This window comes from Peromyscus eremicus, chromosome 7 (genome assembly GCF_949786415.1).
Source record: "Peromyscus eremicus chromosome 7, PerEre_H2_v1, whole genome shotgun sequence".
In the NCBI taxonomy this organism is placed as follows: domain Eukaryota; kingdom Metazoa; phylum Chordata; class Mammalia; order Rodentia; family Cricetidae; genus Peromyscus; species Peromyscus eremicus.
In genome coordinates, this window is record NC_081422.1 from 107,972,740 (window position 1) to 108,092,644 (window position 119,905).

Below are 119,905 nucleotides of genomic sequence, written 5' to 3' on the forward strand. Positions count from 1 at the left end.
GGGGTGTGTGTGCAACCACATCCATGTACAGACACTCATGCTATAGCATGCATGTGGAGGTCAGAGGACAATCTTGAGTGTTGAAACAGGATCTCCTGTTCGACACTCACAGCGGACTGTGGACTAGCGTAGAAGCTTCGAGCCTTCTCCCAACTCCTCCCCTCCCCCCACAGGAACACTAGGACCACACTCTTGCACACTACTGCACCCAGCTGTTACACAGGTCCCAGAGGTTCAGACTCAAGTCTTCATGCTTGTTTGGCAAGTGCTTTTACCCACTGAGCCATTGCCATAACCACCTTTTGTGAGATGAATTACTACACGGTCTGGTTAATAAAAACCAAGAGTCAGATATTGGGGTTAAATCTGAGAGATCAGAAGAATAAGACAAGCCACCGCCAACCTTACCTCACCATCTCTTCAGTCTCCAAAGAGAGCTACTTCCTGTATACCCACACCTATATGCCTTTCTGTCCCTGCCATCTCACTTCCTCTCTCTGCCCAGCTACATCACTTCCTCTTCCTGCCCAGATATGTCACTTCCTATCTGTCTGTACAGACCTCCAGACCTTTATGGTTAACTAGTGTTGGAATTCAAGGTGTGTGCCACCACACCTGGCTCTGTTCCTAGTGTGGCTTTGAACTCACAGAGATCTGGATCTATCTCTGCCTCCCGAATGCCAGGATTAAAGGCATGTGCTACCACTGCCTGACCTCTATGTTTACTGTAGTGGCTGGCTTTTTCCTCTGATCCTCAGATAAGCTTTATTAGGGTACACAATACATTGAGGGACACAATATATCACCATATTCTTTTGTTTTGTTTTTTTAAACAAAGTCCCATGTAGCCCAAGCTAGCCTTAAGTTCATCATGTAGCCAAGGATAACTGTTTTGGTTTTGGTTTTTTCCTGTTTGTTTGTTTGTTTCCCCCAGAGACAGGGTTTCTCTGTGTAACAACTCTGGCTGTCCTGGATCTTGCTCTGTAGATCAGGCTGGCCTCGAACTCACAGAGATCCACCTGCCTCTGCCTCCCGAGTGCTGGGATTAAAGGTGGGCGCCACCACTGCCCAGCTGCCAGAGATAACCTTTTTGATCCTCCTGACCTCACTTCTTGATCACAAACATGTACCGCCATGCCATTTTTAGGCTACGCTGGGCATGGAACCCAGGGCTTCATGCATGTTGGACAGACACTACTGACAGAACTACAGCTCCAGGCCTCTTTTCCCCATTGTCCAGTGCCATTTTCTGTTTGCCGGTCTGCCCATCTCTATTTTTTGATAATTCCATTTTATTCTAAATGAAATTGCTTAGCACTGATCTGAGCCTGGGGGTCCACTTTTCCCCAACCAGCCCTGTGTCCTCTGTCAAGTGACAAGAACAGCAGACCGTTTCCTGTGATCTTTATTTCTTCCTTCTACGAAAAATCAAAGGTCATTTTCTGAGTCACAATGAGGATCTGTCTGGGCAGCCCCTTGGCTTCCCTTGTCCCTCAGACTATCTGGAAATTTGCATTGAGAATTCTATACCATCCCCACCAGACACTGTTTTGTTTTGAGACAGGGTTTCTCTGTATAGTCCTGACTGTCCTGGATCTCTCTCTATAGACCAGGCTGGCCTGGAACTCACAGAGATCCATCTGCCTCTGCCTCCCGAGTGCTGGGATTAAAGGCGTGTGCCACCACAGGCTGAGGGGCTTACCCAAGTGTGAGGAAATGTCCCACAAACTTAGGCCCTCCTGACTCCTGAAGGGGCAGAATGTCCCCAAAAGCTAAAAACCAGGTCACTGGACCAAGGATGTGGCTTGGTTGCTTTGCATGAGGCCTGGGTTCCATCCCCATAACTGAAAAAAACAGGGTATTGTCAGGCACCCATGTAATCCTAACACTCAGAAGTGGAGGCTGCAGGAGCCAAAGTTCAAGGTCATATCTACATAGCAAGTTCTAGGTCAAAATAAAATTAGGGATAACTTTGTAATGGAAAAACTCATGTTAGTCTCTCCCACCCCCCTTAATAATTGGCGTCAAGAAAGTGGCTCCCTTACATGCCGTGGTCTCCTCAAGTGTGGTCCCCACTTGGTGGGCTTTTTGGATTGCATCAATCCTGGAAGCATCTCAGCTATTGCCTGCCACAGAGCATGTTGTTCTAGTTTCATTCTGTTGTGTTAGCACCCTGGCAAATACAGCTGAAGAGAGAAAAGGTTTGTTTCAACTCACAATTCGCTTCCTTCAGGGTAGTTGAGGTGGCAGGAGCTTGAAGCTAGTCACATACCCCACCGTCAAACGCAGAGAGAGGTGGGGGCATGAGCACCTGCTCGCTTAAGCTTAGTTCAATTTTGCCACATTGTGCTGTTTGAGACCCCTGCCCAGGGAATGGTGCCACCCACCGTGGGCTGGGTCTTCCCACATCAATTAATTAGACAGTCCATCACAGACATACCCAAAGGCCACTGTAGTCAACCCCTCCTCACCAAGGCTCGCTTCTCCCAAGTGAATCTACACTGTGTCTAGTTGACAAAGTTCAACAGCACACACATGTTCGCTGGTTCTTTCCATCATGTCCTCCGCCTAAGCAGGGAAGCCTAATGGTACCCGAGATGGTTCTCCACATGGCTCTGTTCAGTTCAGCAACATGGCGCTGCTCAGCCACTGTGCTAGGAAGAGCCTGCTAAGGAAAGGAGCCTGACTATGATGAGCCATGATATGAGCCAAGGACTGGAGGTCGGGGGAATGGCAGCATCCACAGAGACCATGGAACCATGACCTGGGACCGTGGTGGACACTCAGCCTATGGAGAAGGCTCCAGGCCTGGGATTGGCCTCCAGGGCTCCAGTGTGTCCCTCTTCAGGGTTCTGGTTCCTAAAACCACTGTGCTCTTGTTCTCAAGCAACAAAGGTGACTTTCTGGCTCCAGTACAGTGACTTCCTGCTCACTGGGCATGTGTCACCATTACCTGCTGCTTTGATGGTATCTGTGGCTCTGTAGCAAGACACTGAAGGAAGCTGGAAGAGACATAAAGCAACTACTGTTCTCTTGTTGGTTTTTTTTTTTTTTTTCCCCCGAGACAGGGTTTCTCTGTGTAGCTTTCCGCCTTTTCCTGGAACTCACTTGGTAGCCCAGGCTGGCCTCAAACTCACAGAGATCCGCCTGGCTCTGCCTCCCGAGTGCTGGGATTAAAGGCGTGCGCCACCACCGCCCAGCTGTTCTCTTGTTTTTGAAACAGGGTCTTGTGCAGCCCAGGCTGGCCTCAAGTTCACTATGTAGCTGAGGATGACCTTGAACTTCTGATTCCCCCTGCCTCTACCTGAATTAAAAAGTGTGATCCACCATGCTTGGTTTTATGCAATTCTGGGAGTCAAATCCAGGGTTTGTGTGCATGCTAGGGAAACTGTCTACCAGTAGAGCTACATAGAGCAGACAAAATGGCCAGCCCAAGAGGGGCCTTTTCTCTTTTCTTTCTTTCTTTCTTTCTTTTTTTGCTTTTCTTTTTTTTTTTTTTTTTTTTTTTGAGACAAGGTCTCTCTACATAGCGTTGGCTGTCCTAGAACTCACAGAGATCTGCCTGCCTCTGCCTCTAACCCTAACCCCAGTGCTGGGATTAAAGGCCTGCATCACAGCACCCGGCAATAATGGCTATTCTGAAAAACTGTTAACAGTATTCAGTTGCAATGTTTGTATCTGTCTGTTCATTTCACTGACCGTTCAAGACTCTGACCAGAATTGAGTCCTGTTCATTTTGGGTCCGACCCCACTGGCAAAGGACAGGGCTTGGTCCAGACTAGGTTCACTTGGCCTCTATTTTACAGTGAGGATTCCTTGGGTCCCTTCAGCTTGCCTTGGCCCCTGGTGAACTCACCAGATGGGAAGCGATAAGGACAGAGACCATGAGCACAGGCTAGGAATGTGCCCCGCCAGCCGCACACTGGTGTGAGAAGCACCAAGCTAGGTTTCTTTGTTTCTTATCTGTTGGTAAAATCTTTCCGTCAGGGTTCTGACGGGCAGTGCTGTCTATCCTGTGTGCTTCCTCCTTGCTCTGAATTTTACTAAGCAAAGAGACTTTGTCTCTGGAGGCTTTGTTGTGTCTACCCTGCCCCCTTTCCTGTGGACTTTGGAACCATGAAATACCCCAAGGAGTAGCAGCCGCAGGGTACACACTTCAATTTCCAGCACTTGGGAAGTAAAGGCAGAAGGATCAGAAGTTCAGGATCATCCTTAGCTACATAGAAGTTCAAGGCCACCCTGGGCTACATCATGATATCTTGTCTCAGAAATGAATCCATAAAACAGTGTGGGGGTGGTTCACACCTGTGACCCAAGCACTGGGGAGGCTGAGGCAAGAGGGTTGTGGAGGGTTCCCAATCCCTCGTGTGACATTCAGTTCCTACATTCGCGGTACCTGGTAGAGCACATCTACCATAGCAGGTCCTCAGCCAGTGCCTCTGGCAGGGTAAGTGCCCCATGCTTGCATGCCTGCATTCACACTGCGGGCTTAGTGGTCCCGGGATGCCGCTGCTCCTTCAGGTGTGTCTGCCACCCCAGTGCCCATCCTCTCGAAAGAGCCAAGATTTCATTTAAAAGAAAAAATGTTAAGCCTTCCCAGAGAAGGCTTGCTTTCCTGCTGTTTCTTCTCACTAGACAGTCATCTGTCTGCTTCTTCCAAATAATTCAGTTCACGAAAGACAGCGCCATCCTACACACTTCTTCTACCGTGTCATGACTCAAATGGGGAGCAGCATGCCTTGAGTTCCATAACCCCTCCCCCACACTGGGCCTTCTGTAACACAGAAGCCTTGCAGCGGGAGAGGCCACCCGCTCTGCGACTGCACAAACTCAGGAGCACTGAACAGGCGGGCGATGCCAATTTTGTTCCCTTTTCCCTGTGCAGTGTGTGTTTGTGTATATGTTTGTGACAGGCTGGCCTTAAACTCACTATGTAGCCAAGGATGACCTTGAACTTCTGGTTCTGCCTCTACCTCCAAAGTCCTAGAATTGTAGGTGTGGGCTATCATGCTTCTTTTGTGTGGAGGAATCCGGGGCCTCGTGCACGTTAGGCAAGCACTCTACCAACAAGCTACATTCCCAGCCTGGCACCCCAGTCTTGAGAAGTTCTCCCACCCTCTCTATTGCTGGGCCATGCTTTTGTCTTCTTCGCCCTCTCTTACCTCCTCATTTCTAGTCGTTTTCAAACTAACCCTGTCCCGTCTGTGTTCCTGAAATGATACACGCTTGCTTTCTAGGTCCAGGCCTCAGGACGAAGCCTTGGGAGGCAGGAAGGAGGCTTCTCAGGTCCAAGTGAGAGAGAAAGGGTCAGAAGACAGCACCAGCACAGTGCCATGGCACGTGCTGCAGGCCTAGCAGTGGGGAGACAGACAGACAGACGACAGAACAGCCTGCTCAGCAAGTTCTGGCCCAGCGAGAGACCCTGTCTCAAAGAACAAGGCAGGGCCAGTGACTCAGCAAAGACACTTGCTACCAGGCCCTGACAGCCTGAGTTTGTTCTATGGGGCACATATGGTAGAAGGAGAGACTCCACTCCAGCACGTCGTCCTCTGACCTTTACATGTGTGTGCTGTGGTGCACTCGTGTGTGTGTGCGCGTGCGTGTGCGTGTGCGTGTGCGTGTGTGTGTGTGTGTGTGTGTGTGTGTGTAGCTAGTTTTCCTGCCTGACCCACAGTCAGGACAAATCTCTGTCACCCGCCAGTCCCGCAGCCACTCAGACCCAACCAAGTAAACATAGAGACTTATATTGCTTACAAACTGTATGGCCGTGGCAGGCTTCTTGCTAACTGTTCTTACAGCTTAAATTAATCCATTTCTATAAATCTATACCTTGCCACGTGGCTCATGGCTTACCAGCATCTTCACATGCTGTTTCTCATCATGGCGGCTGGCAGTGACTCCCTTTCCCTTCCTGTTTCCTTAATTCTCCTCTCTGTTAGTCCCACCTATACTTCCTGCCTGGCCACTGGCCAATCAGTGTTTTATTTATTGACCAATCAGAGCAACAGATTTGACATACAGACCATCCCACAGCATGTGTGTGTACACATAATTTATTTTAAAGATTTGAAACTTTTTATTTTCAAGTACGTGGCCGGGCGGTGGTGGCACATGTCTTTAATCCCAGCACTTGGGAGGCAGAGGCAAGCGGATCTCTGTGAGTTCGAGGCCAGCCTGGTCTACAAAGTGAGTTCCAGGAAAGGTGCAAAACTACACAGAGAAACCCTGTCTTGAAAAACCAAAATAAGTAAATAAATAAATAATAAAGTATGTGTACATACCTGTGTCTGGGTGTGAATATGTGCATGGGAGCGCAGGTACCCAAAGAGGCCAGATGAGGACGTGAGCACACATACACACACACACACACACACACACACACACACACACACACACACAGGCGTATGCCCAAAGTAGCCCTGTGGAAGGTCTATTCCACAACCCAGCAGGTGGGAACATCAACAAGTGACAAGTGTCAAGTGTCACTCTTCCAAATTGCAGTGTCTGTAGAGGACCATTAAGTCCCCGCCTTCGGAAGGACTGGAGGCACATACTAGAAACTGAGTTCAGCTTTAGACGGAAGTTTCCCACGGACACCTGCACACCTCTTCTGACACCTTGGGTGTCAGGGATCATGCTCTCATCTTCTGCTTGTTCTCGATGGGTATTTCCTTAAGTCAGCCTACCCACAGAAAGCGTTTCCCACACTGTTCTATTTACATGAATTCACATTTTAATCGCTGATCTTGTCGATTGCTGTATAGTTATGTTTCTTCCCTGGGCTGTGAGCTTTGGGTTGGATGCCTCTTTTGCATGCAAGATTTCCTAGTATTTGTCAATATCTCTTTCCTTCTCTTTCTTCTTCTCCATCACCCTGTCATCCCCTGCACAGCAGTTTCTCGGTGGCCCCTGAATTGGATGTTCTTATGGAGAATCTGCATCATTAATTTGTCTAAAGTTAGAGTCACTGTGGAAACACAACTCTGGGTATATCTGAGTGTGTTTTCAGGGAGGCTTATCTGAGGAACAAAGATCCCTGACCCTGAGTGTGGGCAGCACCATCTAATGGCTGGAGTCCCAGCATTCAGCTGTTTCCTGACTGCATGTGCACTAGGATCAGCTGCCTGGCGCGCGCTCCTGCTGTGGTGACTCCCCGCCATGGAGGACTGTACCCTCACACTGCGAGCGAATATAAACCCTTCCTTGTTTGCGTCAGTAATTTTGACTCATCAAAACGAAAAGTAACTAATACAATGTGCTACCTAGAAAACTTGAGGAGTAGGTGCACCCTCTTCAAGTGCCTAAAAAGATAGTTCCTCCGTTCCTTACACAGCTACTCCTTTCACGCCTGCCATGCCTGGCCCTGAGAGGCTGAGGCAGGAGGATTACCTCCAATTCAAGACCAGAGTAAGTGCAAGGTCAGCCTGGGCTATTGCATCAGTGAGAACATGTCTCAGAAATCAAAACCAGGGGCTGATGAGATGGCTCAGCAGGGAAAGGTGCTTGCTGCCAAGCCCGAGGACCTGAGTTCAATTCCCAGTTCTCACATGGAGAGAACCAACCCTCTTAAGTTGTCCTTTGACCTCTACACATGCTCTGTGATGCATGTGTCCCACAAAAAAATAAATAAATGTAATTTTTAATTTTTTATATTTAAAAAAATCAAGAACATTAAAAAAAAAAAACACCTGGGCAAGGTGACACATGTCTTTAATCCCAGCACTTGGGAGGCAGAGGCAGGAAGATTTCTGAGTTCAAGGTCTGCCTGCTCTACATAGCGACAGGACAGTGGAGCTACATACAGAGACACTGTCTCAAAACAAAACAAAACTGTTGGCTCACTGACTGGGAGGAGGCTCTGCTGGCGTGAACACATGAAAGGTCAGGGATCCCCTGCTGTCCAGAACCAGCTACAGAGGAGATCCTGGCTCAGTATCTTCCCCCTTCTGTGTTAACTTTTCCATCCTCCTGGGATCCCCTGAGGAGCAACCTGGAAATTCCTCAGACTGTGCAGTAGTTACTTTGCTCTTGGTGACGAAAGGCACAACTTGCAGCTGGAGATGTGGCTCGGGGGTGGCGTGCTGGTCTAGCATGCAGAAGACCTTAGGTTTGATCCCTGGAACTGCAAGGAAATTCAGCAGGGAAGAAAGCAACTAAACGTGGGAAGAATTCATCTTGGCTCAGGAATTGAACGTCTAGAGCCCATCTTGGCAGGAGAAAGGGCAGTGAGTGGTTGACTGTGGTCTCCTCACCTCTTAGTGACACAGGATGCAGAGAGAGCCAGGACTGGGTTAAAACCCCACTCCACTGATTCTCAGACAAGACCCCACCTCCTACAGACACCTTGAAGACTTAGACAGACAGAGTGGCATCTGTCCTTAATCTTAGCATTCAGAAGGCAGAGAGGCAGGTGAATCGCTAAGATTTCAAGACCTGGTCTGCCCAGAGGGCGCCAGGATAGCCAGAGGTATTTAGTGAAGCCCTATCAAAACCAAAACAAAAACATAGCTTCTCAAACAGCACCACCAGGGAACAAGTGTTCAAGTCAAGTGTCTACAGGAAGCATCTCCCATTCAGACCTAAACACTGGACTTCCTGGCTAGGGTCTGCCTCTAGAAACGCACCCTAAATCCCTCGCAGCCTGCAGCCTGGAGCCCATGCGACTTCGTAGGTTTGGCTTGGTGTTAAGTGTGAGTTTGCGTTTATTCCTTGTTGTAAAAAGCCAGCATCTCACAAACAGAGTTCTTCAGCAATGAGAAGGTCATGGACCTGCCCAAGCTTCTAACTTCAAGGTTCCTCATCTGATGTGGTCTGCTACTTTCTGCTTCAGGAAGCTCTGCTTCTCCTTTCTAGGTCTCAAAGATGCTTTTTTTTTTTTTAAATGAAATGTAAGTAATATTCACACCAAAGCATACACATTTGTTTTTGCTTTACATTTTTATTTATTAAGTGTGTGTGTGTGTGTGTGTGTGTGTGTGTGTGTGTGTGTGTGAACCCGTGTGCCATGGTGCCAAGGTGGAGGTCAGAGGACAACTCTCCTTCTATTTTGTGAGTACCAGAGCTTGAACACAAGTCATTAGGCTTGGCAGCTAGTGCCTTTACCCACTATGCCATCTCCCCAGCCCTGTTTTTTTATTTGGTTTTGTTTGTTTGTTGGGGGGGGGGAGTGATATGGGTTTTCATACAGCTGAGGCTGGCCTCAAACAAATTATATAGATGAGGATGACCTTGAACTCCTGACCTTCCTGCCTCTAGCTGCCAACTAATGGGTTTACAGGTGTATGCTGCCATCCTAACTCAAGCATGCCTATTTTGAGCATGTGATATATATAATAAGGATGCTGATGAATGTGCATACCCAGGTCTCCCACGTGCAATGAAATACAGCAAAATTCTAGTGCGCTCCGTTAGTTTTTTCTCCATGGATTATTTTTCCTGTTTTGTAATTTCATGTGGATGTATGATTATACAAAGACCTGTGCACTCCATCTGCTTCTGTGTCTTTTGAGCTACATGAAGGTGCAGCTCAGGATGGAGGGTTTGTCTATAAACATGAGGTCCTTACTTCAAAAAATAAAATAACTTTGGGCCTTATTAGTCAGGTATGGTGGATGGCACCTCTAATCTCGGCATGTGGGAGGCTGAGGTAACAGGGTCTTGAGTTCAAGGCTAACCTTATCCATTAGTGAGATGCTGTCTCAAAAAATAAGACGGGAATTTATGGCTTTTAAATGTATTCTTCTTGATGTTATTTTACAGTTTCCCAGAGGCGAAACTACAGACTCAACTCTCGCACATCTGTTCATATCAAAAGTCTCGATGAAGTAATTTTTTTAACCCAAACCCACCTACTGCTTCTGGAACAATTCGGTCAGTCTTTGAACCTGGTCACATAAAGTTTTATTAGAAATATACTTGGGGGATTTTGGAGATAAGTCCGTGACTCTGTGTACTTAAACCGAAACTGGCCTTACTAGAGCAGAAGCCTTAGGCAGACAGAGGGAGCTCATCCACGGGGTAAGAAATAACCAGCAACCGTTTGGTTTATACGTTTCACTACACCTGGACATGGTGGCTACTGTTGGTGGAGTTAGTTAAAGTCACGGTTATAATATTGTTTCCCTGAACCTCAATTTATTTATTTGTTTGTTTTCTGTCATCTCATGTAGCCCAGGCTGGCCTTGAACTCAATATGTAGGTGTCTATGACCTTGAACTCCTGACCATTGGGCCAGTGAGACGGCTCAGCTGGTAAAGGTGTGCCGCCAAGCTAAAGACCTGAGTTCCATCCTTGGGACATGGTAGAAACAGAGAGCAGACTCCTGCAAATTCTCCTCTGAATTCCACATGTACGCCATGCACAGACACACACACAGACACACACACACAGAGACACACACACAGACACACACACAGAGACATAGACACACACACAGACACACAAACAGAGACACAGACACATACACAGATACATACACACAGAGACACACAAAGACACAGACACACACAGAGACACAGACACACACAGAAACACAGACACACACACACAAAGACACAGACACAGACACAGACACACACACACACACAACAAATAAGTGTAACAAAAAGGTTTTGTTTTGTCGTTTTAAACTGATTCCCCTGCCTCCACCTCCCCAGTGCTGAGCCTCACGGGCATATGCTCCCATGCCCCTTTTCATGTAGAGCTGTTGCCAAACCCAAGGCTTCCCTCATGCTATCAAGCACCCTGCCAACTGAGCTACATGCCCAGGCCCCTGAACCTCAATTCTTGGAATCACAAAAGTGACCATATCTCCTTTTTGAAAGTCTGAAATGAGTTTCAACTTGTGAAAGTACTCGGTGGATTCTGGTGTTCTGAACGGGGAATTTGGGACTGTCAGAAACTTGTAAGCAGTAAACTGTTGTGGGTTGGGGACATGGCTAAGCCAGACAACCTGAGTTTGGTCCCAGGACCCACAGAGAGGGAGATGTGACTCCTACAAGTCATCCTCTGATCATCATGTACACACTGCAGCAAGCAGATGCTGCCACACCCACTAAATAATAACAAATGTCATTTTCAAAAACAAGTCAAGTGCTGTGAATACAAAAGGGAGTCGGCTCATTTTGTTGAGGGAGGCTGCCGAGGGAGCAGACCCTGTTGAGCAGTGGCAGAGTGAGTCTGATGGCAGAGGAGTGCTGTATGGAAAAAGCCCCAGGGCCTAAGCGGGTCACCTGTGACATGAGAGTGCAGAAGCCAGGACCAAGTGTGGCAGATGTTTGGGGCTGACGAAGGGTGAATGCTCCTGGTGCAAGGACTTCTGGCCTGGTGTCGTGTTAGGCCCTCACCTCCCCTGGAAACAGCCTGAGATTCTGAAAGCAGCATGCAGGGAGCCGGGTGGCAGCCTTCTTGGAAACACCTGTATGGGCATGAGCGACACCAGTTTGGGCAGAAAGAAAGGCTCACCATGATGGGGTCACCACAGCAGCCTCAGATCATCTTAGGGGAGCTCACAAGTTGCTAGGATCCTTCAGAGTTGTCCCAAAGATGGGTGGGGAGAAAATGCTTGTCTCACTAATAATGCAGTCACTGGATACAAACTGTCCCCAGGAGATGACAATTCATGAAGAATGACTGAGAGCTGTCGGCCGCCAATCTCCTAATAAGTACTAGAGTAAATGCTTCTGTCCTGAGCAGGGGTGGAGGGGACAGGCAGGTGTCCCATCTTTGAGGCCACTGCAGGAGGGTAGCTTGTGGGTAACTCCACACAGCTGCCTCCTTTGTCAGTGAGGGGAGATGACAAGAGACGCCCCCCTGGGCAGAAGGATGGGAGCCATGGACCACAACTCACCCCCGCTCCACTCTTGTGTGTGCCGGGGAACGGACAGCAGACCCTTTGGCAGTCACCAAGCTTCTGTGTCACTATGCTAAAATGAGCAAAGCTTCACCAGGAAACAGGAGGCAGCCTCTGGTGAGAAATCCTACACCTTCTGTACAAGCTTGGAACATGGACGCTTGGCAGGAGTCCTCTTACTGATTTCTTTCAATCATCTAGAAATACATTTCAAGGGCAGGACAGTGGTGACACACGCCTTTAATCCCAGCACTTGGGAAACAGAGGCAGGCAGATTTCTGAGTTCGAGGCCAACCTGGTCTACAGAGAGAGTTCTAAGACAGCCAGGGCTACATAGAGAGACCCTGGCTAGAAAAACCAAAAGGAAAAAAGAAAAACCTGGACAGAGCCTACACCCTTCTGTTATAGTTCAGATTGGTGCAGGATGCATGTGCACATTTATGGGGTACAGTATGAGTATGACAATCCAATATATGACTACAGTGTGTAATGAATCATATCTGAGGATGCAAAGGCTGAGTGTTGCATATCCTTTCCTAGAGGGAGAAAGCAATATTTCACACTAGATACACACAAAGATAGGAGCCACCCCCACCTCTGTGTCCCCTCATCCGAGGTCTCCCAGAGACCCAACTGGGGTATTAGTTTTCCATTTCCCTCTCTCTCTTTCTCTCCCTCTCTCTCATGTGTGTGAGTGTGCACACACATGCGCACACTCAAATGGCACAGACAAGGTCAGAGAACAACTCTTGGGAGCCATTTCTCTCCTTCCTTCCACCATGTGGGTCCCAGGATTAAACTCAGCTCACCAGCAGAGCCACCTTGCCAGCCCCCATGTGGAGAATTTAACAGTTAGCTCACCCACTCTTCCTTTGGACTTACACCATGTGGCTAAACCTCGGGTGGGTCAGCAACTCCGACTCCCACCCACACCAGAAGATCACACACACATACATGATCAGGAATGAAGGCTTAGTGCAGCTAAATATGCAACTTTATTTTGTTTTCTATAAAGGCAATATCAAATTTTCCTCTTAAAGCCACTCTTCAGAAAATAAACTTCTAGCAACGCATTCTTTATAAAGGCAGCAAGTATTACAATGTACAGACTTAATGGAAGATTTGAACTCAGTACCTCTCCAGATTGGTTCTCACTCTGGGAGGGATTTGCTCTCACAAACTTTATTGGAGTTTTGCTTAATTCTGAGCAATCAAGGCTTCGGAGCCAGATGTGGGGCTCACACCTACAATTCCAGCACAGGCGAGGCTGAAGCAAGAGGCCCAGGGAAAGGCCAAGGCCACCCTGGCTGCACACTGAGTCCTAGGGCAGTCTGTGCTGCCAGTGAGACCGTCTCAAAAACAAAACAAGGGGCTACAGAGGTGGCTCAGTGGTTAAGAGCACTGGCTGCTCTTCCAGAGGTCCTGGGTTCAAGTCCCAGATCTACATGACAGCTCACGACCATCTGTAACTCCAGTTCTAGGGGATCCAACGCCTTCTTCTGGCCTCTGCAGGCCCACATGTGATGCCCAGATACACATGCAGGCAAACACCTATACATGGAAAGTAACTTTTAAAAATTTAAATGGCTCGAGTAAAAACAGATATAGCAAATTATCTTAATGATATAACATGATAAATTATTAAAATGTCATAAGAATAATTGTTCTAATCTTGGCTGTCCTGGAACTTGCTCTGCAGACCAGGCTGGCCTCAAACTCAGATCTGCCTGCCTGCCTCTACCTCCCAAGTGCCGGAATTAAAGACGTGCACCACCACCGCCCAGCTCATATAGCTCATGGTTTTGGGGGTTTGTTTTTGTTTTTTGAGACTGGGTTTCTCTGTATAGCCCCGGCTATCCTGGAACTAGATTCATAGACCAGGCTGGTCTCAAACTCAGAGATCCTCCTGCCTCTGCCTCCCAAGTGTTGGGATTAAAGACACTTGCCACCATGACCAGTAACAGCTCACATAAAAAAAATTTTTTTAAATGAACTTAGGGTATTCACAAGAGCCTTTCAGAGATTTGGGGTTTTGCTTGGTACTGATTTTAGTATTATCTAGGTAATCCTTGAATCTAAGATCCCTTGGTCTCAGCCCTGGAGTAGCTAGGATTACAAGGGTGTTTCACCCTTCTCTGCCCTGAATCATTTCTTCTACAATTTGAATAACCACCTGTTATAATTAAAACATATGTTAGCAAGCCAAGCTGCAAGTGGATTTCAACAGGCATGTTCTAAATGCCTGTTTCAAGTGGAGACAGGCTTGTCCAAATACCTCATCATCCACACTGTAGCCAGGCTTCAATGAACAGCTCTCTATAACAAAAGAATCAAGACCTAAGATCCTCATTTCTCTCAACATCTGGCTTCATGGAATACCACTGGAAAAACACTAGGACAAGAGCATGCCCAAGTCTTCTAGAGAGTTCCACAAAGACCAGAGACTCATTCCATGGTGAAGGAGTGATTTCCTCCACCCATCAGGGCTCTGAAACTCTCTGGAGAGTCCCTGGGGAGGCTGAGAAGAGAGGAGGTGTCTTCAGTGCAATCTAGACACCCACTGAGAGTCTGCTCATAGGCTCCCCAGGTTCCTCTCTCCTGGGAGACAGACCTGGTGTGTGAATGAACTCAGTCCAGCTAAACACATTTCAGACAGCACTTCTCTATGGAAAGAGAAAGAGCCAGCTGCAGGGTGAGAAGCCATCTTTCCATAATTTTTGTTGTTTTCACCCTTAATGAAAACAAGGTGAGCATGTGCTGGCTGTGGGGAGCTTGTTAACACCACGTTACCCTGTTCACGTGTTACAAAGCGTCACGGAGGTCATGGTCCACAGTGGATTGCGTGTAAGAGGAGCTGGGGGTGTCAGCCAAGTAGACCTGAAGGAAGTCACAGTGTACAAGAGGACCCCAGCACGTTCTGAAGAGTTTGGCGATGTACTTCCGGAATTTCTCCCCAAGAAAGAAGTAAATGACGGGGTTGAGGCAGCAGTGAATGAAGGCCAGGGTTTCTGTGGCCTGGATGGCATAGTCTAGGTACCTCTCCAAGGTGCAGTCCTGAAGAACTTCAAGCTCCACCAGGGTCTCCAGGAAAAGCACCACATTGTACGGAGTCCAGAAGCCAAGGAAGAGGACCACCACAGCAAAGATCATCCTAACCGCCCGGTTCTTCTTCTCATTCTTACAATGCTGCAGGGTCCTAATGATCATGGAATAACAAAACAGCATGATCCCCAGGGGGATGACCAGCCCCAGGACATTGATCTCCAGGGAACTGAGGACCTTCCATGTCGTCGAATTGACTGAGTACTTGGTTTTGCAGTATGTGTGGTTGTGCTCTGTATAGCAAGTGCTGAACAAGAGGCCTGGAAGGGAGGCGAACACAGCCACTGACCACGTGACCAAGCTGGTTATGACCCCATAGGTCAGAGTCCTCGCTTTCAAGGAAAACACTGCATGCACTATGGCCAGGTATCTATCTATGCTCATGAGCATAATGAAGAAGATGCCACTGTAAAAGCCCACCAGGTACATCCATGAAACAATCTTGCACAGACCTAGTCCAAAAACCCACTGGTTGGCGGCATAGTAGGCCCAGAATGGGAGAGAAAGTACAAAGAGCAGATCTGAAATGGCAAGGTTCAGCAGGTACACATCGGTCATGGACTTGAGCCTCTTGTATTTGAACAGCACCAGAACCACAACAGAATTTCCAAACAGACCCAACAGAAAGACCAAGGAATAAAGAGGAGGCAGGAAGAGCTGCCCAAATGCCTTGATGCCTTCCTTGGTGCAAGGCTTGGGCATGCTTTCGTAGGCATAGTAATTATTGTATGCGTTTTCATCCTGTGTGGTGTCTGCTACATCCGTGGGGTTCATCTTGTCGATTCCACAGGCTCTGGGTTCAAGCAGAAGCCAATGGAAAGAACAAATGAGATGCCTGTAAGAATGAAATAAATTGAAAGATCGCTAAATGCAAGGAATAGCTGCACATGATGCTGCCCCAAACTGTTACATACCCTGTCCAGAAGGGACGTAAGGTCAGAAAAATCATCTCAGCCTTGGGAGTCCACAGATGCATCCAAATCCCAGACTTCTCCCTCTCTGCTGGGAAGCTCATTTCTCTCACCGATAGGTGAGGATTGCATTCCTCCCTCTAGGTGGTACAGCTTAAAATGGCCTCTGTGGCCAGTGGGATGTCCCAGCAGGTAAAGGCGCTTGCCACTGAGCCTCACAACCCGAGTTTGACTCCTGAGAACCACATAGGTGAAGGAGAGACCTGACTCCCAAGAAAGCTGTCTTCTGGCACCCCCCGACACACACACACAATAAATGTAAAAGAATAAAAAAAGCTGAGCATGGTGACGCTTGCATTTAATTCCAGCACTCAGGAGGCAGAGATAGAGCTCTGTAAATTCAAGGCCAGTCTTGTCTACATCGAGAGTTCCAGGCCAACCAGGGCTCCATAGATAGACCTTGTCTCAAAAAATAAACATGAGGCTGGAGAGGTGGCTTAGTGGTTAAGAATTCTGGCTGCTCTTTCAGAGGACCCAAGTTTGATTCCCAGCTCCTACATGGTGGCTCACAACCAGGGGATCTGACGCCCTCTTCTGGCCTCTGTGGGCACCAGGCACAAATATGGTACCCAGACATAAAAGTAGGCAAAACAACCATACGCATAAAATTAAATTGAAACAAACAAACAACCCAGGGCCGATGAAATATTTCATCGGGTAGGGTACTTGTTACTATGCCTGTCAACCTGGTTCAATCCCTTGGAGCCATGGGATAGAAGGTAGGAACCAACGACCACAGTTGTCACCTGACTTCCACACTGGTAATGTAGCACACACACACACACACACACACACACACACACACACACACACGATACCATTTTTGTAAGTTAAAAAAAATAGCTAGGGATGATGCCACACACCTTTAACCCCAGCACTCGGGAGGCAGAGGCAGGCATGAGTTTAAGGTCATCCTGGTCTACAGAGCTAGTCCCAGGACAATCAGGGCTACACAGAGAAACCCTTTCAAACAAATAAATAAAGCTCTAAAATGACTAAATGAATTGGTGGCTACAGAGGATAAATTTTTTTGTTTGTTTGTTTTTTGTTTTTTGTTTTTTGTTTTTTGTTTTTCGAGACAGGGTTTCTCTGTGTAGCTTTGCGCCTCTCCTGGAACTCACTTGGTAGCCCAGGCTGGCCTCGAACTCACAGAGATCCGCCTGGCTCTGCCTCCCGAGTGCTGGGATTAAAGGTGTGCACCACCACCGCCCGGCAAAGGATAAAATATTTTTTAAAGTTATTCACACAAAATACTCACCTGAGCAAGGCGGGACTGAGTAGCTTTCTGGACCACCCCCATGCTTCCTGATCTGTGTCTCGGTGGCACCCTGGCAGTCTCTATTAAATCTTCTCGTTTTGTTCAGTAATTCACATCTACTACATGCCTGAACACTCTAGTGTTCCAACATGTATGTATGACGGGGTAAACATATGCGTACATACCTGTGAGCATGTGCTGTCATCTCTACCTGCACTTATGGGGACAGAGGTGTCTTTCTCTGTCACCTTGTGTTTTGAGACACAGTCTCATCTCTGAACCCAACTCTCCCCCTCCAGGATGTGCCCATCTCCACCCTCAAGGCTAGGGCTACAGACATGTGCCACCACACCTGGCTTTGGCTTGCCTGCTGGAGACCTGAACTCAGGTCCTTGTGCATAAGCTGCAAGGCACTTTGCCCACGGAGCCATCTCCCCAGCCCCTGCCCCGATGTTTCTCAAAAGAGATTTTGTTCATTTGTTTTTCTTGGAAAGGTGTGCTGATAACTTGGTGCACAGCAGGGTCTCCGAAGAAGTTTGTCAATGACTAACAACTATAGTGTATCATTGTCATTTTACTAGTGAGAACTAAAGGAAAAACCAAACAGAGGAGTGAAGAGAGTCTCACTTCACAGGTTAGCCCAGCACAGTGGCTCATGCCTACACGCCAGCTCTTGAGAGGCAAAGGCAGGAAGACCAGGAGTTCAGGGCCAGCCTCAGCGACACAATGAGTTTGAGGCCAGCCTACACTACATCAGACTCTCAAAAACAAATGGGCAGAACCGATGGCTCAGCAAATGTAGACATCTGCCATCAAGCCTGAGTTTAATCCCCTGGTCCCACAAGGTAAAAGAGAACAGACCTCTGAAGGTCATCCCCTGACCTCCACACAAGCACCCTGGCATGCATGTACACACATATATACATATACACACAATACATAAGGAAATGTAAAGAAATACATCTTTAAAAAAAATTAATAAATAGGCAAATAAACTGCTTACAATTCTGTAATTCCTACATATGTGGAATTCCTTGGCTTGAAAAACTTGTTAGAAGAAGCAGAAAAGTTATCAATCCTAGTGAAAGTTGACGGTTTGGGGGCAGAGCTGAGTCTGCATGGATGCCTGGCCGATGAAGCCATGAAAGCAGGGAAAAAGTGTGAACACTCCCAACAGGCCAGGGAGCACCAGCAAGATCAAGAAGCCTGAGTGTGGGGCTGGAGGAACGGCTCAGTGACTAAGATCACCAGCTGCTCTTGCAGAGGACCTGAGGTCAATTTCTAGCATCCGCACGGTGCCTCACAGTAACATCTCCTCCAATTCCAGGAGATCCAAGGCCCTCATCTGATGACCTCCACAGGCACCAGGCACACCCATCTACACATATGCAGGCAAAACACTCTTACCCATAGAACAAATCTAAAGGAAAAGACAAAAAAGCCGCTGAATGCTGGGCTGGGGCAGGTGGCCAGCTACCTGTCCGTGCTGCCTCAGGTACCTGCAACAACACAGCCACAGGTCCCACACACGCCCCGTCTCCACTTACCTGGCCCTTTTGAAAGTGTCCTGAGGACAGTCTGTGAGACAGTGCCAGGATCCCTGAAGTAGCACAGGTGCTTTGAAGGGTATGACTTCCTGTGACATACCGGCTCTTCCCTTACCCATATGAGGCTTCTTGACAAAAGGAAGAAGAAGAAAGAAAAGAAAAAAAAAGCCCTGAGTGACTCATTTCCCCAAACTCAAAGGTAGCGTGGCATGGTTTCTTCTGTGGGAAGGAAGAAAAATTAAGAGCTGGGGGCCGTGGTGCGTGCCTGTAATCCAGCTCTCTGGAGGTGGAGGCAGGAGGGTGAGGAGCCCGAGGTTATCTTTGGTTATATAGCACATTTAAGGCTAACCTGAGCTACATGTGACCATGCCTCAACAAAGAAGGAGAAGGAGGGAGGGAGGGAGAGGGGGAGGGAGGGAGGATAAAAAGAAAAATTTTCAAATTAAAGCTTTTTAAATTTGTAAAAATGTATTTGTGGTGGGTTAGGGAGGTAGAGAATTGGCATAATGTGATCATAGCCCTGGGTTCGATCCCCAGTACCACACAGAGTCAGCTCTTTAAAAAAAAATATTTAAAAAAAAACAAATTGGGGGTTGGAGATTCAGCTCAGTGGTGGAGCATTGGCCTAACAAGTGCAAGGCCTGGATTCAGTCCTCAGCTCTGGGAGGGTTGAGGGTGGACAACAAAACAAAACTTTAAGTTTTCCTCTTAGCTGATCATATCATAGAAAAGTTCTTTCTTTCTTTCTTTCTTTCTCTTTCTTTCTTTCTCTCTTTCTGGTTTTTCCAGACAGGAGTAGTCCTGGCTGTCCTAGAACTCACTCACTCTGTTAACCAGACTAGCCTTGAACTCACAGAGATCCTCCTGCCTCTGCCTCTTGAGTGCTGGGATTAAAAGCATGTATCGCCACTGCCGCCCGGCATTCCTTACATTTTTGGTAAGTGGCCTGTTGGCCAGTCCCCTTTGCAAACACGCAAGGCAGGCAGGTTGCACTTGGAAAGCAGAGACAGGTGGATCTCCCTGAATTCAACACCAGCCTCCATCTACACAGCAAGTTCCAGTGCTGTTCAAATCTTAGATGGTCTTTAATATAATAAAAACCCAGAGCCAAGTATCAGGGTGAAAGCTGAAAGAACAGAGAAGCAGAACAGCCAGCCACTGGTTCTTTTGTTGTTGTTGTTTTGTTTTGTTTTTCTAGACAGGGTTTCTCTGTGCAGCGTTGGCGCCCTTCCTGGAACTCACTCTGGCCTCAAACTCTCAGAAATCCGCCTGCCTCTGCCTCCCAAGTGCTGGGATTAAAGGCATGAGTTGCCACCACCCAGCTCAGCCACTACTTCTTACCTCCATGAAATCCTCAGCCTAAAGAGAGTGAGTTCCTGTTTCCTCATGCCTTATATAACTTTCTCTGCCCTGCCATCTTACTTCCTGGGATTAAAGGTGTGTGTGCTTCCCAAACAAAGGCGTGAGATCTCAAGTGCTGGGATTAAAGGTGTGTGCCATCACTGCCTGGCTCTGTGTCTAATCTAGTGGCTGGCTCTGTCCTCTGATCCTCAGGCAAGTTTATTAGGGTACACAATATATCACCATATTCCAGGACAGCCAGGTCTACATAGAGAGACCATGTTTCAAAAAATTATAAATAGGGCTGGAGAGATAGCTTAGAGGTTAAGAGCACCGACTACTCTTCCAGAGGTCCTGCGTTCAATTCCCAGCACCCACATGGTGGCTCACAACCATCTGTAATGAGATCTGGCACCCTCTTCTGTATATGTAATCAATAAATAAATCTTTAAAAAATTATAAATATATCTTTTTTAATGCTAGACAGGCACTCAACTGTGTGAGGCTCTCCAAATGACTTGGCTTCAGTTCCCAGATACTTTCCAGATCTGCCAAGGCCAGAGCAAGAAGAGGGAAGAGACTGGAGACAAGGGGCATCGCATGTAGAGCAGGACAAAGTTGGTCTCACAGTGTCTGTCGGACCCGGAAGGTGACTTTGTAGGCCTCTTTAATTCAATAAGGAGGCTGGCTGTCCTGGATAAGGGGGTCAAATTGTAGTGGTAACTCCAATTCCAGAGGCTCTGATGCCCCCTCCTGGCCTCTGTGAGCATGTACATGGAGGCAAAATATCCATCCATGTAAAAAACTAGAAATGGAAATGGCTGAGCCTGGCATGTCCCCCTTAGCCATTCCTGTATCCCAGCAACTGTTTCAGTGAACCGTGAGTTGGTCTTGAGATCAAGGGCAGCTTTCAGCCTTCGAGATAGCAGTTATTACCCCAGAGATCAGCAGCTGTCAGGCTGGCAAGCAACATCACAGTCCGAAGAACTAGTCAGGCTTTCCTTCAGCAGGGATTTCAAGCCAGACACCAGGGGCTGGAGAGATGGCTCCGTGACTAAGAGCACTAGCTGCTCTTCCAGAGGACCTGGGACCACTTCTCAGCCCCCAAGTGTCTGTAACTCCAGTTCTAGGGGATCTGGCACTCTTTTGATCCTGTGACCACCGTACACATACGGTACACTTACATACATGCTGGCAAAACCCTCATACATGTAAAATGAAAATAAATAAATATTTTTTTCAGGGGCAGGGGTCCTGGAGCTTGAGACAAGGTCTCACTACACAGCCTTGGCTACCCGGAAATTCACAGAGGTCTGTTTTGCCTGCAGAGGTAAACAAGTGCTGGCATTAAAGGCATATTCCACTAAACCCGACTGAAAATAAATAAATCTTTAAAAATAACAACAATAATAAACTAAAAATCAAAAATAGGATTGAGCAGGTAACTAGGATGCATTGTGTACATGTATGAAATTGCCAAAGAATAAAATTTAGTAATAAGTATAAAAATAGGATCAATTTTTCACCATGTCCAGATCATATTTGAAGAAACAGGAAGCCAGGGAGGGACGATGGTAGGTCCCGAGCCAGAGGGACACAGTTAGTCCTACAGTCGTGCTCTTGACATCTCCATAGCCTCTGTAGGCTTGATTTCTGAGAAAGGAGCAGATGGAAAGAACTGAATTCAATGGAAAGCCTGCCCAGACACGGCCACACCAGGCCGGTGTCCAACATGGAGCTGCAGCGACCCCTAGTGGACCAAGTCTGATTCCAACACCAAAGACTTGAAAACACTTCAGGCTACCATGGGAGCAGCCTATCTGAAACAGGAAGCCCACCCCCCCACGCCCCCCGGTGGAGCCCCCTGGGACTGCGGCAGAACCAACCGCAGTGGCTTAGCCCAGTGGCTAGGCAGCCAGAAACAGCCAGAAAGGCGTGTAGGGAGGACTTCCAGGTGAGGTCAGTTAGGCGCCTGCTGATGGGCAAACTGGAGTAACTTGGACTGGAGCACAGGGGCTAACCCCCGCTGTCTAATCCCTGTTCGGCGGGAATGAGGCTGCTCACAGTGGCTCCGGAGCAGGAGAACCCGCCTAAGGAAGAGATTTAAAATCTGAATTTTGCTGCTGAGGTCAAGCTGACTGGATCAAGTCAGGGACTCAAAACTGAGTCCAAATTGGACATAGTGGCACATGGCTATCATTTGACACTTGGGAAGTAGAGACAAAGGGATCAGGAGTTCAAGGTCATCCTCAGCCATATACTCCAGGCTAGTGAGGTCCGGTCTCAAGAACAAACAAAATAGCAAGCAAAAATAAACACGTTGTAAATGAAAAGCTTAGTGAGTCAAAATATATAATGAGAGGCTGGAGAGAGGCCCACATGTTCTCAACATTTATTGCCTTTAAGGACCCAGGTTCAGTTCTCAGCACTCCCACGGTGGTTGCCAACCCTCTGTAACTCTAGTTCTAGGGGATCCAATGTCCTATTTTGAGAGCACCAGCCACGCAGGTGGTACACAGACATACATGCATGAACAACACGTATCTGCATAAAATAAATCTAATTTTTTTTTTTTAAACAGATCTCACTATGTAGCTCTAGCTGTTCTGGAACTCGATATGTAGATCATGCTGGCCTCGAACTAACAGAGATCCTCCTGCCTCTGCCACCTAAGCGCTGGGATTAAAGGCAGGTGCCACCACTCCTGGTTTTAAGGGGGGGGGGGAATTAACACAATGAAAAACAGGTATCAGCTGTGGGGCTACAGTTTGGGAAATAGGTCAGCATGGGGGCGGGGCCCGATCAGTGAAACCGAGATTAGCAGCGTTGAGGGGAGAGTCAACACATTCACAAATCAAATGCTTGCGTTCGCCCTGTTGGTGGACAGATGCAACGAAGGCTGAGGACCACTGTGTCGCCTCAGCTCCGTTATAATCTTGGGCTGAAGAATGCGGAGACCGGGTGACTGATCTTTTTTGTTTGGTTGGTTTTCGTTTGTGTTTCTGAGGTCTCTCTGTGTAGCCCTGGCTGTCCTCGAACTCACTACCTCCCTCCGCCTCCCTCCGGAGGACTGGAATCGGAACCGAGGTGGCTGCTGGGAGAAGCAGTGGACGCAAGTGCTGCCGGGAAGCACAGGAAAGATGGCTTCTCCTTCCCTTTACTCCGGGCCCGCCCTCATTTCCGGCGTGCTTCCAGGGACATGCGCGTCTTTTAACCACGTGGGCTTCCAGATCCCATCACCCAGAACTCAGCACTTACCCACGCCCGGGGAAGGTGTCTGGGAGTCTCCGGGACCATGTTTAGATAGCTGGGGCCACGCCTTGGCTCTTCTGTGGCCCGGACTTACGTCGGTTGCCCTTCAGCCCAAAACTGGCTGTTACACAGAAACTACATGGCCAGCAGATGGCAGCACTGCCCACTTTACACTGACCATCATTTAGGAAGTGGGCTTCATTATTAAAGAGCCGGACATGGAGCTGGGTGTGGTGGCACGCTTTCCTTCCAGCACTCGTGAGACAGAAGCAGGCAAGTCTCTATGGACTCAAATCCAGCCGGGTCTACCTAGGAAAACCCTATCTCAAGAACACACTTTTTAAAAATAATGGGTGTGTGTCGGTGTGGTAGCGTGCGCTAGCCTTGGTACACGTGTAGAGGTCAGATCCGGAAATCAAACTTAGGTTGTCTGGCTTGGCGGCAGGCACCTTACCTACAGGGCCATCTTGCCTGCTGCCCTCTCTACTTTCCTTCACAGAAATGGTGCTGGGGCAGAGCTGAATGGCAAAGCACATGCCTAGCAGGCTCAAATCCCTGGGTTCGGTGCGCACCAGAGGACAAACAGCGGTCCGTGCTCATGAGCCCTACTCCCCTGCCTCTGTTGTCTTTATCTCCTCCACTCCATGGATTCCTGGCTTGAGCGATGACTCGGCAGTGAAGAGCACTGGCTGTTCTTCCAGAGGACCTGAGGTAGGTGGGCTCACTTCAGCTCCGGGAGGGGGTGGAGTGGGGGAGATCCGATTCCCTCTCTGGCCTCCATGGGACCCACATAAATGTGCGCGCGCGCGCGCACACACACACACACCTAAAAACTTTTTTTTTAATATGATGACTTTTTCAAAGATGATCCTGATAGGGAGGGGTAACTCTGTAACCTCAGCACTCCAGGAAGGATCTTGAGGTGAACTCTAGCCAGAGCTACACAAGGTAAAAAGACTGCCTTAGGGAAGGGAAGTGGGTAGGCCCACTGCTCGCGAGATGTCCATGACCAGCACCTTAAGCCAGACTATTGCTTTTCCTTAGCCAGGCACCTAACATTGTCACTAGGGCTATCGTCCCCCACTTTGAAATAGAAGAGCTGCTAGTGGTCACCCTTCCCCCACCCCCCAGACAGGCTTTCTCTGTGTAGCTTTGGTGCCTGTCCTGGAACTTGCTCTGTAGACCAGGCTGGCCTTGAACTCACAGAGATCCGCCTGCCTCTGCCTCCCGAGTGCTGGGATTAAAGGCGTGCGCCACCACTGCCCTGCCCCAGTGGCCATCTTTAGGGAAGGTTGCAGATTGGATTGCATGAATTCTCATCACAGCAAGCCAGGGCAGGGTTTAGTGACATGAGCAAAGTCTTGTGGTTTACTTAGAAGATAAGAAATTTAAACCCCAAATGCAGACAGGTTTAGATATAGTGGGAGGAAGGCTCTAGGACCTGAAACCTGGGTTTCTGCATCAAGCTCACAGAGTGAGTAACACATCTAGGGTGAGAAACACTCTCCCTTGATTCTGCAGAACTGGAGCAAGAAGTGAGGTACACAGCTGGGATCAGGCCTTGTCTGACCTAAGTCAAGCTACTGACCTACAAATTAGAACCAGAATCTTCTGACTGGATCTTCAGCTCCACCTGGTCCCTACCAAAGATCTGGTCTCAGGATGTCTCTCCTGGAACTCTCTCCATCTATCCACAGTCTTCCCCTCTGCCTTCCCATTCATCACACTGGGTTCCGGCATCTGACACAGACCACCCTGCTCTATAATTATTCCATACCTCGAAGCCCACAGGCTAAGCAAAGTTTCTACTCCAAATCCTTGAATTCAGAACCCTACGGGCTCCTGGCGCCAAGTGAAGAGCCTCCCCGACTCGGCCACACAATGAACTCAGTACACTCTAGAATCTTCTCTCAATGCACAACTTCAGCAAAGGGCTTTAGAATCAGTCCTAGGTTTGGATCCTCTGTGTTCTGGGCTAAGCTATGACAGTTATCCTGGAGGATTGATGTGAAGACAAAAGTAAGGGGGGAAAGTTGCATGTAAGTCTCAAAAGAGTGCTGTGTGGGGCCACCGAGATAAAAGAGCTGGCCATGTGCAAGCCAGATGATCTATCTGGGCTTGATCCTCAGAACCCATGGGGGAAAGAATACAGATTTAAGTTGTCCTCTGCCCTCCACACATGGGTACACACACACACTAAAAGCTGCACTGAAAAGATAACTATATGACTCCTTTTTTTTTTAGATTTAATTTATTATGTATACAGCATGTATGCCTGCAGGCCAGAAGAGGGCACCAGATCCTATCACAGATGGTTGTGAGCCACCATGTGGTTGCTGGGAATTGAACTCAGGACCTCTGGAAGAGCAGTCAGTGCTCTTAACCTCTGAGCCATCTCTCCAGCCCGACTCCTTTCTTGAAAGTAATGGGATAACACACCTCAAGAGGTGGTTTCTCACCAGGCAGTGGTGGCACCTGCCTTTAATTCCAGCACTCAGGAGGCTGAGGCAGGTGGATCTCTGTGAATTCAAGGCCAGTCTGGTTCACAGAGCGAGTTCCAGGACAGGCACCAAAGCTACACAGAGAAACCCCGTCGAGGCAAAAAAAAGAGGTGGTCTTCTCTTGGGCACTTCTGCTTCACCTCTAGAGCTGGAGTAACACACTATACAGCACTCGTCCAGCATGGGTGAGGCCCCGGGTTAACCTGCTACACTTAAGACTGGGCAGAAAAACCTGATTTATCCATTTGTTTTGAGTCAGGGTCTCACTGTGTAGCCCAGGCTTCCCGTCTCCCTAGTGCTGGGGCCCCCATTTCTTTTTTTTTTTTCTTCAATATGCAGAGACTTTTGTTCAGGGGTTTTTATTGTGACACCTTCATACATCTCTCGTCTTTGCAGCCCCACATCCGAGGCCTGATGGCTGTGCATCCTTACGAAGTGTTGCAGTCTCCAAATCCAAACTTTCCACCCTGCAGGAGAGTTCCTAAAGCAGGGAGGTAAACAAAATAGCTTCAGAAACGCCCCCAAAACTGACCGATTCACCAGGCCCCTCCCTGCCAGAGTAAGCAGAGCCCAGTTCAGAGAGCTGAGGGGCCAAGACAGAAAAGTCCCAGGAAACCCGTGAGAACGGAAAGCAGCAGCCTGAAGACACCGACACCAGCCAGGCCGTCTGGAAGAGAATCAACCGCGACACCTGGAAAGGACACTCTCCAACCTGCTGAGCTGCCCGTAGGCTGTGCAGGGTGCTCCGGGTTTCTCCGTCTTGTGGGCTGTCACCCACGGGACCTCGTGGGATGCAGCTGTCACAGTCATTTCTGTTCCTGTAAGGAACCCCTCACCCATATTCCTGTAAGTAATGCAATAAAACTCACTGCTTCACTAAGTTGGACTTTGGTCTGTCGTGGGTTCCCTATCTGGAAAGTTTTGTCACATAAGAGGAAGTAACCGTAACCTCAACATGCCTTGACCTGCCCTACAATTGCACAAGGAGCAAACACACTCATGTTTGGGATGACCTCATTGCCTTCTCATCTCTTTCCTGTTGGTCCTTATAGGCTGTGGGCCCAAAACTGAACCCAAATCAAAGAGGAATATCCCAGTCCAGCCCCTACAAACCCTACCCAGTTCTTACCACGCTCACTTCCACCACCTATGGGTGCAGAGCCAATGACTCTTCTATTCATCTTGCTTTATGCAGAAAGGTCTTCTAACACAAAACTACAATCTGCAGAATAACACCAGCTCATTTAGTCCTAAAGTTTAGGCCCACTCTCAGCAGGTGTTCTACGTTCTGGCCACATTAGAAAAGTGACAAATTACTGTTGCTGATTGATTGATAAATAAAACGCTGATTGGCCAGTAGCCAGGCAGGAAGGATAGGGTAGGCAGGATGAGGAGAATAATTCTGGGAGGTAGAAGGCTGAGGCAGAGACGCTGCCCAGCTGCTGCCATGACAAGCGAGATGTAAGGTACCGGTAAGCCACGAGCCACGTGGCAACTTGTAGACTAATAGATATGGGTTAATTTGAGATATAGGAACTAGATAGCAAGAAGCCTGAGCCATTATGCCAAACAGTTTAAATAATGTAAGTGTCTGTGTGTTTGTAAGTGGGCTGCGGGACTGCCGGGGCTTGGCAGGAGCTGGAGAGAAACTCTCCAGCTACAAATTACAACATCAGTTTTAGGAAAAACGCAGAATTCAGTCAAGTGGGTGACCTCCAGTCTCCAAGAACCTACACTCAAACCCAAGACTACCTGCTTTGAGAAACAATCAGGTTAAGATTTAGCTCTATTTAAATTCCAAAGGAAGTTGAGAACAGGCAGGGCTTGCTTGCCTTCAATCTTTTAAAAAAAAATTTATCTATGGGTGTTTTACCTCCACCGCGCATGTCTGTGCTTCATGATGTGCCAGGGACCCAGAGGCCAGGAAAGGGCAATGGATCCTCTGGAGCTGGAGGGGAACTCGACCTGAGTCCTCTGCAAGTACTCTAACTGCTGAGCCATCTTCCAGCCCTAACACTTGTCCTAATTTTTGGGGGTTTTCAAACCTGAGCCTCACACTACATAGCACATGCTGTCCTCAATCGCATGGTCCTCCTGGGATTATAGGCATGTGTCCACCACGTAGAACTCAAAGGTCTGCTAGAGGATGCTCCCCTGCCCCCACAAGCCACAACTGACAGGAGGGAGAGTCTTCACTTTCCTTGGGCCACAGCTCAGCTGTGGATCCTTCCCCATCATCCCAAGCTGAGGATAAAAGGCCAGTATCCACCAGGAAAAAAAAAGAAAAAAAAGCAGTGGCAGCTGGTGAGTCACACCCAGCACTCACCCCTCTGGAGAAACATCTGTTACTCTTCTCCTTTGGGAGAAGGAAGGACAGGGATATAAAGCCCGCTTGTAGTTTTAATTTAAATACGAACACACAGCCGGGGTGGGGGGTGGGGGTGGGGGTGGATGGCACATGTCATGGTGTGAATGTAGAGGTCAGAGGACAAATTGTGGGAGTTGGTCCTCTGGCTCTATCACTGAGTCCTGGGCTTGGTGACAAGCACCTTACCAGCCAAGCTATCTGTGCCTAGCCTGTTTTGTGTTCAAACAAATAAACAAACAAACCTACCAACACCCATTTTAGCATATGTGCCCACGCACAGTCCTGAGGCAGTCACACTAGGGGGTCGTGTGCGACCCCAAACACACACACACACACCTCATCCAGATGGAAAGATCACAGACACAGTTTTCACAGTAAGACCCTCTGTTTATTTGATTAAACAAAAATAAAATAAGCTGCATAGGAACAATTTTAAAGTCCAAAGAGACACCGGCTTTGTTTTAAGGCTGCAGTAGCTGATACTGCCTTTGCTACTTCTCCAGCCTCCTCTGTGGAGCACAGAGATACATTCAGAAGCCTGTTAGCTCACAGGAGGTTTGGAACGCTTCTCCACTGGCTCTTCACCTGCTCATTGCCCATCATGCCTGCGGCTGGCAATAATAACATTTAAGGTTTTAAAGGTAAAAGTCCAAAATTGGGAAAAGGGACTTGCCCCAAAAAAAAGAAAAAGAAAAAAGAAAAATGTCTTTTGCTTTGAGGTTTGGGGGAAATTTCCCTAACCACCCACTGCCTTGACGAGCTCTGAAACACTCCAGCTATTCCAGAGGTGGCAGAGGCAGCTGGAATCCCAGGAGGGTTGGCAGTGGGGGATCTGCTGCCAGGGGAGGCATGCTGGCAGTGTGTTCCTTCAATCAGCTTGTGTGACAATAACAGAGACTTAAGTCACTCTAACATTAGGCAACATGCCTCTGTGAATTCCACCCAGATCTGTATTCACTTCTTTAAAAAACAAAACAAACAAACAAACAAAATAAGAGACCCAAATGAGTTATGTAGTCTCTAGTTACTTAAAAATTAAAGTTTTCTTTTCCTTTTTTTTTTTTTTTTGGCTGACCAGGCATGAGAGCTAATGGATAGTATTAAACAAGATCCATTAAAACAATAACCAAACAACCCTCCCACCCACAACTACTTGCAACATGCTAGTTAAACATCGCTAAACCACCCACCCTCACCAGCATCAACATTAAGGGAAAAGATATTTTCCCGCCCTAAAAACAAGAAAGCCCCATACATATGAACAGTCTCCCTCTAAAGGAGCCAACTACAGACCGCTAGAAACACGAAGAACCATCGCAAAGCTGGTTACAAAGTAACCGTGGCGGTGCTGCCACGGGCGCCAACATTCAGCCAGTGTGCTCTGAGATAGCCTTAAGATACGACCTGAGCTCGTAAGTTAATACAATCATTAAAAGGAGGTCTAAGACCATGCGGATACACAAAAACATTTAGAACCATTGCTGGTTGAATGACAATGGAAAACAGCCCACCAGGCTGGATCTGTTAACCCGTAAGACCAGTTCTAAAAATAGACATTATTGAGGTATTTCTTCACGGTGACACTTATTCATAAACCCAAAACCCAGTTACTCTGGTGGCCTTCAGGATGCTCTCACCCAGGTAGACCAGAAGGTTACCGGGATGTACAGAGGTAGGTTAACAGTACAGCATTTCCTGATAATGTGCTTCTCAAATTTATCAAGTATTTAACAAACAAGGAAAAAAAGGGGGGAGGGGGCGCACAACAAACGTCAAAGTGTTGCCTTTGGTAGGAAGAACAAATCAAAACAAAGAGCAGTGTACACGGCACCAGTCACTGTAGAGGGGCTGCACCGTGGCGACAGATGTCCTGCTGGGTGCAGACAGGTGCAAATACAATCATGACGTCAGAGATTCTCAATGCCTTCCAACACCTGATGCTCCCCACCAGACCTTCAGGGCTCCCACTAAAAGGGCATGTGTTCAGACACTCCCACCAGATAAAACAGCTTTCTCTTGAAGAGAAGAGAGACCTAAAGGCCTTTTTCTAGTCAAGTTCTCCATTAGGTCAGAAGCAGTTCCTAATACTGTATGCAGAATTGGGTTTGTAGCAGGCAGGGGAAGCAAGATTGATGGAGAACTACTTGGATGAAGGACCACACCGACCGAACACCTCTTGTTCAAGGTCAAATGTTCTGTATTGGAAGTCAATCCTGGATTCCTAAACGTCATCTTCGAAGCAGCCTCCCTTGCCTGCCCATCTCCACCGGATTAATACTATCCCCTTTGAGACCCATCAGGTGCCCACATGAGGTAGATGACTTTGCCAAAAGTGAGGTAGAAAATCTAATAAAGCAACCCGTGTGGCAAGAGGTGCTGTGTCCTGTGACCCTGGTCCACACGAAGACAGAGAAAGCCCTTGAGTGTCAGGAGGTCCAACCTTACCTAATGTGCACAGGTGACAATGTCACCTTCCTTACAGCCCCAGACCGTTAGAACCTCAGCAGGAGAGAGATACAAATAATTTTGGCACCAGTGTGTGTGTGTGTGTGTGTGTGTGTGTGTGTGTGTGTGTGTGTGTGTACATATTTCTTAAACAACAGGAAAAGCCAGCCTAAGAACTTTGGCATACCTTCTACTACCTACCAGAACACAGCAACTCTGCAGTCTTCCAAACATGTAGACAACACACCAACGGTACTGTGCTGCTTCAAGCCTAAGACTCCCCAGCTCAAATAACTAAGCTTTGGCGTAACGACGGTGATTCAGTGAAGCAGACCGAGGCATCCACCTCAAAGTGCCTTCATCTTGGCAACTTCTTTGGCCCAACACGAAGTCTGGTTCTGTTTAGGGTACCCTTTTATGTTTCCCCAGATAAGTTAGACTTAAAAAGGGTATTGATTGAGGAATTTAGTGCACTTGGGGGACAGCCCAGACAAGACAACTGGGCTCCAAGCCAACTTTAGGAGTCACCTGCCAGCCACAGTAGAGCACAGGTGTGGAGGCGGACAGGGTGGCTTCAGGAACAAATTTAGAGATTAGTGATGACTTTTAGATTATACTTTTGGAATGTTAGGCAGGTGGCAACCAGGTGTTCAATACTCAAGTTTAGATACATTCACTTCTAATAGGGATCTCCTGATGCCCACACCCTCCAGCTCCCACGCCCTCCAGCTCCTGCCACCTGACCAGGGCAGATCTACATGTGTCTACATCCACTGCCTGCCTGTCTCTCACTGGTGACAAAGCTTCCTTTCACAGCACTCAGGACCTGGTCTCTTTCCTGCTGTTCCCATCCGTCACCTTGGACTGGGCAGCAGAGGTGTGCACATGAATGCACATGGCAACGTCACACTAGGGGGCACCAAACATGGCTTCTATCATGATATGGAACAGTCCACATTATCACACTTTCCAAGTGCTTAGCACTGGTCCCCCGCAGGCCAGGAGCAATCTCAGACGGCTGCAAATGGCCACTGTTTTAAAAACCAAAGTTCTCCAAGTGTGACCACATACGTTCCTCAGAAGCCAGCCATAAACCAATGCTGGACACAGAAAGGTAAAGAGCCACATACCTCTAAGGACACTTTGCTCTAAGTCTTCACTTTACTTACTCCACATCCACTTACTCTTTAAGACCTGACCATTTCAGCCACAAAGTGGAAACCTGGGCTGAGCAATCAAATCCTAAGTAAAATATCAAGTATTTTTATCTGTCGTAATTCACCAGAAAAATTTCCCACTGAATAGCCAATATTCTTGTCATAGGTAAGCTGTGAAGAGGAACAGAAAAAAAAAACAAAAACTAAAAAACAAAAATAGCTTTTCCCTGGCCACCATTACAATCAGGCTTCTGAGAATTGGAATCACTGTGAAGGATGTAAAGCCAGTTGTGTTGAGTGTTTAAGGGCAGTCTGTTGGAGGGGGGACCTGCCTCCCAGTTACTCTGTCCTATAAAAGTCAGTTTAACACTTAAGGGGCATAATAAAGGCTGAGGAATATGAACTGCAGGAGGATCCACTATTAAATTTCAAAAAAGGACCTTGTACCGAGTACGATCTCTTTCACAGTGGTCCTTCCGCCACCCCCAGGATCCTGGGAAGGAGGACTCGGCAGCTGGAAGCTACCTTGGGGTTCCTTGATTGTGTACCATTCTCCCTAACAAAGTGACTCCAGGACCTGTGTCCCCATCTGAGTCACTCAGAAGTGAACATCATAGTTCACACTGGCAAGTGAAATGTCCCAAAGCAATGTGACTGACCCCTCACAGGCTTTCCATCACCACCTTCTTCTTGGGATGACAGGGGGTAAATGGCTCCATTTAACTTTCTCTTTTAAAAGCAAATCCATTTTTGGGCAGAAACTGATCTTTTGGTCTGTTTCAGGCAGGAGCTTCCCGTCCTCAGTCAGCGATGTGAGAGCCCCTTTCAAATCCAATCTGATTTCAGTAGTGAGGAGTACGGAGGCTCGACAGGGTCCCCATCCTCAGACAGACGACAACGTCGAGACCCAATGTGTAGTTTATCAGTCCTTTAGTGGCATGGGAGCCACATACCCCCACAATCCTATTCTTTGGTACAGGTTTTAAAAAGGATATATATATTGTGTCCTGCACTTCGGGTCAGGGGGGATTTGGTCTACAAATACTTTACATTCAAAGGCCTTTGGGGGAGGGAGTGGGGTTCAGTTAACCTTGAGGTCTGACTCCACTCAGGGACAAGGATCCTGAGAAAGAGACCTGAGCCAAGGGGGTGGGGACGGGATACTCCTACTCGTCATTCAAACATACTTCTATATTCCCTGAACTTCCAAAGCAGGAAAAAAAATTGTGCTTTTTCAAATAAAAGTTTATCCCTTTGCCTACTATACACTCTTGGGACGGGATCCCACCTTCTGAACAGTCCCTGATGTGGGGTGCCTCACTTCTCCAACACCCCCCACTTCTGTGGCACCCTGGTCCACATCCAAAAAGCCCCTCTCTGAGAACAAGGTTAACTTATTTGCTTATACCTAAGTCTTTAGAAACAACAAAACACAGAAACTTAACTTGAGAACACTTTCAACTGAGAATCCTGAGCTAATCTATTTCTTAGAGAGCAAACTGGGAAGAAAAGTTTCCCTGGGACGCCGTGTGTCAAGTCCAGCTTTCCCCCCAGGCGAAGATGGCTTTGAAACACACACACACACACACACACACACACACACACACACACACACACACACACTGAAACACACACACACACACACCCTTCCTAAGCAGAAACAAAGACCAGACACCTAAAATATGAATGGTCTGCTTTTCTTGGCTAGCAAGCCACAGGCATCCTAGGGATGAAGATGTTAGACACTGAGGTAACCCAAGAACAGAGGAAAGCTCTGTTGCAGCACTTAAAAAGAAAAAGAAAAATTTTTTTCCCAAAAAGATCAAACCCAACAACCTAACCCCACACACACAGTATTCAAGAACACAAATACACTAGAATTATGAATTTTAAATCCTATCTTTCCAACATCTTATACTTTTCTTTTTTACTTAGTAGTTATTTTTGGGTTTCCTTGGCTCAATCCACAAAATGCACCCCACCATAATGCTTCCAGTGCCCTCGAGGGCCCAGGAGCGCTGGCCTGTGCATTCCATACCCTCAAGAGAAAAGGGAACGTGAGCTCCGTGGAGGGGTAAAGAGGACTGCTGGAGAAGGTATGAAAGACTTGAGGTAGATAGAAACTATCACTTCACAGGCTCAATCCCTGCAAAGAGAATTACATTCATCTGTAAAAAAAAAAAAAAAAAAAAAAAAAGCTGAGGTAGGACTTATGCAATGTTGTACTTTTGTTCTCTTTTAAAAAATAAAAAAGGGGAGAAAAAGAAAAAGAAATATCCCTGAGATGATTTCTTCTTTGAAATTCAGAAAACGAGAGACGCACACATGCACACCCTAAACACAGAAACCCAGAAGATTCTGGATGAGAATTCTGGATTAGAAGATGAGGATTCGATTGTTGCCGAAGTCCACCACGACGATCAATCCATCTGGGGTGACCGCAATACCTGAGGGGCGGTCCATCTGCCCGAAGCCGCTGCCTTGAGCACCGAACTTGCACAGAAAGCTGCCGTTGCCCTCAAACACCTGCACCCGGTGATTTCTGGAATCGGCCACAATGATTCGCCCTTCCTGGTCCACGGCTACACCCTGTGGTCGGAGAAACTGTCCATTGTTGCTGCCCTCTGAGCCCAAGAAGCGTGCTGACTGACAATCAGGGTGAATGACCAGAAGCCGGTGGTTGTTGAAATCGGTGACTACCAGGTGACCCTCGTGGTTAAAAGCCACACCCCGTGGAGAGTCAAAATGCTTCCAGAGAGACCCCTCGAAGCCATACTTATTCAGGAAGACCCCATCAGGCCCAAACAGCTGTATGCGGTGGTTCCGGGTGTCTGAAACCAGGATCTTGCCCTCAGAATTCACTGCTACATCCCAAGGGTAGTTAAACTGCCCATTCTTGGTTCCTTTCTCACCAAACTTGAGGAGGAACTGGCCCTCAAAGGTGAAGATCTGAATGCGATGATTGTCTTTGTCGGCCACTACGATCCTGCGGGAGGCATCGCAGGCCACCCCAGCTGGTCGGTCAAACTGCCCAGGCCGGGAACCTAGGGTGCCAAATTTGTGGTGGAAGGAGCCGCAGGGCTTGAACACCTGGATGCGGTTATTGCTGCGGTCGGCCACGATGATGTAGCCCTCCTTATCCACACTCACGCCCCAGGGCCTGCAGAGCTTGCCTTCACTGTCCCCTTCGCTGCCGAAGCTCAGCCCGGGGAGCCCGATGCCCACATAGCTGCGGCCCGATTTGACCACTACCTTGAAGGGGCTGTTCTCGATATGCTGGTTGCACAGGGTCACCGACACCAGGTGCTCACCCTCAAGTTGGGGCCTGTAGCTCACCACGTAAGTCCCATTCTGCTGATCACTCACTTCTGCACCAAACAGGTTGCCATCGGGGCCCAGGACCACAGCTGACATCAGGTCGCCTCCAGAGAGGCGAGGCTCGCCATCATGATCATAGCCCATCACGGTGAAGGAGGCCACTTTGCCCTGAAGGGCTCGCTTAATGCCATCTCCTGTGGCCTTCGTGAGCGGGGCAAACGCTCCGCTGCTGACAAAGCCAAAAGACTTGAGGGCCAGGTACAAGGCCTGGTCAGGGGGTGTGAACATAACTCGGTCATCCTCCTGCGGCTGCAGGAGGCTCCGGATGGCCTTGAGCTCTTGCACTTGGGCCAGCATCCGGTCTCGGGCCAGCAGGATGTCCAGGGCCCGGCCCTCTTCCAGGACCTGCTGGACGGCACTGACGGTGCTATCTAGCTTGTTGAGGTTTTGACGAAGCTTCTCCACCTGCAGGTACAGAGATTTAGCCTTCACCTGCCGTATCTTCTCCACCTGGAGACGGGAGAAGAAACAGGACAGACTTAGAACCAAGCACAGACAGAGTGTGGGCACAAAAGGCTAAAAACTACTGGAAACAGATTTTATCTGACCAACAAAACAGAACTATGTCCTCCTTTCTCTTTCCTTTTGCACGCAATTCTCAACGGTTCCTAGTTCTAAGCAAGTTGCCCCCCACCACTGGAAGTAACTCATTCCACAGGTCTGCCTGGCCACCGAGACTTTCCAGTGCTCTCCGGGCTGAGAGCTATGAAAGGCCAATGCCAACTTTTCTGAGGTCTAGATTTAAAGATAAATAAATGTTGTTTTAATGATGTGTGTCTGTGCATGTGAGTGCAGATGCCCACAGAGGCCAGAGGTGCTGCATTCCCTGGGCGTCATCGGTGGTGGTGGACTCACTCTGTAAACCAGGATGGACCTGAACTCCTAGAAATCCGACTGCTTTGTGTTCCTCCAGTGCAGGTACTGAAAGGCATGTGCTGCTATCACGCATGGCTTGACTGCTCTTAACTGTCAATCTGATAAAACTAGGATCACTTGAGAAGAGTCTCCATGGGACTGCCTAGATCACGGTAGCCTAGCTTTATGGTGAGGGATCTTTCTGAATTGGATAAAGAGAAGGAAGACCCACCCTAAAAGCTAGCTGAGCACTACCACACACATGTATCTCTCTGCTCTGGAATGTGTGTGCCATGTGACTGGACGCTTCAAGTCATACTGCTTTTACTTCCCCGCGACAACAGACTATATAACACAGAATAAACTCTTTTGTCGGGGTATTTTATTGTACCAACAGAAATGAAAATAAGAAAAAACAAGCAAATGAAAAAGATGGATGAGATGGAGGTGTTTATCAAACAGCAAGTTTATTTAGGAACAGGGATTCTGCCAGGCAGTGGTGGCACACACCTTTAATCACAGCACTCAGGAGGCAGAGCCTGTGAGTTCAAGGCCAGCCTGGTCTACAGAGCGAGATCCAGGACAGTCACCAAACTACACAGAGAAACCAACTGTGTCTTGAAAAAACAAAAACAAACAAAAAAGGAAAAGAACAGGGATTCTAGGCAAGTAGAAATTGTCTAATAGTACATAGGAGGAGATGGCATCTTCCAGTGCCTCCAAAAAAAACGAACCCCTGTAGGGCTGGGCATGGTGACACCCACCTTCAGTCCCAGCACCCGGGAGGCAGAAGAAGGTGCATCTGAGTCAACAGTGAGTTCCAGGACAATAAGGGGGCTGTAGAGAGAGCCCCAACTCAAAAGAAAAGAACTACAGAGAGCTGGTAAGGAAGGCAAACCACCAAAAACGGCCCCTAGAAAGGGGAGGCTTGCTAAAGCAGCTCTGACGTTCTGACAGAACATTTCAGGGTGTGACAGCAATGTGACAGGGGCTGGAGAGATGACTCATTGTCAGGACCACGTACTCTTGTGGTACCCCAGTTCAGTCCACATGGCATCCCTATCAAGAGGCCTCCAACTACCTGTAACACCAGCTCCAGAAGATTCCTCCTCCTTCTCCTCCTCTGGCCTCTGCGCACCTGCACACATGTGCAAAGCCACACTCAACATCCATACATAAACCCAAGGTTAAAAACAAGTAAGGGCTGGAGAGCTGGCTCAGCAGTCAGGAGTGCAACGTGGAATGCTTTGCCAAGGACCAGAGTTCGGTTCCCAGCACCCAGCTCAGGTTGCTCACCAGAAACTCCATCTCTAGGGGGATCCTGTGCCTCCACAGGCACCCACACTCACATACATACCTAACACAATTTTTAAAAAGAAAAGTCTTAAACTAATTTTAAGGATTTTTTTTTGGGGGGGGGGGACTTAAATGTAATCCCTACCATAGTAATGGGGCAAAACAAGACATCCAACAGAGGAGGTCTCTTAGAAGTCAGTTTTGCAGCCCTGTGTTCAGAACAACCAAAGAATCAGGGTTGAATACCAGCCCATAGGTAGCTATAGGTAGCCTCAGCTGACCTTTCTTCTCCAGTGGGGGACATATAATCCAACAGCTAAGGTGTTGATGAAGGTGAGCCGATGGGAATCTTCCCAGCCCACCAGTGTGCTCAAAGCTCTTCCCTGCCTTCAACAGGAAACATTCCTCCGTTCCTCCCCAAGTGGAGGCTTTCCACACGGAGCCAGACGTACAGCCACCAAAGACACCAAACATAAGGACCATTTCCTATCCGCCCCCTGTAAACAAGCAGAGTTTTGTCCGTCTCCCTCCTGTCTGCCTCCTCTCCAGGGTGAGCAACAGACAACCTGAGCCCCATCCTGCCTACCGAGCACTTCTGAAAGATCTGAAATGAGGTGAATGTTCTGCACAGGCCAGCTTGGGGGAGCTGGCTAGGGGGAGACATGCACCCCACATTACCTTCCACAACAGCTCACACTCGCGCTCCTCCAGGGCTTTCTTATGGCGGGCTGTCACAGCCTTGACCTCCGACTGGACCACCTTCGCCTTCATCTCCACCTGTTCTGCCACGGTCTGGGCCTGCTCGATGCTCAGCTGGAAAAGCAAACAGAACCTTTAGGTGCTAGAAGGGACCTCACTTCTCACCCAGGACAGAAGTGGCACCTGACAGAGCAACCAACCACTGTAGCTGGGTTTTGTGTTGAATACTGGGAATGAGCGTCGGATGTAACAGCTCTGGGCTCGCTACAGACTTCAGATCTCTTGGACTTCCTCCCTGAACCTGAAGGAAATCTTGCATGTCAGGGAGGTCCCTCCTGTGTGTGTGTGTGTGTGGGGGGGGGGGGGGGGGTGTTTAGTGGTTTCTCCACCACATTTGTATCTCCCCTAACCCAACAGGAACCAAAACAATGTGCACTCTGGGAGGATCACCTGATCTAACCTAAAAATCATAAATCACGTCCTGCAGTCAGGGGCCCTTCATCTTACATGACCAGCCCCAGTATATCAGCTGGCTAAATGGGACATATTGTTCATAAAAAATTAATCCAGGAGGCCTGGTGTGTTCGTTAATATTACATGAAGTGTCTCAAAAAAGCCGCAAGGATTGAGACACTAAGTAAGAAACTGAATCAGGGTTTTGACCTGTCAGAGGAGCCATTTTAGAGCAGATGATCAACCAGGTGGGTACAGAGAGCATTAGGTGTACAGCCAAACTGACGGGGAGGCGGAGGACGGACACCTGCTTGGGCAGAGGGGTCTCAGAATAAGAGGTGGGAGGTGCTGCAACTGGCAGGTGTTCTTCAGCACCTCAGGCCGGTGAGGTGGATTATTAAGGTAACCCAGGTTCAAATCCCAGCTCCTATTAATTCTAAGCAGCCATTTACCAAAATCCTCTCCAACCCTGGTCGATGGCTAACATGAGAGAAACCCATGACACAACATGCTGAGAACCAAGGCCCCGCCAGAGCCGAACGCCACTGTTACTCAGGGTTCAGCTCTCGGCTGATAAATGAGGTATGTAAGAAACTGCAGTGTGTGGACCACGTTCTTCGTTGTCAATGACACTCATTTACCTATTTCCTTACAGATGTGGTGTATGCACAGGCATGCACCACGGCGCCCATGTGGAGGTCTGAGGACAACCTGCCCAGGTCAGCCTCTCCCTCCACCGTGGGTCCCGGTGATGGAACTCAAGTCACTGGGCTTGGCAAAAAGCCCTTCCCCTCGACCCACCTCACCTGCCTCCAACTCACATTTCTTCTTATTTTGTGTCTACCAATTGTGGCCAGATCCCCAGAATAGAAACTACCACTAGTGACATTTTGTGCCCCCCACCCCACCCCCTCTGGGCAACAGTCACTGCAACCTAGAATTCTCATCCCCTGAAACAAAGCTCTGCATGTAGTAGGCAGCACCCTGCGACCCCCTTTCCCATGGAAACCACTCATGTGCTGTCGCTACAGATCTACCCATGATCGCTGCTTCATCTACATGGACAATATCCAGCCTGCCTTATTCTGACAAACACTCTGTCATGTATGATGACTGGGACTCCTACATGCTACCCCTGGCCTAGCTCCAGAGCGTAGCACCTAGCCCTAACCCATTTTCTGTTTAACCCACACCTTTTGTTCCTCTTGTAGCCTATGTGAATCCTGTCTCAAGAGTCTCCCAAGGATATAAAGGCCCCTACAAAACTTGGTTTAGGAAACCGGGAAAACCGTGGTATCTGATGATGAGGGATTGCACTTGGCATTGTATTTTTGGGAGCTTCTTCAGTTTGTTTTGAGCATATGGAAATCAACTGGCCACACTGTATAAATATAGAGAAAAATAAAAATGCCCTGGGTGAAGGGAAAGTGTTTCAGTCCTGAGAGACCAGATCCCCCTGCAGCCTTGAAAGGCTAGATTTAATTATGTATACAGTGTTCTGCCCGCATTTATGCGTGCAGGCCAGAAGAGGGCATCAGATCTCATTGTAGATAGTTGTGAGCCACCATGTGGTTGCTGGGAATTGAACTCAGGACCTCCAGAAGAGCGGCCAGTGCTCTTAACCTCTGAGCCATTTCTTCAGATTCATTTTTTTTGTTGTTGTTCGTTTGTTTTGTTTTGTTTTTCAAGACAGGGGCTTCTCTGTGTAGTTTTGGTGCCTGTCCTGGATCTCGCTCTGTAGCCCAGGATGGCCTTGAACTTCACAGAGATCCGCCTGGTTCTGCCTCCCAAGTGCTGGGATTACAGGCATGCGCCGCCACCACCGCCGCCACCACCACCCAGCCAGATTCATTCTTAAGGTTCCAGATTCTCCCTAGATTCATTCTTAAGGTGCCTCTGAGTCTTCTTTCCATGGGTCCGTGTGAACCCACACACTCATGCCTTGACACTTCATGACACACCTCCAACACTCACTGGCTTTTAAATGGCTGCCTGTCAGCCCCAAACTCTGTGAGGCACTACGTCACAGCTGGCTGAGAGGATTGGGTGCTTACAGAGCGTCCAGAGTGCCAAGCAGTCTCTCTTTAACTCACTCTGTCGACCAGGCTGGCCTTGAACTCAGAGATCTACCTGCCTGTGCCTCCGCAGTGCTGGGATCAAAGGTGTGCGCCACCACTGCAAGCCTTGATTTTTTTTTTTTTAAACAAAAGGTTTTATTTTTAAGATTCATTTCATGTAGGAGTGTTTTGCCTGCACGTATGTATATGAATCATGTGTGTGCCTAATGCTGGCAAGTCAGAAGAGGGCACTGGATCCCCAGACCTGGAGTTTTGGATGCCTATGAAACACCACATGGCTTCTAGGACTTGAACCCAGATCCTCTTCAAGAACAACAAGAACTCTTAACCACCAAGCCATCTCTCTAGCCATTCCATCTTTTAAAGGAATGTGTTCTTATTATTTTTAATTGTATATGTTTGTGCACATGCGTATGTACAAGTATGACTAATTGACCTCTATGGAATCTGTATTTCTAAAGAAGTTACCTTCCAAGGGGTCCCCTTTTCCAAGATGTGTGATTTGAAGCTGGGAGGCCCAAGCCATACACAGCGGTACAAACCTTCAATCCCTAAGCTAAGAAGGTGGAGGCAGAGGCAGGTGGATCTGAGTCCAAGGGCAGCCTGAGTTACATACAGATCCCCTTTTCAGATGGGTCACTAACACCCACAGAGCCAACCAGCTGATCCAGCTATCGTTTTTTTTTTTTTCCATTTCTTTTTCAGGACAGGACAGTGTCTCTGTGTCGCCCTGACTGTCCTGGAACAAGAATGAGAAGAACAAGAAGGAACAGGAGTGGGAGCAGGAGAAGAATACAAGCAAGGAAGACAACCTAGTCTCCAAATGTGCAAATGAGGGGCCAACAAGTTAGCTTGGGTGCTTGCTGTAAGCTGACAACATGCTCTTGAACCCTGGGACCCAAGTGGTGACAGAAGACTCCCATAAAGTTCTCTGACCTCTACATGAACTTCCATGTTCATGCATTCCCCGTATACAGTTATGTAATAAAATGTACCAAAACTATACAGCATTTTAAACTCCTGCCACGAGCTTACTTTACGTTAACGAGATACTATCCATATACCAATCATCATCATCTTTAAAGTGATTTTCAAACAGTAACAACTGTGTTTCGGGGTTTCGTGGCTTGACTCAAACCATGCTGATAGGGAACCTGGGAAAGGAGAGGAGGGCTTGTTTCAGCTTATGGCGTCATCCACCAGAAAATACACCACAGGCTGGGACGCAGGCCAGGCTGACGGGCATTTTCTCAGTTAAGGTTACCTCTTCTTAAATGACTAGTTTGTGTTAAATTGACATGAAGCTAGTCAACACACTACGCAAATGTCACCTTAAGGGACAAACTGACTCTCCTGCCAAGCAAGGGCCAGTGGAATGTGCGGAAGCAGTGACCACTTCTTTCATATGGGGTGGACAAGCGTGCCCTCTCTTGACGAATTGTATTCATTTGCGTGTCCTGCCAAGTCCCCGGAGACCTGTGTTTATGGATCACCGAGTTGGAGCGGAAGATCTGTATCTTTCACAGGTAGAAAGCTTTGATGGCACCCAAACAATCGAAAAACATTCAAGTCACGGTCACAGCATTCTAAGGGTGATAAAAAGGACTTTGTGGAGAGGTGTAAGGGGTCCGTCCTGAACACACTCCAGCAGGCTCGGACTGGATCTGCAGGGTGCTGGAATGTGGCCAGGAAAATAACAGGGAGACAAGGGACTCGGTGGTGGCCTTTGCAGCTAGATCTCCGCTCCAAAGCACGTGCTCTGTGGCTTTATTTTAACTGTGTCTGAGTTTGTCTGCATGTATGTCTGTGCACCATGTGTTTGCAGTGGCCGGAGGCCAGAAGAGGGCCTGGAGCTGGAGTTACAGACAATTCTGACCGGGGTAAGAGGAATCAACTGGTTTTCTGAAAAAGCAGCCCTGTTCCAACTGTTAGATGGCGACAGAGCTAACCTCACGGCAGAAAAGATGTGGGGCCATGACAGGTCAACTGTGCATACCAGCTAACTCCCGTGTGTCAGCCACTTCATGTGGGGTAGGTTGGGATCAAACCTGTTTCCAAGGTACAGCCAGGAACTAGTGACACTGGCCAAGGAGAGCGAGAACCTGGAAACAGGACACAGAACACTCTTCAAACATCTCACCACATTAAACATCAGCGAACAATCATATATGACTCCAGTTCCAGGGTTCAGGGCCACCTTCGGCTTCTATGGACACCAGACACCCACGTGATATGTTAGTTTGGCAGGCAAAACAGCCATATGCATAATGATTTTTCGAAATTTTAAACTTTAAAAGACGGCTTTAAAAAATGTTTGTTTTTTTTTTTTAAATAATTTGTTTTTATTTTATGTGCACTGGTGTTCTGCCTACTACATGCATGTTTGTGTGAAGATGTGGAATCCCCTGGGACTGGAGTTACAGTTTGTAAAGACGCCTTGTGGGTGCTGGGAATTGAACCCAGGTCTGGGGAGAGCAACCAGTGCTCTTAACTGATTGCTGAGCCATCTCTCCAGCCCAAAGACAGAAAACTATGTTCAATGGGCAAAGGTGCACGCCACCAAGCCTCACGACCTGTGCTCAATGCCTGGGACCCCACATGGTTTAAGAAGAGAACTGACCCCTACAACTTGTACGTACGTATATACGTACGTGTGTACACACACACACACACACACACACACACACACACACACACACACCCCTCATCTAACCACATGTGACTAAAATATTACACTTCCAGGAAAAGAGACCAAAAAAAAAAAAAAAGAGGCAATGAAATGCTGTAAAAGCTTTGAATGCATCAATGCACTAGTAAGCCCCCTCCAAATGGTGTGTGTGTGTGTGTGTGTGTGTGTGTGTGTGTGTGTGTGTGTTCTCTTTACAGGGACATCTAATATTTAAGGACTTATTGTGCATCTCTCAAGGCGGCCGCCAGCTCGGTGTTAACTCAGGGACTCTGCCTAGTAGTCAGTGGACAAAGATGTAATTTAATCAGATAAAAACCAGATGCTTGTGGAGAAAGGTTTAAGCACATCAACAATACCTGAAAGTGTCAGACAGGAAGGCTGGTGGGAAATGAGGTATTGGGGTACCCTCAAGCCCCTCAGAGAAAAAGGCCAACCAGGCTTCGAATGCCATGTTTTACAACAGAATGGAAACCCAGCTGTGAGTCCAGGCCCTGGCAGCAATTCAATCACAGAAACACGATCCGTGATTGTGGCAGAGACTCTAACAGTGACCAAGTGCTGATTATTACCAACAAGTGTTTGATTATTACCTCCAAGGTGGGGGTGGGGGAGGGACGTACCAGGAAGAGAACAGATCAATCTCGGTAGAGGGGATGAAATTGCTCAGGAAATCTTTTTGAACGTTCCTAACAAATGGGAGGCCCTGGTTCCTCAGCACACCTTTAATCCCAGTACTCCGAAGCAGAGGCAGGAGCACCACGAGTTTGAGGCCAGACTGGTATCTAGAAGCTTGTGTCAGCCAATCACAAGCTTTGCTTGATGAGACCCTGAATTTTAAAAGGGGGAGGAGGGTTGCTGTAAAGATGAAGATCTGCGGTGGTAAGTGGGTATCGAAGCCTCCACCCAAGCGACCAGTAGCGACCTACTAAACCCGACTACAAAACTCAGTAACACTCAAACAGCAGTGCAAACTTCTTTTGTGAGGATGAACAGAATTTTTCTGTATTTAGATTAAGACACTTAAAAAGAAGATATGAATTAATAAAGGGACCGATTCTATATACTATTTTAAGATGAATGCCTTCCCTTTCTCTCATATTAGGAACAGTAGGTTATCTCTGGGTAAATCTTTTAAAGACTTATTTATGTGTATCTGGTGTGTATGTGTGTGCTGCATGTGTATGCAGATGTCTGTGAAGGACAGTTACAAGAGCTGTCCAATGTGGGTGTTGGCATCTGAAATTCCTGATAAGCATTAGTACTCTTAACCATTGAGCTGTTTTATTTATGTGTAGCACATGCTTGTAGTGCCTACAGAGACCAGAAGATGGAGCTGGATCCCATGGAACTACGTAGGTGGTGGGAACCAAGTCCTCTGTAAGCAGCAAGAACCCTCAATCATTCAACACTTCAACATCTGGTTGGCGTCCTGTGAGTGGACTCTTCTTCACTACTGCATCAGATCCTGACCTGAAGGATACACACACATTCAGTGTGCAAATATAAATAAACGGTTCTCACTGAAAAAACAAAAGACATGGCCAGGCACCGTGGCACACATCTATACTCCTGGCCCTGAGGACGCACACAAGGAGAATGCTCCATGGCATCCTGGACTGCATACCAAGTAAGACTGTCTAAAAACAAAACAAACGAACAAAAATCTGTTGTACTATGGCTACTTTTCCCAATGCCTTCATGATGTATGCTCATGTGGCTTTAAATTACATGCACCCTGAGACAGGGACTCTGCCCTGCATCGTCATATTGTCTGCATCTCTCAGCACGAGGGGGCAAGGGTACACACCACACAGTATGACCTCTCCCTGGGCCCAATCCAATGCAGGCACCCACCTGCCACCCTGCTCCTCTACCATGCAACACTGGACACTGACCACCAACACACACTTGGCCCTGTGGTCTATGCTTGAGTTTTGTGCTTAGACAGCTGAGCAAGACACAAAATCTCCTACATCTCTCTTGTTTTCTCTTCATCTAGAGCTCAATCATCTACAGATGTGAGATTTCTCCATTATAACCACTCCCTTTAGGCCCACTCCCTTTAGGCCAACAACAAATTTTTAAAGCTTAGACTTTTTAGTCAATTGTATGTGTATGACTGTTGTCCTTATGTGTACCATGTGGGGTGTGGATACCTGTAACTGGAGTTACAGATGGTTTAACCACTGAGCATCTGCAACCTCGCCATCCAATCTTGACAACTCATTTCTCTCCCCAGAGCAGCTGAGCCCACAAAGGGCAAAGAATATACAGCATTAATTCTATCGTGTCCATTGGCCTGCCTGGGTGTTCTTGGTCTCTATGGGAAGAAAATGGAGGGCCAGATATGGTAGCATCCACCTTTAATCCTAGCACTTGGGCAGAGGCAGGAGAATCTCCTTGAGTTCAAAGCCAGCCTGGTCTAGAAATCAAGTTCCAGAATAGGTCATTCGACAGGAAGACCCTGTCTCAATTTAAAAACAAAACACCACGGGCAGAAAGGAGATATTTAAGATTGTACAAAGACCTCAGAAGGTAGGTGATCATGTGGCATGCTTAGTAGAGGAACAAGGTGGCAGGTGGGTGTCTGCATTGGGCTGGACCCAGGAAGAGGTCATACTGTGTGTCCCCCCACCCGAATGCAGCTCTTAGTCCTGGGTCAGAGAGGCAGCAGCCAGGAATACAGTATCAAGGGGATGGAGCAAAATAGTTCTTAGGGAATTCTAATTCTATTAGTACAAAAAAAGCCAATTGGCACTTTACCTGTGAAGACACAGACATGTGGCCGCTCTGTGGAGATACAATAACGTAAGGAGCACTACACACCTTTTGTTGTTTTGTGTCTTGGGATGTGGCCTCATGTAGCCAAGGCTTGCCCGGAATTCTACAGTTTTAGGTTAAGAGACACCAGACCCCGCAGCTGTACAGGCATTTTTTAAAAAAGATGGAGAGGGGGCTCATTGTGTAAGAGCACTGGCTACTCTTGCAGAGAACCCAGATGTGGTTCTCAGTGCCTGCATGGCAACTTCCAACCGTCTGTAACTCCCAGTTCCGTGGGGATCTGATGCCCCCTTCTGGCTTCCAAGGGCTCTGCACACACAGAGACAAATACACATGTATTCGTCTGGAGAGATGGCTCAGCGCGGTTAAGAGCACTGGGTGTTCTTTCAGGGATCCTGAGTTCAATTCCCAGCAACCACATGGTGGCTCATAACCATCCTTAATGAGATCTAGTGCCCTCTTCAGGCCTGCAGGCGTACATGCAGACAGGATGCTGTTTACATAATAAATAAATCTTAAAAAAAATCTTTTCAAAAACAAACTGATAAAAAAAAAAAAAAAGGACTAATCCTGGTGGCAGGACCTGTCTGTCATTCCAGAAATATATTCTGTAACCTGTATTTGAACATCAGGCTTGAGGGGAAAAAGAAAACCTAATTAATCAGAAAAGACCCCTCCAACGTCACACAAACCTGACAGCTACCGAGAAACTTATTCAGGAAGACCTGCCAACTCAGCCAGGGGTGACAGTGTACATCTGTAACCCAACACTTGAAAGAATGAGGCAAAACAAAACCCTGCCAAACAGTCAACAGAGTGCTCTCAATTCTGGAGTATACCCCCCCCACACCCACACACACAAAACGGCTTCTAAAAAAAATTTAGCCTAAATATTTCAAAAATGTAAAGAACGAGCTTCCTATACAACTTCTGCTGAAAATTTTGCAACATTTCTTGTCTTTCAAACTTACCTTGTAATCCACGGAAGACATGTCATAATTTCCTAAATGCTTGTCACATAGAATAATAGGCAGAAAGAATCAACATCAATCAACTACGCATAATACACCACTGCTTAACAATGTAGGAGAACTAAGCCAATTCTCAAAATGTCACACATGTCCCTCCCCAACCATAAAAGGAATGATGGGAATTCAAGGACAAGTGTTTAATCACAAGGGCTGGGGACAGTTCAAAACTCACGTTCAGGTCTCAGCTTTCAGTAAGTAAATCTGTGTATCCAATACTTGTGCCTAAAGAGCGTCGGGCACACAGTCTCTGCAGTCCCAATGAGAACCAATGCTTGCTAAACTCGGAAAAGCTGAAACAAATCTCTGCAAAGCTAACCCAAGCCAGGAACTCAGACCACACGTCTGCCATCTTCTGGACGCTGCTAGAAGCCCTCCAGAGACCTCAGTAGCCTGGGTGTCACACCAGCCCCTTGTGCTGTCTAGTCCGTGACCTGAGCAGTGCAATCTGCCCACGAGGAAGGCTCGAGTAGATAACTCACCTGGATGGCTTGGCGGCCTTGCTGGGCATCAGCCAGCAGCTGGATGGTGAGTGCCCGTGAGTCCTGGAGGGCGTCCTGGAGGTAGGCGAAGCTGTGGCCCCCATGACGGCCCAGCGTGCACTCTCTGCAGATGGGAACAGAGCAGGTGTCGCAGTAAAGATGCAGGACCTGGGGACCAGAAACACAGGTGTGAACAGAGGGGAGACAGTACAGCCCTAACTCTAGATCCAAACATTGTGTGCCCCCTCCCTCATCAAGGCAGACAAGACTGCCATAGGTGCAGACACTTGATGCCCATTGTCCGTTCCCAATGCCCAATGCCCCAAACCAGGGGGGACCCCACCCAGGTGCCATCAGCTGCAGTGTGATGTAGAATCACAACTGACCGCAAAGTTGGAGAAGACTGTACAGGGCAGCCCTGCTGGCATGGGGGTGGGTTCCCTGCGTCTCAAGAGAATGATCTAGAAATAGAAAGTTCTGGTCTGGGACTGGTGGTCTGACAGAACGAATGAAGTTTCTGTAGCCACTCCTGTATGTGACGGAAGGTCAAGGGCAGTACAGATCCCTCTCAGCCCTCGGCCAGGGTGATCAGCACTTGTCTGTCTCCTGGAACTCCAGCAAGCTACAGGATGAAGCTTTCGGAATTGAGGCCAAAAGCTAACAGGAAGACTGGCCTGCCTCTTGGCTTTCTTCTCTCGGCCAAATTACTCCAAGTAGTTGAACCTGGGAGGCAGGCAGCCAGTGAGGAGCTCCCCTACGAACCCGTGTGCTGGGGAAGAGAAGCACTGGACACCTCTCACCTGCCAGCAGGCAAGAGGCTCTCAGGAGAGAGGGCTCTGCACGGAAACCAGCCACTCTCCTCTCTCGGTAAATGTCTGCTGGATTGATTTCAAGAGCAGCTGGGGGAGGGGGCAGCTGACACGCGACACAAGGAATCAATGCGTAAGCTGCATTCTTTGCCACACGCAGCAACACACTTAAATCTCCACGTGAAGACAGGAGGTGGTGTGGAGTTCCAGACCACACAGCGGGGACACTCCAAGCCAAGCACCGGGCTGGCTACCCCACCCGTGACAAAACATCACATCTTGTTCGGACCCTGGAAAGGCCAGGATCTAATTTTTTTACCCAGAAGCCAGGGAAAGCTGAGAAACAGCTTTTAAGGCTAGGGAACCCCGCCCCTGGAGAAGAGGGGGGCTAGAACATAATTTAGGTGGAGGTCCCGGAGTGGAGCTGAGAAAGAGCCACAGTGAGAGGCTGCTGTCTCCTGTACCATGTGTCACCCCCACAGGGGCTTGGTAGGGTGAAATGTGCCTGCACCCGAGGATAGAAGAAAGATTTGGATATTCTTCTTAATCTCAGAGGAATGGAGAGATCTTTCGTGGAATCTGCACAAGGAAATGTGACTGTGACCGGTTTTGATCACTTTTTAACCAACCTGATAGGATAAACTAGGTGGCAATGGTCCCCCTCGTCGGCTAAATCTACAACTTCCCAGGAGAACTCTAAACGACCAACCAAAGGAAGGTGGGCTGAACAACGCAGAGCATTCCCTCACAAGTTTTGGTGTGGTGCAAAAAAAAAAAAAAAAAAAAAAAAAAAAAAAAAGCAATTCTACTGGGTTCGGCAACCCTGCTACATTCCTTCCACCTCAGCTCCCTCCTCCATCTGCCACCAGAGGGAATAAAGGGATCACTCCCCTCCTAAAGTGAGGTGTGAAAACCTCCCACCAGAGGTCCCTTTTAAATTAAAATAAATGGTCCGTCTTCCACCTTCTCCACTAAGCAACTCTGGGGCGGCTATGTGGTGGACTGACCAAAAGACCCTTGCTTTCACCAGATGTGAGTGAAAGCAAATGGCCAGTCTACAGGGCTCTGCCCGACCAGGCTCCTGAGGCTGGACCACCTGCCCAGCGGCTTCCTCTGACGTGCCCGGGCTTCCTTCTAATCTGGGAAACAAATGGGGTCTGACTAGGTCCCTCGGGAGAGAGACCCTTCCCAACCTTCAAAATCCCAGGAACCAGCCTGTCTGGGGCTGGGCAACAGGAAGCAAGGGGTTTTCAAGTCATTCTGGGCTGAGATAAGAAACTGGGCTCCCGCTGCAATTGTCCAAGTGTTAGGAAACTCCCAGGCCTTTGGGCAAGTCAACCCTACAGCAGAGCTTACAAGAGGCCAGGCACGGGAGATCCCCTGAGGCCTTACAGTAAGCCTGGAAGGACGCGAGGGAGGGAAGAGAAATCCTGGTCAGAACAGGCAGTGGTGTCAGGAGAATAGATGTGAAGAGCCCAAAGGCTTCCCTTCCAATGAGTCCAGGAGTCCCACATGAAACACGGCCCGGAATCCTGTCACAAGTGGATGGGAGCAAGTCCAAGGAAGCGGCATGCAGACAGACAAACCCGAGTGAGGAGAGGCAGCAACAGCACCCAAATGTCGGCTAAGAGAACCTACAGATCCAGAACAGCCCGGCACGCTCGGAACTAATAAAACCACAATTTTAAAGACGATGCATTGTTGTGAAACCATCAAACAAAATCAGTATTTAAGTCTTCAAGTTATGAGTTGGAGTTAAAATGTGAAAGCATTCCAGGCTTACTCACCATTTCTAAGACAGGGGAAGCCGAATTTTACAACTACAGACACACAATCAATAAGCAAGGAAGAACACCGGGAAACTCTCTCTCTGCAACAGTTGGACCATTAAAGGAGCAGACTTGGGGGTGGGTCAAAGTACCTGCTGCCCGACAAACTGAGGACCCATGCATGGTGGAGAGATCAGGCCCTACCAAGTTAATCCTGCTCTACACACAGCCTGCCTCTAAAATAAATAATGTAATTTAAAAATCTATGGGGGGATCTCCTTGGAGCCAATGTTTAAGAAAAAAAGCAAGGACTAGACTAGGCTAGGTAAAAGCCCATGGCCCCAAAAGTGGCAGCCACTACTAGGGAGCAGGAAGGGAAGGGGTGGAGTCCGCTGGTGGCAGGAATTCCAGGGCCTACGTGCCGCCTGTTTGGGGCTCCCCTGGCAGATGCATGGACACGCCCCCTCAGGCCTGGCGACAATCTGGCTGCTCTAGCTAAATGGAGCTGGCCTGACCTCTGACCCTCCAAGTGACCACCCCCTTCCCTGCCCCCAGCTTCTAGAACGTCCCACCCCTCCCAGCCTTCCTCTCCCAAAATTTCTAAAATACCAAGCAGAGACAAAGACCTAGGAATGCAGGCCCAGCAGGAAAGGAACAGGGGGATGGGGGAGGCCAAAGAAAAAATAAATAAATAACAACACAAGGTAGGGAGGCTGGCCAGGGCACGTACTGAAAGAAAACGCTCTTTTGAACAGGATACTGTGTGCGTAGCTCTTTTTTGTTTGTTTGTTTGTTTGCGGCCCTCCATCCAACACCAGCTGGGACACACACATCCGGGGACACGTTGGGAAAACCTGGGCAATGGTTCTAACCACAGTGACCCATATCAGTGAGAAAGGGGAAGGGCAGCCGCGATCACCACGTGGTTTCCAAGTGTGTCAAAATGCCTTTGCTAAAGTACAATATCAACCACTGTTTATCGTTTTATTTACTTAAAAATTAAGTACAGTATTCCTTAAAATGACCTTCTCAAAGAGAAAAGCCAGAAGCCCAATCCTTGGCCGCACATGGACAACAGGACTCACTTTCAAAATGCTCAGCCGAGCTCGGAGCCATGAAAAACATCTGAGGACCATCAAAACCACGCTTTACGGCCGGGTGGGCTGGTGAGGTAGCTCAGGGTAAAGGTGAAGGAGTTAGAGCTCAGGGACCCACCGACCCTGGCAGCTTGTCCTCTGAGGGGTGCACACACACACGACAAACACGTGTTTACAAAAAGAAGAGCTGGAGGGGAAGCCAGAACTCTCAAAGCCAAAGAGCAGGCAAGCCGGCTGGGGCGGGAGGCCTGGGGACGCGGGGGAAGCCCTGAAACCCACGAACACGTCTTTGACACAAAGAGAAGAGCAATTCACCAGCTTCTTTAAACGTAGGTCCCATGGTGGGGTGTGGTGGCACATGCTTTTAGTGCCCGCACTTGAGAGGCAGAGAATCTCACATAGCATGTTCCAAGGCAGCCAGGGCTAGAGACTCTGTCTCCAAAATAACTTAAAAAAAAAGAAAAAGTCAAAATAAGTAAATGTAGGAATTACTCAAGACCAATGGTTTGGGGTTTTTCTTATTTTTATTTTATGTGTATGGGTGTTTTGCATGCAATGCCCTCAGAGGCCAGGAGAGGGGGTCAGACTACCTGGAAGAACAGTCACGGCCCTTAAGGCTGGGCCATCCCTCCAGCCAGCCAGGTTTGTTTGTTTAGTTTACTTATTGAGACAGAATTTTCATGTAGCCCAGACAGATACCTACACCTCCCCTGTGCTGGGGTTGCCAAAGTCCTCCACTGCCCTCAACAAGCATTCTCCTGCCCCCAACTCTCCCCTGTTCAGAGCTCACTGTGCCCGTGGCTGTCCAGAGACTCAGTACCGGGCTAGTGCCACAGCTGGAAGCCAGCAGCACCGGCAGGCAGCGCAGTGAGGTTAGGCTTTCTTCTTTGTTTGTGTTTATTGAGACAGGGTTTCTCTGTGGAGCCCTGGGCTGTCCTGGAACTCACTCTGTAGACCAGGCTGGCCTTGAACCTCCCAAGAGCTGGGATTAAAGGCATAAACCACCACCGCCTGGCTAGGACCAACTTTTCACACAAACAAACAAAACGCCCCTCCAGTCTCTGCCTGATTTCTGAGGACAACTCAAAGTATCCTGCACTCTAAGTACATTAGAATGTTTCAGCATATTGCTAGGAATGGAATCCGGGGCCTTACACGCTGGGCCAGCTCCCTCCTGCTGTCTGACTCCCCACTCGGATCAGAAGTATTTAGTATGGTTTGGTGGTTGAAGCACAGTCTCAACTGTAGCCCAGGCTAGCCTGAAACCTGCATCATCATCATCATCATCATCCTATTTCTGTCTGCAAAGTGCTGGGATTTAGTGGCAAATACCAGTGCCTGGGTCTTCACTTACTAATCCTTCTAGAATGCTCTGGAACACTCCTTCATTGCTGAATAGTTGCAGAGTGTTATATGAATAAATTATAGCTAATGTAATCAGTTTATCTGGTAATAAGAATTTTCAACTGGAAGTTTTTAAAAACCACCACCAAGATGGAGAGATGGACAAGACAAGAGAGTTGGCTCAGTGGTTACGTCTCCGCACTGCTCTTCCAACAGACCCAGCAAATGTGTTTATTTCTGGGGTGGGGACAGGCTGAGACAGAGTCCCTCCTGGAATTCGTTATGTAGATTAGGCTAGCACCAAATCCAGAGGTTCTGGGACTTGCCATCAGCCCCAACCCCACCAATTTATTTACATAAATAACATTGTTGAGTGTTTTATAAATACAAATAGGGTCGTGAGGTGCCTCAGTAGATATGGGCTGCTTACCGCCCGCCATCTCTGACGTCAGTAGAAACATGATGACCCCAAGTTCCAGGCCAGCCTGGGTAAGTGAAACATCATCTCAAAAATACAAACTGTTTGAGCCTGGACACCTTTGGTCCCAGCAGCAAACTTGAGCTCACAACCGTCCCTAACACCAGCTCCAGGGGATCCAATGCCCTCTTCTGAACCTCAGCAGGCACTAGGCACGCACATGGTGTGCAGACATACATGCAAGCAAAATACCTTACTCCTACCTCTAAAAAAATAAATAAATCTAAAAAATTAATAACAAAACAAACCCCCCAAAACTCTAACTGTATACCTACACCCCAACACCACCAGGAAGGCATCCAACAACATGATAGGGTGACACTCAGAACCAGACTCCTCTGCGGCACTCTAAATAAGGAACCTGTGAAAGGGTTAGTTCTGGCGGCCCCACACCATTGACGACAATGGCTGTCACCGCTGTTTCCACAATGTCCCTCCCATTAGCTATTACTTTTGTCTTGCCCTCACTTTAAATACGATCTTAAGTTCTATCTCACCCAAGGCAGGCAAGGACCAACTCCCTGGAGACTTGGGAGGAAAATTTAGAGAGAGAGAGTCCCCAGTCAGATTTCCAGCACCCTTGGCCAGGGGGGGTCACACAAAGCCTATGACATCATTAGTGTCCCAGCTGCCGCCCGCCTGGCATGCATCTGACCTCTGGTGTTCTAATGAGCAGTTTCTGCTGCTTCTAGGCGGAAATAAGAGAGATCTGTGCAAACACAGAGACCATTCCTCATGGAAATCACAGATTTTCAAACCAGACCCACCTAAGAAGGCGGATATTTGAGTCTCCGTTCCTGCTGCCTCCAAATAGGCGAGCAGTGTGTAGTTTTAGTCAACTGAATTCTAGGCAAGTGGGAATGCTTGGGGACTTGACTTTAGAATGGGGTGGACCCAATAGGTGGCCTGGAACTCAGCCCCCTCCCCTTCCTCCTAACAGGACACTGTACACCTAAAACACTCAAGTAGCCGAGGCTCCTTCTGATGCCTACTGCCTGCCTGGTGGGTGCCGTGGAGATGGTTGGTTTTAAAATCAAGAGAACGCACACAAACTGGCCAAGATGAGGAGAAAGAAAAACTCAGATACCAACAGACTATTATCAAGAGGGCTTGGGACAAAACTTACTAAGTTACCACACAAGCACGCAAATGCAATTCGTTTTTTTTTTTTTTTTTTTTTTTTTTTGAAGAAGCCAGCCAGTATTGCTCTTGCAGAGTTCAGTTGGGAACTCAGGTCCTGTAATTCCATTTCCAACGACTCTGACTTCCCAGGACACCTGCGAGCGCACACACACACAGAGAGAGGGACCAGAGACCGGGGGGGGGGGGGGGGGGGGGGGGCCGCTAATAACACAAAGTTTTACATTTAAACCCAGGCTTCCTATTGTCAAATGTAACAGAACCATCTCTTTCCACTGAGTTCCACATCCTGGCAGCTGGGCTCTTCCTTGCTCAGCGGCCTCTGGCTGGTGTTAGTGGATCAGGATGCTGGGGTAATGAGGGTCCAACTCTGGCCTTCCCTGAGAGACCCCAGTTCCTAGTTACAGGTCACATCTACTGGCAGTGTTAGGAGCTGGCTGCCTCCAAGGAAGGTTAATATTCATCTAAATCCAGGTATTTACAGGACTATGTGTAACTTGTGAAGGGGACTGTTTCAGGAGCAGACTCCTGTAACCTCTCAGCTCTGTTAATGCCAGAACATGTCCTAGTACACAGGACTGAGACACACCCCAAACTCAAGAACAAGGACAGGAACCAAGGAGAGCATTGTGGGGACTCCCGTCTGGAACCGAAGCACTCAGAACACTAAGGCAGGAGGGTTGCTGTTGGGTTCAAGGCCAACCTCAGCTACACAAGTCAACCTCAGGCCATCCTGTCCTACAGCATGAGACACTATCACACACGAAACAGAAATACAACCGGAACCCAACCATGCTCCAGCAGCACCTCCTCATCTACCCCCAGAGAGTAACATCCACACACCCAGGGACGCGGGGTGGGGTGGGGTGGGGTGGGGGTGGGAGAGCCACTGCAATGCTGGGTCTTTGGAATTCTTGGTTCCTGGCACCACCTCATTCTACCCTGGCTGTCCTTAAACTTGTAGTGATCCTCCTGCCTCACCTCAACTTCCCAAATGCTGGGATTACTGTTTTACACCTTTATTGGCTTGTTTTCCCTTTACTGGGAAAATAAAGAATGAATGTCAAGTCTTAGATGAATACCCTTCTCAGAATGGACCACAGGTCTGTGCATATAACGCTCAGATGAAGAGCCTCCTCCAATGGCTTGGTGCTAATTAACATAACTGAGCAAGAGGCCACTTGAGGACCCCCTGCTCAGTCACACGGGTGGTGACAGAGCCTCTCTCTCCCCTCTCTACTTTCCCTGATACCATCAGATCACCTCAGAGGGGGGAGGGGGAGGGAGGGAAGGGCAGGAAGGGAGAAGAGAAAAAGAAAAATCAAGTCTTCTGGGCTGGGGTAAAAAGCTAAACCAGAGCTGGGCGGTGGTGGCACACTCAGGAAGAAGCTGGGGATTGATCTCTTGAGTTAGAAGCCAGCCTGGTCTACAGAGGAAGTTCTAAGACAGCTAGGGCTACTTACACAGAGAAATCCTGTCTTGAAAAAAAAACAAACAAAACAAAAGCTAAGCTAGAAAACTAGATGGATCAGTCCCACAATCTAAGGCTTCGGAAGGAAAAAAACTAAGCATGAAAACCTTCAGATAGGTTTCTGGGGGTTCCTGGACCCCCACATTTGGTCCTGTACTGATGAATGTTACTAGAGAAAAGGGCAAGGTAGGAGACACAAGACAGGGCTGGAGATGCAACTCAGCTGACAGCATGTGACTAGCATACAATAAGTCCTGGGTTCGATCCCCAGCACCGTAGGAAACAGAGGTGGTGTACATATCCCAGCACTTGTGAAGTGTAAGGAGGACCAAAACTTCAAGGTCATCCTCAGCTACAAAGGGAATTTAAGGCCAGCCTGGACCACACATACATGCATGCATACAAACAAACAAACAGAACTCTGAGGCTGGGAGTGTAACTCAGTTGGAAGAGAGCTTGTGTCCCACAACTTGTAAGAACTGGCAAGCCTGACTGTGTCAGACAGACCAGGAGTGGGAACCATGAACCCACCCCAAGGCCAGAGGTGCAGCTCCACTGGTACACACACAAAGCCCTGGCTAGGTTCGACTGACCCCCAGTATCACATCAACTAGACGTGGTATAGCACATGCCTGTAATCCCAACACTCAGAAAGCGAAGGCTGGAGGATCAGGTTTACAAGCAGACTCAAGGCCAGCCTGGGCTACGGGAGACTTTGTCTGGGAAAGGAGGTACCCACAAGACCTTTCGGCCACCATTCCCTGCTGAAAGAATGCTGAAAGATTCCAGGAGCTGTAACTAGAAGAGGTGTGCTGAATGACACCCTGACACTGCTGTGGCCTGACTTCCTGTGCAGGCCAGCAGCTGCCCATCTCCGAGGAACCATGCAGCGGCCGGCTATTCCTGATGGCAGATTCTAACACCTCGCGTTTCCTCGCTGTGCCGTGCTCGGTCTTGCCACATGCGTGCCCGGTCACAGTCCAGCAAACCACCAGTACAGGAGAAAACCCAGCAAGTCCTGGGCATGGGGGATCATGCCAACAGACTCCTGGAGGGAGGGGGCAGGGGGTCGGACTTTAGTTACATGTGCAAGCAGAGATGAAGGGGGCAGAGACTGTCCCAGAACATCAAAAGGCAGGATTCTGTTCTGTTGTTTTGGCCCCTGCAATCTTTGCCCTTTAAAAAGTCTAAGACCTAGGCATATCCCTGGGCTTAGCAAAAAGCAAGTTAGCGCCAGAGCTCAACAGGCCCCGCTCAGAAGGGGACCGTGAGATGCCACCCCACTGCCTTTGGGATTCTCTCCCTTACACTGTGACCACCTGCTTAAATGAGGGTCACACCCAGCAGCTGTTTACACGGATGCCTGGCTCCCATCCAAACACTTCCTCAAACTTTGTGAGGGGGTCTCTCTGGGTTGTCTGGGCTGGCCTTTAACTCAAGTAATCATCCCAGTGAGGCATCACTAGCTGGGGGACAGGTGTGTGCCACCTTGCCCCATAGTTCTTTCTTAGCAGCCTTCACTCCTGAGCATGCGTGCGTGTGTGCGTGTGTGTGTGTGTGTGTGTGTGTGTGTGTGTGTTGTTTGCACCCTAGAATTTAAACGTGTGTGTGTGTGTGTGTGTGTGTGTTGTTTGCACCCTAGAATTTAAACGTGTGTGTGTGTGTGTGTGTGTGTGTGTGTGTGTGTGTGTTGTTTGCACCCTAGAATTTAAACATGGCTGTTTTGTTCATTGTGGAACTGTAGCCCCAGAAACCATCTGGTAGTCCCACACTCAATAAATACTTGAGGAACAGAATGAAGGAAAACCATGGTTTCAGTACACAACGATTCAGTTTAGCAGAATGGACCTTACCAGAGTGAAACTGTGACAGAAAAGAGTCAATGTCCCCTTAACCTATATCAATTTTTTTTTGTTTTTGTTTTTGTCTTGTTTTTTTGTTTTTCGAGACAGGATTTCTCTGTGTATCTTTGCGCCTTTCCTGGATCTCGCGCCATAGACCAGGCTGGCCTCGAACTCACAGAGATCCACCTGGCTCTGCCTCCCGAGTGCTGGGATTAAAGGTGTGCGCCATCACCGCCCGGCTATATCAACAATTGGATGGGGAGCATCCAGAGTGATGGGGGACTCTACTATGTGACTGAAATGCACACGTGACCCCTACAAACAACGAAAGCCAAGAGAAGGACGAGGGGCGAGCCTGAAAGAAAGTGACATCACAGCTGGCCCACTAGGAAGCGTGAGTGAAGACGTAGGCTGTAGCCAGGTGGGGGTGGCGCAGGCTTTTAATCCCAGAGACAGAGAGACAGGCAGATCTCTGTGAGTTCGAGGCCAGCCCGGTTCACAGAGCAAGTTCCAGGATAGGCTCCAAAGCTACAGAGAGACCATCTCAACAAACAAACAAACAAACGTAGGCCGTGTTAGGGGACTTTAAGTTCAGTGAATGTTCAGGCTTTCTAGTTCTCTCCTCCCCTTGAATGTGGGCAGGCCTTGCCGTCTGTCTTGCCCACAGCTGTCAAGTGGTACAGTACAGGAAACTCAGCATGGGTGGGCATCTGAGGAAGCACCCAGCAGGTATGTGAGTGCCGTGCCTCACACCTTCCTGCCAGGCTGCCCATCTGTGAAATGGCTGCAGCCATGTCAGAAACAGGAGGGCAGGAGACTCTGGATGAAGTTCCTACCAAACTCTAAGAAAACCACTTATTTGTTACAGACCACACTGGGGCGGGGCCCTCCAGAGCCATCTCTGGCCAAAGTCCTTGCCTGCTACCTCAGAGGCTTGGGGGATGAGGACACTCAAGGCTTCTTCCTAGCTAGGATAATTCCACCCCCACCCCAGCCTTAGTAGGGCAGACAGCAAAAACGTCCAGAGTTCCCAATGCCTGAGTGCCAAGCACAGCTTCCCAGGTTAGTAAAATGTAGTAAACTGAGGCAGGCAAAGACCCACACCAACACTTCCTCTTCACACAGCTTAGTTAATGCGCAAAGAACTGAACCCAGGCCTGGACACACTGAGCAAGTAGTCACCACTGATTGAGCAATATCCTCCAAGGCTGTGACCTGAGAGCTGAAAGGGGGGAGGGGAGGGGCTTTGAACCCAGATATTGGTTGTGCTCACTAACACCCACAGCCTCTTCTCATTTTACAGTTTTTTTTTTTTAAAGATTTTATTGATTTATCATGTATACAGTGAGTGTTCAGCCTGCAGGCCAGAAGAGGGCACCAGATCTCACCGTAGATGGTTGTGAGCCACCATGTGGTTGCTGGGAATTGAACTCAGGACCTCTGGAAGAACAGCCAGTGTTCTTAACCTCTGAGCCATCTCTCCAGCCCTCATTTTACAGTTTTGAGGCTGAGTCTCAGTAAGTTACCCAGGCTGTTGGCCTGGACTTCCATCCTCCTGTCTAGCTATTCCTAATAGCCAGAATCACGGGCCTGGGACATTACAAGTCACCGTTTTCTCTTCTTTTTTAAGGCAGGGGGAGAACCGGAATCAGGAAGCAGAGGTGGTGGGTCTCTGTGGGTTGGGGGCCAGCCTAGTCTATATATTAACTTCAAGGACAGCCAAGCCAGGGTTACACAATATCACCTTATCTCAATCTCAGTCTCCCCAGTCTCCCGTCCCTCCCTCCCTCCCTCCCTCTCTCTCTCTCTCTCTGGGACTGGAGAGACAACTCAGTGGTTAAGAGCATTTGTTGCTCTTGCAGAGGACCTGGGTTTGGTTCTCAGCACCCATGTGACGTCTCACAATTTTTTATAACTGTAGTTCAAGAGGATCCACTGCCCTCTTCTGACCTCTAGGAGCTCCAGGTGCACATGCAGTGCCCACACATACATGCAGGCAAAAGTATGCATGAAATAAACCTGAAACAGTAACACCAGATGTTAACGTGGTTCAACACCAAGGAAAAACATCAGACTATGGGTGACCCATGTGATCCTAAGTAAAGCATGGGAAAGTCACTTCTTTTTATCAATCCCTAAGAGTTGGAACAATTCATCATACACCATGTTGGACTACCGAGTTTCTGTATTTTCCCGTAAAACACATACAGAAACTTTTAATAAGGATAGAGGCACTGTTTACCCAACCAAGTTTTATCAGAGCCAGGAGTTTACATTTAACGGCAGGCAGGTGGTCTGTACAGCTGGTGTGGCAGGGCTGAGGCCTGGCAGTGCCTTGTCCTAGTCAGTAACTACTCTGTGGGATGACTCCTTTCATTCCCATCGTTTATGGAGGAGCAGGAGGAATGGGCACACATGTCTTGGTCTGCTCAAAGACACAAGTGATTCCAGATCAGTGTGGAAACCAGTAGGCTTCCCTGCCTCAGCAAGCTGTAACATGACTCCTCTCCAGACCATCTATCCAGTTGGGCTCCTGCAGTCCACCATGGCTCTAATCAGTGACCCCTTCTTTGCTGAAGCCTGACAACCCAGTGGCTCCCCATTATGTTACAAACAGGCCTGACAGGAATGGCATATCTCCAGAGAGCTTGGTAGGGTGAGATCTCTGGCCAGATGCTGTCATGCCTTGTCCCGTTCCCAAGTCCTTTGGCTGGCTCCTCTCTTATCATGCTGCATTCTTACCTCCTCGAAATACTGCTCCCAATCTCAGATTTCTCCATAACCCCCTCAGGGGGAAAAGCCGGCAGAAATGCGGAAGCTGGAGAGACCCAACCCCCACACTCCCTCTGGCCAGAGACAAGTGTCTTTTTCAAAGAGGTGCCCAGATGCTCCAGCCCAGGCCACAACACTATTCTACCCCTAGAATCAAAAGGGGTCCCACCCCCGGGAATAAATGATCAATTTATAGTCCAGAGCAGGAGATCTTGATGCAACAACTGGGTCCAAGATGGCAGCTGGTGCCTTTGTTCCTAGCTCCTCAATGGACAAAGAGTTCCAGGCACACTCTCAGACCAGCCGGGAAGGGAACACCAAGACTGGACAGTGCCAGCAACACAGTCTCCTGTCTGCATTCACCTCCGGTCCCTATTTTCTGGCACTCTAGAACTGTCAACTGAGGGTAGTGTCTCCTCATGGGGGAGCTGTCAGCTTTCCCTGCTACCCTGAAACACCTGGACGCCATCCCCGGTGCACACTATCATTCGACACCAACCACCACCAGGTCAGCTCTATGGAGCCCACACGACCCTTTCATTAATGGTAGCTGGAAATTTAGACCAACAACGGAATGTGAATCAGAGGTTGAGAACACTCGCTGCTTGTGTAGAGGACCTGGCTGGTCCCCAGAGCTGCCCACAACCATCTCAGTCCAGTTCTAAGGGATCTGACACCCTCTTCTAGACACGCACATATTTATGCAGGAAAATACACACACTAAAAAAAAATAAATAAATAAATCTAGCTGGCTGTAGTAGCACACACATTTAATCCCAGCACTTGAAGCAGAGGCGGGCATCTCTATATGTAGGTTCCAGGCCAGTCTGGTCTACATATGTTCCAGGCTGGCCGGCCAGGACTACACAGCTTAAAAATAAAAATGCATCTTTGGGAGTGGTCTTATAGTGGGATATGAATTCAACTAACTTTCTATGTATTTCAACAAGAATCATTTCTGTAAAAACAAAAAAAAACCCATGTGTTTTGCTTCTGTGTATCCATATGTACCATGTGGGTACCTGGTGCCCAGAGGCCTCTGGAATCCAGTTGTGAGATACTGTGGGTGCTGGGAATCAAACCTGGATCTTCTGAAAGCCGAGTGCTCTTAATCACTGCACTCAGGAGGCAGAGGCAGGTGGGTCTCTGTGAGTTTGAGGCCAGCCTGGTCTACAGAGTGAGTTAGATCTAGGGCAGCCAGAGTTACAGAAAGAAACAAAAAACCAACCAAACCAAACCAAAATGAAGAGCTGCTGGGGGAGGGAGCTGCTTGGGGGGAGGGAGGCACACACAGACAGACAGACAGGCAGACAGAGACATCAATGCCGGGCCTGTGGTTTTGCTCCACTTTTGATGGTTACCATGCTTTAAGAACACTGAAGTCCCAAGATTACCAAAAGTTTACCATCTAGCTAGATGGGCCCCCACCTTTAAATGTGTGTGCACAGCACAGCCCTTCCCTTTGTGATGGAACACGCCTTTAATCCCAACACTAGAGAGGCAGAGGCAGGCAGGTCTCTGATTTCGAGGCCAACATGGTCTACATAGTGAGTTCCAAACTAGCCAGGGCCTGTCTCAAAATCAGGCCGTCAAACAAAATGTATGCACGAGTTTCTGATAATCTCAGGGCCTGACACCCCCGGAATGTGCTGCTTCCAAGCTATGCGCAAGTTTTTGAGTTTCGGGCTCCCTTGGGGGGAGGGGGGACGGACAGCAAAAGGCTAATTAGGAGTAATTTCTTGCTTACTAAGTCCTATCCAGGATCCTTTCTCAAATCTATGGTTCTCAACCTTCCTAATAACGTGACCCTTTGTTACTCCTTCATAACTGTAAAGATTGGCAATGTAAATATCTGTGTTTTTGAAGGTCTTAGAGGTGACCCCTGTGAAGGGTCACCCCCCCCAAAGGGGTTGGGACCCACAGGTTGAGAACCAGTGCTCTATAATCTTACAAACATAACCTTTCCAGTCAGGCAGCGTGTGCCCAGCAGTTAGGAGGCCAATGTAGCAGAAACAGAATTCCAGGCCAGCCTGGGCTACATAATGGAGTTTAGACTAAGTCAACGTCTTAAATGTCCTAGGTGGCCTTGTGCTTGCTTTGTTAGAGTACAGTGACAGTGGGCTTGGTGTGCTCAAGGCCCTGGGTTCAACCACACAACCCAAACAAAAAAGAACAACCCACACCCAGTTATTAGAGGGAAATTATAGCCAGGCTGATAATCTGAAACAAAAAAAAAACCTCCATAGGATCTGCTAAGAGCTTCCCCATACTCCACTCCTCTGGTTCAAGCCCTGCTTCCCCAATCCAAGATCCCTTTCTCCAACATTCTTAGTTTTGCCAGGTGTAATGGTGCACACCCTGAATCCCGGTACTTGGAAACAGAGGTAAGGATTATCTCTGAGTTCAAGGCCAGCCTGGTCTACTTCGTCTAGGACAGCCAGGGCTTAGTAGTGTCTCAAAAAATCAAAGGGGGTGAGGCTGGAGAGATGGCTCAGCGGTTAAGAGCACTGGCTGTTCTTCCAGAGGTCCTGACTTCAATTCTCAGCAACCACATGGTGGTTCACAACCATCTGTAATGAGGTCTGGCTCCTTCTTCTGACTTGAAGGGATACACGCAAGCAGAACACTGTATACATAATAAATAAATAAATTTTCTTTAAAAAAAAAAAGGGGGGGGTGATTGATGGCAGGGGATGAAAAGATAACTGGCAGCCAGGCGGTGGTGGCACCCCCCTTTAATCCCAGATCCTCCTGGCCCGGATCTCTGTGAGTTCGAGGCCAGCCTGGTCTACAGAGTGAGGTCCAAGACAGGCACCAAAACTACACAGAGAAACTCTGTCTTGAAAAATCAAAAAATAATAATAATAAATTTTTAAAAAAAGTAACTGTCATTGGCATGCTGCCTGGAACAAAGCTCCGTGAGCTTCCAGGCATCACTGTCCAAATATCAGTATGAGAAGAACTGTGTTCGGCTGTGTGAGTGCTAAAGAGTAAAGAATCAGCAAGTGTCCTTGCCTTTCTTAGGTGGGGCCTGCCCCAGCAGCACAGCATGGCCTGGTGACTCAGCCTCCCACCCTGGGTGGGTGGGCGGGCGCCAAGCATGCAAGAGCTACCAGCTGACTTCTGGAGACAAGATAAGGGCTGGCCAGCCAGACCCTGCAGAACTCCCTAGGCAGGATTCCGCTGACCCCAGAACAAGAGGGCAGGGAGGAACACGCCCCAGGCCCAGGAGCACAGCTGGAGACAAGTGTCCTGGGCTTGCATGCAGGACACCAGAGGTATGAGCCTGTCAACCAGGAATCCAAGGCCAGGAGAGGCAAGCTCTCACATTCGGCAGTGAGCAGCGCCTCAGTGCTTTCACAGAAAGTGTTGGGAGTGTTCCACTATGACTTAGAGAACAGAGATCTCTATGGAGGTGGAGAGAAGACAGGCCCAGGGCAAACCTCAGCTGTCAGGGTATCCAACTGTCCCAGGGGAAGGAAGCTGAATGCAACTGAGTACAGAGAACAGAGCTCAGAGGCAGGAGGCACACTTCGCAAATGCAGAAAAGCAGGTCACAGCTACGACCTAGGTGCTCATTCTGAAGCAGAGTGTGATGTCTCTCAAAACACCAAAACACAATTATGCTATGACCATACCTAAGAGCTTGAAAGAACTTCCACTCCTCACCAGGGCAACATCATTCACAACAAGCTCAGCCGTCAGCCTACTGTCAGTGGTTAAGTGGACAAGCACAGTATCCTGCCTTAAGACAGGGGCTGTTCTAGCCCAGGCTACCCCGACCGCCTGGCCGAGATCACCACAGGCATGGGGCACCACGCCACCATGCCCAGCTTCCAGCCTTAGTTTATCCTTGCACTTGTATGATATGTTTTGTGGTGTGTGGGTGTTTACTTGTGTGCCTGTATGCGAAGGCCAGAGCAGAGACACACCACCCTAATTTTTGAGACAGGGTCAGTTTCACACTGAACCTGTAACTCCGACTGGCTGGCCTGGCATCTGCCCATCTCTAGCTCCCCTTTAGATAAGCTGTGTGTCCAGCTTTTATGTAGGTGTTGGGGATCTGACCTTAGGCCCTCGTGAATCTGTGACAAACACCACCAACAAAGTCAGTTATTCCCTGGCACTCCTTACACCATTTGTTTGTTTGAGACAGGGTTTCTCTGCCCTGGCTGTCCTGGAACTCAGAGATCTGCCTGCCTCTGCACACCTCCCCAAGTGTTGAGATTAAAGGCATGCACCACCACTACCAAGCAAGAAATTCCATCATTTGTGACAGCCTACATGAAACTAAAGGACTTTGTGAAAGGAAGGGAAATATCTAAACCATGTACTAAAAAGCAAATACTGTATCTCACTTGCATTACGCTGCTGCAGATGTGACTCAGTAGCTGAGCATTTGCCTGGTGTGTGTAAGACCATAAGTCCACCACCCAGCACTGCAAACACCACTCAGGACACCCAAGTAGAAAGATTAAGAGTCTAGGCGGCCAAGAGCTAAAACAAGGCCCTGTCTCAAAATGCATGTGGTTTTGGTTTGTTTAAGTTTTTCGAGACAGGGTTTCTCTGTGTAGTTTTGGTGCCTGTCCTGGATCTTGCTCTGTAAGACCAGGCTGGCCTCGAACTCACAGAGATCCGTGTGGCTCTTTCGAATGCTGGGATTAAAGGCGTGCACCACCACCGCCTGGTGCATTTTTTATTCGTTTACTAATTTTTGAAATCGTTGAGAGCCAGGCAAGATGGCTCAGTGGGTAAAAGCTTCCACACAAGCCTGTGAGTCCCTGGGACCCACAGCAAAGGAGAATGACTCCTGAAAGTTGTCCTCAGAACGCTAACACTCAGTATACACACACTTATACAATAATAAGTAAGGCTCACTACACAGCATAAAATACAATTTTAAGTGGCCCAGTATTCAGGTTTCCTATTCAAGAGACATTTCCCATTCATTCATTCTGAATGAATGAGCGAGCAAGCAACTTGATGGCCAGTCTCCACCCCCATTTTACACAGCTAAGTTCTGCCCAGGGCAATGGCTTTGTGCAAGCACTCAAAAACATCCAGAAATATCCCAAGGCAATTTACACGCAGGGTTGAGTGCGTAAATGTTAGAAACCTATGATGAGATCTTAGGCAATGCCAGGCTGCACACAATGCGCAGTAGTACTTAAGAAATGCCTGCACCCCAAAGATTCGCAAATCAAGACTCCCTGCTAGCCAGGTGGTGGTGGCAGCTGTGCACGCCTTTGATAAGGGCGCTAGGGAGGCAGAAGCAGGCGGATCTCTGTTGTGTTCAGGCCAGCCTAGTCTATAGAGCAAGTTCCAGGACAGCCAAGGCTACTAAGAAAAACCAAACCTTTCAGGAAAAAAGAAAAAAAAAAAAAAAAGCAAACACAAACCTCTCCTTGAAAATGGGGGGGGGGGGGGGAAGACGCGCCACGGTACCCAGAGGGTCCTGTGGCAAATCTGTTCCCTACAAGAAGCTGCTCAGCCAGGTCAGGGACACCGAGGACATCTGAGAGTTTTAAGTGGAGCATCTGGCACCTGGAACAAATTCACAGCCATCCTCTAGCCTCAGCCAGTTCATTCTCAAAGAGGGAGCAAACAAGGAGGGGTGGGGGGACTGATTCAAGGATCACACTAACCAAGAATGAAGAAATAAGACGTGAAAACAGGGAGCAACTAAAAATACTTTTTGAAGAAAATACTCCTGAGCGGTGGTGGTGCACACCTTTGATCCCAGCACTCTGGAGGCAGAGGCAGGAGAATCTGAGTTCAAGGCCAGCCTGGCGTACAGAGCAAGTTGCAGGACAGCCAGAGCTACACAGAGAAATCCTGTCTTGAAAAGAGAATATGCCTAAACAGACACGGTGGTGTTTGCCTGGAACCCCTGTCCTTGGGAAGGAAGCCAAGGCTGGAGGAATGTTCTAGAATGAGAAGGGAAGAGACTCTTTTCTCTCAGTTTTTCTGACACCTTACTTTGCGCTGAAGCACCCTAGAGTGCTTAGCCAGGACACACCTCCTGGAGTTACTTGTGCAACATTAAATTCAGAGGGGCTTTTTCAGGAAGGGATGCCTCTGTGGCATCAGCTCTCACACTCAGCAGGGTCACAGGATGAGCACGCAGGCACATTAGCCCTGCTTCCTGGAGAAAAGTGAGCAGTCATTAAAACCCTGGCGGATGGGTTAGCTGGCAGAGAAAGAGGGACCTACTATCAGGACAGGTGGTGACTGCTTTGTGAGTCCTGGGTCTCCTCCGTGGACCAACCAATGGGCAGTGTGCAGCACAGCCACCCATTCCAACACCCCAAGGCCACTTGACAAACCTCCACGAGCCACGCAACCCCCGGCATCCTGGGGGTTAACCTCCAAAGCGCAAAACCACTCTTTTTTAATGTTTTCTCCTTCACCAACCTGCCACTCTCGGGCCAGATGTGGTGAGCTGGAAGCAGAGAGGGCTCCCGGGAGACCGAAGCCCTGCCTGTCCCCATTCACATACTCCTCCAGCAACTGTCTGACAACCCTGCTCCAACACCCTGGCGGCCCCAGGCTGGCCATGTCACGGCGTTCCCAGCTGGCCTTCCATCCACCACCCTGGCGACGCTAAAGCTCCCCTTCCACCTCCCAGTTACAGAAGACCAATGGTATTGCCATCAAAAAGCACTTAATAAGCGCCAAACCACTTGGGGTTCAGACACAGAATCGTAGGCCTGGCCCTGCCTTCAGAGGAGAGGGTCATTTATGACCATTAAGGCAGAGTGAGGCAGGCTCCCAGAGGCTCATAAAACTCCAGGGAAGGAAGTGGGGATTAACCACTTCCTCCCACCTCTCAAGAAGGGGTTTCAAGTTGTACCAAACTGCAGAACAGAAGGTTCTAGGGTGGGGGTAGGGGTAACACCATCAGAAGAGCCTACACCTGGCCAGAGCCTCTGCAGGGGGAGGAGACGGCTACCCCAGAGTCCTCGCGAGTGAGTCCAGTCTTCATGTGGCTATTTTACCAAGTCCTCTCGGCCCGCCCCTTGGCACGGGTCTGGACTCTGTCCAAGAATGGAGCAGAGCACTGGAGGATTAAGTGTTTGTTTGCCAAGGGCTGTGATGGTACAATGGCTGAATTCTTTTACATTCAGTCAGTGTTGCTGATCGAAAACAATCCTTACGCTGGGCCTGGCAATAAATAGACAAGCCTTCAAATTGCACCCTTTTTGTCTTTTGGTTCTTTAGACAGGGTCTCACTCTATAGCTCTGGCTGTCCTGAAACTCTACTGTAGACAGAACAGGCTGTCTATGAACTGGAGAGATCAGCTGCTCCTGCCTCCTGAGGGCTGAGACACCAGGGCGTCATGCGCCACCACATGCAGCTCAAACTTCAACTTCTATTTAAAACTTATTTTATCAGCTTTACTCAAGCTTAAGAAATGTAGCTGACCGACAGACGTGGTGGCACACGCCTTTAAACCCAGCACTGGGAGGCAGAGGCAGGCCGATCTGTGAGTTGGGGCCAGCCTGGTCTACAGTTCCAGGACAGTCAGTGCTGTTACACAGAGAGACCCTGTCTCAAAAAAGAAATGTAGCTTACAAAGAAAAAAGATTGTTTGTTTTTCTGAGTCGTGGTCACACTCAGGCTGGCCTTGAACTAACTTTGCCTCCCCAGTACTGGGATTCATAACCAACCAATGTCTCGAAAACCCCAAGCTGCTTGAAGCGAGCTTGACTGAACTCCCTAGAACTTCCTGGCCTCTCTCTGCCACCTCGGCAGAAGGCTTGGGTCACAAGCCCACGCCACCACATCAGGTGGAGAAAAAAGTTTACAAACACAGGCAGTCTGAGTCAAGAAGAAAAAGAGGGATTGGAAAGATGGCTCAGTAGTTAATTGTTGATTTTCCAGAGGACCTGGCTCAATCCAACTCACTCTATAACTCCAGTCCTGGAGAATCTAATGCCCTCTTCTGACCTCTGCAAGTACTGTTTCCACGTGGTACGGGGAACACAATGCAGGCCAAACACCCACACACAAAATTTAAATTTAAAAAAAGGTTAAGCTTGCTACCGGGTATGGTTTCAAATATATATAGCCGGAGCTCTGAGCAAGGCTTTGCGTTTCCTGACACACAGTCTTGCCATAATCCACAATCAGAACAAGACGGACCCTCACCCCACCCCTACACTCCCCACACTCAGCAGGGAACAAAGCCACATATGCTGAACCAGAAGAGGGCAGGTGTAGATCTGCCAGTTACCCCTTCCCACCCTGCCCTGCAGCCATTTCTCAGAGCTGGGAAGTCTTTGCTGAAGTCACACAAAGGTGATGGTTTTCATGATGGAAAGGAGGAGGTTCAGGAGTTCCAGGCCAGCTGGGATGGGCGTTGGTGGCACTCTTTTTAACTCCAGCACTCCCAAGGCAGAGAGGCAGGAGGATTTCTGAGTTAGTTCAAAGCTAGCCCAGTCTACAGATGGAGTTTCAGGACAGCCACAACTTCGTAAGAGACCCGGTCATGAACAAACAAATAAATAAAAATCACACAGACACAGACAGACAGACACACACACACACACACACACACACACACACACACACACACACGACCTGAACCCTAAAAATCCTCTTCTGGAGTTAGAATCTGTGTCCTCATGGCTCAGTTCAAGGAGACGGGAACAGTGTTGGGAGGGTCACTGTCCACATAAACCTGTGGTGTAGCAGTGGGAGCCAGAGAAAGCGGAGCACTCTTCCTTCCGACTGTCTCCTCTGAGCCACAGCCCTGGGCCAGAGCCCTGGGTTCCTCCCTTGCCCCAGGCATGCGTGGGTAGGAGGTCAGAGAGCCTCTCTGCTTCATTGTCCTCAGCAAGGATACAGATATCCTGTGGGGCTGTGGAGGAGCTCTAACAGGGAAAGCGTTCAGGATGCCCCTAAATGAAGCTGCCATACAAAACGTTAGGCGCCACCCTAAACACTGCACGTGACACACGCATACACTAAAAATGAGGACAATGTATTGTTCCACCTTTGTGATATCAGGTCCTAATCGGGAGGCTTCCTGATAAACTGTGGGGACCAGTCACACCTTAAAAGGAAAAAGCTGAGAATTAAGGCAACCCCCACCTTCAGCCTAGTAAGAGGTAGAGCCCCTCCACAGACATTCAGACATTTGTTTGTTTGTTTGTTTGTTTGTTTTCCCCCAAGGAAACCCAGGAAGTCAGGACAAAAAGGCTAACTGGCTGAGTACAATTTAGGGGTGTTTAGGAGGTCCAGACACAGCCAGGTATACCTGCACCTGAGGGGCAGGGCCAGGCTTTCTTTCATGATGCCATCATCCAAGGCAAGCAAGGCCATCTTGTCCAACACTGCAGGACAGCCATTCCAGCTTTTGGGGAACAAAGCCCCGGTGAGGAATTCCCTCAGCAGGGCACGCAGGTCAGCATAAAAGAAGACGCCACAGGGCAGGAGGTACAAAGCAGCCTGTTCTCTGGGTGCTGGAAGAGAGGCCCAAGGAAGGCCTCCAGGAGCACCTCAAAACCCAGGTCTGCAAGCAGCAAGCTGGCTGAGGTTGGGGTGAGTCCCAGGGCGTGAGAGAGCAAAGTTCAGGAAGGAGCAATGGGAGGAAAAGAGGCCCAAAGCCCTGGATTTAATCATTAACCGCTTCTCGAGGGTCTCCTTTGTGTTCCTGCTACGTGCTGGCTTTTCGGTGACTTGGGCAAACACTCACTCGCCTGCCCTTCAAAGCCTGGAAGGTGGGGTTGTTTAAACATCAGCCCTGCATCACCATCACCACAGGAGATGATTCAGAGAGATTCCATCCGAGATTCTTTGGGAGGTGAGAATGCAGGAGAAACCGCCTCTGTTCCTGACTGCTGACTCTATGGTGATGGGGAGGGGGGGGCCGCAGTTGAGGACACCTGGGCTTTGGGTGGACCGTGGAGGGTACCCCAGGCAGGCACAGTGGCTAAGTACCCAGCCCTAAAGAGGCTGAATTGGGAGGATTGCCACAAGTTCAAGAACAATCTGGGCTACAGAGCAGGTCAAGATAGCTTGTGTGAGACTCTCTCTCTCTCAAATAATTTAATTAGCTAATTAAGCAAATATTCAGTGGAACCCAACAGCTTCCTGCAGCCGGTCTAATTAACCTGACACTGGCTGAACTGAACGTCTCCTGCAGATGAGCTCTAACTGCCAAGGCGTCTCCCAGATTGCCAAAGGCCCATCTACTAAAAGGCTCCCAGGTCTTTTTTTGGGACCACCACTGGTGGCTCTTCCATTTCCTGGGTACCACGCAATCAGTTCCTAGATCTAGTCCAATCCTCATCCACCCAACTCCCTCCTGTTTTTAATATACTCAGATCCTACTGGAGTTCAGGGACTATACATATACAAAGCAGAGGAGTCCCCTGAGTCCCTGACAGGGTTGGTGAGGAAGCCTTCCTCCACAGCCAGCTTAGGCTTCTAGGGTGGGAAGAAGGGCCCTGGATCCTGCAGGAAGGAAGCAGCCTGTAAAGATCAGGGAGTCACCTGCCCCCACTGGTGCGATCAGGTCACTTCCCCTGGGACCTCATCACCAGCGGAAGGCTGTTCTGAAAGGCATTTACAATAGCTGGTCCATGGTAACACTGCCCTGAAGGGAACTAGGGAAGCAGCTCTGTTGGTAGAATGTCTGCCTAACTGGACCCCATTTCATCCTCTGCAGTTGCCTTCCGATTAAGAAGGCAAAACGCAACCTTTTCTGAAAGGAAAGGCCTTCAGGAAAGGAAGCCACCTGGATGCCTAGGCAACCAACCACTCAGACCCAACGGCCCCTGCAGAAAACAGACTGTCAATTCCAAAGGCGCCCCCTGACTCCCCTCCCCTCTGCCTGGCCACCTCTGTAACATTACACAAAAGCTGCCTTTCTGCTTCTGTAACTCGTACCCTGTGTGACGGCTTGATAACTTAAAAAAAAAAAAATCTATTTTAACAGAAGCATACAGTATTTTTACCAGTGACATACCCCAAGTGCTGCTGGGTAATTGTCTTTCCCTGTTCCGGTGATGCAAACAAGAAACAAGCCCCCAGAAGCAAAGTCTTGCTTCTTTGTGTCCCTCAAACACCAGGAAGGGGAGTCATGCAAGGCGGACACTCAGTGAAAATCGTACTGATAGGATGGACTTCACCTCCACATTTTCCAGGCAGTCCTCAAGGAATTCGCCTCCCAGCGGGTATCTGCTCAGTAAAAACAATGTGCCCTGGCCATTTGCATTGCAGCCCAGAAACAGCATGGGTTCACAATGGGGGAGGGGAGAATCTGGCCTTCCTTGGAGACTATGCGACTTTCAGGTAGGGACATCCTGCACCTATCAGAAGTGACCCAGGACAGGGCAATTTCTACTATTAAGACCCACTCACTTGAGGGCTGGAGAGATGGCTTAGCAGTTAAGAGCACTGGCTGCTCTTCCAAAGGACCTGGGTTCAATTCCCAGCACCCACATGGCAGCTCACAATTGTCTGTAACTCCAGGATCCAAACACACCAGGATTTGTAACTTCTTCACACATACATACAGAAAAAAACACCAATGCGCACACAAAAATTTTTTAACTAATTAATTTTTTAAAAATCTTTAAAAAAAGAGAGAGAGAATGGCCCACTTACTAGGATAGTGGTGGCGGTGCACACCTTTAATCCCAGCACTCGGGAAGCAGAGGCAGGGGATCTCTGAGTTAGAGACCAGCCTGGTCTCAAGCCAAGACTACAAAGAGAAACCCTGTCCAAAAAAAATATGTATACACACACACACACACACAATAACTGGGCCTGCAAGATGGCTCAACAGGTAGGAGCTTGCTGCTAAACCTGACCACCTGAGTTCAAACCTCAGGACCCACAACGGCAGAAGGAGAAAACAAGCTCCCTGACCTCCATGCACACAAAAATAAATAAATAAAATTTAATCTTTAAAAAGAGTAAGAAGTTGGCCAAAGCACATAAGCAGAAAACTCAAGGGAGGAAACCCAAGTGAGCAATAGGACATACAAAAGCTACACCCATCCGCCCTTTCTGGTAATCTCGGAAGTGTAGGGGAAAACAGGACCGGCCATTTTTCTTCCATTAGTCTGATGGAAATAGGGGCAGACAGTGGGAGGAAATGGGGCAGGGGGTGGGAGGCAGCTCCCAGGAGCAAGGCCTGGCCTATTCACATCTCAAACGTGCCTCTCTCCAGGGTCCCAGAAGTCCCAAGGGCCAGGCCGAGCGCTGCTGGAAAAGACCAAATATTCAGAGGAGGGAAGACCAGGAACCCCAAGCCTGGAGCAGCACAGAGCAGCCAGCCGGTTAGGTTAGGTTAGCACTCAATACGGTTTTGCAAATGGTTTAATGGCATCTCCATAGGCTTTGTGTGTGCACACATGGCTGCCAGGAAGAAACAAGGGATGGCGCTCTTAATTTAAAATTAATTAATTAACTTGGGGCCATCGGGATAGTTGTGCAGTTAAGAATTCTTGGGGACTCCCAGCACACACATGGTGGTTCACAACCATCCCTAACTCCAGGTCCAGGGTTTGGGTGTACATACATATATGTAGACAAAACTCTCATACATATAAAATACATCTAATTTTTTTTGCTTTAATTGAAATTTACAGATAACCTAAAGCACACATTTACATACAGTAGGTATGTCAAATCAGGACTAGAATAAACTAGATAAATGTATTTTTACAATGAACAAGGCAAGCTGGGCGGTGGTGGTGCATGTCTTTATCCCAGCACTCAGGAGACAGAGGCAGGTGGATCTCTGTGAGTTTTAGGCCAGCCTGGTCTACAGAGTTCCAGGACAGCGAAGGCTACACAAAGAAACCCAGTCTCCAAAAAACAAGTATGAAGAAGGCAGCCTCAGGAATGCCTGTTTTTCCTCCATCTACCAGACTGTGACGGTAATGGGAAGGGCAGAGACAGGTTAAAGGTCTGAGCAGACTCAGAAAAATAAAGGACATCCTAGTGAACAAGTGAACTCTATAGTCTTTAGAAGATCCTCTAGTGTGACTCTTTAAAGGAACACAACTTAAGAACAAAAATTGTCACCAGGCAGTGGTAGCACACACCTTTATTGACCCCAGCACTCAGGGAGGCAGAGGCAGAGGCAGGTGATCTCTGTGAGTTCAAAAGGCCAGGCTGGTCTACAGAGTGAGTTCCAGACAGACAGAGAAACCCTGTCTCAAAAAAAAAAAAAAAAAAAAAAAAAAAACCAAAAACTGAAATTGTCATCCTGTGCTCCTGTTCCAAGTGTCACCAAAGCAGCTCAAGTAGGGCTTTTGGTGTTGGGAATGGAACCCCATGCTTGGTGCCTTCGTGGCAGGATCCCTGCCACTTATAAGCACTCAATGTAGCATTTATTCAGTGTTCATCCATGTGCGTCCCTCTTCTGTTAACTAAGCCAACTGCCTCAGATGGAGAAGACTCTCACCCACCGACAACCGACACCTGACCTCAAAGGGCCTGGTAGAAAGACAGCCAGTTACGGGGCACAGCAAGCGGCCTGGAAACCAGTTCTCTGGGCTGAGAGCAGAGACCCCAAAGAGATGGACATCATAAATTCAGACACCGTGCTTACTTAGCTTCTCCAGTCACCCCTAGAAAACCAGCAGAAAAATGCAGCACCCACCAATTCAAGGCCAACCCGGGTGACACAGTGCGATTCTACCTGGGAGGGAGGTAATACACATCATCTCTCCTCAGAAGAAAAAAATAAATAAATTAAAACTCCCTGTACCAGGCCAGTGAGACAGAACCAAGGTTAAGAGGACCCGGGTTCAGGTTCCCAGCACCCACATAGTAGCTCACAGACATCTGCAGCTCTAGGCCCACCACCCTGGGCCCTCTTCTGACCTCTGCAGACACTGCATGAATGCAGTGCATACACACATAAATTAAAAAATAATTTTAATACTGTCAAAAACAAGAATAAGTGTACATATGTATGACATGAAGACAGAAATAAAGGACTGTAGAGGAAGTGTGAGGAAGGGAGTTAGTGTACAGGAAAGGGATAGACTCTTTTTTTTAAAGATTTATTTATTATGCATACAATGTTCTGCCTGCATGTATCCCTGCAGGTCGGAAGAGGGCACAAGATTTCATTACAGATGGTTGTGAACCACCATGTGGTATCTGGGAATTGAATTCAGGACCTCTGGAAGAACAGCCAGTGTTCTTAACCTCTGAGCCATCCCTCCAACCCAAGGGATAGACTCTTAAGTATGTTATTTGTTTGTATGAACATGCCTTCCTCATGCACTCCCAATAAATGACTGCATATCAACAAGAATACATACATTAAATAATGAATGTACAGAAACCAGGTGTAGAAACAGACTCTTGTCTGTAATCCTAGACCAGGAGGCTGAGGCAGGATAAAATTTTTCTTAAAGAATGAGGCTATCCTGGGCTATATAACATATACTGAGCCAGCCCTGGACTACAGTGAGCCCTGTCTCAGAACAAAACCCACAACAAATTAAGTATATCACCTCAATGAAAGAATGCATTATTAGGGGACTGGAGACAGTTAAGAACATGTACTACTAATGCCATGCAGCTTACAACCAGGTCTGGAGGCTCTGATGCCCTCTTCTGGCCTCCTTGAGTACCTGCACTCACATGCACATATCTCCACACACGCACACAAATTAAAAGGCTGAAGATATAAAGAACCCAAGTTTGATTCCCAGCACCTACCACGACAGCTCACAACTGTCTGCACTCGAGTCCTAGGAGGTCCAACAGCCTCTTCTGACTTCCATGGACACCAGACATGCACATGTTCCACAAATACATATAGAAGCAAAATACCCATAAACATAAAATAAAAAATAACAAGAGTGTTTTTAAATTGACTGCACTAAGCCCCTCCTCATCTCACAGGGGGTTAGTCAAATGCAATCTAAATTTCCCTCTCACAACATCCTAGAGAAGCTGAAAACACAGGTAGAGGAAAGATCCCGAGGCTGGCCAGCCCGAGGGAGACAAAGGGGAAATCTATTCTGTATTTTGGCTGGTGCAGTTTTTACCAGAGCAGGTGCTGCCAAAATGTGGAGCACCCACAAATCCAAGGCCAACCTGGATGACACAGTGAGACTTCTCTGGGAGGGAGGAAACGGGAATACCTCCAAATTCCATCTCTGGAACCAACACACTCCCCACTGTCCTCCAGAATGACAAACCTCGACATTCATGGTTCAATCAGGAAGGCTCACAGCTCAGCGGGCTAGAAGGTAGGGCCACAGGGCCTGAGAGTAGGAGTCCCTAGCAAGGCCCTGTCTGGTGGGTTGGTTCCGTATGTTGGACACAATCTAATCCCTAAGAAAATTTATGTCTCACGACACTGAGATCACAGACTTGGGCCATCACGCCAGGCTCTTGGCCCCCCAGTGACAAGCCACCATACCCAAGTAGAAATGGCCTTTTTAACTCTGCTTTCATGTTCTACCGTGCCTAACCAACAATGGTCCAGTAGCTGTGCCACTCGGCACAAACTGAGCAGCCACAGGGACCCAGCTAAGGACAGCTGGATGGAATTCACTCCTTTCCACAAGGCGCTTCCCACGGCTTGCTTTTATTCCTGACAAGCAAGCAGTCAGATGCCAACCAGGAGGGTCAGTTTTCTCTTTTTGCCGTGTGGGGTCCTGGGGTCTTCAGGTTTGGCAGCATCATCTTTACCTCTGGCCTTGTCTAAGCAAGCTCTTCCTATCATTTATCCTTGACTTGGCCTTGAATTTACAGCAATTCTCCTGCCCCTGCCTCCTGGGTGCTGGGATTACAATCATGAGCCCCCAAGCACAGCCTCAAATCTATCAAAGACTCCAGCTCCTAGCTGATAACTCAAATAGTCCACCACCCTCCAGGAAAGGGGCAGGGAACCTCATACCTTCCTGAAAGGTGGTGAAGATCTCCATTATGACACACTTCCTGGACTCCACCCACAGCAGGTTCTGAGGAAACCACTCTCTGCCAGTCAACATCGAAACCCCCTCATTCTCCAAGACTTTCATTTCAGCCCAACTCACCTGAACCTGTCAGATGCCACCAGGATCCTCAGGACTTCGGTTTCTCAGAACAGACCACATGGACAGCAGCCAGGCTGGGAAGGCTGAGACCTCCTGCCTAGCTCCCTTTCCTCTCTAGCCCACAGGCTGTGTGAAGACAGATATCCCAGACATTGTGAGGAAGACTAAGTAAGGAGCCATCCGAAGCATTTCAGGGTATCACTTTGGCCATCAACCAGAAACTTTTGCCCCAAAAGCAGGAGTCTTGCTCTGTAACCCAGGATGGCCTGGGAATTTTCAATCCTCTTGCCTCCGCTGGAATGACAGGTACAGATAACTACTGTTATAAGGGACACAAGCAGAACCTGGGAGGCGAAGATCACACCTGCAGACCTAGCACAAGAGGATAGCCTGAGCTACAGATGTCTTAACCAATGAGCGGGCTCAGTGAGGAAGCCTGGTGACCAGGCTTCATCTCTCTAGGCCAGACCCAACAGGCCAGACCCATCTAAGTCTTAGCACTCTGAAGGCAGAGGCAGGGGGATCTCCCTGAGACCAGCCTACTCTACCACATGGAATTCCAGGCCGGCTAGGGATACACAGTGAGGGACCAAGGTGAGGGCACGAACTCCACCCACAAACTTGTCCTCTGAGCTCCACATCTGCACCACACACACTGTGCACACACACACCCACACACCAATGCATTATTTATCTTTATTATATCTGCTTTTATTACCCCACACTTAGGCACACATTGGGAAAGACATTGGCCAGAAGCCTATGATGGATTCTAAATCAACATGATCTCCCTTTGGCATTGATCCTGGAGGACACAGACTGAATAAAGTGCAGGTGTAAAAATGTCCAACACACCGGAGTACTGTGCCTCAGCTGGGGGTGCAGCTCTCTGCCTGCTGGAGGCCTTGGGTTCTGTGCCCAAGGAAAAGGCGAAACAAACCAAGTTTACCCGCACAGAAAGATGCTCAGTAGCAAAATCTAGGGCAGTTTCTTTTGCGTTTGAGACACAGGTCCAGTCTAGCCCCATGTCCCTCCTGTCTCAGCCTCCAGCGTAGTGACATCGAGGGGAAGCTGGCTGGTCCATGAGCCACCCCCCCACCCCCGCCATGCGGCTGTGTCTGCTGTGAGCTGCAGGCGTGGGTGCTAGGCACTGAGCTCCAAGTCTCATGGGATGAGCCGTCTCTCTGGCCCCAGAAAATATACATTTTTTTTAAACTGCAAATGGTTATGGCTAGAAGAAAGCAGCTAGTCAAACATTCCTTAAGTAATAGGACCGAGCAAGCGACAGGTGAGATACAGAACTTTCAATACCATAGGCTCCCCACCTACTTTTGCTCCAAAATCCAAGACACACACCCTGCTCCCACAAACATCATTTCACAGAGAGACAAAGCCACGTGTTAATATTCTGATCCTGCCCCTTGGAGCAGCCTTGTGTCCTGATGTAAGTCTAAGAAAAAGCTCCACCCCTTCTCTTCTCTCCCACTCCCATGAGTGTGCACTCCTCTCTCTGTCTCTTTATCTCTCTATTATAATGAACTCCCCGTGGATGCAGCATCTGGGCTGTGTATTACTGGCCACCATGCCCACATAGACTGGGTTGCCTGTCAATGCTGCTGCATCTGCTCAGCATGCCAGCATGTTTCCCTGCACTCGGGATACCTGGAGGGGGGGTGGGGGGTGGGGGGACACGACACACGTAATAATTCATAACAAGGTCCTGTCCTCTTATTTCATTCTGTGTTTTTCTGCTCCCAACTGTTACCACTGACCAACATATGCTATCCCAAGAAACCACTTATAGAGAAATGACTTCAATCAAAACCTAACAGGTGGCCGGGCGGTGGTGGCACACGCCTTTAATCCCAGCACTTGGGAGGCAGAGCCAGGCGGATCTCTGTGAGTTCGAGGCCAGCCTGGACTACCAAGTGAGTCCCAGGAAAGGTGCAAAGCTACACAGAGAAACCCTGTCTCAAAAAACCAAAACCAAAAAAAAAACAAAAACAAAAAAACCTAACAGGAGAGCCTGGAGAGATGACTCAGCTCTTCCAGAGGACCCTGGTTCAACTTCCAGCATCCGCATGGTGGCTCACAACCACCTATAACTCTAGTCCCAGAGTATCAGACATCCTCTTCTGGCCTCCACCTGCATCAGGCAGGTGTAGTACAGACATACACGCAGGTAAAACACACATAAAATAAATCAATTTTTAAAAAAGGATTAAGAAGGGCAGAGCCTGGTGATGTACACCTTGCATCCCAGCACTCAGGAGGCAGAGGCAGGAGGATCTCTGTGAGGTCAAGGCCAGCCTGGTCTACAAATCCAGTTTCAAGCCAGCCAAAGAGCTATCTCAAAAAAGCAAATCAACAAAACACACCCACTCAGAATTAACAGACCATTCAAGACAAAACAAAACCCCCAGTCAACTTGGTAACACACAATTACAGAAAGCAGATGCCCCTGGAGACCACCTCCCTCAGAAGCACCTGGCTTGAGGAACAGGCAAGTGTTGGCTGGGGTAGAGAGCCCTATGATAATTGAACTGGGATCCCTGCTGGGAGAGGGGACCCCTCACGAGGTGAGGCTGATCTGAGTAGAATTTAAAACTGATTTGAGCAATCTACTTTAAGAACAAAAACAGAACTAGCCCACTAGGAACCTAATATAGATCTCTCAAAAAAATATTCAGAGCTGGTTTGGGTGGAAGAGGACCCCCAAGCAAGAGTTCACCTATTCCATCCCCTCTACCTTTTTTATTTTTTAAAAAAGCCAGTTGTAGGGCTGGAGAGATGGCTCAGTGGTTAAGAGCACTGACTGCTCTTCCAGAGGTCCTGAGTTCAATTCCTAGCAACCACATGGTGGCTCACAACCATCTGTAATGAGATCTGGCACCCTCTTCTGTATACATAATAAATAAATAAATCTTAAAAAAAAAAAGATGCACTTCAGCATCTTTATTAAAAAAAAAAAAGCCAGTTGTAAACAAGTTTTCCCGGTTAACCTCCAGGGAGGGAAGCTAAGTCACTTTCAGATGCAAACAACTAGCACTTTGCTCACAGCCCCCCAAATCTGCTATTCCATTTGATTTCAAACTAAATAAAGGGGTTGGGGAGTCTCTGGTAGGGAAAGTGCTTTTGGTAGTAAGTGAGGAACTGGGTTCCAAGCCCACTTCTGGCTACCCAGGTTCCCTGAGAGGCCTGGGTCTCAAAGATTCAAGTACAGGTGATTAAGGGGACACCCAAAGTGGAAGAGACACAAACACCACACGAGAAGAACTGTTGGGTTTGGTGCCGGCAGGTCTCAGCTGGAGGAAAACAAAGACCTGAAAGGTGAGGAAACCACCCCAGCTGGATGAAGGGTCTTCTGGCTGCCTCAATGGCGGCTGTCACTCTTACCGGTATCCTTTGCTGCCGTCTCCCAAAACAGAAATAAAGACAACCTTGGGGTGGGTGCCACATGCTTCTGTTACAGGTGGAGGAGGAAGAAGGATATTTTGAAACTGCAAACATGGGCCAAAACTCATCCCAATGACCTCCCTACCATTGTTTACTAAGAATGAACTCAGCTACAATAAACCTTGACCTGTGTTTGGAACGGGATGGAGAAACAGCCAGAGTAGGCAGACCTCGTGACTCTGAGTGCCAGAGGGGATTACGCTTTAGAGCAGAGCGGCAGGGTAGTCAGATAAGGGGGCCCGCCCTGCTGAGTGGTGCAGTCTCATAATCTCACTACTGGGCAGGCTGAGGCAGGACTGAGTTTTGAGCCAGCCAAGGCTACATACAGAGCAGAACCCTGGCTGGAGTCAACAAGACTAAAGAACAAAGCAGAACCTCAAGTTAAAATGATATACTTTCCACCCTGGCAAACTTCAACAACAAAACCCCACATTAGCTCCCACAAACAAGGACAGACACACAACCAAGTTGTGCTTTAAAAGATAAAGGCTATGTATGGGGCTGGAGAGATGGCTCAGAGGTTAAGAGCACTGGCTGCTCTTCCAGAAGACCCAGGTTCAATTCCCAACACCCACGTGGCAGCTCACAACTGTCTGTAACTCCAGTTCCAGAGGATCCAAAGCTTTCACACAGACATACGGTGCAGGCAAAACACCAATGCACATGAAATTTTAAAAAAAAAGAAAGAAAGAAAAGAAAAAGGCAGGTAAAAGCCAGGCTCAGCAACCAGCTCAGACGTTCAGGAGAAAGCTGCAACCATTTTAAGGGGTGGGGTTTTTGGGTTTTTTGTTTTTGTTTTTGTGGTTTTTTTTTTTTTTTTTTTTTGGTTTTTTCGAGACAGAGTTTCTCTGTGTAGCTTTGCGCCTTTCCTGGAACTCACTTGGTAGCCCAGGCTGGCCTCGAACTCACAGAGATCCGCCTGGCTCTGCCTCCCGAGTGCTGGGATTAAAGGCGTGTGCCACCACCGCCCGGCTGTTTTTGTTTTTTTAACAAAACTAGACACTGTAGCCTCCTGAGTCTGAAGGGCTGGGACTCCTTTTTTAAAAAACTAGTGTTTATATGACCAAAATAAAAGTAGGAAAAAAATTTCCTCACTCTCCAATCTCTTTCAAAGTTTCTCTATTCCAGATTCAATAAATGTTTAACTCTGAAATATGTTCTTGATAAAGGACAGTAGGTGAAACCTGTAAGTCCCTTTTCCCAAAATACCTTCACTGATATCAACATATAATCCAATTTTTATAAACTGTCACGTCCATGCAATTTCAAAAAGATTTTTCCTTCCTTGAGGTAATTTCAGAAGCATATACAGAAAGGTCCCCACACCACACAGATGCCACAGCCTCAGTTTATTCCAGCTCATAGCCTTTCATGCATGTGAGGAACCTTATCATAGCGTATGGAGTGGCCAAACACACAGTCTATGTACTTCAATAAATATTCCACAAAGTTTAGCAGTCAGCAAGTGCCTGCCATGTTTTTATTTATAGTCATTGAAATATTTGCTAAACCACAGGCAACAGCCTCTATGGAGGTATTCAAAGTTTAGTTTTGCAGCCCACAGATGAGATGCATGCACTGTGACCTGAGACCTCCAGCTCTCTCCCAATGAGATTCCAATTTAAATTAAAAGTTTTAATCTGACCTCCAGAGATGAATGGAAGAAAGAGAGAAGATTGGGTTTTGGTTTGGTTGTGACACTGTAATCCCAGCACCTTTTGGCCCGCTGAGGCAGGAGAGTCAGGATGAGTTGAGACCATAATGGTATGTGGGGCAAGATCCTGACTGACTTAAAACCAAGAAAGAGAGAGGGGGAAAGGAACCAACTACTTTGACATTGAAGTATAAATGAGAACCAAAATTATAGTTTCAAAAACCATTTTGCATGGATTTTGTAATTCACACACATAAAAAAATGCATGACTTAACACACACACACACACACACACACACACACACACACACACACAGTACCTACACACGAAAAGCAGCTTCAATCCTGAGACTGCAAAACAAACCAGCAATGCAGAGTACAGGCATGATGCTCCCTCTAAGATCAGGTACAGGAACTCATACAACCAGTTATTTTAGGCAGCAGCAAATTGCCTCGTTCGAAGTGGAAAAGCCTAAGCCAGAGGACAACTCTATACTCTGAGTTAAACCAGTTTATAATTTTGGATCTTTCCAGGACTCAGTCTCAAGCTGGATGAACTCCACGAGGACCTTCATTCACCTTCAATCCTTAATTTCAAAGTCCATTATCTGCAGAATCCCAGCCAGCCCTCCCCTATTGCCTGGAACAATATTGCCATCCCCTGGGATCACAATGGCAACATCACCTATCTGTCCCCTGAAGGTCCCCAGGAGTCCTGCCATTTTAACCAAGTTTGCCACCCAGCTCTGGGACACACACTGATTTCCTTCCCAGTATAGCTTCTCAAGAAAGGTCTCACATCCTAGACGGCCACTGGAAAGGTAGAGGGGGATGAGTTCACAAGGCACTGGCAGCTTCAAGAATGTGTGGCCATGAGGATCAGAAGCCTCTACCCCATTCCTGAGAGCGATGCCCTGCATCCCTGAGGGTACATACACAGTGCCTTCCTGGGACTAAGGGGCTCACCAGGATCAGAACTAGTCAAAAGCCCAAGCAAGTGGGTCTCCCTTGGCTGGAAAGCCCCAACGCCTTCTTAAAAATTTTCTTTTTAGTTTTTTGAGGCAGGATCTCACTTTGTAGCCCTTGCCTCATCCTGGGATTTCGGGTATAATCCACTGCTGGGATGCTTTTAGGTTTTCAAGTTCTTGTAATTTTTATTTAAACCAAAAATGTTCCAAAATCTTGCCTCAGTTTCCAAATTTGGGGTTTGGAAGATACCTAAGTAAGGCCATCTTCCCAAAAGAAGCTGAGTCCTCCCCCCCAAAGTCGGGTGGTGAGCAAGGCATTCCAGCCACTTCACCATCGGTCCCCAGAAGACACCCCAAATTATTTCTCCCCGTTGACACAGAATTAACTTGACACAGTTGTAGATTTTAAAAACAGGGTGGGCACAATGGCATTCAAGCACTGAGGTGTTTGTTCTGTGTGCCAAAGTCAAGACAAGGGTCCATCTATCATCCCCCCAAAAGTGAGGACAGCAGCACATCAATCATCCACCCCACCCCCAAAAGGAGCCGAGCCCTCTCCCAGCCAGAGGCAATGACTTTTTAAAGGAACATCTTCCTGAGACCCTTAGAGATCATTTCCATCAGGAGGGAAAAGTAAGACTTGTTGCTCTTCCCATTCAAAGCACTGGTCTGTCACAGTCCGTAAGAGGGAATAAAGGTCTAACAAGCTTCTTGCTTTAACGAAAAACTGAGAAATGTTGCTGAAGACTGAGCAAACTCGATCCCTTCAACAGCCCCACATCTAACCGCTTCCTGACCACACATGTGGAAAGAGACTTACTTTTAAAGGAACCCAGGGTAGGAAAAAGCCTCACTCTGCTAATTCACACTCTCTCCCACGGTTCAAATGGTTTGATAATTTACAGGGAATAAACCAGACACAACAAAGAAATAATGAAATCATGTCATCTGCAGGGAAATGGATGGAAATAAGGACCGTCCCCCATATTAGGAAAAAGCCCGACTTTTCCTAAATGTGGCCTGTGAGGGAATAACAACAGGCTTCAACAATAGGGACAGAGCAGGGCGGTGGTGGTGGTGGTGGTGGTGGTGGTGGTGGTGGCGGTGGTGAAGGCCTTTAATCCCAGCACTCGGGAGGCAGAGGCAGGCAGATCATCTCTGTGAGTTCGAGGCCAGCCTGGTCTACAGAGAGAGTTCCAGGACAGCCCAGGCTGTTACACAGAGAAATTCTGTCTTATAAAAATAAAAGATGGGGACAGAGAAGACCAGAAAGGAAAAACACAAACCTAGGTATTTATTACGACCCCAAAGCAGAAGAAAACTAAGCAAGAGAGATGGTGATTAAGGAGGTAGGAAGGAAAACACATATGAAGACCCCATCAAGAAACTATTTGTCAGTTTACTCAAAAATGTGGCTCCCCCATCAGTAATCTCAGCATTTGGGAAGTCGAGGCTGGGTCAGAGACAACTTTAGTTTACACAGTTCCCGGCCAGCCTAGCCTCACAAATCACCAAACACCAGCACCAAACACCTACAACCTTAGCCCAAATGGAGCGTCTTTGACTAAAGATTTGTGGTTTTTGTTTTGTTTTGTTTTGTTTAAAAAAAAAAAAAAGATTTCCACTCTTTCCCTCCATGGCGGGAAACAAACCCAGATTTGGGGCTCTCTTTCCTGCCTCCTCCTCGCATTTGATCCCAATCTGCAAGTGAATTGGCCCCATCTTCCAGTTGAGGGTTTTTCTAAAAGTAATGAAAGAACATACTGCAAATATCAAACCAACGGGAACCAACGCAGGGCTGAAAGCCGAAGTGAACCACAGACTTGACTTCAGAAGAACCTTTTAAAAGGGTAACTAGACAACTTAAGGCCAGGAGGTAGCTCCGCCCTCCTCCCCAAATAACACGTTAAAAAGTGGACCCCGAGGCCGCGGTGCCCGCAATCCCACTCTGAATCACGCGGGATTGCGAAGGCCCCGTTTGTCCCATGCTCCCCTCCCAGCGACAGGATGCTACTGCGATCGCACATGGGTCTCTTATTTACGGGTGGACCTGGACGAGGTTACCCAAACCATCAAGGGTGGTCCGCCAAGCTCTGCTCTCAGCTTCCCGTGGATGGAATCAGTGGTGGTGGTCAAGAGCCCAAAGGGACGATCAGGGCCGAGGGCAGCAGGCCCCTCAGATTCTGCAAGCCCCCAGGTTAGAGCTGCGGGTGGCTGCGCAAGGGGAGAGCCTGTGGATGGGCAGGGTGGCGACCGAGTCCCCGCGGAACGGGAGATGAGGCCAGCTTGGGAACAGCGCCCCAGAGCCAACTGCGGTGGTCCCAATCTGGCTTCTCTCTCTCTCAGGGGCCCCCACGAGGCCACATGGTCACTGCACGTGGGTACTCTCCAACCACAACATGCTTTACACACCGTATATAAGACAGTAGAAGCAAGTACAGCGGCTCAATACTGGGGTTCCTTGGTTCTTAGAAAACTATAGCCGGGGGCCCCTTACCAACAACCAGACAGACAGACAACCTGGTGAATGCCAACTTGTGCAAACGACAACAAGATCCAAGTCCTCCGGCCCAGCACACACGTGGGGAGCAGCTCGGCACCTCAACCATCCCTTCCCCACCCCGGACAACCGGACAACCGCACGTTGGGCGGCCTCTGGCTGGCCCACACAAAAGGAGTCCACGACTCCACAAATACACACTTCTCTCTTCCAAACTCGTGCCCAACTGGACACACCGACTGCACATTTTATCACACAGAAGAAACAGTAGGCATTTTAAGTTGGATGGCGAGATCGCTTACTAGATAAGAAACTCTTGCCTCAAAACCTCAAAGACCCGACTTCAATCCCTGGGTCCCACAAGATAAGGGGGAAGAGCAGCGATTCCTGAAATTTGTCCTCCGACCTCCACACACGAATGCAAATAAATGTGAAAATTAAATAAGAAAAACAATGAAATCCAGGGGCAGGGAGTCTATTTCATGGGTAGACATAACTACCAAAAGGCCCTGGGTTCAATCCTCACCACTAAAAACGAACACAAAAAAATGAAACAGAAAAGGGAGGGAATCTGATGTTTTGGGACTCTTCGGTCATGCCCGGAGAAGGAAGATGTCGCCAGGTCGCGGTTCTCTGAGCAACTCAGGGAGGCGATGATACAAGTCTGCAAAAGGGCCCCCTCCCCTCGTCCGCGTCCCACGCGCTCTCACCTCTTCGTCGTGGTGCTGGCAGAAGCCGAGACGATCTGGGTACATCGAAAGGATGGAGAAGGGCGCGCCGGCGAAGGGCGGCCCGAGCCCCAGCTGCTGCGCCGCGGAGGCGGCCGCCGGCCCGGGAGGGCCGCGCTCGATGTAATGGTCCTTAGTGAGGCGCACGCGCTGGTGCGCGCGGACACAGTTGTCGCACAGGTGTTCCTGGCAGTCGAGGCAGCGCGACGAGGCGGCATTGCCCTCGTCGCACGAGCTGCAGCCGTGCTGTCGGCGCAGCAGGAGCGCCGCGGGAGAGGCGGCCGGGCCGGGCGGCGGCTGCGGCGCCGGAGCGGCGGCGCGCTGGGGCGGGTGGTGCGCATGGTGCCGGTGGTTGCTGTGGCCGCCCGCGCCCCCGGGGCCGCCGCCCGCGCGCCCGTTCTTGGGCGGCGGCTCGTCGGCGGTCGCCACCACGGCGTCCAGCAGGTTGCTGAGCAGGAAAGCGGACGACGGCAGCGCGTCCATGCCCGCCGCTTCGGCCAGGACCACTTTCTGGTCGCACACGGGACAGCGCAGCTTCAGCGCCTCGGTGGGGCCGGCGCCACCCGGAGCGGGCAGCCGGTGCGCCTCGAGGCACGGCCGGCAGAAAGCGTGCAGGCAGGGCAGGACGTGCAGACGCCGCGCCGCCGCCCCGGGGCCGCCGCCGCCCGCGGACGACGTGGACGTCTGCGAGGACGACGACGAGGCGGACGAGCTGGAGGAGAGCGGCGCGGGCGAGCCGCACATCTCCTTACACAGCAGGCAGATCTGGAAGTCGGTCTCGGGGAACGAAGCCATTTGAAGGCGGGCCGGAGGGAAGAGAGCGTGCGGCGAGGAGGAGGAGGAGGAGGAGGGCGCGCGGCTCACTCAGCAGAGCGCATCGAGGACGCGGTGGAGGCGACCCCCGGGCCACCTCGGCACGGAGGGCATGCACCGCCACTCCGCAGCAAGCGAGCGCCCGCCCAAGTCCCAAAGTCCGCCGTGGAATCCAGTCCCCGAGGCGCAAAAAGAATTTGGTCCGGACGAGTCTTGCGTGTGTTGCTTGCTTTTTTTTTTTTTTTTTTCTTTGCCTCGGGCTAAACGGATTGAGTCTCCTGGAGGGAGGGGAGAACGCCCCGAAGTGGCAGCAGCAGCAGCAGCAGCCCGAGTCCGCGCGCGCGACGCCGGCCGCCCCGCCGCATGACGCGGCGGCAGGAGCTCCTGCGTGGCGGCCGAGACGCAGCCTCCCCCGCGGCGCGGTCGGCTCGAGCGCGCAGCTGCACCTCGTGCGGGGGCCTCCGGCCCGCGGAAGCACGCGTGCCAAGTACGCACGCGCGCTCCACGCACTCCGCGCCTCTGCGCAGCCCGGCCGGGCCGCGGTCTCCGTGCGCTCACACGCACGCGCGCCCCACGCGGCCCGGCGCCCGCGTGTTCCCGGCCCTCCTCGCTCTTTCTAGCGCGCGCTCCGACCCTTCTCCGGCCTCAGGCGCTCCGCGGCGCGGGGCCGCAGGTCCCCGCGGGCCGCCCTGAATTATTCATCGGCGGGAAGATATTGGATGTACCCGCCGCCCGCTCCGCGCGGGGCCGTCGTGCAATGCTATCCGCGTTCCGCGCGCGCCGCGCGCCCCTCCTCCTCACGGCCGTCCTCTCCGAAACCTGGGCAGCGAAGGGGGATCACATTTCCTTTGTCATCGGGCCATTTCACCCTCGCTCGGGTCCCCCCTGCAATCCCGGAGCCTCGGGGACGGAGCCTCCCTCCCGGGCGTGCTGGAATCAGAGGAGCCGGCGAGGGACCCGCACGGCCACTTCAGGAGCCGCGTGGCCAACGCTGCCCGCGGCTCCCGCCTGCGTCATCCTCCTGCAAACGAGTCGCCGAGCGGGGACGCGGGTGGCCCCGGCTACGCTGCGCCTACCGGGCTCTAGCTCTCCCGGTGCCCTGGTCTCCTGGGTTGCTTTGGGTTTTATTTTTGCACAACTCCCCTGAATGGGGGGCAGCGTGCGCGCGCGTGTCCCCTCTTTCTCTGCCTTGCCGCCTCTCGGAACGCCGGTTATTGGGACTGATCGGAATTCGGAATCCTTTTAATCTCCAAAGGAGCAAACTCACTTCCGCCCGAGTGCTGGGAGGGGTGGGGGAGGGGAGGCCGGGGAGGGGGTTCCAGGCAAACAGGAAACATTAGCCCTCTTGGCCCGGCCCGCTTTTGTGTGCGCCTCCCCTCCTCCCACCACCCTCCTCCCCCGCTCCGGCCGCGGGGGAGACGATCGCCCCCAGGCCTCAGTGTGACGACCTTTGGAACCTCCCGGGCGAGGAGCGCAGAGCGACTCTTCCGTTTATTTAAAAAAAAAAAAAAAGAAAGAAAGAAAAAAGACTTCATTCGGAATCCCTGCCTCTTGGAGGCTGATGGCCACTGCCCGGGAGAGTTAGGGTTCCCCTCCCTCCACAATTCCCCCCACTTTTCTCTTCCCTTTCCCTTTGCATTTCTCTAGGACTCGGCAAAGCTGAGACTGACCTCGAAGCATCGCACAGTTGGGCAGTTGGATGTGTGGAAATAAACGAATCTGAATTCTAATCGTCTGAGGGGCCGGTTACTCTGTTTTAATGGGAGCCCAGGCATCTGTTAAGAGGAGGTGACCTACTGACGGCCCCTAGGCCATCTGGGTGGTGCCCCAGGCTCTTCTAGGAGAGGAACTCTAAGACTCTCTGAAGAATGACTTGGAAAGGCTGCTCTCAAACTTTTAAAAAATGTCATTTAAGATGGGTGTGGTGGTTACCCATTATAATTCAGCAGGAGCTGAGGCAGGAGATTGATCTGAGCCTGAACTACGCTGTGAGACCTTAGGTCAGATTAACGCCTGAAAAAATACATAAATAAATGCCATCTAAGATGTGTATGAAATTTCACTGTATAGATTATACCCCAGTGGAAAAAAAGAAGATGGACACAGGAGCCTCAGAAGTTCAAGACCTGGGCCACGTGAGACCACTCAAGAAAGAGATGATATCTGGAGAGATGGTTCTGTAGTCTTTCAAGAGGACAGGAGTTCAATTCCCAAAACCAGCGTTGGGTAGTTGAGAACTGTCTGTAACTCCAGCTGTATAGATACAAATAATTTAAAAAAATAATAAATTTAAGCCGGGTGGTGGTGGCACACGCCTTTAATCCCAGCACTCGGGAGGCAGAGGCAGGCGGATCTCTGTGAGTTCAAGGCCAGCCTGGGCTACAGAGTGAGTTCCAGGAAAGGCGCAAAGCTACACAGAGAAACACTCTCTCGAAAAACCAAAAATAATAATAATAATAATAAATTTAAAGAGAGACTAGAAGATAATTTAGCCTCCAATATAAATAACCATGCCTGGATCATGATAAGGGTGGGATGCAATTCTAGATACTGCCTCTCCAGCTATTCATGGAAAAAACAGGGAGATCATTCTGGAACCATGAATCAATTCTACTGGATAGACTGCTGGAAGAGCCCTAAGTGCTCCAATGCTCCTGAGGTGAGAGCTTCCCAGGCCCACCAGTGTCTGAAGCACCATAGGAAGACAGAAACAATCCTCCTCACCACTGAAAGAACAGCGAAGATCTGTGACCATCTACTTCTGAAATGCGGAAGTGAGAAAACTATGGGTCGTCTAAAACTGAGCAGAGCTTCACCAAACAGAGGACATCTTATGTCTGTTTATAATAAAATTGTCGAGGGCACCTCAAAAAAACATTCTTTTAAATGGCCATCTGTGCACAGAAAATGGCTCTGCTGGGGACAGGCAGTTGCTACTAAACCTGAAAAACTGAGTTCCATCCCTGGGACCCACATGGTCCCAGGAGAGAAGCAAATCTCACAAGTTGTCCTCTGTGGTGGCAAGAATATGCCACATGCATGCAAATAAATGTAAAATGTAATTCAGATTTATTTAAAGATTTCTTGCCACACGTGTGTACAGGTGTCCACGGAAACAAGAAGGAGCCATCGGATACCTTGAAATTGTAGTTACAGGCGTTTTGTAGTGGGCGCTAGGGACTGAACCCCAGTCCTCTGATAGAGCAGTAAACACTCCTAACTGGTGGACCTTCTCTGCAGCCCCTGAATACTGTTTTAATAAAAACTAAGGGCAGAAGCTGGACAGGGTGTCACAGCAAGTGTAATCTCACCACTGAGAGGTTAAGTCAGGAGTATTGCTGTGAGTGTACGTAGCCTTGGCTACATACTGAGGTCCTGTTTTCAAAAGCAAAGCAATAAAATTAGGGGCTAAAGCTTGGTGTGGTGTCACAGCCTAAATGCCAGCATTTGCAAGGCTGAGGTAGCAAAATTGAAAGGCTTAGACCACCCTGGGCTGCATAGTGGTACCCTGTTTCCAGAACATAAAATAAGCCAGGCATGACCCTACATCCCTTTAATCCAAGCACTTGGGAGTCAGAGGCAAGTGTCTTTGAGGGCAGCCTGGTCTAAAAACTGACCTCTTTCTCAAGAAAAAGTAATAAAAAACTATAAAAATCAGGGTTGGGTCGGGCGGTGGTGGCACATGCCTTTAATCCTAGCACTCAGGAGACAGAGCCAGGCAGATCTCTCTGAGTTCGAGGCCAGCCTGATCTACAGAGTGAGTTCCAGGACAAGCTCCAAAGCTAGAGAAACTCTGTCTCAAAAAAAAAAAAAAAAAATCAGGGTTGGAGGTATAACTCAGTGGTAAAGTGTGTGTGTGTATGTGTGTGTGTTACTGAAAGGAACTTCTTGTGGCATCTCTTCATTTTTATTCATACTAACCTCAACAATCCTATGTCAGCCCCAAGTGTAGAAGACATCAGTCACCATGCCTGGCTAGTATTGCTTGGGGACAATCCAGGGCTCTCCTATTGTAATGTTAAGAGACAGGGGCTGGAGAGGTGAACTAGCAATTAAAAGCAGTCTGTACTTCCAGAGTACAAAGGGCTGGACCTGGGCTCAGTTCCCAGCACCCATATAGCTACTTACAACCCTCTTTAACTCCAGTTCCAGGAGATTCCACTCCCTGTCCTGGCACTAGGTACACACATGGTGAACATACACGCACACAGACACACATGCAGACAACACACTCATAAACATTAATAAATCCTGAAGAAAATGTTTTTAGCCAGGTACAGTATCACATACTTTTAATCCTAGCACTCAGAAGGTAGAGGCAGGTGGATCACTGTGAGTTCAAGGCCAGCTTGATCTATATATCGAATTCCAAACTAGTCAGGGCTGCATAGTGAGTCCCTGTCTCCAATAATAATGAGGAGGAGGAGGAGGAGGAGGAGGAGGAGGAGGATGTGCAGAAAGTATTGCAGAATCCATACACATCTGTGTGTTTTCACCATACAGACCTGTCTGTAAAGGTATTTTATGTACATTTCAATTTGGTTTCATTTCCTTTCTTTGATTGACTTTAGTTTTGTTGTAGTTTCTTGAGATTTTCTTATTTGTTTTAAAAAATAATTTTTTGTTTTTGTTTTTGTTTGTTTGTTTGTTTGAGACAGGGTTTCTCTGTGTAGTTTTGGTGCCTATCCTGGATCTCACTCTGTAAACCAGGCTGGCCTCAAACTCACAGAGATCCCCCCAGCTCTGCCTCCCCAGTGCTGGGATTAAAGACGTATACCACCACTGCCTAACTTAAAAAAGAAATTTTTTTTGAGACAGGGTCTCACTGTGGTCATGGCTGTCCTGGAACTCTCCATGTAGACCAGGTTGGCCTTGAACTCACAGAGATGCACTTGTTTCTGCCTCCTGAGTGCGGGGATTAAAGGTGTGCGCCACAATACCTGGCAGATTTATTTGTTTTTATTTTATGCATATGAGTGTTGTGCATGCTGATGGGTACTACACGTAAGCAGTGCCCTTGGTGGCTGGAAGAGGGCCTCCATCCAGTCTCCTAGAACTGGGAATACAGACAGTTATGAGCCACCGTGTGGATGCTGGGAAATGAACCCTGGTTTTCTTCAAAAGCTGCAAATGTTTGTAACTGCTGAGCCATCTCTCTAGCTCCTGGTTGTTGTTGTTGTTGGGATGGAGACCCTCATGTAGCCTTTCTGGTGTCAAACTTGCTATGACCTTGAGGATAACCCTTGAATTTGTCTCTCCCTTCCAAATGATTGGCATTATGAGCATGTACCACCAGACTAGATTTAGCTTTATTGGGTGCTGAGAATCGAAGCTAGATGCCCTGCATTGAAAGCCAGCAATCCAGCGGCTGAGCTATGTCCTAGGCTTCTGGTTTGGTTACTTAAAAACAAGCAAACACAGTTGGGCTGAGCAGTGGTAGCATGCAATTTTAGTCCCAGCACTCGGGAGGCAGAGACAGAAAGATCTCTGTGAGTTCAAGGCCAGCCTGGTTTACAGAGTGAGTTCCGGGGTTGGGGATTTAGCTCAGTGGTAGAGCGCTTGCCTAGCAAGCGCAAGGCCCTGGGTTCGGTCCTCAGCTCTGGAAAAAAACAAAAAAACAAAAAACAAAAACCAGAGTGAGTTCCAAAACAGCCAGAGCTGTGTAGAGAGACCCTGTTTGAAAAGCAAAGAAACAAACTGGAGCTGAATGGATTAAGAGCACTGGCTGCCTATGGGGTGGGAGAGGTGGCATAGAGGTTAAGCATTGGCTGTTCTTCCAGAGGTCTTGAGTTCAATTCCCAGCAACCACATGGTGGCTCACAACAACCATCGATAATTGGATCTGATGCCCTCTTCTGATGTACAGGCATATATGCAAGCAGAACACTGTATATATAATAAATAAATAAATCTTTAAAAAAAAAAAGAGCTCTTCCAGAGGACCCAGGTTTGGTACCCAGCACCCACATGGGGGCTTACAAACATCCATAACTCCAGTTCCACTTACATACATGTAGGCAAAATGCATATACATATAAAATAAACTATATCTTTAAAAAAAAAATAGCTGGGCGATAGTGAAGCCCAGCACTCAGGAGGCAGAGGCAGGTGGATCTCTGAGTTCTAGGCCAGCCTGGGCTACACAGAGAAACGCTGTCTCGAAAAACCAAAATAAATAAATATGAAACAAATAGGCAAAACAGATTGGGGGAGAGGACAGACTGGGGAGCTGCCAGATAAAGGGAGTAGGAGAAAGAGAAGGAAGGAAATTGGAAGGAAGATGGCTCCAGAGGCTTTGGCTCCACCCACCGCCACCACCACCAAAAATACAACAGAGAAAAGACAGAGTGGTGGGTGGGAAAAACCGGCAGTCCCTGAGGAGCAGGGCCCAGCCCGGGGACTTGAGAAGTGACACTTGACTGCAGAAGGTAGATCTGTTTCCTGAGCACAACTGCTCAGAACAACCAGAGAGAACGGAGGAAGAAGGGAAGGAGGAAACCGGGAAGGGAGGAAGGCTGTGAGACTGTAATCTTGACACTAGCAAGAGCAAGGCCAGCCTGAGCTACATGAGACCCCCTCTCAGAAACAAAGGTGACGTAGAACTCTGGTTTGGGATTCCGTTTCTCCACTCAGTGACTTTGGGGGAGATTATTTAATCTCAATTAAATCTCAATCAGAAAATCCCAATTTTCTGTCCACATAACAGGAATGATAGAAATAGCCAATCAGAATTAAGTGAGCTTCTAAATGTGCAATGCTTTACATAGTACCAAGCACGCATATATTAGCTCAGAAAATAGACGTTTTGTAAGTCTGTTGTATGTGTATGGGTGTTCTGCCTATGTGTATGTCTATGGACCATGCATGTGCCGTGTCTATGCAGGGCGGACGACCGCATGGGACCCTCTTCAACTATAGTTACAGATGGTTGTGAGCCTCTGTGTGAGTGCTAGGAGCTGAACTCAAGAGCAAGCAGCCAGTGCTCTTAACTGTTGAGCCATCTCTTCATCCCTCAGTAAACAGACTTTTTTTGTTTGTTTATTTTCGAGACAGGGTTTCTCTGTGTAGCTTTGCGCCTTTCTTGGAACTCACTCTGTAGCCTAGGTTGGCCTCGAACTCACAGAGATCCCCCTGCCTCTGCCTCCCAAGTGCTGAGATTAAAGGCAGGTACCACCACCACCTGGCTAGTAAACAGACTTTTTAAAAGAATCATTGGAGTCACCCAGCTAGATGGCTCAGCTTGCCTTGAGGTTTGACAACCTGAGTTTGAACCCCAGGACTCATACCGAAGGATAGAACCAATGTGAGTTGTGCTATGACCTCCCTGTACATGCCATGGCACACATTTGCACACACCCCACCACATAAAGACTATTTAGCCGGGCGGTGGTGGCGCACGCCTTTAATCCCAGCACTCGGGAGGCAGAGCCAGGCGGATCTCTGTGAGTTCGAGGCCAGCCTGGGCTACCAAGTGAGTTCCAGGAGAGAGGCGCAAAGCTACACAGAGAAACCCTGTCTCGAAAAACCAAAAAAAAAAAAAAAAAAAAAAAAAAGACTATTGAAAAACAATCCTGAATGCTATCTAAAGGGACAATGGAAAAGCTGTGTGCTTTTTCCCAGTTTCTGACTAACATTGTCCTTCAGTCTTGCCCCTGATGCCTCCACTCAGGGATCCCCCTTAAGTAGATAATGGACCCCAAGCTGCTTGGCCTGACAGTTCCTATCCAGCCCTCTCCCTCTAGTCTGTCTCCAGTCTGGTCCCCTAAGCCCTTCCCCTGGAATGCTACTGTTACTACTTTGAAAGAAGAGGTGAAACATGTCTTTCCCTGCCTGACCCTGCAGATAAGCCTTGGTCTCGGGGCCACAGCCACCGTGGAAGAAACACTGACTTACCTGTCAGAAGAGCCTCAGAGATCTCTAGAACACAGAGAAGTCCACTGGAGTCTAGTCCTAGCTGTCCAGACAGGTATATGAGGGAAGCCGTCTTTGAGCCTCTGCGAGCTGAATGTCGCCCTGTAGAGTCAGTCTGAATTCTTTTATTTTTTTATTTTTATTTTTTATTTTTTTTTGTTTTTCGAGACAGGGTTTCTCTGTGTAGCTTTGTGCCTTTCCTGGAACTCACTCTGTAGCCCAGGCTGGCCTCGAACTCACGGAGATCTGCCTGGCTCTGCCTCCCGAGTGCTGGGATTAAAGGTGTGTGCCACCACCGCCCGGCTCAGTCTGAATTCTGAATCCACAAAATTGTGAACTATAATAAAATGATGAAGGGCCAGCTAGATGGCTCAGTGGGTAAAGAGTCTTGTAACCAAACCTGACACCCTGAGTTTGAGACCCACATGGCAGAAGGAAAGAATTGATGCTCGTAAATTGTCATCTGACCTCCACAAACACATGGTGGCATACATGTACGCATTCATTTAGACACAAAAATAAATAATTTAAGAACTTCATTAGCACGCCTGATGCCCATGACCAGAAGATGGCATGATATAACCTGGAGCTGGAGTTAGACAGTTCTGAACTACCAAGTGGGTGCTGGGAATTGAAATTGGGTCCTCTGCTGCCTCTCCAGCCCTAAATTTATTACGTTTTTATTTATTTATTTTGAATCTATGTGTATGTGCATATGTACATACGTACATATAAGAGCACAGAGGACAGTCGTGAGAGATCCTGGGGATGGAATGGAGATCATTGTTTTAAATAATTTATTTAAATAATAAATAATTTAAATAATTTATTAAATAAATAATTTATTTAAATAATTATTAAATAATATTATTAAATTATTAAATAATTATTGGATTGGCATGAAGATATCAGATCCCAGGGACCTAGAGTTACAGACAGCTTGGAGTTGCCATGTGGGTGCTGGGAATTGAACCCAGATCTTCTGAAAGAGCAGCCAGTGCTCTTAACCCCTGAGTCACCTCTCCAGCACCTGGAATGGAGATCTTTAGGCTCAGCAGCAAAGCCTCTTTATACACTGAGCCATCTTGCCAGCCCTTTTTGTTTGTTTATGGAGACAGGATCTCACTCGATAGTCCTGGCTGACCTGGAACTTGCTATCCAGACCAGGCTGGCTTGGAACTTGCAGCAATCCCCCTGGCTGTACTCCTCCAGAGCAAGGATTACCAGTGTGGACCACCACCACACCCAGTGTAACCACTGCTTTTTGCTACTGAATTTTAAAGTCACTTGCTCTGTAAAAAATGATCTTTGGAACAAGGATTCCCTCCCTGGAGGCATAAACCTTTGCTTGCTCTTCCTTGCATTGGCCAAAGTTCCCTAACCCTAGGCTATCCCCAGCCCCTGACCTTGACACTCTGATAATTACTGTGAAGTTAATTTATGTTGTGATAAATTTCTGTTTGGCAAGTTTTTTGTTGTTATTATTGTTGTTTAGGATTTTGTTTGTTTGTTATGTTTGGAGACAGTGTCTCTAAGACTGTGTAGCTGAGGATGACTTTGAACTTCTGATCTTCCTGCCTCAGTCTCCAAATGTTGCTCCACTCTTGCCCAGTTTATGCGGTCCTCAGGGTTTCTTGCATGCTAGGCAAACACTTTACTGCCAGGTGGTGGTGGCCCATGCCTTTAATCCCAGCACTCAGGAGGCAGAGGCAGGTGGATCTCTGTGAGTTCGAGGCCAGCCTGGTCTAAAGAGCCAGTTCCAGAGCAGCCATGGCTCCACAGAGAAACCTTGTCTGGAAAAAACAAACAAACAAACAAACAACAACAACCCACTTTACTACTGAGCTACATAACCAGACCCAATATTTTTTCTTTCTTTTTCTTGTTTTTGTTTTTGAGACAGGATTTCTCAGTGTAGCCCTGACTATCCTGGAACTTGCTCTGTAGACCAGGCTGGCACCAAACTAAAATATCTGCCTGCCTCTGCTTCCCAAGTAGTATTAAAGGTGCATGCCACCACTGACCAGCCCAATTTTCTTTTCTTTTCTTTCTTTCTTTCTTTTTTTTTTTAAGACAAGGTTGCACTGTGACAAGGTCTCACTGTGTATATACCCCTGTCTGTCCTGGATCTCACTCTGTAGACCAAGCTAGCCTCGAACTCACAGAAATCTACCTGTCTCTGCCTCCCGAGTGCTGGGATTAAAGGCGTGCACCACCGCCGCCAGGCTACATTTTTGTTGTTGTTGTTGTTGTTGTTTTGATTTTTCCAAGACAGGGTTTCTCTGTATAGTTTTGGTGCCTGTCCTGGACTGGAGCTCACTCTGTAGCCCAGGCTGGCCTCGAACTCACAGAGATCCACCTGGCTCTGCCTCCCGAGTGCTGGGACTAAAGGCGTATGCCATCACCGCCCAGCCAATTTTTTAAAATTATTTATTTATTTATTTATTTATTTATTTATTTATTTATTTATTAGTACACATGTGCACAGTGTTCTGCCTGCATGCCAGAAGAGGGCACCATATCTCATTATAGATGGTTGTGAGCCACCATGTGGTTGCTGGGAATTGAACTCAGGAAGAACAGCCTGTGCTCTTAAACTCTGAGCCATCTCTCCAGCCCCCAATTTTTTATTTTTATTTTTATTTTTTTAAAGAACAGATCATTATGTTACCTGTATAGCTCAGACTGACCTCAAAGTTTGATTCTCCTGTCTCAGCCTCTTGAATAGGTAGAATTACAGATGCATGCCAACACATGTCTTTCAGATTTCACAGTTGAGACCATTCACCATCTTTCTGTGCTTGGCTTCCCTCACTTAGCCCTGTGTCTTCCAGGCTTTTCCATATTATCACAGATAGCAGATTTCCTTTCCTCCTGAAAACAAATAAGGCCTGGAAAGATGACTTAGATGACTTAGTGGTTAAGAGGAGAACACACACACACACACACACACACACACACACACACACACACACACTGGGCAGTGGTGGCACATGCCTTTAGTCCTAGCACTTGGAAGGCAGAGGCAGGCCTTGTCTATAGAGCAAGTTCCAGGACAGCCAGGGCTACACAGAGAAACCTTGTCTCAAAAAACCAAAAAGTGAACTGCCTAGAACTCCAGCTCTGGGAGATCTGGCATTTGAGAGCATTGTTCCTGTGTGCATAAATCCACACACAGATACACATAATTAAAAGTAAGATTAATGTCAAAGACTAAATAGTATTCCATCACATGGGCCTGTCTTTTTCTTTCTCTTCTCCTCTTTCCCCTCCCATCTACCCATCATCATTCATCCTTTCTCTTGTCCTCTCTTATTTCTGATACAGGGTGTTACTGTGTAATTCCCCAATATTCTCAGATTCCTGACCCTCCTACTTCAGCCTCCCAAGTGGTGGAATGAGCTGTGTGTACCACTGTGCCTACCTGCTCTCTAATTTCCTTTATCCGTGTACACGTCAAAGGATACTTAAGCTGAGTTCACATCTTGGCTATTATGAGCACTAGAACATAAAAATCTCTTCGACAGGGCCTGGAGAGATGGATCCCAGGTTAAGAGCATGGGCTGTCTCTTCCAGCAGACCTGGGTTTCATTCCCAACACCCATATAGTGGCTCACAACCATATGTAACTCCAGTTCTGGAGGATCATCTGTCACTGTCTTCTGACCTCTTAGGGTGCCAGGCACACACGTGGTGCACATGCATACATGCAGGTGAAATAATGCACACACATAAGATAACAATAATAAATATTTTCAAGAAATCTCTCCCACATGCTGAGTGCAGCTCCTCTGGGTACTCGGTAGGACTGCTGCTTCTGGGTACATGCCTGGCAGTAAGGTTGTTGTCTCTGTCAGGTTCTGCTTTGGCCCTTTCTAGAAATCGCCAACAGGCCGGGCAGTGGTGGAGCAAGCCTTTAATCCCAGCACTCGGGAGGCAGAGCCAGGTGTGGATCTCTGTGAGTTTGAGGCCAGCCTGGGTTACCAAGTGAGTTCCAGGAAAAGGCGCAAAGCTACACAGAGAAACCCTGTCTCGAAAAACCAAAAAAAAAAAAAAAAAAAAAAAAAAAAAAAAAAAAAAGAAAAGAAAAGAAATCGCCAACAGTTTGCCTCAGCGGCTGTACAAGGTACATTCCCTCTAACATTTCTTCGTCCCCATCCAGGGGGACCCTGACCCTGGGGCTGCAGCCCGCAGGCAGGTGAGAATGAGCACCTTGCGCAACCACGCCTGGGCAGACTCTGCGGCTCCAGGTGTTTGTCTGCACAAGTCTGGCCTCTGCTGCGCTTGGGACTGTCCTTGTCTGCAGTTTCCCCAGCCCAGCGCCTGTCCCCCCTTAGATCTCAGCTTAGACTCTCTGGCCACTGAGGCTGGGGCTAGTGGCCACCTGGGATCACAGCACTCACAAGATAGAAGAAAGAATTGCTGCAAAGGGGTAGCCTGGTCTACAGAGTACAGATTGGCCAAGGCTATATAGTGAGTCACTGTCTTAAGCCTAATGGCCTGAGCTTGATCCAGGGCACTATGGGGCAGGAGAACCTCTTCCTGCCAGCTGCTCTCCGACCTCCACAGGCACACCATAATACAGTGTGTGCACATGATACAGGTAAACACACTCACTCACACTAAATAGACAAGTGTAAAAAGAATTTTAAGGGCTGGTGAGGTGGCTCAGTAGTTAACAGAGCTGGCTGCTCTCCCATGCTCTCCCAGAAGACCTGGCTTCAATTCCCAGCACCCACATGGCAGCTCACAACTGTCTGTAACTCTAGTTCCAGGGACCTGGCACTTTCATACAGACATATGTGCAAGCAAAACACCAATGCACATAAAATAAAAATTAAAAAAAAAAACCCAACAGACTAATAAATAAAAAAATTTAAAAGAGAAAGAATTTCCCACTCCCTTAATTCCAGCACTCACAGGAGGCAGAAGCAGGTGGATCTTTGTGCATTCAAGGCCAGCCTGGGAACTTGCCTTAAAAGAAAGTGTTTGTCATCAGAGAAATGCAAATCAAAACGACTCTGAGATACCACCTTACACCTGTCAGAATGGCCCTGATCAAAACCACTAATGACAGTCTATGTTGGAGAGGATGCGGAGCAAAGGGAACACTCCTCCACTGTTGGTGGGAGTGCAAACTTGTACAACCACTGTGGAAATCAGTATGGCGGTTTCTCAGAAAATTGGGAATCGATCTACCTCAAGACCCAGCCATACCGCTCTTGGGCATATACCCAAGGAATGCTCAATCATACCACAAAGAAACATGCTCAACTATGTTCATAGCAGCACTATTTGTAATAGCCAGAACCTGGAAACAACCTAGATGCCCTTCAACTGAAGAATGGATTAAGAAAATGTGGTACATCTACACAATGGAGTACTACTCAGCAGAGAAAAACAATGACAGTATGAAATTTGCAGGCAAATGGATGGAACTAGAAAAAATCATCCTGAGTGAGGTAACCCAAACCCAAAAGGACAAACATGGTATGTACTCATTCATAAGTGGATACTAGATATAAAGCAAAGAACAATCACATTGCAACCACAGAACCAGGGAGGCTACATAGCAGGGGGGACCCTAGGATGACTGTGGCTTATAATAAGTTTTGGTTTTACTCAGTTACTGGGCAACCCTCAATGAAACATTTCAAAATTAGGATGAGAATTTATACTGTATCAAACTGATAATAGAAAAATAAATTTTAAAAAATGAAAAAAAAAAAAAAAAAGAAAGAAATTGTTTGGCTGGGCGGTGGTGGCGCACGCCTTTAATTCCAGCATTCGGGGAGGCAGAGGCAGATGCGTCTCTGTGAGTTCAAGGCCAGCCTGGGAACTTGCCTTAAAAGTAATTGCTTGTTTTGTTTTGTTTTATGAGACAGCTCTGGCTGCCCTGGAACTCACTATGTAAATCAAGCTGGTCTCAAATTTATAGAGATCCTTCTACCTCTGCCTTTAGAGTGCTGGGATTAAAGGGCACTACTAAACCCAGCAACCTTAAGATTAATAGAGCTAAATAAATAGGGGCTGGAGAGGAGGCTCAGAAGTTAAGAGCACCTGCTGCTCCTCCAAGAGACTGTGGGCTTGATTCCCAGCACTATGGCTTACAACTGTCTATAATTCCACATTCAGAGGGTCCAATGTCTTCTTCCGGCCTCTGAAGGCATCAGGCATGTACATGCCCCCCCCCATGTACATGCATTCAAAACACTGATAACTCATACACATAAAAAAATTATAAATTAAAAATAAATAAACTTTATTAGTTCAAAAATTTTAAATTGCCTAGCGGGCAGTGGTGGTGCACACCTTTTAATCCCAGCACTAGGGGAGGCAAAAGCAGGTGGAAATTATATGAGTTCTAGGTCAGCCTAGTTTACAGAGTGAGCCAACCAGGGCTACACAGTGAGACCCTGTCTCAAAATAAATAAATTAAATAAATGAATATAATAAAAGGAAAGTTGGGCACAGAAGTGTGTGTGTGTCTTTAATCCTAGAGCTGAGGAGGCAGAGATAAGGATTCCCTGGGCTTGTTGGTCAGCATGTCCAGCCAGATTGGCGAGTTTCAGGTTAGTGAGAAACCTAGTCTCAAAACTAAGGTGTGTGGGCAATCCAGTTCCAGGGGTTCTGACGCCCTCTTCTGGCTTCCACAGGCACTGCGTGCATGTGGTGCACGTACATATAAGCAGGCAAAACCACACACATAAAGTAAGTAAACCTAAAAGACAAAATTGAGGGACTGGAGAGATGGCTCAGCAGTTAAGAGCATTGGCTGCTCTTCCAGAGGTCCTGAGTTCAATTCCCAGCAACCACATGTGGCTCACAACCATCTATGAAGGGATCTGATGCCCTCTTCTGTCATGTAGGCATACATGCAAATATACAAAATACATAAATCTTAAAAAAAAGCTGGACGGTGGTGCTGCACACCTTTAATCCCAGCACTCAGCACTGGGGAGGCAGAGGCTGGAGGATTTCTTTGACTTCAAGGCCAGCCTGGTCAACAGAGCAAGTTCCAGGACAGCCAGGGCTGTTATAAAGAGAAACCCTGTCCAAAACAAACCAAACCAAACCAAACACAACACAAAAAAACAAAACAAAAAACCAAATTGAACAAATAAAGGAAGTAAGGTTTGAGCTCAGTGAGGAGGAGGAGCGTGTGCACCTAACACACGTGGTGTTCCGTTTGAGCCAGCACTGCCCAAATAACCATAGTCATAATAATACCAAACAAATACACATACAAACTCACAGTGAAAAAAGAAGGCTCGACAGTGGAGCACCTACTTAGCATGCTTGGGTCTAGCTTCCATCCCCTCCTGTATGCCTGAAATCCCAGCGCTTGGGAGGCTGGAGGACCATTAGTTCCCGGCTGTGTTGGGTTACACAGAAAGACCCTTTCTACCCTCCCACCCCGACCCCAGCCACAAGACCTGTAATAATGCTTCTACTCGCTCACCGGCACCCCGTCCACCCAGCCCCTGACAATTAGAAATCAGGCCTGTGCTTCTGCGAGTACCCTCTCACCTCGACCTCTCTGTGTGTTCCCTGAGACCGTCCACATTATCTTATACAACCAAGTGCCGTTATCAAAACCAGGAAATCCCATGTTGATACAGGTCTGCTATCTAATCCACAGACTGTTCACATTTCATCAGTTGTCCCAACGATGTCCTTTCTGCGTTTGTTTTTCCTTTCTGGGATCCCAAGTGCAGAGTCTCAGGGCTCCGTGGATCCACGACAGCCCCCAAGGCTCCCTTGGTGTGTCAGGACCCTGCCGGGTGTCCAGGCGGGTTGCTTTGTCACAGCCCACACTGTGTTTGAAAATTCTCCCTCTAGGAGTCCACATCTCACCTCTCCCAGCAGGTCTGTGCCTCCAGACCCAGGGCACGGACTCTTTGCAGGGACTTGTAAAACCTTAAATAAACTACGCAGCGAACTAATTTCACTTTGACCACTATCTTGTTAAAATTCCTGAAAAAAGTGAACTCATTGGGCCCGAAGTACCTTAACAAAAGCCAGGCTGTGTCCACCCATCTCTGTCAGCCCCTCATAGCCTTTTATGTGCTGTTTAATGATTTTTTACAAATACTTTCTCTTGCCCTTAAAGTCCGATTAATTGAATTTTAATTCAGTGGGCTTGCTCTCTCTAGCAGCCCTGGTCTAGCAGGTGGACCCTCACTGGTAGACCTAATTAGGGTTCTTGTTCAAGCAGAGTGGGATTGTGAGACGTACATTACTTAGTGCCCCCATTTGGATCACAGTGAGAAGAGTCCTTTTTTCTTTTCTGCCTAAGGAAGAAACCTATGTGTTAGCAGCCAGGCTGGATCTAGTCACACTGACTCGGTGGACCCCTGACGACTTCTCCAGGGCCCCTGTCATATCCTTTGTTCTGTTTTCTTTCTGCTTTATAAAAAATTGTCTTTTTAAATTTGTATACCATCGTGTATATTGCCTGTAGATCTATGCACATGTGAGTGCAGATGCCCAAGGTCCAGAAGAGGGTATGGGGTCCCTCTGGAGCAAGAGTTACAGGAGTTTGGGAGCTGATTGATGTAGGTGCTGGGAACCAAAGTCGGGTCATCTGGAAAAGGAGTAATTACCCTTCACCACTGAGTCATCGCTCCACTCCGGGCCTGCCAGCTTTATACTTCACTTGGGATGGGGATCAGCGGATCAAAGCACTTTGCCAGTAAGACTGATGACCTGTGTTCCATACCCAAGACCCACGAGGTGGGAGAAAACCCATTCCTGATGCTTGTCTTCTGACATCCACCCACCCCAGGGCAAACATACATGCCCTCACAGGTGCCATCCTTGTCTCTCTCCATTGTGCTCACACAAACAAATGCAATTCTTATTATTTTGTTTTGTTTTTGAGACAGGGTTTCTCTGTGTAGCTTTGGAGCCTGTCCTGGAACTCACTCTGTAGACCAGGCTGGCCTTGAACTCATAGAGCCACACTATGATGATAATGGACTGAACCTCCGAACTGTATGTGAGCCACCCCAATTAAATGTTTTCCTTTATAAGAGTTGCCATGTAGCTGGGTGGTAGTGGCACACGCCTTTGATCCCAGCACTCGGTTAGGCAGAGGCAGACGGATCTCTGTGAGTTCGAGGCCATCCTGGTCTACACAGCTAGTTCCAGGACAGGATCCAAAGCTACACAGAGAACAAAACAAAACAAACAAAAAACGAGTTTCGGTGGTCATGGTGTCTCTTCCCAGCAATAAAACCCTATTTTTTTTTTTTTCTTTTTCCTTTTGTCAATTTACCCCGCCTTCCTGGTGAGGGGCTTTAGAACTAGAATTTGAATCCAACAGGTAAATTCTGCTGATTCTGTCTGTGACACCAGCACTTGGGAGGCTGAGACAGGCTCTCTTAACTGCAGAGCCATCTCTCCAGCCCATTTTTATCCTTTATTTAAATAAACTCTGGGAGCCGGGCGGTGGTGGCGCACGCCTTTAATCCCAGCACTCGGGAGGCAGAGGCAGGTGGATCTCTGTGAGTCTGAGGCCAGCCTGGTCTACAAAGTGAGGATGGTCTACAGTCAGGATGAGGTAGAGAGACCCTATTTCAAAAACAAAAACCACACCAAACCAAACAAACACAATGACAAAACTCAGCCAGGCATGTTGGCACATACCTTTAATCCCAGCACTCAGGAGGTAGAGGCAGGCAGATCTCTGAGAGTTCGAGGCCAGCCCAGTCTACAGGGATAGTTCTAGGACAGCCAAGGCTACAAAAACAGAATGGCAAGACTCTGAGGAAACATGCCTTTCCATCTGGCTGCTATCTACGGTGACAGTCCTCTTTCTTTCTTTCTTTCTTTCTTTCTTTTTTTTTTTTTTTTTTCTCTCGAGACAGGGTTTCCCTGTGTAGCTCTGGCTGTCCTGGAACTCACTCTATAGACCAAGCTGTCCTTGAACTCAAGGAGATACACCTACCTCTGCCTCTTGAGTGCTAGGATCAAAGGTGCTCGCCACCAGCACCCAAATGGCAGATCCTAACAGTCCCCAGTTCCAGGGGATCCAACATTCTCTTCTGACCTCCATGGCTCCGGCACACAAGAGCATGGACACACATGCAGGTAAAACACTTAAAGTTTTTTAGTGAAATTTTTAATATTCTTAAGTTAATCTTTGAGACTTTCATGAGTGTATACCAAGTATTTCAATTGTGTTCACCTCTAGTCCACCCCCAACTCATCCTGGATCCCTCCTCCACACACTGCCTTATCGCCCACTGAGTTCACTTAGTACGGCACATATGTGCTCAGGTCTGGGACCATCCACTGGAGTGTGGGCAGCCTACCAGGGACCACATACCTACAGAAAACTGACAGTTTTTGTTTACTTTCTTTTAGATTCATTTCATATGGGTGTGAGCATTTTGCCTGCATGTATGTCTGTGCACCACAGAACGGCAAGTGTAACAAGTGTAATTGGAGTTACAGATGGTTGAGCCATCAAGTGGCTGCTGGGAGCTGAACTCAGGTCTTTGGCAAGAGCAGCAAGTGCTCTTAACTGCTGAGCCATCTCTCTGATACATACATACATACATACACACACACACACACACACACACACACACACACACACACAGAGTCTATGCAGCTTGGGCTAGCCTTGAACTCACAGAGGGGACAGGCATTCTTGTTCCGTCTGCCTCAGCATCCTCTGTCTCTAACTGCCCCCTGAAAAGACTGTGAAGACTACTACCAAGCACTACAGAGGGAACCCAGGGCCACTGGACTGCACCCCAAACCTCATTCAGCTCCTCCTCTTCGTTCTAAGCATGGCCTGGAACTCTTTGGGACTTAGCCCATGGCTGGAGCTCCCCTTCAATTCTGTTCTAGAACTGAGAACTATGTTTTGCCAAGAGCAGGTTCCTAGATGGTCAGTAAAAGGCCCAGTGACAAAAATGAATGAATGAATGAATGAATGAATAAAATAGAAGCTGAGCAGTGGTAGAGTTAACCTTTAATCCCAGCACACAGAAGTAGAGGCAGGTGGATCTCTATAAGTTCAAGGCCAGCCTGGTCTACAGAGCGAGTACCAGGACAGCCAGAGCTACACAGAGAAACCTTGTCTTGGAAAAAAACAAAACCAAAAAAAAAAAAAAAAAGGACTGATTGACTTTCCATTATTTTTTTCAATTTGTTATTATAAAATATTATTTCAATGTATTATTTTTTACGCTATGGCAACTGGAGAAGTATGTTATATATTATTATTATTAATTATTTTTAATTTAGATAAGGTAACACTGGCTGGCCAGGACTTAAAAAGACCTGCCTGCCTCAGCCTCCTGAGTGCCGGGATTAAAGGCATCACCCTTTCCAGTCTTGTTTGATTTTTATTTTATTTTGTACTTTGTGTGAGGTGTTTGCTTGCACGGATGTCTGTGCACCACTTGCAGTGCCTAGGGAGACCAGAAGAGGGCATCAAATTCCCTGGAACTGGAATTACAGACCGCTGCGCTCATGTGATCACGTGGGAGACTTGAATCCCGGTCCTCTAGAAGAGCTGCCAAAGTTTCTTAACCGCTGAGTCATCCTTCCACGGATGGTGATGAGCCACCACGTGGGTGCTGGGAATTGAACTCAGGACCTCTGGAAGAGCAGCCAGTGCTCTTAACCTCTGAGCCATCTCTCCAGCCCCCTTTGTTTGATTTTTTTTTTTTTTTTTGAGACAAGTTCTTACTCCATAGTTCAGGCTTACCTGGAACTCCTTATGTAGCCAAGCTTAAACTCAGAGCAGTCCTCTTGCTTCAGTCTAGTGACTACAAGCATTATAGGCGTGTGTAACAATGCTCAACTGAAGTACTTAACGGTATGTATCAGCTGGGCAGTGGTGGCACACGCCTTTAATCCCAGCCAGGCGGATCTCTGTGAGTTCGAGGCCAGCTTGGTCTACAGAGCGAGATCCAGGACAGGCTCCAAAACTACACAGAGAAACCCTGTCTCGAGAAAAAAAAAAAAAAAAAAGGTATCCAATTAATAGATGCTTGCCTGGACCAGCGACGGCATAAAGATATGAAATATTGTTCTTGACAATACCTTGAGTACTTAGGGCAGCAGTTTCTCTTAACCATGCCTCAAAAACTCAGGCAGAAAAGCCTCAGAAGAGTACAGAGCAAAGATAAGTGAAGGAACCGAAGCAAATAAAATACATTAAGTAATGTGTTACGGCAAAAATTAAAAACAAACAAACAATGGAAAAACCAAAAGACAGTGGTCGGAACATTTACTCAGCTAAAATCATTAGCCACTTAAGTGATGGGAGTAAAAGAAAGCTATATAAAACGAATTCATTGAATAATTAGTTGCATAAGCAAAACAAAATAAATAGAGAAAATGAATAAAATGAAAATAAACGAATAAAGCAAGCTCAGCTAACAGTGAAGAAAACTGGGTACATTTTTTGGTGGGCTGGGTGGTGTAACGGGCGGGTCTGCGCCGCGCTGCCGCTAGCTGGCGCTCGGCGTCCCGGAGTCCACGTGGGTCCCCGTGGGTCCCCAACTGCGTCCCGAGCTTCTGCCTCTCCGTTCCTTCCCGAGGGGTCCGGCAGGCAGCCGGCACGGCTTGGCACTGTATCCCGGTGCCGGGTGTCCCCGCTGGGAACGCTTTGGAAGTCGTGGGAAGCGTCACATCGTGGGCAGGATACGCTGGTCACAAGGACACAGATGCGCAGCTGGAGCACAGATGTTCCGATGACTTGGACTTCACGGTGGGACAATGCACAATAAAGTTGTTTCTCATACATTAAAGGGTCAACATTTCAGTGTGGCATGAGAACTCCCCACCTGCCGGCTGCCTGTGTTAGCTTCCTGAGGCTTCAGCGGAGACGGGGACCATGGAAGACGTTGGCCGGCCATTGCCGGAGTCCCAGAAGTCCCCATCGGTGCTGCACTGGGGGCGGGGGTGGGGGTGGGGACAGGCGCTGCTCACATGCTAATGTGGCGGTGACAATTGCGCTGGGCGCCTCTGCGCCTGGGGAGGCCGAGGCAGGAACAAAGCATTAGCGTTTTCTCCATGTGAAAGGGCCGCATTCCTAGGCGGGGAGCGCGGCCCTCCCCATTCACACCGGGGACCACACAGAGCGCCTCTCGCGCCAAATGCTGGAAGGTTCGTTTCAGCTTTTCTTTTGACCCGGGCGATGCATACGAAATGTAGATATTTCCCTAAACGCAGGCTTTGACATTTAATGCGTTCCTAAGTAGTCTGAAATGTGGACAGGATTAGGAGGAGGCTGGGGGCCCACCGGGACACTCTGGCAAATCCCCCTAAATCCTCCAAGACAATTGTGTGTCACCACACGGATTCGCTTTGCCCCAAATGAGGGGGCTAATGAACTTCACTGCCTCCTCCCGTGGCAGCCCACTCGCACCCGGCCCGAGCCTCTGTGCCCCTCCGGCTTTGTGTCAGAGCGTGTTTACTTTAGGCTGGGCCAGCTGCCTCCCAGGATCCAGCCTCACCAATAACTAACGCACCTATCCTGGGCCATTGTCCTGAGGGTCATGGATACTGAGGCCCCTTGAACCTTGGGGCTCCTACAGGCCACCCCCTCTCAGGCTCCTTGTTAACACTGCCAGGCACAGAAAGAAAAATACCATGTTATTTTATTTTACACGTCTGAGTGTTTTGCCTGTATATGTCATGTGCTCACGGAGGCCAGAAGAGGGCGTTGGATCCGTGGAAGGAGCTACAGGTGGTATTGAGCCACCATGTGGGTTCTGGGAATCGAACCTGGGTACTCTGCATGAACAAAGGCTCTAAGCCACTGAGCCATCCTTCCAGCTACCCGCCTCCCCCCGCCCCCATGTTTTCCTTCCTTTTTTTTTTTTGTCTTTGAGGCAGGGTCTCATTATGAATCCCTGGCTGGCCTGGAACTTGCTATGTAGAACAGGCTGGCTTCAGTCTAACAGATTTCAATCTCAGATTTCAAGGCTTGTGCACCACATGGAGCAAACTTTTCTTAATAGATAAATGAAAATTACTCCAGCAAGGTAGCGTACACAAAATCCCAGAATTTGGGAGTCAGAGGCAGGTAAATCTGTGAGTTTGAGGCTAGTCTAGTGTACATGGTGAGTTCCAGGACAGCAGGAATACAGAGAGACCCTGTTTCAAAAACAAACACCAACACTCAAAAAACAAAAACTCACTTGGTAGTCCAGGCTGGCCTCGAACTCACAGAGATCCGCCTGGCTCTGCCTCCCGAGTGCTGGGATTAAAGGCGTGCGCCACCACCGCCTAGCGGAACAACAAAGCAAAATTTACTTGGGGAGGTGAGAAGTCTGGGGTTTGATTCCAAATACTATGAAAGCAAAACTGTAGGTTTGTGGAGTCCCAATAGCTTGGCAGAAAACCCTTACAGAATGAAAACCGGTGAACAGGGAAAAATTTATTCTAAACTGCCAAGACTGTCTCCAGTAAGGAGTAGCAACAGGGAAAAGATTTCCAGGGTTAAATGGGAATGGGAGCAAAGGGGTTGTGAGTTGGGATAGGGGGTTTGTAGGCAGGGATTGAGGGAGCCTAGAGGCTAGCATTGACCTTGACAAATTAATAGGCACCAGTCATATGGTAATAGAAGGGTCACATGTTCCTCTTGCCAGAGATAAGGAGAATGACTCCCTTTTTAGCAAGCAGGAACTTTCTTCAGGGCCCCAAGGGAATGAGGGCTTTTGTCTAAATGCCCAACCTTGGGAAAAGGACTTTCTTAGGGGATCAGACACTTACCAGACCTGGATACTCTCAGGGAGCACCCAGAAAGAAAGAGGCTTTGGAGACTAAGGATGCTGAGAGGGAAGCAGCACTCTCTACAGAAACTGTCAGGTTCAGTTCTAGGCAGCTGAGTGGCCCAAGGCGTCACTCTCAAAGGTGGGAACTGGGAACTCATTCTGGGGAGAGGACACTGAATCCGGAAGAAGTAAATGCAGTGGAGGAAGAGAAGTGGGAGGATTGAACTGGACTTGGTCAAGAGGTGGAGACCAGAGGATCAAAAGTTCAAGGCCAGGGGACATAACTCAGTGGTACTGTCTGACTGGAAGATGCAGGGTGCTAGGTTCAATCTTCACTGCTGCGGGGGTTTGAAAAAGAATGGCCCCACAGGCTCATCTATTTGAATGCTTGGTAATTGGGAGTGGTACTTACTACTTAGACGGATTAGGAGATGTGACCTTGTTGGAGGAAGAGTGCCACTGGGGGTAGGCTTTTGAGTTTCCAAGGGTCCAGGCCAGGTCCAATGTCCCTCTCTGCATACGGATCAGGACATAGCTCTCAGTCACTTCTCCAGCACCACTCCTTCCTGTCCTCCTGCCTGTCACCATGCTCCCTGCCATAAAGATAACGGATTAAATCTCTGAAACGAAGCCAGCCCCAACTAAATACTTCCCTTTATAAGAGTTTCTGTGATCATGGTGTCTCTTCACAGCCATAGAACAGTGACTAAGACAGCCATCACAACATAACTAAGTAAATAAAGCTTGTTGCTGCTCTTCCAGATAAGCAGAGTTAGCTCAGAACTGCCTGTAACTCTAGCTCCAAGGGGTTTAATGTTGTCTTCTGGCCTCCTTGGCCACCTGTATGCACATGGCTGTTTTTAAAAAATGATAAGCGGTACTGTTCATGAGGCACGGGCCACGACAAAACCCAGTATCAGAGCTTTATTGGGGGGGTGGGAGGTGGGACACAAAGGAACCAGGCCTGGGGAAGAAGGAAGTGCAGAGAGTACAGAGAGAAGGAGATAGAGATAGTGGGGGAGGAGAGAACAGAGAGAGGAAGAGGAGTCTGTGTCCGGCTTTTTAAGGATTCCCATGCACATGCGCAGGTAGGCTTACAGAGGAAATGAAATGAAAGCTCCTACCTTAGCTGGAAAATCTTTTCCCATTAAGTAACCCTGAAAGTATAGTTAAGTCTGGTGAGGTGGGTAAGGCTGTCCCCCTACCCCAACAACAGGGAAATGAGGAGAGGTGGGACCCTAAAACTCCCTCAGAACTGATTAAACGGCTTGGTGTCCAACAGGAAGGAAATGGATTGCCCCCATGCTGCATCCTGGGTTCCCTGTGAGCCCATGACCAAGCCTAGGAGGTCTGTTGGAGGTCTTAGTTTGATGTCCCCATGTCACTGGGTGCCCAAGGGTAGTCAGCTGACCAGTTATCTCTCTAGATGGCACTTTGAACAAGGCTCAATTGATAGCCCGGCAGGGCATGCACTAGGCCGTGTAGCCTTCTAAACAGGGACCTGGAAGTCCTTAGGCAGCCACTCAGATGGCGTCTGCCAGCATTTGGCAATTCTGTTCACGGGCTTTCTCATCTCTCCATGGTACATGTTAAATGCCATAGCTAAAACTTCTGCCTGTGGGGTCAGGAGCCTTGCTCTCCAGATGCTTAAGTTTTAGCCCTAATGTCAGGGAGCTCTTCCAGGATAACTGTCATAGCTTAGCCCAGAACACAGAGGATCCAAGCCTAGGACTGATTCTAAAGCCCTTTGCTGAGGTTGTGGGCCGGAGAAGAGTCTGGATTGAGAAAGAACATTCAGGAGGATGGTGGTTGCATTTGCCTTTTATCCCAGCACTCATGAGGCAGTAGCAGGTAGATCTCTGAGAGTTCAAGGCCAGCCTGGACTACAGAATGAGTCTGAGGCCAGCCTGATCTACAATTTAATAAGACCCTGTCTCAAACAAACAAACATTGCTATTGTAGAGGACCTGGGTTCAGTTCCTAGCACTTCCATGGTTGCTCACAACCACCTGTAACTCCAGTTAAACAAGCTCTAGCAAACACTTATACAATACAAGGACAACTAGAGTTCTCCATTCTCAGTTCACAATCTTCTATAACTGGAGTACCTGGAGCTCCAGAGGACTTTTTTTTTTTTTTTTTTGAGACAGGGTTTCTCTGGTGTTTTGGTGCCTGTCTTGGATCTCGCTTTGTAGACCAGGCTGGTCTCGAACTCACAGAGATCTGCCTGGCTCTGCCTCCCAAGTGCTGGGATTAAAGGTGTGCGCCACCACCGCCCATCTCCAGAGGCCCTCTTTTGGCCTCTATAGAGACCTCTCTCTCTCTCTCTCTCTCTTTCTCTCTCTCTCTCTCTCTCTGGCCTCTATAGAGACCTCTCTCTCTCTCTCTCTCTCTCTCTCTCTCTCTCTCTCTCTCTCTCTCTCTCTCTCTCTCTCTTACACACACACACACACACACACACACACACACACACACACACACACAAAGCCAAATCTCACTCCACAACCCCTAAAGCAGTCTAGTTCTGCTGTGTGCTCCACCTGAACTGTTTGGTGCCTGAAGACCTGCTCAGAGAAAGCTGCAGACACCCCATGTTTGCCCCTAGCCTCTGTAAGATGACACTGAGACACATCTGACCCTGGCAGCACCAATCTACTTCAGAGAAACTGATGTGCATTGAAGAAACTCCATATGGAATTTGTTTTCTTTATGGAAAAATCTAGCCATGTGGTCAAAGAAACTGCCCTTGCCTCAGTTGCTGACAGTATACCATACAACTGGACCAGCAGGACTCAAAAGACAGTGACTGACAAACTCTGTCAAGGCAAGGCTGAACTGCTGTGGACAATTGATTGAGAAGTAAAGTGCTGATTGGTCAGTAGCCAGGCAGGAAGTATAGGCAGGACATGGAGAGAGGAGAATTCTGGGAAGTGGAAGGCTGAGGCAGAAGGAGACAGATGCTGTCAGCCACCACCATGAGAAACATGATGTAAGATACTGGTAAGCCTCGAGCCACATGGCAAGGTATAGATTTATAGAAATGGGTTAATTTAAGATCTAAGAACTAGATAACAAGAAGCCTGCCATGGCCATACAGTTTATAAGTAATGTAAGTCTCTGTGTGTTTGATTGGGTTCCAGCAGCTGAGGGACTGGCGGGTGAGAGAGATTTGTCCTGACCGTGGGCCAGGCAGGACCAGGAAAACTTCAGCTATACTGAACAGTCCTTCAAAACTCCCTGCTTCTCAGAAAAGTCTGTCGATATTCTAGTCCTTTGGCCAAAGTCAGATGTCCCAACATTACAGAAGAACCTAGGGTGACTGTCTAGGCAGCCAGATGTCCCTGTCATTCAGTAACATTTTACCCTTCTGGGGTCTTTAATGACGTTGAAGACTAGATAGTCATAGTTAAAGTTTTCCTTAGTTATAATAAAAGGTAAATTAGGTGTAAAACTGTAACATAAATTTCAAAAGGATCTTTTAATAACCTGGTACCAGATATTGGGGTAAATGCTAAAAGATCAGAGAGACAAAGGAACAAGCCACTACCATGTCCCATCTCACCAATTCCACAAACCTTCTGACTGAAATCCTCTGAGTCCTCACCTGAAAGGCTCTGGCTGGAAAAGCCTCTATCTGAAAGGGACACTTCTGCTGAAAAGCCTTTAGTTCCTGTCTCCTCACGCCTTATATACTTTTCTCTGCCCAGCCATCACTTCCTGGGATTAAAGAAATGTGTGCTTCCCAGTATTGGGATTAAAGGTGTGTGCCACCACTGCCTGGCTCTGTTTCTCTCCTAGACTGAGTCAATCTCATGTAGTCCAGGCTGGCTTTGAACTCAGAGATCCAGATGGATTTCTGCTTCCTGAGTGCTAGGATTAAAGGTGTGTGCCCCACTGCCTTGTTCTCTGTGTTTGTCCTGTCCTCTGATCTTCAGGCAAATTTTATTAAGGCACACAATATATTATCACATTTTTCCTTTTTTGTCTAAAATAGTAAAAGGTTATAACTAATATAAAAAACTATATACTATAAGTATATATAATATATACAGTCAATAATTACATTAACAATGTCCAGTCCATTTACATTTGACAGATTCAGAAAAAATACTCCATTATTTATCCTATTTTGGTGAGTCCAAAGTGTTGTACCTAATTCACTTTCTATTCTAACTTGTATTACCAACCAAATACTATCTTCTGATGTCTTTCAGACTTATACACTTTACACCTCTTTAGTGAGTTTCTTTTCTGAATTTGTTAACAAGGAAAACTATATCTATAATTATTTAGTCTTCAACTCCCTCAGAGACCTGAGAAGGAAATAATATTATCTAAGTAATCAGGAAGTGCAAACAAGCAACTTCTAAAAAATGTAAGAAATGACAGAAACAGCTGGCTGCCTGGACCCCAGGTTCCTCTGCAATGCTGGGGCATCCATCTTCAGCCTACAGGCCTAGCATATCTGACAGACTCATCAGTGAAGCAGGATTTTCTAAAGGGCCTTCCTACTTTGTGTTGTCAAGAATCGGCAGTCCTTTCTTTTGTGTCCTGCCTGCCCATTTGGACAGCATACTGTCAGCAGTTGAAGCAAGGGTCTTTTCTTTCACAGTGGCTGACTTTTAGCACAAAGAAAGTAAACTCCATATGGAGATTCTTCTATGCCTATCATCTTCTCTAAAGTAGATTGGTGATGCCAGGACCAGATATGTCTTATAGTCATAAAAAAAACATAATCTATGTTATTAAAACATCTTAAATGCCATATTTTGTAGATCTCTTAAGTTTTGAAGACAACCTGTCTATCTAAAATATATGTTTGATCTTGAAAACATACCTAACCTGACAAGTTCCATTATAATAGGTGACTATCAACTAAACTGCATTTCTTTTTTATCCTAAAATAGTTGGTAATAACTTTGAAGGAGTAGAAAATTGCATTACATTGTTAAATGAGTTGTATAGGTACAATATCTTAAACAAGATTAGAAATGTATGTACAGTATGTTCTAACAGAAATAACCTCAAATTTGTATCAATATACAAAATTTGTACACAATATACAAAAATCCAATCCAATGTAAAATATTTAAAAGTAGTAGTTGCTTTTAAAAATTAGATTCAATAATCTACCTTTTTATCTTATCCTAACCATATTCTCCCCTTTTTCCTTTCAGAGTAGATTCAATAATCTATGCTTTTATCCTATTATTTCTATATCTCTTTTTTTCTCAGAGTAGATTCAATAATCTACCCTTGGGGGCTGGAGAGATGGCTCAGAGGTTAAGAGTACTGGCTGCTCTTCCAGAGGTCCTGAGTTCAATTCCCAGCAACCACATGGTGGCTCACAACCACCTGTAATGAGATCTGGTGCCCTCTTCTGGCCTGCAGTCATACATGCTGTATACATAATAAATAAATCTTTAAAAAAAAATCTACCCTTTTTTCCTAGCATTTTTCTTTTTCTTTTCTTTTTTTTTTTTTTTTGTTTTTTGAGACAGGGTTTCTCTGTGTAGCTCTGCGCCTTTCCTGGATCTTGCTCTGTAGCCCAGGCTGGCCTCAAACTCACAAAGATCTGCCTGCCTCTGACTCCCAAGTGCTGGGATTAAAGGTGTGTGCCACCACCACCCGGCTTGTCCTAGCATTTCTATATATTTCTATATCATATCCCCCCTTATTTTAGAAAGAGATTGACTATGATCAATAACAATTTTTAACCAACCCCTAAACAAATCAGACATCCATAATCCATTTTTTGAGAATGTGGGTGTAGTTTTCTAGGTTACTTCCTGCTGACTGGGAGTACTGGTAGTCTTATGGGGACACAAAGAAAATTTAGGATTATGGTCAAGTCCTGATTGGAGTAGTCTGTGAAGCTGAATCATCTCAGCAGCCATCTCGATATTGTCCTGAGCAGTCTGTAGTCCAAAGCTGATCTTTGGGTGATGTTTGCCAGCTTAATGGTATCATCATTGTCCTGATGGAATGTCATTGTGGTGTCCCACCATCTTTTTTTAAAAAAATTATTTATTTTTTTAAATTTATTTTTATTTTGTGTTCATTGTTGTTTTGCCCATGTTTCTCTGTGTGAGGGTGTCAGAAGCCCTGAAACTGGAGTTATAGACAGATGTGAGCTGCCATGTGGGTGCTGGGAATTGAACCTGGGTCCTCTGGAAGAACAGCCAGTGCTCTTAACCATTGATCCATCTCTCCAGCCCCCCATCATCTTTTTGGAGACTTCAAAGTTGCTGTTAGACATGGTCGTGGGTCACTGTAGAAAATCTTTTTTGTGGGACATTTTTTTCTGGATGATTTGTCTTGTTTCTTCAGATGTCTCATTTGTTCAATGCTCTTTAGATTCCTTCCCTGGATGCCTTCATTTTCCTGAAAGACAAAAACAAAGCCCTTCCCCAACCCTAACTTTGGGGAGTTTCCAAATCTAATTTTTATCAATTTTGATTTATGGTTTCTCCTGAATTTTTTGTTCTCTCTTCTATAGCTTTTCTTTCATCCAAAGCAGTATGATTTTTTTACAATAGGCATTAGGTTCTTAAAATTGCTCTGGGAAAGAGTTTCTTCCACGATTAGAGAAAAGGACTAAACAGAATTTGACATGGGGGCCTTCGAGAGGCCTCTGAGAAAGTTTCCCGATGTCAAAGGCAAAGTATTACCTTGTCTGTCCCTTGTTGATCTACATTCCTTAGTTCAGTGTCTGCCTTTGCCACACCTTCTGCATAATCCAGAAGGGAAGGGCATTCTGTTGGGATTATTCCTTGAAAAAAACATTATTTCTAGGAACGTCCTGTTTACAGTCCCTTTTTAGGTGACATTGTTTACCACAATTGAGACATTTGACATTACTGTTTTTCTTCAAACCTCTGGAAATCACTTCTATGCAAGCATCATCATGGTCAAGAGATTCAATACTAATTGTATCTTGGATCCATTCCTCCAAGGGTGCTGTCCTTGCCTTTAACAGCCTAATTACCCTTTTGCATTGTGCATTATTAGCATTTTCAAAAGCCAGAGATTCAATTATTATTTGTCTAGCTTCTGAATTTGGTATCATTCTATTTACTGCTGAAGTCAATCTTTGTAAGAAATCAGTGAAGGTTTCTTTTGGGCCCTGTATAACTTTATTAATTGACTCAACTTTCTTTCCTACTTCTTCAATTCTGTCCCAAGCATTCAAGGCTACCATGCAGCATAAAGCCAGGGTGTGGTCATCATATAAAGATTGTCTTTGTATATCAACATAATCGCCTTCTCCAAGAAGTTCATCTTGGGAGATTTCCATAACTCTAGTCCTACTCCATTGTTCAATGGTCTTAGTCTCATCCTTCCACCAGGTCCTCCATTGTAATTGGGGACCAGCCTCTAAAACTGCTCTAACCAAATCTCTCCAGTCTTGAGGGATAATTCTATTACAAGCTGACCACAAATTTAACATTTGCTTCACAAAAGATGAGTGCATGCCATATGAAACTATTGCTTCTTTGAATCTTGTCAAATCTAACATTTGCACAGGAGTCCAGTCAGCTCTTACACAGCCTTGAGAACATCTATCACTGGGTAGTTCTTGTAAGGTTACTGGATAGATTAAGGTTGGCTGTTTGAAAGTCTTAGAATGTTTCTCTGTAACCTTATAATGCAATGCTGAGATTGGGTCTTCTTTAAATTTTTCTATCTGGGTCTGAATATATGATCTGTTTTAACAAGTTTCTCTAAAACTTTTATCTTGGCACTCATTAACCAACTTTTTAAATAATAAAACAAAAATGATCAAACAAATAGTATTTATAATTGATATTACATCTATCCCATCAACATAAATTATCCTCTCATTTAATTGTTCCATTTTCAGACTGTTTAATGTATAGTCAGAGACCAAATGCCTTCCATTGTAAAATTGTTTCCCATTTTTTTTTTCCCCCGAGACCGGGTTTCCCTGTGTAGCTTTGCGCCTTTCCTGGAACTCGCTTTGGAGACCAGGCTGGCCTTGAACTCACAGAGATCTGCCTGCCTCTGCCTCCCGAGTGCTGGGATTAAAGGCATGCACCACCACGCCCGGCTGTTTCCCATTTTTTAATGTGGGAAAAAACTTTTTAAACTAATTTTTCCCTTTAAGAAATCTTAATTGACTCACCAAATCTGCTGCTGCTGATTCAGATGACAATGTGGCAGCAGCCCAGGGAGGGGGCCCAGAGAAAGCCAAAGGGAAGAAATTAGAGAGCCAGCTGTTTGCTCAAGGTAACATGCAAAAGCAGCTAATTCCAGAGTGTTTGGAGCCTAGGCATGGGGAGTTTGCTGCAGAGAGGCTGCAACAGCCAGTGGGGTAGGGACTCTTGGCCCAGGCAGGGTGGACATTCCGGCCGCATGTAGCTCCGGCTTGAGCCTGTGGCTTTTTCGTGAATTTGTGCCTCACATATAAGGCATGAGGAGACAGGAACTAAAGGCTTTTCGGCAGAAGCATCCTTTTCAGCTAGAGGCTTTTTTGGCTGGAGCCTTTCAGGTGAGGACTCAGAGGATTTCAGTCAGAGGATTCATGGAATTGGTGAGGTGATATGTGGCTGTGGCTTGGTTCTTTGTCTCTCTGATCTTTTAGCATCCCCCCCCACGCCCCCCGTGGGTGGGGTGGGGAGGGAAGAGGGCCAAGTATAAGGTGTGAGGAGACAGGAACTAGAGGCTTTTCAGGCTGAGGAGTCCTAGAGGTGAGATATGGCAATGACTTTGTTCCTTTGTCTCTCTGATCTTTCAGCATTTATACCAATATCTGGTACTGGCTTTTTTTTTTTTTTTTTTAAATTAGAAGACTGTTTAGGAATTTGTGTTACCTAAAACTTTATAGAGTCACAAAGATAAAATAGATAACAGAATATTTTCTCTAATTTTGCCAAATACACTTGAACTAGATATTGTAACTGTAATTCTTACTTGATAAGTGTTTTTAACTCGGTCTTTGGAGTGTCTGCTCCAAGACCACATCCAGGGTATGCAAAAAAGTCCATGATGTCACCGAGAACTAAACTTTTTCTATCTGAGGGGTAAGGAAGGAACACATGTGTTCTGATGGTAACTTTTTTTACTTTATCTTGAATGTCTCCTTTTCTCTCTTCTCCTCTGTCTTTACACATTTCTATCCATTCCCAACAGAAAGCTTACATTTTGAAGGTCACATTATATTTCTTGAGTAAACAATAAGAAGCAGAGTCATTCTGATAACACATGGGAAATCATATGGTTTTTCTTGGATTTGGAAAGTTATGCTGACCATAACCATGGCAACACTTGGTTGTCAGTCAAGCTCCCTGGTGAACAGGTGGGAGGCACATAACACTTGAGTGTTCCACACTTTCTTGAGGGACAGTGATCGTAAGAGCATCCCAAGACCTAAACAATAAACAGTTAGTTGCCTGAACCTTGAGTCATGTATCATAAAACTGAGGTTTTGGAGTTCATGGAGAGTTAGAATTTGTGTAGGGAGTTATCTCTTTAATGTGATCAGCCAGAGTTTTGCACGTTAAGAACTGACACTAAAGTTGCCTTATGCCTGACCTTGGTTCAACAACCAGACACCTGTGAATCTGTCCTTGTGTGATTCATTTGAAGGGGCAACTAGTCTACTTTGAATTTGCTCTGAGGTCTTAAGTCAGCTAACTGAGTAAAAAGCTCTTTGTAGCTGAGAATACTGTTATTTTCCTATGTCAGCCAGAGCTATGAAAAATGTCCTACTATTATTTATTTATTTATTTTTTGGTTTTTCGAGACAGGGTTTCTCTGTGTAGCTTTGCGCCTTTCCTAGAACTCGCTTTGGAGACCAGGCTGGCCTCGAACTCACAGAGATCCGCCTGGCTCTGCCTCCCGAGTGCTGGGATTAAAGGCGTGCACCACCACCGCCCGGCCCTACTATTATTTCTATTCATCAAAATTATACAGCTTAAGAAGAAATCGTTTGCTGGGCAGTGGTGGCACACGCCTTTAATGCCAGCACTCGGGAGGCAGAGCCAGGCGGGTCTCTGCGAGTTTGAGGCCAGCCTGGTCTACAGAGTGAGATCCAGGACAGGCTCTAAAACTACTTGAAAAACCAAAACCAAAACCAAAACAACAACAACAAAAAAAATCATTTTCCTGACCACCCATAGATATATGTGTTCCTAGCACATGGAATATATTCACAAGATAAACACACAGGCAGCGGGGGGAAACACCCATAGCTGTTTTAGGGAAGAAATGTAGTAGCACATGAGAAAAATTACCGACAGAAGCAAAACAGCATCCACAGGCAGTGGCCCCATAAGCCTTGCTTATGGGGTTCCTCCATCAGTTACTCATCAACCTTATGGCTATAAGTTGTCACCTACTGCATATTCTTATGGCCGTGACCGTTCTTTATTTTTTATTTATTTATTTTTCTGAGACAGGATTTCTCTGTGTAGTTTTGGTGCCTGTCCTGGATTTTGCTTTGTAGACCAGGCTGGCCTTGAACTCACAGAGATCTGCCTGGCTCTACCTCCCAAGTGCTGGGATTAAAGGCGTGTACCACCACTGCCCAGCAATACCTTTTGTTTTTGTTTTTTGAGACAGGGTTTGGGGGTTGGAGATTTAGCTCAGTGGTGGAGCGCTTGCCTAACAAGCGCAAGGCCCTGGGTTCGGTCCTCAGCTCCAGGGGAAAAAAAAAAAAAAAAAAAAGAGAGAGACTGGGTTTCTCAGTCCTGGCTGTCCTGGAACTCACAGAGATTTGCCTAACTCTACCTCCTGAGTGCTGGTTTAAAGGCAAGTGACACCATGCCCAGCTATTTATTTATGTGTATGTGAGTGAGCCCTGAATTTATGTACACTTTGTTTG

At 47.9% G+C, this 119,905-nt stretch overlaps 2 protein-coding genes across 2 annotated transcripts; both read right to left on the reverse strand.

Moving 5' to 3' along the window:
* Nucleotides 1-14,630: 14,630 nt before the first annotated feature.
* Nucleotides 14,631-15,743, reverse strand: Ccr4 (C-C motif chemokine receptor 4). Its single transcript, XM_059267163.1, has one exon. The coding sequence runs from the start codon at nucleotides 15,725-15,727 to the stop codon at nucleotides 14,654-14,656; it is 1,074 nt and encodes a 357-aa protein (XP_059123146.1). The 5' UTR covers nucleotides 15,728-15,743; the 3' UTR covers nucleotides 14,631-14,653.
* Nucleotides 15,744-34,149: 18,406 nt separating this feature from the next.
* Trim71 (tripartite motif containing 71) lies at nucleotides 34,150-86,607 on the reverse strand. The gene is made up of 4 exons (XM_059267164.1): nucleotides 85,571-86,607; nucleotides 47,533-47,700; nucleotides 38,001-38,135; nucleotides 34,150-35,621 (listed from the first exon to the last, which is right to left on the reverse strand). Exons 1-4 carry the CDS (start codon nucleotides 86,381-86,383, stop codon nucleotides 34,170-34,172), a joined length of 2,568 nt encoding a protein of 855 aa, XP_059123147.1. The 5' UTR covers nucleotides 86,384-86,607; the 3' UTR covers nucleotides 34,150-34,169.
* Nucleotides 86,608-119,905: the final 33,298 nt, after the last annotated feature.

Excerpts from the sequence above, each read along its gene's own strand:
- Trim71 (XM_059267164.1), bottom strand. The coding sequence starts at position 86,383 with ATGGCTTCGTTCCCCGAGACCGACTTCCAGATCTGCCTGCTGTGTAAG. Across the intron at positions 47,701-85,570 it reads GCCAGCACCACGACGAAGAG|GTCCTGCATCTTTACTGCGA; the intron begins GTGAGAGCGCGT and ends TCTGGTCCCCAG. Across the intron at positions 35,622-38,000 it reads AGTGTGAGCTGTTGTGGAAG|GTGGAGAAGATACGGCAGGT; the intron begins GTAATGTGGGGT and ends TCCCGTCTCCAG.
- Ccr4 (XM_059267163.1), bottom strand. The coding sequence starts at position 15,727 with ATGAACCCCACGGATGTAGCAGACACCACACAGGATGAAAACGCATAC.